The 141,921-nt window shown below is 48.3% G+C and overlaps 4 protein-coding genes across 6 annotated transcripts; 2 read left to right on the forward strand and 2 right to left on the reverse strand.

The window, feature by feature from the left end:
- The first annotated feature begins 300 nt into the window (after positions 1 to 300).
- Positions 301 to 12,802, forward strand: NPPC (natriuretic peptide C). The gene is made up of 3 exons (XM_053390835.1): positions 301 to 671; positions 2,225 to 2,618; positions 12,366 to 12,802. The coding sequence occupies exons 1-2, from the start codon at positions 579 to 581 to the stop codon at positions 2,579 to 2,581; spliced, it is 450 nt and encodes a 149-aa protein (XP_053246810.1). The 5' UTR covers positions 301 to 578; the 3' UTR covers positions 2,582 to 2,618; positions 12,366 to 12,802.
- A 6,302-nt stretch (positions 12,803 to 19,104) lies between these two features.
- Positions 19,105 to 31,047, reverse strand: COPS7B (COP9 signalosome subunit 7B). 2 transcript variants are annotated; one of them, XM_053390832.1, is made up of 7 exons: positions 30,940 to 31,047; positions 27,747 to 27,923; positions 26,808 to 26,883; positions 24,640 to 24,728; positions 22,721 to 22,923; positions 22,506 to 22,611; positions 19,105 to 19,367 (listed from the first exon to the last, which is right to left on the reverse strand). In XM_053390832.1, the coding sequence occupies exons 1-7, from the start codon at positions 30,991 to 30,993 to the stop codon at positions 19,209 to 19,211; spliced, it is 864 nt and encodes a 287-aa protein (XP_053246807.1). In that variant the 5' UTR covers positions 30,994 to 31,047; the 3' UTR covers positions 19,105 to 19,208. The 2 variants fall into 2 exon arrangements, with proteins under 2 accessions (XP_053246807.1, XP_053246808.1); XM_053390833.1 differs by lacking the exon at positions 30,940 to 31,047 and adding an exon at positions 29,668 to 29,811.
- A 4,462-nt stretch (positions 31,048 to 35,509) lies between these two features.
- On the forward strand, positions 35,510 to 63,474 carry PDE6D (phosphodiesterase 6D). The gene is made up of 5 exons (XM_053390836.1): positions 35,510 to 35,723; positions 56,604 to 56,692; positions 60,382 to 60,507; positions 60,732 to 60,837; positions 62,687 to 63,474. The coding sequence occupies exons 1-5, from the start codon at positions 35,671 to 35,673 to the stop codon at positions 62,766 to 62,768; spliced, it is 456 nt and encodes a 151-aa protein (XP_053246811.1). The 5' UTR covers positions 35,510 to 35,670; the 3' UTR covers positions 62,769 to 63,474.
- A 37,373-nt stretch (positions 63,475 to 100,847) lies between these two features.
- PTMA (prothymosin alpha) lies at positions 100,848 to 112,145 on the reverse strand. Of its 2 annotated transcripts, XR_008330755.1 has the most exons (6): positions 111,850 to 112,145; positions 106,820 to 106,891; positions 105,895 to 105,985; positions 105,201 to 105,362; positions 102,386 to 102,459; positions 101,800 to 101,830 (listed from the first exon to the last, which is right to left on the reverse strand). XR_008330755.1 is itself a non-coding variant. In XM_053390837.1 (5 exons), exons 1-5 carry the CDS (start codon positions 111,892 to 111,894, stop codon positions 101,783 to 101,785), a joined length of 330 nt encoding a protein of 109 aa, XP_053246812.1. In that variant the 5' UTR covers positions 111,895 to 112,144; the 3' UTR covers positions 100,848 to 101,782. The 2 variants fall into 2 exon arrangements, 1 of the variants encoding a protein (XP_053246812.1); XM_053390837.1 differs by lacking the exon at positions 105,201 to 105,362 and having other exon boundaries at positions 100,848 to 101,830; positions 111,850 to 112,144.
- Between the last annotated feature and the right edge of the window lie 29,776 nt (positions 112,146 to 141,921).

The raw sequence follows: 141,921 nt of genomic DNA on the forward strand, positions 1-141,921 counted from the left end.
GCCTACAGGTGCTGGGGGGGGGGCATCTCTGCAGAGCGCCCCACCACCACCACGCGCCTGTCTGCTCCCTAAAGTCCCCCCCGCGCGCGGCCGTTTCACCTCCACGACTCGTATTCCATGCACACAAACACCCGTCCATTCTATTCACGCGCTGGAGGTTAGTAACCCAAAGGCTCTCCGTCCAGCGAGAATCCCCGTGCGCCCCATCGAGTGAGAAGCGCGAAATCCACCTCCGGGATCGCGGCTTCTCTTTCACCTCCCCCCCCCCCCGCCCCGCGCGCGTGCGAGTGAGGCGGAGGATGACATCACCCCGCAGGTTGGTTATAAAGGGCCGAGGGCCATCCCGGCGCTACAATCGGTTCTGGCCGTCGAAGGAGAGCGAGAGGTTGGTCTGCAGACGCGCCGCCCTCGGACACAGACTGCAGCCTGCGCGCCTTGATCCTCCGCCGCCGATCCTCCGCCGCTGCGCTCGCCTTGCCGTCGAGGGGACTCCCGTCCCGCCGCCTCCCGAATCTCCTTCCCGCGCTCTTCTGCTCCTTCCCCTTCTTCCCTTCTCTTCTCCCGACACCTGGTCCAGGATGTACATCTCTCACGTCGTGGCTTGCGGACTCTTCCTCGCCCTGCTGGCCCTGGCACTGGAGGCGAAGCCGGCTCCCCAGAACCTGCAGAAGGTAAGGCGGCGCGGGGAGATTCGACGGGAAAGGTCCCGGGCTGCCTCTCCGTCGGGGGCGATCCCTGGAAGCTTCGGGACTGGGAGGGAAAGGATAGGTGGACGGGCAGGTTCGGGATGAGGTGAGGAGGGGTGGCTGGAGAGGAGCAGAAGCGAGGTCTGCCGGAGTCCTCACAGAAACGTTAATCCGGATTAAGTTGCCCCGCTTTCTAGGGTGGCTGGCTGAAAGAGTGGCTGTCGTCTCCTGGCTTAAAGCCGGTTGACGGGTAGGGCTGACGTCCGGATAACTTTCTGGAGCCGGCGGGCGCGATCTTGCCTGGGTCCCGGCTGTAGAAGCGGGATCCCTCTCGCCCGCGTACTCCTGCCTCATGCATCCCCGACGGGGCGGACGGTCCAGCCCGGGGTGGCTTCTGCTGGGAGTGGGGCAGGAAGGGCTGAATGAGAGGGACGCCCCTCACTCTCTCCGCCGTCCTCCTTTCAGGCCGGGTAGGTGGGTCGGCGACTCCAGCTGCCGCCGGCTGCTCTCCATCGCCCCGTGGTGCTGAGAGGGAGAGGGGAGGGCGTCCAGGCAAGCGGCGACGGGGCGGCTTCCGAGCTCCGTGCCCGCGGAGAGGAGCCTCTCCTTGGGGTGAGGCGCTAGGGAAATAGAGCGGAAGATTCGACCCTCCCCTAGAAGGAGAAGCAGACGGGGCGGGAAGCTGGGAGACCCACCGGGCGCCCGGGCGCGCCTTCGGAGGGGCAGCGCTGAAGGGGGACGAAAGGTGGGTGTTCTTGTGGAGATCTGAGGGCTGATAGTGGAAATGGTGAGGGGGTCCTTGCCCCTGGCGGAGGAGAGAGAAAAGGAAGCGGGGGAGCTTTCCTGGAGGAGACCCCCAGTTCTCTTCACCGGCCAAGCAGGCGCTGAGATTCCTGCATCGCTGGGGGTTGGACTGGATGACCCTCGGGGTCCCTTCCAACTCTGCGATTCCATGAACCATTCTCCCAAGTGAAACTCTAGGCTACTTTGTATCGGGTCGGGGAGGTCTGATCTGGGGAGATCTGATCCCAAAGAAAAACCTCTTCTTACCGGCATTTCCTCCTCGCCCCTCCAGCCCCCTCCCACTCCGCGTTGTCGTTTCTCTTTCTTCCCTCCGAATAAACTTGTGACCCGGACAGTCCTCTTGGCCTGAGGCTGAGGTGGCGAGGTGGGCTTGACAAATGGGCAGGACGGCCGGATGCCACCCGCCCAATTCGCCGCCCCCGCCAGTCCTCCCAGTCCCCAGGACGGGGGATATTCCTCGAGGGGACTCCCTGGGGTGGCAGGAATCTCCGCGTGTTGGGGTGCGCAAGTAGGTCCTGATGGGAGCCCCCACCCGGCCCTCCTCCTCCTGCCATCGCTCTCCCCGCAGCCCGGGGCAATCCGAGGTTCCTCGAGGGGGCGGCCAGGTTGAGTGGGGAAACCATCTGGACTGTTATTTCCTCCTGCTGCAGTGGGGCTGCCCTGCCCCTCCTTCCCTCCACTTGCGCCCCCATCCAGCACCCCTCTGACCCCTCTATCTCGCTTCCTCCGCGCAGGGTCCGTCGGGCAGCTTGGCGGCGCTGGGGCGCGAACTGGCGGAGCTGCTGGAGGCGTCGTCGGGGCCCGCGGCGGGCGGTGCGCGGAGCGGCGGAGGAAAGCAGGGCTCCTCGTCGCAGCAGAAGGGCAAAGGCTCGTCGTCGTCGAGGCTCATGCGGGACCTGCGCACCGACACCAAGCAGTCGCGGGCCACCTGGGCGCGGGGGGCGCACCCGGAGCACCACGCCGGCGGAGGAGGAGGCGGCGGCGGCGGAGGGTCGCGGCGCTTCAAAAACCCCTCCAAGAAGGGCTCCACCAAGAACTGCTTCGGCCTCAAGCTGGACCGCATCGGCACCATTAGCGGCCTGGGCTGCTGAGCCGTCGAGGGCGGCCTGCGGGCGACACCTAGCGGCGGTGAGTAGACAGCGCAAGCTGCCGTCCATCCCAAGCCGAGACGGCGCTGGTTTTAACGCTAGCGCAAAAGTGAGAGCGCTCTAACCTTCAGCGCCTCAAACCCCCTCCTTGTCTGTCTGTCTGTCTGTCTGTTTCTCTTGTACCCCACCTTTTCCTCCCAGTAGCTCGAGGGGGCGCACGTGGTTCTCCCCTTCCTTCTTCACGCAGCAGCCCGTAGTTAATCTACAGAACTCCTTCCCACAGGAGGCAGTGATATCAGAGGAGAATTTAGGGGAGCGCTCCTAGCTCTGCCGCACTGGGCACGGAGCCTGGGAGCCAACTCCCTGGTGACATGGGGGTCTTCGCCCCTCCCCTAAAATATTTGAGTGGGCCAGGCTGCCCCAAAGTTGAAGGGCATCGTCATTCAAATGGTGCGCACACACTGCGTCATGTGATCAGTTATGCGCAGCGGGGCTCACCTGCCCCTCCCCCCAATATTTTATTCAAGTTGGCACACCTGGCACGGAACCTCAGGTACGGCAATGCACAGAGCGCCGCTGAAATTTGAGAGGTCCGCCATTGACAATGGCCACCAACTGGGGCAGACTCTTTGGCCATCTTTCCTAAAATAGCGCCCTGTGCGAGGCCAACATTTGGCACCCCCAAACGGATCTTCTCAGCTAGGGATCTTCCCAATTGGTAGTCCCCTTCACTCTGTGCCCTGTGCAGCAGAACTGCCCACACAGCCCTCAATCTGGTGCTGGCACCAATCTAAATGTAAGAGAGGGCTGGACAATGTCATGGAGGAGAGGGTTATTGAGGGCTACTAGCCACAATGGCTATGTGCTGCCTCCAAGTTCAGAGGCAAAAATGCTTCTGAATACCAATTGCTAGAAACCACAGGAAGGGAGCGTTTCCCTTCTGCTTGAATGCAGACAAACTATTCTTTGAAAGCACTGCTGCCTGCAGCTGTGGAGGTAGAACCTAGTCACTCTGGCTAGTCCTCTAGTGAGGTAGGAGGGCTGGAAATAATGCCCATCTATTTCACATCTTGCCAACAAAGGTCCGTATAGTTCAAGCTATGGTTTTCCCAGTAGTGATGTATGGAAGTGAGAGCTGGACCATAAAGAAGGCTGATCGCCGAAGAATTGATGCTTTTGAATTCTGGTGCTGGAGGAGACTCTTGAGAGTCCCATGGACTGCAAGAAGATCAAACGCATCCATTCTTAAGGAAATCAGCCCTGAGTGCTCACTGGAAGGACAGATCGTGAAGCTGAGGCTCCAGTACTTTGGCCACCTGATGAGAAGAGAAGACTCCCTGGAAAAGACCCTGATGCTGGGAAAGATGGAGGGCACAAGGAGAAGGGGGCGACAGAGGACGAGATGGTTGGATAGTGTTTTCGAGGTTACCAGCATGAGTTTGACCAAACTGCGGGAGGTAGTGGAGGACAGAGGTGCCTGGCGTGCTCTGGTCCATGGGGTCACGAAGAGTCGGACACGACTAAATGACTAAACAACAACAACAAATTTCACATCTGGCAACCAATGTGCCGCTTTGGTTTCAGACAGCACATGGGTAGACAAGTCCAAAAAGCCCGGGACACAAATTTTCATGGCCATCTAGCAGCTATGGTGGTTCGTTGACCGGAAGTAATATATTGAAAGTTAATTCTGGAAAAAATTTCCTTCCAGTAGCATCTTAGAGACCAACTAAGTTTGTTATTTGTATGAGCTTTCATGTGCATGCACAGATACACAGAACTGTGCATGTACACGAAAGCTCATACCTTAAGAATATGTGTATCTGAAGAAGTGTGCATGCACATGAAAGCTCATACCAATAACAAACTTAGTTGGTCTCTAAGGTGCTACTGGAAGGAATTTTTGTTTCTTTGTTTTGACTACAGTGGACCAACATGGCTACCTACCTGTAACTAATTCTGGAAGTGTTTACTTGATTCTGACCAAACTAAGCCTCCTTGGTTGCCAGATGTGATCCCCACCCCACCCCCAGCTCTCGTACCCAACCCGTCTCTTGCATGAATTTGCCATAAATCTAACATTTATGTGGTGCTTTTGACTTCTCAAAGCGCTTTTCATGTCCGGATAATATTGAAAACCAGCCTTTAAGTTAGGCCAGGGTTCTTTTTCCCACTTTGGAGGCAGGAATGATGCCAAAATATAGAAGCTTAGCTAAGGCCACAGAGCGGGTACTTGGTAAATGTGAGATTTGAACGGCGGACTTTTTTTCTTTTTAAAAAGGCTTACACAATGTAGCCCCAACACTACTTCCACAAGACTGGTGCACTGTCCGCAAATCCACCCCTTTGACGTGAGTGTGTATAATAATTTTGGGGCATTGAAGGAGAACATCTGAGCAAATTATTCCATAAAGGCAAGTGCATAAATTATCTGCAGGGGTCCGAGAGGCAGACCACAAAATAACTAAATATTTTGCTCGGAGGCCAAAACAGTGAGGGTTTGGGGTGTGGAGCAGTGAGAAATGCCTCAGATCCAAAACTGGCCAGCCCAGAGCGCTGTTTTTCCTGAAGACAGCCCTCAGATTTGGCTCACACCTGCTTCCTCTCAAATTAGGCGCTGCAAATAATTATAGTTATTCCTATAGTTAGGCCTTCAAACAATCCAAAGGGTATTTTTTGGGGAGTGCTCCTTATGTATTTATACATCCCCCGTGCTGCCTTGCAGAGAGCCTCCTGCCTGCCAACGGCATAGCAAAGATGGCTAAGACACCTGCTGAGAGCCAAAAACTAAAATAGGAGGCTGGCGAGGCCCAGTTCCAGACAGCGTATGGGTCAGTGTCAAGGTTGTCATACACAGTGGTGGCTGGTGCCCATTGCGGCCGGTAGGGCAGAAGTCAGGGAGGCCACCAGTAGGTGGCGGCAGAGCCAACTCAGTCTGGTTGTAAGAAGGAAGAGGGGCAGGTAAGGGCTGTCTGAGGGCAGGGCCCCACTTTCCCCAATGTACCAGCCTCCCATGTCATACAGTCCCTTCCCCAGCTGGGCAGAGGTTTGGAAAGGTGTCTGATGTGTGCCCACAGCTTCCCTCTGATCCAGCTGCCCATTGAAATTAATCATAGAGTTAGAAGGAACCCCGGGGGTCATCTGGTCCAACCCTCTGAAAGGAATCTTTTGCCCAGCATGGGGCTCAAACCCACAACCCTGAGATTAAGCAACTCATGCCCAACCAACTGAGCTAAACTCCGTGTAGAAACTGCTTGCCCTCTCACCCTCTTTTAAAGCTACCTGGGTCGGTGGCTTCCAGTGGCAGGGAGTTTCATTGTTTAACTACACACTCAGAACATTTGTTTGCATCGAGGATGCTAGAATTCCCTCTGAACTTCCTGCACAGGCTATTTGTGTGGCCTTGGGAATGCTGTTCACGGGGCACAGGAAGCGAAGTTTTAGCAGAGCTGTTTTAAACTGGGGTGTTCACTGTTAGTGGACGGAGCTCTGAAGTCTTGAAGCCATGTGAGGTGGAGGTCTCTGAAGGGGGGGGACCAACTGTAGCGGAGGGGCCCACTACAATTCACTGCAAAGTTTAGTGCAGGCCCCCTTTGAAATGAGCTGGAGCTGATCTGCAGGAGAGACTAGCAGGTTTTGGGGGACATGTCCAAGTGTCTCTTGAGGTTGCCAGCTGGGCACAGGAACATGCCAGGTTTGGGCAGACGCTCTGCCCGAAACACTTGCAGCATCCAATCCCTGTGAATGGGAGGGTTGCAGAAGGCGAGGGCAGTAGCAGCAGTGGTATCTATGGTGCAGAAAATGAGGGGAATCCATGGCCACAGTCACCACGTCTGAGAGTGGGGCTGGCGAGGCCAGGGAGCTGGCTAGTGGGGAATCACAGAATTACAGCGTTGAAAGGGATGTAAGGGACGCGGGTGGCGCTGTGGGTTAAACCACTGAGCCTAGGACTTGCCCATCAGAAGGTCGGCGGTTCAAATCCCCACAACGGAGTGAGCTCCCGTTGCTCTGTCCCTGCTCCTGCCAACCTAGCAGTTCGAAAGCATGCCAAAGTGCAAGTAGATAAATAGGTACCACTCCTGCGGGAAGGTAAACGGCGTTTCCGTGCACTGCTCTGGTTCACCAGAGGCGGCTTAGTCATGCTGGCCACATGACCCGGAAGCTGTACGCCGGCTCCCTCGGCCAGTAAAGCGAGATGAGCGCCGCAACCCCAGAGTCGGCCACGACTGGACCTAATGGTCAGGGGTCCTTTTACCTTTGAGGGATGCAGAGGATCATCTATTCCAACAGGCAAGTGGCCCAGAGAGGCAGCCAAACAGTTTTATAAGATTTTTATTAAGATTTTTACATTACAAAAAATAAAACAAAAAGAGAAAAAATACAGAACAAAAATTGTTAAAAACAATCAATCTTTCCATCACATTATTTTTCATTTACTTGTTTCTCGGACCTCCTCATACCTCTCTTTTTTTGTATTCCAATTCAATTTATTTAGCTCAGCAATTTGTTTCCCTCTTTATTCTACCCAAATCTTTATTCTTAAATTGTTGTAATCTTGAAATTTTACTTTTATAAACCCATTTTTTCATATTCTTTTAACCCGTTACAGCTAGAAACCACTTAATTTCAATCCAACATTATTCTAAAGTTCATTAATTTTACAGTGTCTCTGTAAATAATCTTTAAATTTCTTCCAGTCTTCTTCCACTGACTCCTCCCCCTGGTCTCGGATCCTGCCGGTCATTTCCGCTAATTCCATGTAATCCATCACCTTCATCTGCCATTCTTCCAGAGTGGGTAGATCTTGTGTCTTCCAATATTTTGCGATAAGTATTCTTGCTGCTGTTGTGGCGTACATAAAGAAAGTTCTGTCCTTCTTTAACACCGATTGGTCAACTATGCCCAGAAGAAAGGCCTCTGGTTTCTTCAAGAAGGTATATTTAAATACCTTTTTCAATTCATTATATATCATCTCCCAGAAAGCCTTAATCCTTGGGCACGTCCACCAAAGGTGAAAGAATGTGCCTTCATTTTCTTTACATTTCCAACATTTATTATCGGGCAAATGATAAATTTTTGCAAGCTTGACTGGTGTCATGTACCACCTATAAATCATTTTCATAATATTCTCTCTTAAGGCATTACATGCCGTAAATTTCATACCGGTGTTCCACAACTGTTCCCAGTCAGCGAACATAATATTATGTCCAACATCTTGTGCCCATTTTATCATAGCAGATTTAACCGTTTCATCCTGAGTATTCCATTTCAACAGCAAGTTATACATCCTTGACAAATTCTTAATTTTGGGTTCTAGCAGTTCTGTTTCTAATTTTGATTTTTCCACCTGGAAGCCAATTTTCTTGTCCAGATTATATGCCTCCATTATCTGATAATAATGGAGCCAATCTCGCACTTTGTTCTTTAGTTTCTCAAAACTCTGCAATTTTAATCTATCTCCATCTTGTTCCAAAATTTCCCAAAATTTCGGCCATTTAGCCTCCATATTGAGCTTTTTCTGAGCTTTGGCTTCCATCGGTGACAGCCACCTTGGGGTTTTATTTTCCAATAGATCCTTGTACCTTATCCAAACATTAAACAATGCTTTCCTAACAATATGGTTTTTAAATGCTTTATGCGCTTTGACCTTATCATACCACAGATATGCATGCCATCCAAATACATTATTAAAACCTTCCAAATCCAAAATATCTGTATTTTCAAGAAGTAGCCATTCTTTCAACCAGCAGAAAGCTGCTGATTCATAATAAAGTTCAAAGTCTGGCAAAAAGGGACACGACAAGGTTGCCCAATTTCCCCATTGCTTTTTATATAGGTTCTGGAGGTTTTGCTGAACATGATCAGAAGGGACCAGTTGGTTAAAGGTATACAGGTCGGAGCTAGACAGTACAAAATGAGAGCATTTGCAGATGACCTAGTATTGACTTTACAGGAGCCAGAATCTAGTACTAAAAGGGTTTTAGAACTGATTCAAGAATTTGGTCAGGTCGCTGGGTTTAAACTGAATAAGTTAAAAACCAAGGTTTTAGAGAAAAACTTAACACAAACCGAGAGAGAGAGGTTTCAGAATATGACAGGTTTAACAGTGGTTAAGAAAGTTAAATACCTGGGGATCAATATGACAGCAAAAAAATGGGAACTTATTTAAAGATAACTATGAAAAATGCTGGGGTGAAGTGAAAAAAGATCTAGAAATATGGTCAAATTTGAAACTTTCTTTGCTGGGCCGTATCGCAGCTATAAAAATGAATGTATTGCCGAGAATGCTGTTTTTGTTTCAGGCATTGCAAATTGTGGACAAGACGGATTGTTTCAAGAAGTGGCAGAGAGATATTTTAAGATTTGTCTGGCAAATATTAAATTTTAAAATATTAACGGATGCAAAGGAAAGAGGCGGATTTGCCCTGCCAGAGAGGCAGCCAAACAGCCCCACTTGGCTGAAAGGGTGCCCCAGGCCTTGCTCTGGAGGAGCTGCTTGACCAGCCAGACCCGCTGCCTGGTCAAAGCTCCTCTAGTTGACAGCCTTGGTGGGGCAGTGGAGGGACAGTGTGAGGAAAGTAGTGCTCATCCTGCACAGATTCTGGTTTCAGCAGCCTGCTAGAATGCTTGGCAAGACCTCAGCAACTTCAACACAAGGGTTAAAGGCCACAGAGATGCCCACCACAAACAGGGGGTCATAGCCCAAGCCAGACGTTTCCTCTGGCACAGGGACTGCACAGCTGGGACTATGGGCACCCCAGACAGCTCCTGGAACAACTGGTTTGATAACTGGGTTATGTAGTAATGGACAGGAGGAACTCCCCTGCCCATCAGCGCTGCCTCCCAGCTCATTCAAAGGCCGGTGTCTTTTGCCACAGCCATTGACGCCTTTGGGATAACTGGTTTTCCAGCAGTGGGGTTTTCTCCTCTTGTTACCCCAGAGAGCCTGTGGACCCAACCATCAATTCCCAGTGCCAAAGGTGTCTCCTTGCAGCTTGGGGAAAGCCCAGGTTCCTGGGGGAACCCACCGGGGATGGGTCATGGGGAGTGCGTCCACCTCCTCTTCAGAGCTGCAGAGGATTCTGAGAATAAATGGCGAGGCATCCATGCAATGGGATCTGCCGTGTGCAGAGTTATCAAGCCACAACTGCTGTGCAGCCGAGAACCCCTCTGTCTGTGCTGCTGGTCCGGGAGAAGGGTGTGCAAGCAACAGGTTCCTTTCCAGCTAGGGCTGTTCGCACGACCCCTTTGAACCCAGGGCCGGGGGCAAATTCCCCTGCTCCTGCAGAGCACCAGCTGCAAACAACACCACATTGGTGGTTTCCCCAGAGCTGCCCCTCTCTCTGCCAGGAGCTCAGCCTCCCTCCTCCATCCCTCTTGCGCAGATATGCATTCCCAGGCGTTGGCAGCAGGTTTACTAGGAAACCGTGAAAAGCGCCCAGGCCAGGGGCTCATTATGAGGGTTCAGATGGATGGGCAAGTGGCTCTCACTTGCTCATTTCGAGAAGACAAGCGCAGCTGAGGTTGCAGATCGCCCCATGCTGTTTCGGCTGCTCCAAGTCAAAGCTCCCTTGCTGTGTTTTTCTTATGTAGAGACAGACACATTGAGGGGGGCGCCAGTGCATTGCCAGAGGACACAGAGCTTCGGGATGTGTGCCTATGCTGATTTATATGCTTAGAAACAGTTGGCACAGTTGCCGCAAGAGCCAGTGTCGTCTAGTGGTTAGAGCAGGGGTCAGCAAACTTACCGCACCTTGGGCCGGTGTCTCCAGCGCTGATCATGTGGCGGGCTGGAGGGTGGGGGAGTGTGTGCCCATACGTGCACACACACTATTTCTGGTGCACTTCTGGGTCAGAGGAGCACCGGAATTAGCTTATGCGCATGTGCATGGGCCTCCTCCGACCTGGATGTGCACCGGAAATAACGCTTGTGCATGTGCAAATAACGCTTGTGCATGCACAAATAACACTTGTGCATGCGCACAAGCTATTTCTGGTGTTCAGTGGGCAGTCGCGCAGCGCAGTGCTGGTAAGAGCGGGCGGCGGCAGCGGGCGGCGGGGGTCACTGCTGGCCGGATAAACGAGTCCCTTGGCCCTTATCTGGCCCGCAGGCCTTAGTTTGGGGACCCCTGGGTTAGAGCAAAAGAGGCAGTGCCACATAGTGGTTAGAATGTCGGGCCGAGACCTGGGAGAGACTGGGGTTCAAACCCCCACTTGGCCACAAAGCTCACCCGGTGACCTTGGGTGCCAGTCTCATTCTCTCAGCCTGTCCTATGCCACAGGGTTGTTGTGGGGAGAAAATATGGGAGAAGGTGGGGAGAACCATGCACACCACTTTGAGCACTTGGGCAAAAGGCTGTGATATACATGTACTTCTCAGCATACTTGGGAAGACTGAGCAGATCTTCCGGCTCACCCTGTAGCTTCTCCAGCTAGCGACTTGCCCCTGCTCTCCCTTCGCAGGCTTCTTTGAATTTAACCTGGGCTTGGACTGGCCAGCACTTCCCCAGAGAGGAAGCTTCCAAAAAGAGCAGCAAAGTAGCCGGGCTGCCTTCCTGTGGCTCCAAGGCAGATGATTAATCAACTTAAAGGAACATCTCTTGCGGGGCAATCCTATGGCAAGATCTGCCTGGTTAAGCAGTTTAAGATGCACTGCATATCTGACTGAGCCAAAGATAAACCAGCATAATTTGCTCATTCCTGCTCAGCAAGGGGCTCAGGCTGAGGCTGGTGTTAAGTCCCCCAAAAGTGGGATGGGACCAGTGAGGGGGGGAACTTAAACTGGATCCTAAACCTGCCCACTTAGCCCCACAACTTGGCAACCCAACAAAGAACCCTCCGTTTAGATGGTCAAACGTCTTTGCTATGTCTTTTCCTTGCTAATTGTCTCAACTACTGCGATAGATATGAGTTGGTGTAATTATTGCTAATTATTCTGCTTTTATATGCAGCTGTGGGCATGTGCATGCACAGGATCGTTTGTTCAATTTCTAGCCCCTAAGCATGTGAGACGCTGCCTTGGTAATGGCAGGTTTAAAATCTTTAGCTTGAGGGGACTTTCTTTCATTCTTATCCTCCTAATATTGTTATGTTGTGGTCTTGTACTGCTTTGATGAATGATCTATTGGGCTGGTTCCAATGTTCTCTGCCCGCTAGAATTATAATATTGTGCTTCAAAGGAGTCCCAACGCAACAGCTCCACTAGCGGAAACTCCTTGCACAACAGGTTAACACAATCTATTGTGCAGCAACGTCGGCAGCAGCCTGCTGAATGCACTCTCTTGCACTGCGATGTTCTGCTGGTGATAAAAATTTCCCCGGTAGAGCAAGCACACCGCTAGATAAGAGTTAACTTAGCGCTACCTTGGATACAAGCTCTTGTATTATCCTGCGACCTTTTCTTGATTAATACGCTGTGTCCCGTTTACAGTTACGGTACATACAGATACAAAACTAGATACCCTATCTTCCTGTATACAGAGAAATGTAAGGCTGTCGTCACGCAGCGCCCACTGGAAGATGTGTAGTGCTGCATCAGAAAAGCTGGATTTGCTTTCAGTCAGGGTGGGGGAAGGAAGCCAAAGAGGAGGCAGGTGGGTGCCATTCCCATTCTAAGAGAACAAGGTAGAAGTTCATGGTGAGCTCCAGAAGTTAACGGTGAACTCCAGCACCTCTTTTTCTAGGAAAATAGCATTGTCTATATATAGATGTACAACTTACTTCTTAACCTATCTACCTAGAGATGATCTGGGAAGTTCCTAATCCATCACCTCTTTTCTCATTCCAGGTCTTTGAACTGACGAGGGTTATTCTGCATTCCATCACCCCAACCCAAGGACATATCTTGGCCATCTCCTCACATTCATGCAGGGTCAATGTTGATGGCACCCGAAAAAGGCTTGGCTGGGCTTATCCTATTGGTACGAGGACTTGTAGCAGAACCAGCAATTTTTTTTGGGGGGGGGGTGTTAGTGGTGAGGGTGGGGTGTCCGGGGTGGGTTTGTTTTTGAAATCCAAAAGCTCTTTTCCTATCATACCCAATATATACACACACACATATATGTATCCTACACACCAACAACCCACCCACGACAAAGGACCGCTCCACGCCCAGAGACTGAGGAAGCTGTTTGTACATTCATGTCACGCATAAATGTATTTATGTTGTAAAGCTATTTATATATTGTTTATAAAGAGATATTTATAAAAATTTTATTTATGTAACTAAATGAAAAGGAGTCTAGCATTGTAACTTCTTTTCCCCGTCCTAAATAGTTGGAAAATGTTGAAGGAAAAAAAAAACACCCACCATTCCATGTACCATTTGTAACCTGTCTTTCTTTCTACTTCTCAAAGAGTTGTTGGTTTCGAAAAAGACCTCAGCTGCTGTAAATATATTAGAATTGGTAGCTGGTAACTAAGTAAGATCTCCAGTTTTCTCAGAAGTGGTGTTGATGGGAAGGGCTTTCGGTCATGGATGATTTGGGGCACTCATTTTGCTTTGGGTCTCGTCCCCGTCTACAATGCAGAACATAAATGGCCATCCAGATGTGGTTGTACTCCGGTTCCCATCATGCTGGCTGGGACTGACGTGAGTTGCAGTCCAACAGCAGTGAGAGAGCCGCACGTCCGAAATGCCAGCTGCAGTGGGAGATGCCAGGGGTACGATCTGGGACCTCCTGTGTCCATCAATCAACAATATTTGAGCTGAAAATTGCCCAAGGAGGTGCCGCTGCCCGTAATGCTATCTGCTAGGACAGGGGTAGTCAACCTTTTTATACCTACTGCCCACTAATGCATCTTTCTTGATGGTAACATTTCCTTACTGCCCACCAGATGCCGTAGAACCCCCTACCGCCTGCCCAGAATCCTGAAACATCCACTAGTGGGCAGTAGGAGCCAGGTTGACAACCCCTCTGCTAGGAGGTTATTGCAGCACTTCAAAATCCTGTGCTACATGTTTTGTGGTGGGACAAAAATAAAGGAGGTGGGCAGTTTTCAGGCTTGTCCAATCTGTTTTGGGTTTCTTTACCAGAACTCCTGGATCTCCTGACCAGGGTGCTAAGGACAGATGTCAGATAATTGGTTTTAATTGCACTCACAGTCCTGCCACGCACAAAAATTCCACCCTGCTTTGCTTTCCGCCCCGCCCCCCCATTTCACCAGTTGGGGGGAGAGCCAATTTGTGGGTTTTGATGTTGTTAATACAATTCAGTCCAAAACTCTCGCCAGTCTCCTGCAAGATCTCCTGGAGATCTCACGGGAGAATAACCTGTCCAAGTGAGCCGAGGGGTGGGAGAGCTGATAATTTGTCTTCTGGCCGTAAAACCCGCAGTAAGTCATGACTTGCCTTCTGCCTACCCCTAGCACATGGCAGAACTACAGTCTCCCATTGTCCAACTTCTTCCGTACAGCCCTGCCTGGGCAGATGAGGCTGTCAAGAGGAATTTTAATAGGGAGAAATGTAAAGTATTGCACTTGGGCAAAAAAAATGAGAGGCACAAATACAAGATGGGTGACACCTGGCTTGAGAGCAGTACATGTGAAAAGGATCTAGGAGTCTTGGTTGACCACAAACTTGACATGAGCCAACAGTGTGACGCGGCAGCTAAAAAAGCCAATGCAATTCTGGGCTGCATCAATAGGAGTATAGCATCTAGATCAAGGGAAGTAATAGTGCCACTGTATTCTGCTCTGGTCAGACCTCACCTGGAGTACTGTGTCCAGTTCTGGGCACCACAGTTCAAGAAGGACACTGACAAACTGGAACGTGTCCAGAGGAGGGCAACCAAAATGGTCAAAGGCCTGGAAACGATGCCTTATGAGGAACGGCTAAGGGAGCTGGGCATGTTTAGCCTAGAGAAGAGGAGGCTAAGGGGTGATATGATAGCCATGTTCAAATATATAAAAGGATGTCACATAGAGGAGGGAGAAAGGTTGTTTTCTGCTGCTCCAGAGAAGCGGACACGGAGCAATGGATCCAAACTACAAGAAAGAAGATTCCACCTAAACATTAGGAAGAACTTCCTGACAGTAAGAGCTGTTCGACAGTGGAATTTGCTGCCAAGGAGTGTGGTGGAGTCTCCTTCTTTGGAGGTCTTTAAGCAGAGGCTTGACAACCATATGTCAGGAGTGCTCTGATGGTGTTTCCTGCTTGGCAGGGGGTTGGACTCGATGGCCCTTGTGGTCTCTTCCAACTCTATGATTCTATGATTCTTCCTTCTCCTCTGTATGAGATCTGTAGTGTTGTGAAGACAGGAGAGGGCCTTTTTAGTGGTGGCTCCCTGTATGTGGAACTCCCTCCCTCCACTGAGGCGCTTCTGGCACTACCTCTTCATAACTTTAAGCGGCCGTTAAGACACATCTTTTTTTTCAGCAGGCATTGGGAGAGACCCGGTTGCTGCTGTTAGCAATTTGTTAAGTGTTTTCAATGGAGCCTTTAAAATCTTTTTGCCTGCTGCAAACTGCCCTGTGACTTGAGCAAAGGTGGCTATAAATTATCTAAATAAAACTTGGGCGGCTAGATGAACAGAGAGGACAAGGGCTCCTGCACCTTTAATAGTTGCATAGAAGAGGGAATTTCTGCAAGCCTTGCTTGCAGGAAAGTTAAAATAAGCTCTCTCTTGCTTTGCCTGACCTGCCAGACACTTTTCATCTGCTGGAAGAATCTCACCTGTTTCCAGCACTGGCCTCTGCAACAGGTGATCCATCTCTGCCCATGTGATCCGGCTGGGCTGGGGAGGAGGGCAGAAGACAAGCTGCGAGGCAGTGCTGGCATGTCCCTCTGTGAAAGCCGAGAAGGGGCAACCAGTGGACGCTTGGCTCCTTAGCACAGCTGGGCTCTGTCGCAAGGCACCAATGAGGCCACTGGCAGAAGTGTGGCAGAGCAGGCAGCCAGTTAACGGCAGCCGGCTGGCTGCAGCTCAGAGACCTTGATCCTGCCTTCACCAGGATTTCTGACGCTGTGCATAGCTGCCTGCACAGGATGATGCGCACCTGCCAGGGACCAATTTGCAGCCCGCTCGTCTCACACAGAGCCAGACACCCTGGTCTACACAGTGTGGCTTACAGAGATTGGGAGCCTGTGGCTCTTCAGATGATGTGGGACTCCAATTCCCATCAGCCCCAGCCAGCATGACCGGCTGCCAGGGATGATGGGAGCCGTAGTGCAGCCCACACTTGGAGGACCATAGCTTTCATGTCCCGGTTTTAAGGGGTGTGCAAAAGGCAGATGTTCAACAGGTATGGGTTTCCCTCTCGCGCGTCAAAAGGCTCAGTGGCAAGGAAGGCTCCACCTGTGGAACAACAAATGTCAACTTTGCCTTTGGACAGGAGGCTGGTTCCTCTGTGTCCTCCGTCTGGACAAGCAAGAGACATTGGCATGGCTCAAGGCACCTTCCAACCAGGCAAAAATACTGGGTGGGGTGACTACAGGTCAGGGAGAGGTGTGGCCTAGACAGCTCAGAGGACCAGGTGGAGATTTGGAGGGCCAGATTTGCTTCCTGGTGATGCAGCACAAGGATGGAGAACCCAACTCTAATTGGCTCCAGCATCTTCTGGGGGCCACAAGCTCCCCACCCACGCCATAGTATGGGTGGGATGGGATCAAAGCTGAACCAGGTATTTCATATTTAAAAAGGTAAAGGTAAACGACCCCTGACAGTTAAGTCCAGTCGTAAACGACTCTGGGGTTGCAGTGCTCATCTCGCTTTACTGGCCGAGGGAGCCGGCGTACAGCTTCCGGGTCATGTGGCCAGCATGACTAAGCCGCTTCTGGCGAAACCAGAGCAGTGCACGGAAATGCTGTTTACCTTCCCGCAGGAGTGGTACCTATTTATCTACTTGCACTTGGACGTACTTTAAAACTGCTAGGTTGACAGGAGCAGGGACCGAGCAGCGGGAGCTCACCCCGTAGCGGGGATTCGAACTGTCGACCTTCCGATTGGCAAGTCCTAGGCTCAGTGGTTTAGACCACAGCGCCACCCGCGTCCCACATTTCATATTTAGGAGGGAATATTTATTGGATTATTGCAGCATTGGATTCCTTAGTGGCTAAGGTAGGCAAGAAAGAAGATGATGATGATTTTGGATTTGATATCCCGTTTTATCACTACCCGAAGGAGTCTCTGAGCGGCTAACATTCTCCTTTCCCTTCCTCCCCCACAACAAACACTCTGTGAGGTGAGTGGGGCTGAGAGACTTCAGAGAAGTGTGACTAGCCCAAGGTCGCCCAGCAGCTGCTGTGGAGGAGCGGAGACACGGACCTTGTTCCCCGTAAGAGGCTACTGCTCTTAACCACTACATCACACTGGCTCTCTCACCACACTGGCTCTATACAGAAAGACTGTATAGAAGCAGAGAGCTGGAAGGGACCCCAGGGATCATCCAGTCCAACCCCCTGCAATGCAAGAATATGCAGCTGTCCCTTACGGGATCGAACCTGCAAGCTTGGGAGTTACCAGCACCACGCTCTAACCAACCGAGCTCTCGGGTTTTCTTTGCTGCCGATGGGCCTAGGTACTGAAACAAGGAGGCCACTTGCACATGCCTTTCAACGTCACGTGGAAAACGCGACCTCTCCTTTCCTACCCCGCTGGCAATTTAGCTAGCCAACTCCCCATGAGGCACTGGGATCAGGTGTTTCACAGCAGGGTATGCTGCTGGCATAGAGAGAAGCCAACACCACACGGAACGCGCCGGTGGTGGAGCTCATTATCGTCTGTGGAGCCCAGGTTTCTACCCAAGGCACTTAACGCATCATCCCTGCCGTCTCCACTGTCGAAATCCCCTGCTCCATCTCAGGAAGCCTGCGGCTCACAGATCTCAAAGCCTACCTGGACCCATTTCTCTGTATTGCCTTAGAGAGCTTGAAGGTGGTTCTTCCATGAGCACAGCCAGCCAGTGTTCTGCCTCCCCATAGGATGTGCAGCAGGTGGGATGTCATTTTTAGAAATAAATTAATTTTTGAAAACGTGCGATTGTATGCAAACTGCACCGCCGTGAACCCCGTGTGTTTCACGGGAGGTGCTCCCGCCCCCCTGCTTGCTGCTACTGCCCCCCCACGGGGCCCCAGCCTGCTCTGGCCCTAAATATACTGCAGCTGCAGTTTGACCTCTTTTGGATCCCAGAAGGATAGTGCGGCTGCCTCACACGAGCTTGGAGCTCTGTATCCGACTCTGCTCGTTGGGAATCTCAGAGTCGCTCCAACCCCCCTTGATCACTCGCTCTTTTCTGAACCTTTTCCAACTCTAAGATGTCCTTTTTTGAGGGGAGGCGACCAGAAGTATACACATGTGGTTGTGCCATAGATCTCTATCGTTTGCCGCCCCCTGAGTGCCTTGCTCTACCTGCCAGAGCTTTCTGAAGTCTAAAACCAACTTAATAAAAAAACACTGAGCCTCCAGCCAGGGTATGAATTTCAACGCTGACTTTTTTTTTTAATAGAAAAGAAAACAATCCTTCTGACAAAGTCACTTTCAATTAAGTTTGTAACAAATATCAAATAAAATACAAAAGGCTGTAAATTCTCAAGCCTCCCAACAAATGTACAAAAACGGGGGCGTGGGGAGGAGGTTGGGTCCACGGGGTTCAAATACAACCAGAAAGCAGTTCAAGTTCTGTTAAGTCTGGCAGAGGCCGGCAGAGGTGACCCCTCCTGCTTGCTGCTGCCTCCGCTAGAGTGTCCCCAGGGTTGGGAGACCAAGAGGGGAACCTCTTTTCCCAGCGCTCGCTTTCGCCCAGGGAGACTCTAACGCAACACACTTCAGAAGGCTTCGGGAGGAGGGGAACTATGACCGTGAAACACACACTGAGAGCGCACGACTTCAGCAACAACCCCGTCCCTTGTGAGGATGTTCAGGAAGGGGAGGAGGAGGCGGCAGCGGCAGCGGCAGCAGCCGGCAGCTGGAAAAAGCAGCTTTCCCCCCTTGGGCTCCACTCTTCCTGCCCCAACTTCCTCCCCTTCAGAGCTGAAGGACTTTAAAAAGCCGGCAGGAGAGGGAAGGGGCTTTTACCTGGGCTGAGGAGGTCAGCAGAGCAGGTGGCAAGTAAACACAGCCCGACCCCCCTGCAGCGTGAGGTAGAGAGTTGCACCCTAAGACAAAACGCCGTTGTAAAGGAGCAGGGGAAGTAAGAAGGTAGCAACGAGAACCAGTGCCTGGGCCGGGGGCACGGCGTCACCTTTGGTATGTGGCAGAGCTGGGGGTCAAGTGAAGAAATCCCTCCCTCCCTCCTGCCACCTCTCCCAGCCTGAAGGCGAATCTCACTGCCCGGGGACCTCTGCTGCCAAGGAATGTGGAGAAGGGCAACCTGGGGAGGAGGCCGCAGCTAACTGCAGGAGCCCCAGGGGAACTGTGCCCTGCTTCTGCCTCCTGTCCCCAAATCAGAGAGCAAATGGTGCCCTTGTGTTCCTCAAAAATAAAAAGGAGAAAAAGAAGCAGCTACGGTGCTGAAGGGCTGCCCTGAGTGATTGCGAGCTTGGCAGTGTCCCTTGCTGGTTCAAACATGGACCCACCTGGGCCGCCCGCCCCCGCAGCCTGAAAGAACCCAGATCGGCTCACAAGCTGCTGCTGGAAAGAGGAGCCAGAGTCGCTCAGGGGCCCTGGAACGCCCTGCTGCCGCCGTGCAGGCATCAGTGGCGGCTGGAGACCAGCCCTTTGACCTTGGACATCTTCTTGGTGGGCGGCCTCTGCTCCGTGTGCGGGGGGCACTCCCGTTCCGCCAGCTGCTGCTCCATCTCCTGGGCCGAGGAGGAGGCTGTGGCTTTCAGCGTCTTCTTTATGTTTGTGACCTGCAGGGGAGGAGAGAGGCAGAGAGGAGGTTTCTTTGCAAACATGAAACAGCGGGGCACCCCCATTCCTCTGAAGCGCTAGTGGAGGACAGAAGTATTCTGTCCCAAGACAAGGTGCAGGAGGGGGCACAGCAAGCCAGAGATCAATGGGAAGGAGCAGGGAGATCAAAGGAACATCGGAAGCAGCCTCAGACTGGGCTGAAGAAATCAGCCATCTACCCTGGTGTCAGGGATTGGCTGGACGAAGAGGAGTGGTGGGGGGCACCAGCTTGCGAACCCCAGAGCAGGAAGGCTCAGAGCCAGGGCATTGGCGGTGGGAGACTGAGCAGAGGTTAGAGGAAGAAGAAATGAAATTGTCAGCGATGCAATGGAGGAATTTGTCAGACTTTACACTCTTGGCAGAGTTTGAGTCCCAACAGATATCGGGGAAGTTGAAGTCCCCCATGATTACTATTTCTTTCCTTTTTGAATGTTTGGTAATCTGCTCTCGTAAGGCATCATCCAAGTCTTCAGTCTGGCTTGGCAGTCTATAGCAGACACCCACAGTAAGGTCACTGCTGTTTCTCTCTCCTACAATTTTTTACCCCTATACTCTCAATCTGCTTTTCATGCTCCTGGTCATGGATTTCTTCACAAGTGTACACATCCTTTATATACAATGCTGCTCCTTCTCCCTTCCTGTTTGGTCTGTTCCTTTTGAACAGGTTATACTCCTTAATTCCTACATTCCAGTCATGAGATTCATCCCACCAGGTTTCAGTAATGCCTCCCAGGTCGTATTTGCTGTCCTGTATTAAAAGCTCCGGTTCATCTTGCTTGTTTCCCATACTCTGTGCATTTGTGTAGACAACTGAAACCATGACTTGTTCCCTGCAGCTGCTTCCTTCCTGTAGTTTCTTGCCTTTTAGCAGGTTTCCAGAGCACCAGCTCAGTTTCAATGAAGCTATTACCCCCACTTCCAGGTGCTCTTTTGTTGTTCCTATTGTTTTCCCCTCCCCCTCAAGATCTAGTTTAAAGCTCTCCTGTTTAGATTCTCCAGACTCTTGGCGAACACATTCTTGCCAACTGCTGTGAGGTGCAGCCCATCTCTCACCAGAAGTCCGACCTCAAGGAAGCAGAGACCATGATCCAAGAAGCCAACTACCGTATTTTTCGCTCTATAACACGCACCCGACCATAACACGCACATAGTTTTTAGAGGAAAATCCGTAGGCATGCCACCCGTAGGCATTCCCTCCATAACACGCACAGACATTTCCCCTTACTTTTTAGGAGGAAAAAAGTGAGTGTTATGGTGCAAAAAATACGGTACTTCCTGACAACACCACCTGCGCAGCCTGTGGTTTACTCAAGTATTTTCCTCTCTCTTCTTGGGCCACAACCTTCAACAGGAAGGAGTGATGTCTCTTCAGCTCCCTGCCCAGTGTCTCATAGTCCCTTGCTGTGTGGGGCAGTATTATTTGCACCCACATGAATCAGAAAGAAGGGGTAGTAGTCAGTGGGCTTTATAAGACTTGGCAACTTCTCCGTCACATCGTGAATCTTTGCACCTGGAAGACAGCACGCCTCCTGGGACATCCCGTTTCCTCCACACACTACTGCCTCTGTTCCCCTCAGTAGCATCACCCTGACTTCTCCTCCTCCTCTGGGGAGTAGCAGGAATCCTTCCATGGGCTGTGCCTTCCAAAGGCTGCTTGGAGTGTTCTGAGGTCTGCTTCTGTTGTTCTCGAAGTCTTCCCCTCTTGTTTATTGGAGCTTATTTTGATATTGTTGGGACAAGTTACAAAGGCTGGAAACTTATGGTTTGAGTACTTCCTACTCCTTCCTCCCAGCTTGTCATCGCTGGGCTGCAATTCCCTTTCTCTGGTGTCGTCTCCACAGAAGGTAGCAAGTATGTATAAGCAGACTCATCCACAGTCAGTAGCCTTGGATCTGATGGGGTTAGATCAAGAATGGAAAAAGGCTCCTCCAAACCCATCTCCTCCTGTCTTTCTGCTCTGGGTGGGGAGGGGGGTTGGAAATAATCGTTCTGTGCACTGTACCTTTCACAGCCACCTTCTGAGTGTCTTCTGAGCTTGGCAACTGCTGTCCTAGCTCCTCTGGCCCAGAATCAGTGTCCACGGTGAGAGTACGGAAGCGATTTTGCAACTCTAATGACAAAGTGTGGTTTGTGACTGTCCTACTTCTGTGTGTCGCATTCCTCCAGGGGTTAGACCAGGAACCCCCAAACTTGGCCTTCCAGATGTTTTGGGACCACAATTCCTATCATCCCTGACCACTGGTCCTGTTAGCTAGAGATGGTGGGAGTTGTAGCCCCAAAACATCTGGAGAGCCAAGTTTGGGGGTGCCTGGGTTAGACTCTTGCAATGGGCAATCTTTCTCTTCCCTGGGGACACCCCATCTATCTTGATGCACAATCTCAGTCAACTCAGCTCTATCAAGCAACTCTGCATGTTGTCCCGTTGCTTAAGGTGTGGCTAGGCAGGCTTCAAGTTGCTACACCTTCTCTTCCAGCAAGATAACCAGCTTGCACTTGCTGCAAGTGTGCTGTTGCTTCTTCTCTGGCAGAATGACAAACATGGCACAGGTGTAACAGGTCACTGCAGCAGCTCCCTCACTCTCCAAGTCTCTGGTCCTATGCACACCAAGAGACAGAACTCTTGGCCTCCCCTTTAAACTCCCCCGCTAAACGCCCTGTTTGCGAACTCTGGTCGTGAGCTCCCAGGATCTGCACTGAGCTAAGTTTATCAGGCGACAGATGGACTGAATGACCAAATAATGTGAAAAATAAAGCGCTGAGAAAGGTTTGAGAGGAAGAACCTAATAGGAGTGATTAAGAATTGTTCCTTTTTAGACGGTAGCATGCTGCCCTCTAGAGGCCAGAAGACTCCCAGGAGCCATCCTGAGAAGAATGGATAAACTTCAGGATTGATTTTGAGCATTAGTTCCCACAAAGCTAAAGTACGGACATCCTCCAGGCAGGTTAGACCAACAGGAGACGATTCCAGAGGAATGAGTGAAGGTTGCAGAGGAAAAGTCTCAACATTCTTGAATTTATTCCATCCCGTTTGGAAACGAGGGCTGCTGCTTGCCGCTTGCCCTAGAGAATAAAGACATTAACGGGGGCCCATTACCTACCTCTGTCTCTACCTGCTGCTGGGTTCGGTTGTGGTTCTCTTTGTATTGGTTGGCTCTAAGCACCTGCTGCTCAATTCCTAACAGAACTGCTTCGCACCCATCACACCTGTAAACACAATACTTGCGCAGTCAATGTCAGAGAGATGGCAGGAGGTGGGGCTCTGCCTAAACCAAAGAGTGGGAAAGTTGGGAGACCCTGTTGGGGGGCAGCTTACCATTCGTGGAGTGTTTTGATGATGTTGCTGATGTCCTTCCTCTGGATGTCCCTGCCAATGCAGAAGTCCACTTCCAGCATCTGGTTGCGCTGGTCCAGCTTCCCCTGGATGATGTCGGTGTAAACGGCTTCGATGATCAGGTCTTCCAGCTCCCGCAGGTTCCGCATCTCCAGGTCATTCAGTAACACCGAGTAAGGAATACACTGGGGGAGAGAAGGGAGCCCAGGTGAGAAGCTGCCATTCGGGGGCAGAGACCAGCAGGAACACCCTGGAGCCTAGACTAAAACATGCTTTTGTTTCTAGGTGCAGTCTGGGGCGCTGCTCACCATTTTATAGGATATCTGCCAACTTCACACTTAGAATCATAGAAATGTAGAGTTGGAAGGGATGCTGGGGGTCATCTAGTTAAAGCCCCTGCAATTCAGGACTCTCAACTAAAGCATCCATGACAGATGGCCATCTAACTTCTAGCAGCTGAGATGATCAGAACTTAAGTTTCTCAAATACCTTTAGCATGTCAAGGAGCGGGATTCAACTAAGTTGTTGCTTGTGTAATGGGACTAGGTAAAGGTACCCCTGCCCGTACGGGCCAGTCGTGTCTGACTCTAGGGTTGTGCACCCATCTCACTTAAGAGGCCGGGGGCCAGCGCTGTCCGGAGACACTTCCGGGTCACGTGGCCAGCGTGACGAAGCTGCTCTGGCAAGCCGGCACCAGCGCAGCACACGGAAACGCCGTTTATATAAAGCGGTACCTATTTATCTACTTGCACTTAGGGGTGCTTTCGAACTGCTAGGTTGGCAGGAGCTGGGACCGAAAGACGGGAGCTCACCCCGCCACGGGGATTCGAACCGCCGACCATGTGATCGGCAAGCCCTAGGCGCTGAGGTTTTACCCACAGCGCCACCCGTGTCCCAGTAATGGGACTACACCCCCCCAAAAAAAAATCTGTTCTGGAGGGTTAGGGAAAACCCCAAAACAGGTTTAGGGGGTGAAGGGGAGAAATCTTGTTGCTTGTGCAGGCATCATTCTCCACGTACAAACCCCCATGCATAGGTATGTTGGATTCACCCAGAGTATCTGTAGGACAGGGACGAAGGTCAAAAATGTTGGGACTGAGCCATCAGTGACTAGCATGCAGTGAGGGTTCCCCAAAGGCAGAGGGCATTTAAGAGGAAGGCCTAAGTTGAAAAGGTTTGAGAGAAACGGAACTAAAAGAACATGGCAGGTGTTAGATATAACACAGCAAGGGCACATCATGCTTCACTGGGGAGCACCAGGGATTCAGAGGCAGTTTCCATTATTACTCATGCGCTGCCAACTGGAAGACAAAACGTTACCCAAGCCCCATCCATGAAATGCATGAAGGGGGTGCTGTAATAGCAGTACTTGTGGCACTACAGCCCGGCTTAACCTGTTATTACTTGTTGTAACCTAACTGCCGAAGTCAATGGAAAAACTGCTCCAGTTCTTGCTTTTTTCCAGAAATACCTAATGGGATACAGAGCTACTATTATTCCTATTTTTTAGGGAGAACTAAAGTTGACACAGATACCTAGCCCCTTCCTTGAGTTACGCCACGGAGTTACGATTTGGGCAAGATGGCAAAGGATAAACCATCAAGCCATCTGATAACTGATCAAAGGAAACCAAAGTGATTCAGGCATAAATGTTTCATTTCAGCAGCTGCTCTCTCTGCTTCCCCCATTGCTAAAAAGCTGCCTGAAAGCACCAGGGATTCATGTCCCATAAGTCTATTCTACACCCTTTGGCTCTCAAGATCAACAGGAGATGTCAAAAGTTCCCAAAAATTCATATATGCATGCATGTGTAGACACACATTTACACACTCTGTGTGTGCGCGGACACACATATATGGAGGTTTGCCTTTAAATTGGCTGGTCTTAGTGCCAAACTTTACCTTCATTCTGGAAGCTAAGCTGACAATAGTTAAGTGCTTTAACTTGTTCTTCTGGGCCCCTGTTAGCTCTGGCAGGTTAGTCTTGTTTGCTGTCCAAGAAATTGAATTAAAGAAAAACTTCAGGTTATGTGCTTCAATTGAATTACTCAACGCTGCTGACTTCATTCACACAACTTTGAGCCACATTCTCTGCCACACAGAAGAATGCTCCCACTTCCCTACAGGCACTGGCAAATGGAGAAGCATGGGGCGGTTTTCAGAATACGCACCTCTGAAAAGCAGAGTCTGCATTTCCCAACCTGATAACCTTCCTAAATGTTTTGAATTGTAACTCCCATCAACTCAAACCAGCATGGCCAATGGTCAATGGAGTCCAAAACACCTAAAGGGGACTAAGTTGAGAAAGGGTGACATGGACTGTCACTTCACTGAGTTCAAATATCTATAACCAAAAAGAGAAAACCAGAGCAATGTGGCTTTAACTTTCCTTAAGTTGCAAGCAAGTGAAAACCTGCACAAGGCAGAACTTTGTTTCCAGCATCCACACCTTTCTCTTCATTTTTTAAAAAAACAAAACAAAGGGGTGGAACAGGCAGTATGCCATTGGGTATGAATTGTTAGCCAGAATCCATGGATTTTGCACTGATATCACACACGGTTTCTGAACAGTTTCTATTCCCTCCATTGTGCCTCACCAATAAATCCATTTTGGATCACCATTCACAGAATCCCAGTGTTTTAATTACAAAATACCATGAGTAGGATACCCACCCTCACAGAACCAATTGCCATAAGCTGGTTTGAGCATGTGAGAACTACGCAAGTGTTGTGTGTTTTGCAAAGATTATCCCTTTAAAAGATTTGATGCAGAATGTATGAAGACTCAGGTGGTAAATTTTGGATGAGAATCAAGTTTAGGCACAACTTGTTGACAAGGCAGATTTGGTAACAGGAAAGTTTCAAATCTCATTATTCTTAGAATGCCCTTGAAATCTGCAAAATGGGGGAGCTGGAAAACTTTGGATAGAGAAGCAGCCTGGCACTGGGAACCAGTGCATGTAACAGCAAATCAGTTCAGATGAATGATAAAGTAACTTCCTATGAAACATTTGGAGCCACCCAAGTTCACATGCTCTGTTGGAGGAACTGGACACGAAGGAATGGGTTAATTTCTTTCAAGGGCAGAAATCACCCCAGGTATGAGATAAGTTAACAGGTACAAGGTCAACCAAGCCAGTTGTTATGGCAATGGCTCATTAGATAGTCAGTGAGCCTTGAGAAGTGAATCTGTGTTATGTCTTGAATTGCTGGAGCGACAGAAATACTTTGTATTTGTATGCATATATCTGCTGAAGTCAAAAGCCAACAACATCCAATTAGAAAGATCTCAGGAAACAAGGCTTAGAAAGACCTCTGAGGACTTGCTGAACCCATAGTATGATGCATTAATGCAGTTTCACATGTTGCTACGTCTTTAGAGCTGAGCAGAATAAATTAATACTATTTATAAAGTGCCTGAAATGTTACATGCTGTACAATGAAATACTTCAGAGTCAACAGTGAAACTGGAAGGAAGGGTAAAATTAGTAGGAAAGAAAAGTGCAGGGCTCAGAAGAGATCACAGGGGAAGAGCAGAAAGCAGATAGAAAGGGAAGCGGAAATGGACGTGAAGCAAGAGGAAGGAATTGTGATAGAAACTGAACAGGACAACCAGCTACCTGAAGCGCAGCTCCTGCTCTGCTCTTGGATAATTAAAAGATCTGCAGTGCAGAGTAAGGAGTGCAAAGCCGGGCAAATGATGATCTAATCACCAGCAGTCAGGGAAATGAGATGAGATGGGAGGCAATGGCAACAGAACTGGATGATAACAGGAGAAAAAATGGGGGAGAAATGGTATGTTAACCCATGCTATATTTCTACACTGCTTTTCATTCAAATGAATCCCAAAGCGGCTTACAAATAGGGATAGAAATAAAATCAATAAACAGTTTTAGAGATGAGCTCCATCTGAAAAGGACAGAAATTTTGTCTGAAGGAACCAAGGCAGGCAGATCTCGCAGATTTTGAGATCTTCCATGAACTTGGCCGAGGAAGAAACTGGAGATGCCAAAAGCCAATGAAGACACAGTAGTGTTAAAATGAGTTCTAGAATTGCAGCTGTCTCTTACCTACATAGTCCGGGTATGTTCCATAGGCAAAGAGATTCAGCAGCTGAAAATAAGCAGCATTGGGACCTTCGGCAAGCTGCATAGGAAGAAAAAATAAAGGAAGAGACCCATTAGAGTGCAAGTGAGCCCATGGCTAGTTAAGTATTAAGACTATTCCAAGGGTTATCAAATTACACTATTGCAAGCTTGCTTAAATCAAGGAGACAGCACTGGTCAAGGCCAGATGTTTCAGCAACGGAGCTTCCTGTTTTCCAGGTTCAACCTTGGAAAATGGCACTGCTAAAGCAGCGTTCACTAAAGTGGGTGCCCTCTAGAGATTTGGACCACAACTCTCATCATTTATGACCATTGGCCAGGCTGGCTGGAACTAATGAATGATGTAGTCCAAAGTGTCTGATGGGTACTGTGCTGCTGAAGTTTGCCCTAAGTAAAAGAGATTCCATATTCATTGTTTCACAGAATCTTCTAGCACACAGACTGTGTCGACTTTGCAGGCTGTTGCAGGATCAAGGTCTGTATAAGCCAATATATGAACAAAGTACTTTAGCCAGGCACCCACAGCACCTTCCTTGCCATTTTGTCAAGACCAAGAAACTATGGTTGATGGCTTCAGAACAAGTTAAGATGTTAAACCATGGTTTGAAGTTGGGTTAATGCCCTGGCTTGTTCTGAAGCCATAAACCATACGGCAGGCTTACATGTAATGCTCAACCATGATTTAAAACAATGAGCATGCGTTATAATGAGCGCAAGAGAAGACTTGAGCTCCCACACTCCACTCACCCACCTACCCAGTACAACCTGTAAAATTACCTGAGCAGTTTGCTTTCACTTTCCACAAAACATGAGATGGCAATTTAAAACAAATTAGTTAAGCAATCCAGCAGCATCATTTATGGTTTGACACTCACCAGTCTCCAGGAAATCGGTCACACTCACCTCTTGCACATTTGTTAATTCCAGCAGCTCACCAAAGACATAAACCCCAGGGGCCTCGAGCACTTGGCTGATGAGGGCAGTCAGAGCTGATCCACTGGTGCCTTTGGCTAATAAAATAAACTGCTCAAGGAGATTACAGGACGGTTTCTGTTCCCCTGCCATTCTAGACGCTTTTACCTTTCAAAGAGAAAAAGGGGATAAATCACTACTCAAGCACCGCTAAGAAAGAATATGAGTGTGGCCAAGGTGGCAAATGTGTCTCTGTGCTTCCTGCTTAAAAAAAGGTAATCCAACAGAAGTGAGAAGTTTACAAAGCAGCACCTCAACTCCAAACACAACTGCATAAAGGCTTGCAGAAGGTTGGGAAACAGTAGCTGAAGAGTATTGCTTATTGAAGGACACAGCCTACATTACTTCAGTAAGGGAGTGGGTGAACCCTTGGAAAATATATCTCTAAGTCCAGAGAGCCGTGGAAACAACGCCAGAATTGTAATCAACATAAATCATTTCAGAATTGCTTCCCAATCCTGTTCCTTCATTTCAGCTTTTAAAGTACAGCTGTGAACTTTCCCCTTGATTCTACTGTTCCATCTTTCTTTCATATGCTTTGTTTTTTTTTACAATCAAGAAGTGAATTAATTTCATTAATACAAACAAACAAATATCCACCTGCCCTCAGGGGAAGAGGTGAAAATTCCCTTTTCGGAGCACACAATGGTACTCTGTTTTCAAACATAATCCATTCCGGAAGTCTGTTCGAGTTCCGAAACGTTCGAAAACTGAAAGCGGAAACCTCAAAACGGAAGACTCGTTTCCTGCTTGACTTCCGAGGCATGTTCAAAAACCGAGGCATTTACTTCTGGGTTTTCGGCATTCGAGTTCCAAAGCTTTCGACTACAGAGGCGTTCGAAAACAGAGGTACCACTTTATGTATTATAAATACAGTGGTACCTCTGGTTACATACGCTTCAGGTTACAGACTCCACTAACCCAGAAATAGTACCTCAGGTTAAGAACTTTGCTTCAGGATGAGAACAGAAATCGTGCTCCAGCGGCACAGCAGCAGCAGGAGGCCCATTAGCTAAAGTGGTGCTTCAGGTTAAGAACAGTTTCAGGTTAAGAACGGACCTCCAGAACGAATTAAGTGCTTAACCCGAGGTACCACTGTATGTGTATGCATTACATATATGTAACACAAACACACATTGTTTTTATTATGTACTTTGTGGTTTTATTCTGTATTTTTATGCTGTGAACCACCCTGAGATCTTTGGATGAAAGGCGAAATACACTTCATAAACAACAACAACAACGCATACGCCTCCCCCCACTGCATATATATATTATGAAAGGCGGAATACACAATACAGTGGTACCTTGGGTTAAGTACTTAATTCTCTCCGGAGGTCTGTACTTAACCTGAAACTGTTCTTAACCTGAAGCACCACTAATGGGGCCTCCTGCTGCTGCCACGCCACCACCGCACGATTTCTGTTCTCATCCTGAAGCAAAGTTCTTAACCTGAGGTAATATTTCTGGGTTAGTGGAGTCTGTAACCCGAAGCGTATGTAACCTGAAGCGTATGTAACCCGAGGTACCACTGTAAATAACAATAACAATAATGCTGCACACGCCCCCTCCCCCTGCATATATATTATAGGTCACGCACACAGGAGGGAAAATGGGAGAAGGGCGTTATTGCGAGGCGCTTAACGGGACCGGGCGCTGCGGGGCGTTTTCCGGCAACGAATGACGGGCGGAGGGCCGGTGTGCTTGGGGGGCTCCCTCTTCCCACAGCCCCCCACCCGGTGAGGGAGGCCGCCATCACGAGGGGAAACTCGCCCCCCAAGGGCCCCCCTCCGCCCCACCAGCGCCGCCGCCGCCCTGGCCACCGGGCCGCCTCCCCTGCCGCAGCCCCTACCTGGCAGCCCGGCGCGCTCCCTTCCCTCCTCCTCGCTCGCTTCCTCCGCCCGTGCCGCACCTCAGGCCGCCATGACAGCGGCAGCGGCGGCGGAGTAGAAGGAGGCGGCGGAGAGGGACCGGCAAGAGCGTCGCGCGCGTGCGCCGCCGCCTCCGCTCCGGCGGGGAACTGCCTCCCCCGCGAACGAAGGTTCCGCCTGGGGAGACTCAGCGCCGCCTCACATCATATTATTATTATTATTATTATTATTATTATTATTATTATTATTATTATTATTATTATTATATTTTACAATCAAGAATGTATGAATTTTATTAAAACAAACAAACAAATATCCGTCCGCCCTCAGGGGAAGAGGAGAAAATTCCCTTTTTGGAGCATACAATAAATAATAATAATAATAATAATAATAATAATAATAATAATGATGATGATGATGATGATACAGAACCAAAAGATACAAAACAAGCGCACGAAACAATAAACCTCTTCCCCCCCCGCCCCCGCCACACCACTATACATAGATATAGATACTGTATAGTTATAGATATATTGTATTTTTGTGCTGTGAACCACGCTGGGATCAACAGGTGAAGGCATCCAAATAAGTATAATTATAATTATACCGAGCCCCTCTGGGCTGCTTCCAGAATATTCATTATGATTATACATATTGCTAGCACAGCCATCCCTGCCCGGTCCTCCTCCCTTAACACTCTGCCCGAGTTTGCACAACTGAAGGCTGTATTTCAATAAGTAATAATAATGTGGTAGTAATAATAATAATAATAATAATAATTGTTACATTTATCATGCCACCACTAACCCTCATAAAAAAACAGGCGCCAGAGCAGTTCACGGAAATCTGAAATGACATGCAACAATATAAATGTTTCCTTTTTTTTAAAGAACCCTCCCCATATTACTTTTAAAAGGCTTTTGTACACAATAAAAGCACCTGTAACATAGCACAGATAAACCCAGCGGAAGCAAAAATAAGTGCTGCTCTACATTCGGCGGGGCTTATTCACCAGGTAAATAGGTATAGGGTTGCGGCCTAGCAGCCCTACCCCTAACCATGAGTCCTGTTGAATTTCGTGGGGTTTATTTCCAAATTAAGTGGGGTAAGGCCCAGTCCTGTGGGAGGAGGGCACGTTGAAGCCAATAGTTAACTTCCAATGGGAGCCCCCTGAGGCCTAAGCCCATTCACGCCAGTGGATTTAGGAGCATGGTTTAGGGTATGGTTGTTGTTAGAAGAAAACCTTGAGTTACCAGGTTAACAGCAGCACCAAATTTCTTGACATTCAAAGACGGGCAGCATCCCATTCTCCCCCTAACCCCCGTGGCTCAAATCACGGTCTGGTGATGTCCACAATGTTGCCAGCCTTAAAAGGCGGAGGGCAGGGCACAGCTAGCAGTGGGAAGGTCCAGAAAGAAGCTAAAATGTTGGTTTCAATGTATGGGGGGGGAGGGGGGGAAGACCGCTTCCACTTGTTGCAATGGTTCCTTAGAAATTTGGATTATAGCAATGATGTGCAGGCGTTTCCCCCACTTTGACTCATGTACAACCATGTATATGTGAAGCACCAGGAAATAAGCTGCAAAACAGCCTCAAAAGGTAGGAGAACTGCAAAAATGGTGCAAAAAGAGCGGGAAAGTAGCTAGCAGTCTCTGGAGCCTTTGCACAGAACTTTCAGGCGTGTAGAGAGTGAGAAAGGAGGGTGGGAGGAAGCGATTGTGGAGGAATTTGGCTGATTTTTGTGGATATTTGGTGGTGACTGGGGGGGGGGCAATATAACACTGGTCCTGAAAGATCTATCTACGTTGATTCCCAGTATGTTTCCAAGCACAATTCCAAGTGTTGGTGCTGACCTTGAAAGCCCTAAACAGCCTTGGCCCAGTATACCTGAAGGAGCGTCTCCACCACCATCATTCAGCCCGGACACTGAGGTCCAGCTCCGAGAGCCTTCTGGCGGTTCCCTCACAGACCCTCCAAGTGTCCCTATTTTCCAGGGACAGTCCCAGATTTACAGAAGCCGTCCCAGTTTCTGATTTGATCCCAGAATGTCCTGATTTGCTTAGGACATCCCTATTTTCGTCAGAGAAATATTGCAGGGTATGGTAGGATGTCCCTATTTTCATCAGAGAAATGTTGGAGAATATGGAATTATCCGATCCCCGAGCCATCTGAAGGCAGCCCTGTATTTTTGTATTTTTAAATATATTTTTATATATGTTGGAAGCCATCCAGATTGGCTGGGGTAACCCAGTTAGATGGGTGGGGTATAAATAGTAAAATTATTTATTATGGAATAGGACATTCCTATTTTCATCAGAGAAATGTTGGAGCAAGAGGTGAGGTTACAGGGAACCAGGCAGAGGGCCTTCTTGGTAGTGGCACCTGCCCTGTGACACACCCTCTGAACAGATGTCAAGGAGATAAACAGCTGTGTGATTTTTTAAAGACATCTGAAGGCAGCCCCGTTTAGGGAAGTTTTTACTATTTTTTGTTGGGAGCCACCCAGAGTGGCTGGGGCAACCCAGTCAAATGTTGTTGTTGTTGTGCAGCAACGAAAAAGAGCAGTATCAAACTCTTAAGGGCAGTTCGTATCCTATGTTCAGGGAATATTGGTTGCAGAGGCAACAGGGGGTCTGGTGGTGCAGGACAGTATCCCAGCAGGAAGGAAGATTAAGCTGTCAGTTAGTTCATCCTGCACATGGGATTAGGCAGGAGAGAGGGGACCACCTTGTCCTTTTAACTCGGGCAGCAAAGTGGCTTGCCTGGGCCCTGCCCTGCCTTGATCCCTTTAATTTCAGAGAGCAGCTTCGGTCCTATCCTACAGCTAAGCGCCCTCTGAGGACTTCCGGGGCTCCTAAGGTAACCTCGCTCAGTAAAAAGATGGATGCTCATCGACCAGCAGTTGCAAGACAAAAACAAGCATTGATCGGTTTCCCAGAGATGAAATTGAAGTATCTCTGCTTTGCTACAGCCCCCTCAGCTCTTGAAGACTGTCTGCTTTTAATGACCTGCTAACAGGGTAAATGGGTAAAAACATCAGGGGGCCAACAAGCCTGTTTTCTATGTGAGAAGTGGAATTCTGGCTTGCTTGAAGGGCAAAAGCTCAATAACCTTCCATTTGAATTCTGCCATGACTTTTTTTGGTTAAAAAAGATGTATATTATCATAACTCTCAGTCCAAGTAAATGTGTGTGTGTGGGGGGGGAGTTGCTGCCATTTATCTGTATACATCTCAACAGCAAGAAAAAGCTTTTCCCTCTAGCAATAAAATGTGTGTGTTGGGGCTCACTTGTGCTCTAAGGTTTTATAATCTTGTGATGTTTTTATTATTTTATTGTACACCCTGCTGATATTCTTATCTTAAGCGGCAGTTTATAAATATTCCTACAAATAAAGATATACAGAAACACGCCCCCCCCATGTATATTATCGTTTTTTTAAAAAAATCAAGTACAAGCATTGAATGTACAATCCTTTAATTCTGTGAAAGACCAAATCAAATAGGGTGGGATGTATGGCTTGACAGTATAAAAATGCTGCATGCACCACACTCAAAAATAAAAAGGGATTTTTATTTTTTTTAAGATAGGAAAGATGACCAAACATCATAGAATTGAAGTCCACCATCCGGCCATGCAGGAGTCACAGCTAGCAAATCCATGAGAGGTGGCTACCCAACCTCTGAAAACCTCAAGTGAAGGCGAGTCCATCCGCTACCAAGGGAATCTGTTCCACTGTCAAACAGCTCTTACCATCAGAAAGTTATTCCTAATGTTTAACCGGAAAATGCTTTCCTGCAATTTGAATCCATTGGTTCTGGTCTTCCCCTCCGGAGAAGCAGAAAACAAGCTTGCTTCATCTTCCAGGTGACAACCCTTCAATATTTGAAGGCGGGTGGCGCTGTGGGTAAAAGCCTCAGCGCCTAGGGCTTGCCGATTGAAAGGTCGGCGGTTCAAATCCCCGCGGCGGGGTGCGCTCCCGTTGCTCGGTCCCAGCGCCTGCCAACCTAGCAGTTCGAAAGCACCCCCAGGTGCAAGTAGATAAATAGGGACCGCTTACTGGCGGGAAGGTAAACGGCGTTTCCGTGTGCTGCGCTGGCTCGCCAGATGCCGCTTTGTCACGCTGGCCACGTGACCCGGAAGTGTCTCCGGACAGCGCTGGCCCCTGGCCTCTTAAGTGAGATGGGCGCACAACCCCAGAGTCTGTCAAGACTGGCCCGTACGGGCAGGGGTACCTTTACCTTTACCTTTTTTATGGTATCACCTCTCACCTCCTTCCTGGAGGTTTTTAAGTAGAAGTCAGATGGTCATCTTTAATGGATGCATTAGCTGAGATTCCTGCATTGCAAGGAGTTGGACTAGATGAACCATGGGGTCCCTTGCAACTCTACATTTCTTTGATTCCATGTATATTAGGAGAAATTCACCAATGAATTTTCAGAGAATCATAGAATCGTAGAAATGGAAGGCTTCTAGTCCAACTTCCTGCAATGCAGGGGAAAAATAAAAGATTGGTTGTGTTGTGGAAATGTGAAGAGCTGAAACTTAAGATGAGAAAATGAGATGAAAAGATGAAAAATGAGCAACTGAGAGAAACCCAAGTGGATGGATTCTCTCATTCCTAAATTGGGTGTAGAGGAGAAAACTGTAAGATTAGACCTGAACGCTTATAAGAAGCAAAAAGCACAGCCTGTGATGGTTTCATCGGAACCTGGCTGCATGGCAACAATTTGTGATGATCATTTCACTCAGGGTTACTAAGACGGCTTGTATTAACACAAATAAGGTAAGAAAGCACTTCTCCATTCTGCCCCAACGGAATCTTATTGAACTTCTCAATTTGTGGGTTGACATTCAGCTGCTTTGTCCGAGAGTCTCACTCTGAACTCAACTTCTAAGGAAGGGAGCTTTAGTCCACTGAAGCCTCTGCTATATATAAAACATAAATTTCCTACCCTGTTCCACAGGACTCTGCTCTTTTTGCTGTCATTGGCCAGTATAGCTGACCCCGCAACCCACAAAAAGGTTTTAAAAACATTTAAGAGTAGTATAGTCAAATGAAATGTTTTTTATTTGCAAAATATGTGTATATTTTTTCAAAATGAGAGCCAGAGAGCATGAAGCCATGATATTGAAGACAATCCTAGTTGTGACCCAGATTAGCCATTCGAGCAAAGTGCTGGAGAAAACTTCATCATAATTATATTTTGGTAATGATTCATGTTATTATGTAGCTGCATTGTTTTGTACTTTCTGTATTTCCCACGATCGTATTATAAAACAGTTGTGTTCTGTGTTATAAATCCAGCACAGCTGGGAGCTGTTCCTTTTTGTTTTCCAATCTATTGCTTATAAAAAATAAATATATATTGTGGCAGGAGTAAATATATATTGTGGCAGGAGTAAATGTATTCTGAAAAGTGTGGGCCCTGGTTTGAAAGAAAAGAGACCCTCACAGGACTGGATCCACAATCTCTCACAACTACCGTAAAGCCACACACGTGTGAAGGATGCCCGCGCGTCTAGCGCGACCCGCAGGTCCGGCCGCCAGGGGGCCCTCTTCACCAGAGGCGGCCGCTTTCCCCGCGGGAGGGACGGCGCGCCCGCCTTCCGCCTAAGATTGTCCTGCGGCGACACCCGTCTTCCCCCGCCGCCAGGGGGGCAGTCAGTCAGTCAGGCGTCCCTGCCTTAGCGACCAGCGGCGAGGGAGGCGGGGGCACCACCGCCGCGAAGCCCGCGGATTGGTCACCGGCGTTGCCAGTCGCGCGCGCGGGGGGGCGATTGGCTGGCTGGGCGGGGCCAGCCGGGACCAAAGCGTGTTGGTTGGTTGGTGGGTCTGTCTGGGCTCAGCGGCGGGCGCAGCGGGGTCCGGGCCGGCGCGCTCTCGCCTCCTTCCGACGCCCCCGCCCAGGTCCGTGAGGGAGCGAGAGCGGGAGCTCAAGGCCGGGCCGGGGGGCGCCCAGCCCAGCCGCGAGGAGCGGGACCATGTCGGGCCAGGAGGAGGAGCGCGCCAAGGAAATCCTGAGGGGCTTCAAGCTGTATCCGGCCTGGCTTGTGGGGGGGGGGCGGGGAAGGGGGGTAATTACGGTAGAGAGATTGCGGGGGGCGCGCCAGACGGGGAAATACGGTAATGGCTAAATATTATATTATAGGTGGTTTTAGCGCGGGGAGGGGGAAAGCAATGGATGCATGGGGGCGTGATATTCGGAGGGAGCGTCAAGAGTTGTAACTACGGGGTGTGCAGATTCCTGCATTGGAGGGGGTTGGACTAGATGACCGCCGGGGTCCCAGCCAATTCTGCAGCCCTGTGTCTGGTACGCCTAGCTGGTGGAGAAGAATACCCATAGATGTGCTTGCAGGGATATGCGCTTGCAGGATTTATTTGGCCGGGGCGTGGGGAACTGGGTGTGTAAATGTTCCCTTGTAGGTGTGTGCAAGTATTGGGATGAATGGGGCATGCCTGTTGGGGGTGTTCAGCGAGTCAGTAGAATATACTTGGGTGTGATTTAAGGTGTTCCTGGCATGGGGAGAGCGCCAGTAGCCGGTTTTGTGTCTTCGGGGGTGTTTGGGAATGGTCTTCTGTCTGCAGCAAGCCTTCCTCCTTATGCACTCTCCATGGGAGATGGGGACTTTCCCTCTGTTTCAGATGCTCCTCAGTTTCAGTCTGCTGGAAAGGGGTCTGCGGTAAGCTTCAGAAGCACATTGACGTGTCTGTTTGTGGCTTGGCGCCAGCGGGCCCTGAAGCTTGGCAAGTTTGCAAGGCTTCCATATAGGAGAAGAACTGGAGAGCTGGAAAGAGCCAGAAGCTGCGGCTCCGGCCCTATCTCCCTCCATTGCAAGATTCTATAGATGGGAGCCTCTGCGGGATTAACCCACATAATCCAGATCATAGTGTGCCAAGAGCAGGAATGGGTGCATTGCAGGAAAGGGCTTCCAGAGCACTTGAGCAAATGGGCCCAACTCGGCCTGATCTGAGAGGTGGTAATTCGTTTACCCAGCAATTTGTACTTTCAAATGACAGCTGTCTTGGGCTACGGTTCTAGGTATGATTACTTAGGAGTAAGCCCCATCAAATTCACAGGAATGGACTTCTGAGTAAGTGTGCCTAGGCTTGACCTATTAGTAGCTATGGCCACTTCTCTCTCTGCCCCCTGTTTCTTTACCATCATATACCTACGAGAGAGAGAAATGCAGAAAGCATGCCTACAACATCCTGCACGACAGTCAGCTGACTGCCAGTGTTTGCAAAGTGCTATGCACTTTGTCGCAGGCACATCTTTATCTGCCTCCCATCTAGCACCATATAGATATATGATATGTTTTTAATTAAAAGATTTTTCTTGGGCAACAATAGACCACACACAGTCTCTCTTTTCAAGTCAGAGAATCATTCAAGCAGATCAGTCATTTTCAGAGTGAGATGCTAATGCTACAGGCAGCATGGGTCTGAGGGGAAGAAAGAGGCAAAATTCATTCTTTTACATGGTATATGAACAAAGCTTTTGTGTCAGCATCACGTAAACAGATACTTTATTTTTGCTGGCGTTGCGAAAATCCGGAGGGCCCAGGAGGTTACACCCAGTCCTTTTTTGCTGGCAGCACTCAAGGGTATGCAGTACCAGCACCTTTCCCCCCAAATGTTAAAAGTGTGGCACTTACTGTAACACCTTCATGATAAGAGCCAGCACCTTTTTTCCGAAAAACAGGAGCACTGGTTACGCCTAGCGCCAAGTGTGACATTAGGTATCAAGTAGGCGGGTTCAGCTGAAAGGAGACAACTGGTGGGCCTGATTAGGCCTGCAGGCAAAAGCTTCTCCCTCCCTGCTGTCTTTGGTGCCACATGTTTTGAATGGTGGTGGTATAAAGCAATCAAACTTCCAGCTCCGGGAGGTGCCATGCATTAGAACTGAGTGTCTGTAGTTTGTAGAAGGAGGCATTTGTGGGGATCAGTACTTTGTCTCCAATGGAAACTCTGGCCAGCAGGTGGACGGCATGCCTATCTGGTTTGCTTTTGATTATGAGCTCTGCACGTTTGGGCAGCCTGGGGACTGTTATCACACGCAAAGTGGGCTCAAATGAGCTTACTAAACTGCAGGAAGTTTCAAACACAGGCTTCCTGGCTGAAGCAGAGCCTCACCTGAGGACCCCTGTGCTTGATTGGTATGCTTTGCACAACCTGTGTTCTAGCCCAGTTGTGTTTGTGGCGGTCCGTTTTTGTTTGGTGTTCACAACTGGAAAAAGGACAGTTGGATGAGTGGAATGGTTCTTCTCTAGAGCAGAGGTCAGTATCCATAGGGAGTGGCTCAGTAACGCTGGGTAAATAACTTTCCTGAGAAACTCTTGCAGCCGTTCTGTAATGTCTCTAAGAGTTTTTATGCACTCCCAGCTGGCAGAGGCACATTTCATTGCAACTGCTCTTGAAATTACCCTGACTTTTCACTAGTTATTTCACTTTGCAGTATATATGGGGTTATTAGTTTTTTTCTTTTTTAGGAACTTGGTTGGATGCATGGTCAGCTAGGCTTCTAAATAGCTGCCTACCTGGTCACCTGTGATGAGTTAGAATTTCTTCCAGGTGACCAAGAAGTAAAACTTTGCAAAATATCTTCAGTTGATGGACCAGTATACTGGTCAGTTGATGGACTAGTATAATGTTAAGGCAATCTAGTAACTCTGTGAAATTTACCTGCAAGGCCAGACCTCAGTTTTTAGCAGAAGTGGCTCATTATTTTTCTTCTGATTATGAGAACTAAGAACTAGCTTGTAGAGGAAAAAGCTGTAACTTGCCATGTAGGCCCCAGGATACTACATGAGAGTCTGCATCATGGTTACCAATTTCTTGAGCCCTTGTTTATGAGCCCTTGTTTCCTGATGTTTTTCAGAGCTAGGGAGGTGTGGACAAGATAGATTGAGAAGATTCATAGTCAACAAAAACGGAAGGCTTGATGAAAGTTTAAAGACCACATTTTGAGTTCCTTGACAGCAAGGTGTCCATTGAAAATAGCGACAGGGAACCTTCTTTATCTGGGCCCTGAGAGAAGTTTCTCACATCCATCACCCCCCCCCCAACAGTGAGAGCTTGCTAACGCCAAAGCCTTACTTTGTAAGTTTCCTGATGTGATTCCTCCTCTGTGATTTTTGTATTTGTGCTGTGGCTTTTCCATGTCAGGATTGGTGTCCTTGCAGTGTGCTCACCTTGGTCCTTTTGGCTTCGGTGGAGCTGTCCAACAAAGCTGTTTCTGATAGGAAGCCTCTTGAGTCTGACGCTGTACTCTTGGAAAGCAAGCCATGCCCTGAAAGAAGAGATAAAGCCACCAGTATATTCTCTGCAGTTCAGCTGTGCTGAAGCATGGGCTGTTCACCAAGCTTTCACATTCTCCCTTGCCTTAGATCAGGGGTGGGCACTTGTGTCCCCACTGCAGTTGCTGGACATCAACTCCCATCCTCCTTCACCTTTGGCCATGCTAGCTGGGGCAGGAGTTGGTGCCCGGCAACTTTTGGAAGGTCGCGAGTTGCTCACTTCTACCTTAAAACTTTGTGCTTGTCCATCCGTCCTTTTCCATCCTTTCCCCTTTTTGGTGCCAGAGCTCATTGCTCTGAAATGTGAAATTGCAAGCAGGCAGAGTACTGTACCACTAAACAGCAGCATACCACACATCTGACATAAGAGCTTCCAGGTCACATGAGGCAAGTTCCAAGCAGCTATGAGCCTTGACAGTTTTCTCTCCCTCTAGAAATTAAGTGGTGTCAGCCACCCTTGGTTTTTTTCCTCTCTCACCCAATTTCTTTGGAAGCAAGTGACATTAGCGAGGATTGGATAAGCTTGATTCTTCTCTTTTCCCTCTGCCCCCAGTGGAGGCTTTTTCAAAGCAGGAGGTTTCGGTAATATTGGGTGGGAAACTCCAGAGAGAGCCTATTATTGTACTACCCTCCCAGCTCCGGGATTTCCAGAACTCTTCTTTGTGTAGTTGATGCCACAGTCCTCTAAACTTTCTCACAGTTGCTTCTATTTACTTCTGTGTCGCTCAGGAAGTTTTCTTTCAAGACATGATGAATATAGACATAGCTGAGGGAATCCACCCTCTGACTCAGTCATGTTGGACAGTGATTTCCTTCCTGTAACAGTAGTAATGCAGTGATTATTCTGTGGGAATAAACCTTGGGCCTGAATAGTTTGGTCCAGACTCCATGGATTTAAATATTTAATTAATGGGATTTGTGTATGTGGTGTTTTTGGGTCCTCCTGGTTGGGCTTTGCTCTAAGAGAGAAGATGTGGGTTCAGAAGAGTTGAGGACAGTTTGGTCGTGTGCTTTTGTTCAGTATTCTGAGCCTGAGTATGGGATCCTTTCAGTGGGGTAGGAGATGGGGGCTAAAGGGTGGAGATAAAAATTATGTAAAATAATATAGTTGTGTGGTCATTTGCTTGTTCACCAGCCTGTGGACAACCACTCATGTCCCACTGCCACATGCACAATTTAACCCACAAAAGTGTGCCTCCTGAGAGCAGATCCGTGCATGAGATGATGCCCTGGTGTGTGTTAGGTCTGAATAAACAGCTGTGTGTGAATCAGAATTTGCTCCTTTTTATAAAAAGGAAGCAGATTGTAGGTTGGTAGCTGTTGAAGTGAGGGTTCCTACAGCCAGCTCATACTTGATTGCTATCTTACTTAGGGTTGCCATATTTCAAAAAGTGAAAAGAATCTCAAAAAAGAAAGAAAAGAAAAGCAAAATGTAGACTTCCAACATGGGTTGCCATACGTCTGGATTTCCCCAGACATTTCAGTGATTTCAGCCTGGATGTTGTTTCCGACTGCCGTCTTCCGGCTATGTCTGTGCAAGCTAGGTGAGCAGGCTGCCCTGGGTTGAGTTCTCTCACCTTGTGGAAACTCCGTTCTCCGTATGGTCCTGCCAAGTGACCTGAAGAATCTGATTGTGCACCTGGTTGAGATTTCTGGTAAAATGACTCTGTAGCCATCTTAAATTTCTTCCTGCTGACCAATCTTCCCTGCAAAATGTGGGTCAAGTTGTCACTCCTACATACAGCTGGTGTTCTGTGGCTGGTGGTGCTTGGGATGCCTTCTGTAAGATACACAGGTTGTACCTATAGCCACCTGGCCAATGCGTGATCCCCATACTTCTGTTTTCTGCTGTGTGTAAATCCTGAATTATTTTTGAAGTATAGCCGTGAGCTCTGTGTGCTACAGATGTTAAACAAGACTGACAACTGAATCGGTTCCTAAAAATGAAATTCCTTAGCCAACAGCCTCAGGCAGGCAACCACTTATGTATGTGTTTATCAGTCTGTATAACTGTGTGTTTAACTTCTGGCTTGCATGGGGAAATGGTTGGGCATCCTCCAATATAAATACATCTACTACTACTGCTGCTACTACTATTAATATTTAGCTTTAATATAGTGCTACTTAGCGTTTCAGGTGCTTCATGCAGATTATTGTATATTATGGTGAGCTTTACAACAGGCCTATAAGGTAGGCTGATATCATCCCCTTATTGCAATTAGATGGTGAGCCTGACCAAATGTGACTTCCTGATTTGTTCATGGCGTAGTCAAGATTCAAAGTACAGTTTCTGGATCCACAGGTCAGCCTCTGAAGGCCAAAATGGGAAGTGTTGGCAACAAACTCATATAGCAGAATTTGGTTGCTGCTGAGAATCCCTACAAAGGTGGGTATGAAAATACAGTGTGAGAAGCTGGGAAGAGGAGTTCTGTGCCTTCCCCTGAAACTGCCTCTCCCCAGCCTCTTTCTCCCAACACTGGAAGTAGCCCCCGCTGGAAGAAAACCAAAGTGGAAGAAGTCGTGCTGGGAGGGAAATAGCATGATTGTGTTTTTAAGTTCCTCAAACACAGTAGAAGGGAGACGGAGGCACCATTGGGTATGATCCCAATGCTGTCTGGGTGTGAGGGCAAGGGAGAGACATTTATCAAAGGACTGACATATGTGCTTCTTAGACTGCCAATGAGCTGCAAGAAAAGGCGCCTCAATCCAAACAGTCTTCCAAGGATTCCTTGATGAAGAGACCGAGATTCTCAGAATGCATTTGGGAACATAACCACTCGTACAGCTGTCATCTTTTTAACATTTGGCTCTTTTCCACAGCTGTTTTTGATCCGCTTTTATCTCCTTTAACTCCCCCACCACGGATGTTTGTGCACGCACACCTGGAATTTTGGCACAATCTAATTTGGATCATATGCTCACCAGCTCACATTGAATTCTGTGATAACCCAAAAATAGATATATATTTCAGGCATGTGTTAGTGAGCGCTGATTTTCATGCTTAGCTTGTCTGTCAACTTTCAGCAGTCTAGATCTTGAATTTTCAGACACAAAATTTGGGATTCAGTATTCACCAAGACTATAACACCCTTATGGATGTAAGGAGCTGCCTGATATGATTCTTGGTCTGGTTCTGGATCCAAGGTTCTGGGCAGAGGTCTTTCAGACTAGTACTGAGACCGGGGGATTGAACCTTGAATCATCTGCCTTTGAAGCGTGCACCCTTTACTGAGCTATGGTGCTTCCTTCTTCATCTTCTGTGTCTGTACACTGAACAAAAAGCTTCAGTCTTATACAGTCATACCTTGGTTCTCAAATTTAATCTGTTCCGGGAGTCTGTTTGACTCCTGAAACCGTTCACAAACCAAGGCGCGGCTTCAGATTGGCTGCAGGAGCTTCCATTCAGCTCATGCCATTTGAGCTGTTTCTGAATATATGGGTTGTGTGGTAAGTGACTGTTTGTTTGAATAGGGCGCTGTGGCCTGTGACTGCTGTATGCAACATGCCTGTGAGACGGCAAAAACTATTTGAAATTTTGGGAAGCTTTTAGGTAGAGCAGGCAGAACCTTGGCACGTCCATCTGGGGAGTGCAGTGGAAAAGAATGGGAGTTGCATGGTTCACCACCACCCCTATCAGGATTGGACAAGATTGAATCTGTGCAGGATTGGACTTTTTAAGTGAAGAATGCCCCCTCCTTTGAAAAGCAGAGGATTCGGCTATGGTTGAATTTCAAGGCAAGCCCCTGCCAAAGAGCAGCTCATAGGAAAGCTGAGCTTTTAATCTGACATAAGTCTTCCACTAAAGTGCCCGACGGAAATGCTTCTGATGATTGCTGTGCGCATATGCCTGGTAAATAAAGCAGATAATGCCCTTTCCCAAAATATTAGCAAAAACTGGATTAAGCAGATTCTGCCGACTCCTCGCTCCCAAGGACACAGAGTTGCTCACTTGAGTTGCCCGAGGAGGTTTAAGGCCATGCAGGGAATGCGGAAGGCAGGCAAAGAAATGGCTGGATGACCAGGAGTTGCCAGCTTGGACCAGGGAGCTTTGCACTTCGTACTTCGGCAGCCAGGGTTGGATATTTGAATGGCATTCCATTTCTACATGTGGCCCATGCCGTGTGGTTCTGTGGCCACCGAGACAGAGGGTGTCTCTTAGCCCTTTCATGCTTCTCACCTGGCCACAGGAGAAATCCCCTTCCTAATGTTTCCAGGATCTTCTGCCCTGCCTCTTCTACCCCACATACTGTTGCATTGGATCCTACAATCACTTCTTTTGCCCCACCCCTCCATTCCTGAAAATTAAGCTGCGCCCACAGTGGTTGGGAAATGAGACTCGTTTCCTGCTGTGGCTGGTGTGCTGCTGGGAGAGTGGACAACCCTCTTGCACAAACTCTTTGCAAGGCTGCATTTGCTGCTTGATGTAGAGCAAAAACTCCGGTGCCCTGAGCAGACAGGCTGCTTCATCCTAAAGCCATCCCTGTGTCTGCTTGGGTGCGGGAGAGACATATGCAGGCTAATAGCTTCAAGGTGCTGCAAACTGCTTCAGACATGTGCACCATAATGTGTTGATATTGATCGCAGTTGTACTAGAAGGTGTAAATAATATTTTCCAAAGTGCACTTCAAAATGAGCATGTTTGCTGTTTGAATGACTACTAAATAGAATCTGTGTTGTGAGGGGAAAGGGGACATGAATAACTCTGAAGGTAAAGCTGAATAGCATTTGCTCGGTTGGAGTACTTTGCAATTCTCTGTGGAATGACGGTGGACAGATGGCTTGTGTGAGAAGCGTAAGTGAGCTCTCCAATTAACTCCCACCTGCAATTTTCAAACTCTTTAAATTGATCTTCCGGGGGTGGGTGAGGGTAGAGTGACAGAGTGCTCGGGTGGGGGGCTAGAATGTAATACAGGGATAGAGCACCTGTGGTCCAGCAACATCTACCAAACCTGACCATTCACCATGATGGCTGGGGCTTATGTGAGTTGTAATCCAACAATATCTGGAGGGCCACAGGGCCCCCACCCTCATATTTCGATTTGTGGCTAGCATTTGCACACGGCAAGCCTTTTCCCTCTGTGGATGAGACTTGGAGCAAGCCAGCGAGAGCTGGGGCGTGAGATCCTGCCAGCGTCTTAGTCACTCCCCTCTGTGCTGCTTCTCCTGCAGAATGAGGCTTTTCTTTCTCTAGCTCCTGGCTTCTCAAGGGGGCTGTTGGCAGAGGGGGACTCTCCGCGCTCTTGTTTCCTTCACAACTCTCAGTCTGTAGTACGTGGAACAAACGGCCACGCTGTTCAGGAATGTGTAAGGCAGCAGGGTTGGCATGGCACCAGAAACATCTGATATGGACTGGTTCATAAATAAGTACTACAGTGCGCAGTCGCTTTCTTGGGAGCAGTCTCGCTCTTGACGTATTGTTTTGCCTCTCGCAGAAATGCTTAACACCTGCAGCATTAACCTTGCAAGGACTAAATGTCTCTGTGTGTGTCATTCGTTCCAAGGACAGGATGAGCCTGCCTTGATTGTGAATGGCTTACTACAGCAATGCCTGGGAGAAGCCCCATTCCCCCTGGACGTTGTAGAAACAGTGTGAGCTTAGCTAAGGCTGACTACAGCGCAAGTGCCATGTGCTGGTTTGAAGGCAGAGCGGAGAAGTGTCAGTTCAAACTTCTGAATGGCTTGTCCCACAAACAAAGGTTCGAGGAACACACCTTGCTTTTGAGCCTTCGGTGACCAAAAGCATTCTGGCACCGGTTAGTTCCCAGCACATCTTTCTCCCATTTGCTCTGTGCCTACTCTGCTCAGGGACCATTCTCTCAGTCTCTGACTTCCTCTGTCTTCCTCACTTGCAGATGGCTGTTATTGCTCTGTGAGTAGGGCAGCAGCAGAAACGATCAGCTTCTTAACTTTCAGAAGCCCCTTTCCAGTGTGTTGCCTATGGGTTCAGGCTTAGAACTCAAGGTGTCATTCTAATCCATGGAATTTATTATTCCATCTAACAGAATATTGACACCTGAGTCTCCTAGGGCTGCTGCTTTGGCCAATAACCAGGTGCAGCGTTAAAGAAAAAGGAAGTCCGCTTAAATGTTTCACTAGAGCACAGCTGCTAACAGCCGAGGAAAGGATTGGTTAGGCCTTGCTTAACAAAGACTGAGGTGGCTGTGTTGATGAAAAGTCTTCTAGTTTTCAGGTGGAAATGAAGCACGTAGATTCAGCTCCTCCTCCACATGCATACCTCCAGTAGCTGCAAGCAAGACTCTAGTCCAGTGGGAGAGAAGGTGCCATAGTTTTGGTGGGAAAGATGGTGCCATATGGTGATGTCTGGCAGTGGAAGTTTAAACTGGGGGGAAAACACTGTCAAGGCTTCAGAAAATGACTGATGCAGACAGCTGTTTAGTGTGAGCATAAGGTTCTTTTTCTCTGGCACCCACAGTCCAGCTAGTCAGTTCTGGGTTTCTTCTGCCCACTGGAACAGGGCAGCTTGTGCAGGTCTCTTCTGGGCAAAGGTACCGTATTTTTCGTTCTATAGGGCGCACCGGCCCATAGGACGCACCTCGGGTTTTTTTTGGGGGGGGGAATGAATAAAAAAAAAATTATTCCCCCCCCCCAGCCGCGGCTGCCGCCCCAAGCCTTGCGCACACCTGCCCGAAGCACGGGGCACCCTCCGGAGGGCTCCCCGTGCTTCGGGCTGCAGGCTGCCGCCCCAAGCCTCACGCGCTCGGCGGGACCTCCCGCCGGGCGCGCAAGGCTTGCAGACACTCGCCCGAAGCACGGGGAGCCCTCCGGAGGGCTCCCCGTGCTTCGGGCGACAGGTTGCCGCGCCAAGCCTCGCGCGCTCCCGCCGGGCACGCGAGGCTTGCGGACACTCGCCGGGGCTGCAGGCTGCTGCCCGCAAGCCTTGTGAGCCCGCGGGAACTCCTGCCGGGCTTGCAAGGCTTGCGGATAGCTTCCTGAAGCCTGGAGAGCGAGAGGGGTCGGTGCGCACCGATGCCTCTCGCTCTCCAGGCTTCAGCGAAAGCCTGCATTCGCACCATAGGACGCACACACATTTCCCCTTCATTTTTGGAGGGGAAAAAGTGCGTCCTATGGTGCGAAAAATACGGTACTTTCCTCTCCCTGGACTGCTGCTTATGATTCCCTGTTTCTGAAGTTTGATTCACATACTGCTATGCTGGGTGTTGTGCTGGCCACCATTTGGACTTCCTGTTTGCTAGCAGTGTACTTTAGCATGAACAAATCTGGACTCCTAATCACTCCTAACTCATACCTAGGTATCTATAAACACAGAGTATTGATGAGTTAAACCGAAATAGCCTAGGTCAACAAGGCCTGAGACAGGGAAGGGGTTTTTTTGGTGCAGTTCTGGGGGGCTATGCAGGTTTCCTTTAGTGCCACAAGTATGCTTTTGAAGTATGTAAAATTAAGAGTAGTATGCTGTAAGACAAGCATAAAGGTAAAGGGACCCCTGACCATTAGGTCCAGTCGCAGACGACTCTGGGGTTGCGGTGCTCATCTCGCTTTATTGGCCAAGGGAGCCGGCATACAGCTTCCGGGTCATGTGGCCAGCATGACTAAGCCGCTTCTGGCGAAACAGAGCAGCGCACGGAAACGCCGTTTACCTTCCTGCCAGAGTGGTACCTATTTATCTACTTGCACTTTGACATGCTTTCGAACTGCTAGGTTGGCAGGAGCAACCTAGACAAGCACAGAGCATCCCTAATAGTGTGCCTTCATCCACTATATATCCTGCCTTGCAGGAAGAATTTTCTGTTCCTTTCTCACAAAAGACTCAGATACCACTCAGATGATCTGTGCTTACAAAGACCAGGAGTTTCAGCCTAAGGGAGTGAGGGGTTAAATTTCACATAGAATTCACTTTCTAGTCCCCCTCCCTAAGTCCTCAGGACTGACTACAAGAAAGAAGATTCCACCTAAACATTAGGAAGAACTTCCTGACAGTAAGAGCTGTTTGACAGTGGAATTTGCTGCCAAGGAGTGTGGTGGAGTCTCCTTCTTTGGAGGTCTTTAAGCAGAGGCTTGACAACCATATGTCAGGAGTGCTCTGATGCTGTTTCCTGCTTGGCAGGGGGTTGGACTCGATGGCCCTTGTGGTCTCTTCCAACTCTATGATTCTATGATTCTATGATTCTATGACTAGACCTGGGGGCCGGATGCGGCCCAATCGCCTTCTCAATCCGGCCCGCAGACGGTCCGGGAATCAGCATGTTTTTACATGAGTAGAATGTGTTCTTTTATTTAAAATGCACCTCTGGGTTATTTGTGGGGCATAGGGATTCTTTTTTTCTTTTTTTGTTTGTTTGTTTCAAAATATAGTCCGGCCCGTCACATGGTCTGAGGGATGGTGGACCGGCCCACGGCTGAAAAAGGTTGCTGACCCCTGGACTAGACCCTCTGATACCAGAGCAGTTGAGTCAGTGGCAGCAGGTGGGCCTGCAACATCAGATGTAGAGCCCAGGAGTTGATGCCCGAGCGAGAACTCGTGCTCACTGTAACACCACAACAGATCAGGCATTGGGGCTTACAGAATGCATCTGCCACTGAACTACAGCCCATTAAAAATAAAGTAACTTGGTTACTTTCCCATAGTATTTTAATACTTTTAAGTGCAAAGCACGCACAGCCGCGCTGTATGGTCCAGGTTGATGTTTTTCCTTGGGAATGTTGGGCAGGCAGCTTGTCGTGCCTCGGTGCTTCGTCAGCAAATAGAAGCCTGTTGCAGCATTGGCATAGGTTTCCCAGGGAGTGCTTGCCTCAGTCCTGACCAGAATTTTAATTTTGCTCATTAGATGCTGCAGCAGCCCAGGGCTCAGTGTGAGTCTGCTGTGAAATTTCAATAAGTTTAAATCTGTAAGGACAGGAGGCCCATCTGCATTCTCTGGGCTTGCCTGGAATCCAGATTTATGGTGGGTAATTGATCGAAGGTGCGTGTTAAGTGTGTGTACATTTCATCCTCTTGGAACTATCCTTTTAAGACACGGCTTTAGCAGGATAAAGTGTCGAACTTCAACCACTCTGCATTGCTAAATGTGTTCATGTAAATGGCTAGTCTGCTTCTGGGAATGGGGTGTGAGGAGAGAGAGAGAGAGGAAACATCAAAGCTGGGCGAAGGAAGTGTGCAACAGTTTGGATTCTGCTCAGTGTGCAAATGCCGACCCTCACAGGCTTATTAGCATCCCTGCCGCAGTATCACCACTCCTTTTGACATGTTCCCAGAAAGGTATCCCTGCTTTTGTGGAGGGGAAAAGCAATTCCAGCTGTCAGGAGCTTACATTTGAAACTGCTTGCTTCAGCATCTGGCTGTGTAAGATAACGCCCATTTCTGCCTGCTGATGCGGTGGCTCTCTGGCTCATGTTTACCCATATTATTTTTTATGATGCAGATCCTCCCTCCTCTGGCACCTATCGCCATGGCAGCAGTGTGCCACTTGGCAAGTGACACAAGCAGCTCTCCCTGGTGAGACTGGCATTCTGCCATGCTTTCTCTCCCAGGTGCGCTGAGGATGCCTGGCAGGGAGGGGGCCAATATCCTTTCTTTGCTGTTCAGGAGCAGGGGAGTCGCTGCTTCTGGAGATGAAGATCCTGCTGAGTGTTTGCCAGCAGATCCAAAGTTGTTCATGTGTGCCGTGCGATAAGAACAAAAGGATGAGGAATGGCACGTCATGGTCTGCCTCTTCTGGGGAAGCTTGTCTTTAAAAAAAATATATTAGTTTTTTAGCATATCATTTTCAACAATTATTAAACATACTTTTATATCATATACAATTTTTTTGACTTCCATCAATCACATTTTTCCAATCTTTTTCCTTTAATTTACATTTCTAACTTTCATTATATTTAAATATCATAACTAATATCTCTCTTCTTTGCAATATTTCATATATTCCTCCTTACAAAACTCCTACTAGCATAGATTACAGTTGCTCTTCAAATAGTTCGTACATTTCTTCCAATCTTCTGTAAATCTTTGGTCCCGCAGGTTTCGAATCCTTCCTGTCATTTTATCCAATTCTGCGTAGTCCATTAATTTCGTCTGCCATTCTTCTTTCGTCGGGATTTCTTCTTGCTTCCATTTCTGGGCCAACAATCCTCTTGCGCGGAAGAGTGTCTTTTGATCCTGGATGTGGAACCTAGGAAGCTTCCTCGGGTTGAGTCAGACCATTGGCCCATACAGCTCTGTTCTGTCCACACTGGCTGGCAGCAGCTCATCTGGGGTTGGGCAGGACGTCTCCCAGCCCTTCCTGCAAATGCCGGGGATTGAACTGCGATCCTTTTATATCCAAAGCATGGGCTGCACTATTGAGTCACAACACTTCCTCAAAGGGCCCAGGACCAGCTTGTACTTTCCCCAAGTTGACATAGGACCCAGTCCAGATAAGCGCTGCTACCAAACGGAAATCTCTTGGTGTTTTCTAAAAACAGCAAAGGGTCTTGTGGTGCTTCACGGACTGACAGGTTTATTGTGGACTGGAGTCCACTTCATCAGGTGCATGAAGCATTCTCCGCAGTTGGCTGGCTAATACATCAAGTGTAGAAAGAGAAAAGAACCGGCAGCAGTGGCCTCCCTTTCAATGGCTTTTCCGGGAAAGATCGGAAGCTGCAGTCACAGAGTGAACAAGATCAGAATACTGACCTCTTCACAACAGCAGTAATTGGTGATAATGCTATCTTTCTTATCATGCTTTTGATAATTTAAAAGCTGCAACGTGAAGGAAATGCCTCCTTCAAGAAAGCCTGAACTGAATAAATCTGATTTGCCAATAATCATTAGTGCGGAGTAACAGGAAAGAGAATATTATTGTCAATTGCTGCTGTTGTGAAAGAGTCACTCTCTTCTTATCTTGCATACATTTGGGTTCTGCATAGACCTACAGCAGCTATTAATAAGCCATGGCCTTTGGCCTCTCAGCTTGTCACACACACACACTTTTAAGTGTGTGTGAGAGTGTGCACGCACCAGCTGAGGACACCGTTTCATGCATCTGGTGAAATTTCTAGCCCACAGAAGCTTATGCGACACCAAATCTGTTAATATTGAAAAGTGCCACAACTCTGTTGCAGCAAGATCAACACAGAGTGCTGCACAGTTGTCTTTCTGGAATCGGCCTCGTGTTTTCTAGCATCTTCTGGGCTAGGATCAGCCACAACCTGGCAGGTCATATAAGCTGCATTTACCTTTAATAATGGTGCTGATTTTATTAGTTATACCCTGCCCATCTGGCTGGGTTTCCCCAACCACTCTGGGAGGCTTTGTGGTAAAAAAAGACTTTGTCCACAGATCCCCTTGCTAGGAAAGGAAGGGAAATGCTCTTGAATGGGAAGCAGTAAAGATTTCCTCATTTGAAATTGTTCCTTCCCGTCCCCGCGTGGATTTGATATACAGTGGTGCCTCGCAAGACGAAATTAATTCGTTCCGCGAGTCTTTTCGTCTTGCGATGTTTTTCGTCTTGCGAAGCACGGTCCGTCGCAACTGCGCCTCTTCAAGCGGCTTTAAGAAAAAAGGGAACAAACTCGCAAGACGTTTTCGTCTTGCGAAGCAAGCCCATAGGGAAAATTGTCTTGCAAAGCAACGCAAAAAACGAAAAACCCTTTCGTCTTGCGCGTTTTTCGTCTTGCGAGGCATTCGTCTTGCGGGGCACCACTGTACCTTGGTTTAGGAACAGTCCTGTTTACGAATGATTCGGTTTACAAACTCCGCTAAACCGGATGTAGTGTCCCGGTTTGCAAACTTTACCTCGGTCTAAGAACAGAATCTGAACGGTGGAAGGGCACAGGCGGCTGGAGGCCTCAATAGGGAAAGCACGCCTCGGTTTAAGAACGCACTTCTGGAACGGATTAAGTTCGTAAACTGAGGTACCCCTGTATAACCATACCCAAGAACACATGTACCTTGAGGCTAGAAGGTGCCAGCTTCACTATATAGTCTGCTATCTGAAAAGTGGTTGTATTGAGTGGGAAAATCTATGCTACACCTGACTGGAGAATAGAGTTGAGAAGTTGCCTATGTTTCTTCAAGGCTTAGCTAGATACTTGTTGTTCTGGTACAGTATTTCTGTCTGCGTCAAACTGCACAACACCATGTGTTTGATTGCATTATAAAATGTTCCTGCATGAACACATACATATCACTGCTATCACTTTCTAATAGTTCCCTTGGAGCATAATGTCTAAACATCCCACCCCTCTTTCTGGTCAGGCTGTAGCCTTTGAACCCCTCTGGAGGGAAGCGGGCAAATGAGCCAGCTAGGATAGCTGCATCTTTCTGGAGTAGCTTTCTTGTCTTCAGCTGGCTTCCTGGAGAAACTCCTCAGTGTCCTTGTTCTGCCAGAGTCTCTGATTTTGTTCTCTGATGCCAGGAATGTCGAAGTTTTGAAACGGATTGGAAGCAGCCTTGGAAAATCTCTGTGGCAATGCAGGGAGGAAACGCTGAGAAGCCCAAGCGGCTCAGGGTTGGGCTGCCTGCTTTTGCCTTAAGAAGAGGACCAGGGTGAGGGTACAAAGCTGGGCATGCTGTTGAGTGCATGATGCAAGAAATGAGCAGGGGGTGTTCCTGGAAACTGCAAGGAAGAGAGTAATGGTGGATTGAATGCATAGCTGAGGTTGGAAACCAGGCTCCTTGACGCTGGAGACTGCCACTAAGGAAATGGACTATATTACGCTCAAAATTCTGAGGCTGGTGTCTTAAGGCTTTGAAACAACTTTTCCCTACTCTTACGTCATCTTTCCACTTCACATATGCAAGGCTGGAAAAATCCCAGTCATCTAGGCTTCTTGCAAACGTCTTTGATTCTCTCCCTCCCTCCCAGCTCTGCTACTTTGCATGTTGTGTTTTCCCGATATTCATCTAAGATGGGTTGTGCCAGGATTAACAGGAGCTGGCTGGGAAACTGTGGCTTCTATTTTGGCTGAGCGTTAAGGGTATGCAACTTGGCCAGAATACAGAGAACTGTGAATCTCCTTCTCTGAACCCTTTGAGAGGGTTTTAAGCCGCCTTCCTTTCTGACATGGAAGTCCTTTCAACGTGGGACTTGGACCCCGGAGGGCATGAAATTTGGCCAGTGGCTTTGGACCAGTCACTGAGCGCGGAGCGCTCTCTTGAGCTACTAGGAAGGAGGGCAGGTGTTGGTGAAGAAGTGCAATGGGGAATTGCTTTAAAAGACGGGCGATGATGAATCTAAAATCCCTTGACTCAATTGGCTGCACATTGCTTGTGTTGTGAGTTCTCTGCTGAAATGAAATCATGGCGTTCAATAAAGAGCATGAACACCAACAGCTATTTTGTGCTTAGCATCCCTTTCCTCCCGCAATCATGATCATGACCAAGTCCAAAGAGTAGCAGTGAGAGAGTGCTTTATGTCTCCCTGTTTGTTACACTGTGGGGTCCTACAAGAAACCACTCTATCCACAATGCTATTTAATATCTACAGGAAGCTGCTGGGAGTGGTCATTAGGAATTTTGGGACATGCTGCCATCAGTATGCTGGTGACACACAGCTCTTCTTCTCTATAACATCTGCATCAGGAGATGCCTTGCCATGCAGAATGAGGGAAAGTAAACTGAGCTTGAATCCTGGCAAGACGGAGGCCCTGTGTGTGAGTTATTACCAGATCTGAGAAATCGGGTCAGTTATCTGCCATGAACAGGGTTGCACTATCCCTGAAGGAGCAGGAATACAGTTGGGGGGGGGGGCAATTCTGGATCCATTCTGCAGCTCCTTCCCTTTAAATGAGCTTCAGCAACAGCACCTTGATGGAACCTTTTTGGGACTCTTGGGCTTCCATAGACTCTGGAGACATCCTAAGTGCTGAGGTCTCATTCTGCCTGGGCATGTTTCCCCTTTGGTTTTGTCAATAATACGTTCCTTTTCTTGGGTTTATCACTCCAGCTCTAGGGGTGTCTTTATGCAGAATTGGTGATGGGCAGATATCTCAGGCTGAAGTGTCTGATGGGAGCTGCAGTCTTAGCTGAGCCCTCATTTCGCCCTGGAGTGGGAAATGGAAGAAAATAAGCAATTAAAGGACAATGGATGCGTCTGGAGCAGTTCCAATTCCCTCCTGAAATCCATCTGTTGCAGCATTCGCTCTTGCTCTCTGCTTGGCCTCCCGTTACAGTCTAATAATGTTAGTGGTTTAATAGTGATGGCTGCAGAAATTGCTGTGCAGGGTAGGGGACTTGGTACAAATGTATTGCAGGCGGGAGCACATATTTTCCCTCTTCTTCCATCCAACTCCCTGGGCTGTCTGGGGGGAAAATATGTGGCACTTCAGGCTTAAATGCAAAAAGGGAGTGGCTGTTAATCTTTTCAGGACTCGGTGATCTCTGCTTTTTCCAGCTAGTCTGTTCATCTGCCAGCACATTGGAGATGCAGTTGTGCTCTCTAGAGCCTGAGTAGACCAGTGTTTCCCAAACTTGGGACTCCAGCTGTTTTTGTACTACAACTCCCATCATCCCTAGCTGGCAGAACCAGTGGTCAGGGATGATGGGAATTGTAGTCTGAAAACAGCTGAAGCCCCAAGTTTGGTAAACGCTGAAGTAGACAAATGGATGATCCCATTGTTAAATGTTTGGGGGCCATGCCTCCTGAAATCTTGATCTTAAATTAACAGATTATGTAGGATTCTGCAATTCTCTCCTCTGCATTTTTTTATACCCAAAGCATCCTAAGTAAGCTATGTCCAAATAGCAGAAGGCTGGTTGGTTGGTTTTCCATCTCAATGCCTCCTCCCTGACCTGTGTTTTTACTTCCCAGGCAGGGAGGAGAGATGGAGGGCCCTTGATCTGAAAAAGCACCTCGGGGAGGACAGTTTCGAGCTGGGAAAGGGTTAAGCAGTCTATCCCCACTTTCCATACTTGTGGTCAGACAAGGCCTGTCCATGCTGCTTCCAGGCGTAAATTAACACGGTGGAAAGAATTGCAGAGTGCTGCAGAATGTGAGTTTGAGTCTTAGAAGAGCAGGAAAAGTTTCAAGTTGTTGGGGGTGGGCTTTGAGTGATTGGCTTAGCTCCTTGTTCCTAACCATCGGGGGTAGGGGGAGTCAGAATACGTTATGCAAAGCAGTGCCCAATTGCAGTAAATAAATAAGCAAACCTGCTCAGTTTGGATTGCAGAATTAAGCCCTTCTTACCCCAGAATTTGGCCTGTCTGGATGCAGAGCTGAATGTGGGTTGCAACAAAACCTCAGCTGTCCTGCATTAAATGGAGACGTGGGAACGGAGGCTTCGTATCCCAGAGGAAAAAAGGTTCTTTACAGAAATGCAAACTGAGTGTGTCACAAAGCAAGAGAAAGTTTGTACTTCTGAATCGGTTTACTACATGTACAGAATAAAACACCTGAACATTTGAAAGGTACCTTACCCTGGCCTCCCTGCCGCCTGCTTCTGGTTAGCAGCATCTTCCCAGCTACTCAGGCAGGGATGTTTCCTGCTGCTTGCTCCAGGGATCTCTAGAGATTCCTGGGATCAAATGTGGGACCTCCTGCAGGGACCATGTCACATGCTGTGTCCCTGAGCTGTGTCCCCCTTGGCAAGTTTTCTGGTGTAGCTTCCATATCCCCTTCGGCCAGAGAGAACATGGGCTTTGAACCCATGGCTGCAAACATCGCCAGCTGGGTAAGTCGCATCCACTGCGCCACTGTTCCTTGGGCATTTTCTTTTCTTTTTGACGGTGAGGATGTTGCCAAAATGTAGGCCATCAATGATCTTGTGTGGTGGCTGCGTTGGTGTTCTCTGCTTGCCGTTCGCTTTCATTGCATTTCACAGGCCCAGTTCTGTGTTTCAGCTGGTCAGGTCACCTATTAATACATTCAGCATCTTGGTCAGAGTTCTTCCATCCTCTGAAGCACAGTGAGTATCCTCGAGGGGTGAGACTTACGTTGGTCTTGGCACCTGACCTCTCCCACGACCAGTTCACTGGGTCCCCTGCCTGATGACTTTTAGGAAACAATCAAAGAATCTGTTTATTTCTTTAGCTTTCAATGGGAATCCAGTGCTGCTGCCGAACGGTTTTGGCTGCTTTCTTTGTTTAAACTTAGCTGTGTTTCGTATTGATTTTATGCCTTTCTGCTGTTGGCTACCTTGGGAGTCCCTGTGATTGAAAGGTGGGGGGAGATTTTACAATAATAAGTGTGTGCACAAACCAAGTTAAATGTCAGCCCTGGAAGGGCACTGCAGTGAGACATGGCTGATTTGGGAGGCCGGAGAATTCCCCTGCCTTATGCTGCTCATCGCAGTCTGTGCTTGAGGAATTGGAGGTTACTTGACCTTTGTCTGTAGCCAGACACCTTTTCTGGGTTGAATTTTGCATTTGCTTTGTGGTTTCTTCCTCCACTTCCCAGGTTTTCTTTCTCCACTCCCAGGTACAAATGTTCTCCTCCTCCAAACTCCTCTGACAGTCTTCTTTCAAATATCCATACTAACGTGGCCTCAGTGACTTAATGATACTTAATGCTCTCTGGATTCTGCCTACAAGTCCCGGCTGCTCTTCTTGAGATAAGAATCTATTTTTAAAGACAGCCTTTCTCTCGATCAGGGAGAAGACTGGCTAAACCAATTAAACACATTAGGAGATAACCGTACATGTGGCTCTGGTTCAAGATGTCTGATTTCTGCACCGCAGGACATGTTTCAGTTGCCAACCTTCTCCCTTGTTACTTAGGCAGCTAACCAGATCTGCTAGGCGTCACCTGCTCTGCTTGTCATTTCTCCTCACCTGCTTCTGAATGATTTCCCCCTCTGCGTATTGTTCCTGGTCAGCTGTATGTACACAAGGCCCATTTTGCTCATGCTCTTCTCGACTGCTGTTTTGTTTTCTTCCTTTTTCTAAAAAAGAATTGCAGCTATTGAAAGATGTTTCTGCTGCCAAAGAGAGAGCAGCCTGTATCACAAGCTCTGTGGTGTAAATCCTCTTCACCAAACACTGGTGCTTCCCTAAACAGCAGCCTTCTGCTGAACCTTTGGGAGTAGGAACTGGGAGGTTGCAAACTCAGTGATGGAGCCCCTGCCTCGTACGCGGAAGATGCCGCTCTCCTGACATCTCCAGCTAAAAAGATTGCAGGTTTCGGAGAGTGGCTGCAGTCAGAGTTGAATTGTTTTGGTCCAGATGAATTAATAGTTGAACTTCGTATAAGGCGGCTTCATAGAAATACTTTAAAAATAACAATTCAAATAGCAGCTTGTAATTGGAGCAACAAGAATGCGGCTCGGTTTCCTTCAGCTGCTGTGGGAGAGCACTCTCCAAAAGTCAAAGCACCCATGATTTTTTGTGTGGAGAAGGACTGTTCTCAGAGTTAGAGCACATGGTTTGCATGCAGAAGGTCCCATGTTCACTTCTGGCATCCCCAGTTTGAAAATAAGGACCAGGCAGCCAGCGTGGGGCCGTTTTCTTCCCTGAACCCCATGCCAAAAAAGAAAATACTGGATTAGATGGATATGGGAGCCTGACATAAAGAAGTTTCCTTTGTTCATGGGAGCTGAATGTTGCTGTTCATTTTCAGTTTTGGTCCATTTGATTCTTGGTGCCACAGGAGGCCTTTGTCCCTGGAATAAGGCCGTGCTCAGTATCGTTCCTCTGCTGCTTTTTTCCTTAATTACCTTCCAAACAGAAATTGGATGAATCTCCGTGATGCAGAAACAGGGAAAATTCTCTGGCAAGGAACAGAAGACCTCTCCGTCCCTGGAGTAGAGCACGAAGGTACTGTTGAGCCTTGGTGTGTGACTGGACTTCTTGGTGGTTTGTGCGTGAAGGATCCTGAAATACTGAGCAGGTTCAGCACTGTTTGATGGGGTGCTGTCTTATGCTGAGCGATATCTGGTTTTCAATATAACGATATATCACCAGCTAAATATCACAATATCTCAATATATCATGATACATATATGCGGCGGAGGGCCTTAAAATGTAAGGAAGTAGTAGATGTAATAAAAATATTAAATAAACTTCCATATATCATACTTTTTTGTGTATAAGGCTAGGGTTTTTTATTAAAAAATTATGTTCAAAATTGTGGGTCGTCTTATACATGGATACAATTTAGATTGGCTTGCCACCTAAATTTTCGACTCCCAAAAAGTGAGGTACGCTGTCATTCAGTAAGATATTTCCAGGATGACGCAGTTCTTGAGCAAGGGTGTATATCCAGGAACACACACCAACCTTGGCTTTAAGTGAGAAGCAGTCCTAAGTGTTCACTCCTGCTTTGTGAGCTTAGCCAGTGTTGGCGGACTCAGGAAATTCTAGCCGGTTATAAAAAGGGAGGAAAAGGGTAGACCCTCCACTGCTTGAGAAAGCCCACCACTACTTCGAAAGGGGGGGAATTTGGCTTCTTCTGTTCTCCGGGGCCTTTTTGTCCCTTCCTACTGCACTAGCATTTTGTGCTTTGCTAAGGATATTTGTGGACATGTCTAGAAATGTGAGGCCAGATGGGGGCTAGTGCACTGGCAAGCCATTAATCTGGCTTTTTGCTCTCCCCCCCCCCAAGATCCACTTTAGCAGATCCCTTGGCCTTTTTATGCAGTGCTTTTTGCAGGAAATCACTGTTCCTAACCTTAATAACTTAAAAGCGGATCTGATACCTCCTGAATCATGCCTCAGTTGAAAGGCTAAAAGAAGTCATTAACGACTCCCCGCCTCCCCCCCCCGCCCCGCCCCAGGGAATGGATTCGGCCACAAAGATAACTCAGTAATACCTTTTTCCCATGCTGGCTTCTCATCTTTGGAATCAGGGGACTGCTCTCCCTTTTGGAACTTGGTAGTCACATTCCTCTCCCTCTTTACATTGTCAAAATCCCAGTTTATGCAGCGCTTATCAAGAACACATCATTGAAACCCTCCTGACCTTCAATGGCCTGAGTCTGATTGGTGGCGTCTCAGGGATCTCTGAGTCACGAAGCTTTAAGCACTTCGTGTGCTGGTTCGCAAGGCTTGGGCCTGTTCTTTCAGCATGTGCTGAGTATGGAAAGCCTGGTTTGGGGGCCCAGACCCCTGTACCCTGAAAAAGATGCAGGTTCAGTGGTTAGACACAGAGACCTATAAGCAGCTTACCGTATTTTTCGCACCATAGGGCGCACCGGACCATAGGGCGCACCCAGTTTTTTGGGGGGGAAATAAAGGGGGGGAAATATTTCCCCCCCAGGCACGGGGCTGGGGCGAGGGAAGCTCGAGCTTCCCCCGACCCCAGCCCCCAAACAGGCAGCTCTCTGCAAGCCGTGGGAGCGCTCCCACTGATTGCTGAGAGGTCCGCGAAGCCTGGACGCGCTGATCTCAGCGCGCGCAGGCTTCGGCATGCTGGCAACTCTCCGCAAGCAGCGGGAGCGCTCCCGCTGCTTGCGGAGAGGTCCGCGAAGCCTGGACGCGCTGAACTCAGCGCGCGCAGGCTTCAGCATGCAGGCAAGTTTCCGCAAGCAGCGGGAGCCCAGCGCTGGGCTCCCGCTGCTTGCAGAGAGGTGTGCGAAGCCTGGAGAGCGTGAGGGGTCGGTGCGCACCGACCCCTCTCACTCTCCAGGCTTTAGCGAAAGCCTGCATTCGCACCATAGGACGCACGCACATTTCCCCTTCATTTTTGGAGGGGAAAAAGTGCGTCCTATGGTGCGAAAAATACGGTACTTCATGGAAGCGCTTTTTGTGGAGGGAAGCCCTCGTGCCCCGAAGTGACCCTTGGAACAGTGGTTCCAATCATCTCTGTCCTCAGGGAACGCCTTCTGCATCCATTTCTCTGACATGATGCTGCCGCCTTTGCAGATCATTCGCAAGAGGGGTCTAGAGAGTGTGCAGTTTCGAGAGGGTCACAGAGCTGACCTTTGGGAGCTCCTGTTTCCCCACATGAAGCAAGAAAGGGCCCCTGGAACAGGCATGAGCAGCCTTCAGGCTTGCAGGGTCCAATTTGGGTTTTACTAGACACGGGTGGTGCTGTGGGTTAAACCACAGAGCCTAGGGCGAAGGTTGGCGGTTCGAATCCCCACAACGGGGAGAGCTCCCGTTGCTCTGTCCTTGCAACCTAGCAATTCGAAAGCACATCAAAGTGCAAGTAGATAAATAGGTACCGCTCTGGCGGGAAGGTAAACGGCGTTTCCGTGCGCTGCTCTGGTTCGCCAGAAGCGGCTTAGTCACGCTGGCCACGTGACCTGGAAGCTGTACGCCGGCTCCCTCGGCCAGTAAAGCGAGATGAGCTCCGCAACCCCAGAGTCGGCCACGACTGGACCTAATGGTCAGGGGTCCCTTTACCCTTTAGACCCCTGAAGTCCACTGACTGGAGCCCATGTGCAAATCAGCCGTGGAGAAAGGAAAAGGACCAGATGGAGACAAGACTGGAACTATGGTACCCCTTAAGCAACTAGAAGTCAGAAATGAACAGCACCTATTTCAGAAGTCCGATTTGCCTCCTGCCCTCTCCCTTTCCTGGAACACGCTCAGTATCTCCCCTGTGGCCGCGTGCTTCGGGAGAGCCATGACAGGTCAGCTGCCGGTCAGAGAAGTCTGTCAAATGTGGCTGATCTCATTCATAAGTTTCCAAGGGGCCTTGAGGTTGCTGCAAACACCCTTTGAAAACCATGGTCTTAGGAGGAAATTATGCGATGCAGCTGGGCCAAAAAATGTCTAGTAGCGCCTGCCCTGCTTAGAGCTGTATATATGGCGTTCAGATCGCAATACCAGTATCAGACATTTTGAGCTGGCAATACATCATGGTGGCTGGGGACCTTCCTGCCCCCCCAGCTGAGCAGTTTAAGGAAGCCTCGTGTAAGCCAGAGAGGTATTGGGGCTTGCTCAGTAGGGCTGGGGGATATATCTCGGCTGTTTCTTCCCCCCCTAAGCACCCAAGGTACATTCTGGACATTGTAACATATCAGCATATTGTAGTATTTAGCTGCTGATCTATCACAGTTTTGAAAACCAGATAACCCCCAGCCCTAGCCCTGATTGTCTCGTGTGTGTAGTGTAAGCCCAGCCTGCTTGACCAACATACTGCATTTAGTCATTTATGACACGTCAGTCATTTATGGCATTTAGTCATTTATGGTTCCTTTCTTGGTCACTTTCCTGATGCAGGAGATCAGATGAGTGGTCTGTCTGAAAGTGCTTGAGGTTACAGCTGGGGTGGGTAGGTGCGAAAGAGGCCCAGGGCTCCTGTACCTTTAATTGCTTTTAAAAAAAACACCAAAAAACACACACCCAAAACTCTCCTTTCCTACACAACTATTAAAGGTGTAAGAGCCCAGGCCTTTTTTGCATCAGATTGCCCTAGTTACAACCTGTTGCACGTGTTTGCTTCACAAAAGTCGGACGTGTATTTTTCTCCTCTTTTTGGACCTCAGTGTCTTTGGCAACAGCAGGGTTTGTCCTACTACTTGGAATGATAATCTAATTTCCCCCTTTCTCTCTGCTAGCTCGAGTTCCTAAGAAAATTCTGAAATGCAAGGCTGTATCTCGGGAGCTAAACTTTTCCTCGACTGAGCAGATGGAGAAATTCCGACTGGAACAGAAAGTGTATTTCAAAGGACAGTGTCTAGAAGGTAATGTTCTGTTCTGTGAGTAGCTGTAGGTGATGTCTAACAATATGGAAGGAAAAGCAGATCTTAGATTGGGAGAAATGGTTCTCTGCAACAGATAAAGCTTATGACCTGAAGGGCTTCCCAGTCTGTTGCTTAGGTGGGTGATATCGGGGGTGAGGGGAGTGGAGAGAGAGAGAGATGGAATTAGAGCATTTGCAATAACTGTCCCCTTCTTCCCTCTACAGAATGGTTCTTTGAGTTTGGCTTTGTGATTCCCAACTCAACAAACACTTGGCAGTCCTTGATAGAGGCCGCTCCTGAGTCACAGATGATGACCGCTAATGTTCTAACGTGAGTTGTCACATATATCCTGTGCCATTTTTCTTGAAAAAGAGGTGCCGGAACTCACCGTGAACACCTCCCTCCCTTAGAATGGCAGTGGCGCTCACCTGAGAGGTGCTGACTTGAGTTCCGGCTGGAAAAACTCCCTGCATATAACACACACTGCAGAAAGATAGATCCAAGGGCTGCCTGGAGTGTGGAGCGGACTGGACTGACAAAGCATGTCAAATTCAGTGGTGCCAGTGTAAAGCTATTCTGCGGCCGAAGGGGTCAGAATTATGCTCCAGACCATTGAGCTCAGTGCCCTGTGCAGCAGACGAATTGGCTTCTGCAGAGCCTAGGGAGGGATCTGTGCACCCTGAACCACCCACTAGAAATTGAAATTGAATTGAAATACTTCATTGTCCCTTGTACAACTTGTATACAGTGAGATTACACGAGCACCTGCCACTCAGCTCTCTTAGTCTTAATTCCCCTCATTTACTGCCGCACACCCACCAAACCCAAAAGTCAGTTGCCCTGTTGTTATCTTTTCATTCAGCAGCCTAACAGCCCACAGATAGAAGCTGTTCTTTACCCTGTTGGTGCGACTAATCGTGCTTCTATATCTTCTGCCTGAGGGCAGGAGATCAAGAAAGTGCCGGCCAGGGTGTGAACCATCCCTGAGAATTTTCCTCACTCTCCTGAGGCAACGTTCTTCCACTATTTCATCCAGCGGATTCACGGGACAGCCCATAATATCTTGTGCTGTATTCACCACCCTCTGTAGGCACTTCCTATCAGATGATGTCAAACCAGCGTACCACACATAGAAATCTCGCTCACGCGGTGTCTGAGAGTTCAGGCGTTGCTCTCACACTTCCAGTCATAGAGTTTCCCCCAGCCTTGAGGCCTGCAAACTTGCTTCTTACCCAGTGAGCCTGGCCTGGTCTAAGATTTCTTTGACACTTCCTATGTTCTGCAGTGGGATGTGTCCTCCTGGGAGCTCCCTCGCCTGAAGGCACCTCAGAAGTAGGTGCTGCTTAGCCCCGGTGCATCTCTGCCTCCCATCATGTAGTTTTCTTTTACACCAAGTCTCCAAAAATATTTCAAAGCCTTTATCATCACGTACCATTTTTTTCTTTTCAACATACAAAATCTCTTCTTGACTTCCTACCCCTCCTTTCCTGATGTTTATTTTCTGCTCCTAGCTGTTTTATAGCACATAGATGGGATGCGGGTGGCGCTGTGGTCTAAGCCACTGAGCCTCTTGGGCTTGCTGATCAGAAGTTTGGCGGTTCGAATCCCCGCAGTGGGGTGAGCTCCTGTGGCTCTAGCCCAGCTTCTGCCAACCTAGCAGTTTGAAAGCACGCTAGTGAAAGTAGATAAATAGGTACCGCTGCAATGGGAAGGTAAACGGCGTTTCTGTGCGCTCTGGCTTCCATCACAGTGTCAGAAGCGGTTTAGTCCTGTTGGCCACGTGACCCGGAAAGCCGGAAAAGTGAGATGAGCGCCACAACCCAATGTCGCCTTTGACTGGACTTAACCATCCAGGGGTCCTTTACCTTTACCTATAGCACATATATTTTTATTGTCTAAACCCCGCCACCGTTAGATCTTTCAATAATCCACTGCTTATATTTCAAATCCTGCCTGCGACTTCATATAGGGGTGACAATTTGATAGATAATCCATCAGTGGTCTCCATTCTTCCTTAAACACTTTGTCCTTATGTCCTCTTAATTTGGCAGTTCATTTCACCATTTCAGCATAGTCCATCAGTTTCATAAGCCATTCCTCTAGCTTGCAGTTTTAAGAGCGGCCCTTTAATTCTATGCATCTTGTTCTCCACTGATCCCCCCCCCTTCTCTCTCTGCAGTGGGAACGTTATCATAGAAACCAAGTTTTACGACGACGACCTCCTCGTCAGCACGTCAAGAGTAAGACTGTTCTACGTTTGAAAGAAGGCCCCGGCAGGGCGGGGCACGGGCCTGGTTTAGTTCTCCCCCCTCTCACCTGGTTCCTGGTGCCGAATCCCCAGCCCACATCCAAAAAAGTGTCCCGTGGAAGAATCTCTCTCTCTCTGTCTCTCTCTTCCCGTAGGCGCTGAGCCCGGGGACCAGCTCGGCGCAAGTTGCGGCCTTGGCCCATTCTCTCTGCTCTTCTAGCTGGATGAGGCCGAGCCGCAACACGGCGTGTCACCATCTGCTCAGAATGCGGTGGGGGGTAGAAGAGGGATTGAGGACTCTGTTTTATTAGAGACCCAAATGGGCATGAAGGATCAAGACTGTAAATTATGTTCAGGTTTTTTAAAAATCCTTTGTATGTCTCTGTATCTTAGTACCCAAACTTCCCCTCCATGGCAGGCTGGAAAAACCCTTCAGTTCTCCATTGTTCTGTTTGTCAGTTCAGTTTTAAGTTAACTCTCTCACTCCTTCTCCCTTCCTATCTCTCTCTCTCTCTCTCTCTCTCTCTCTCTCTCTCTCTCTCTCTGTCTTTTGCTCTCTCTCAATTCATTCCATCTCTTTATTTCTACATAGGGGGCCCAAACATCATCACGTCCCTCCCGCACCCCTTCGCTCCTTCAACTTGTAAAATAGACTGATATTATTACATAATGTAATTAAAATAAAACATTTCTGAATTAAAAAGCAAACATTCCTACCACTCAGAGGTCCAGGCGAGATTTTAATCCTCCCCTCCTTGACCAGCTGAGTCCAAACACAAGGACATAAAAAACTATTTGCAGGCTGGAGACTGGCATGGTGCAGGGTGTGAATGGAGGGAGGGTTTTCTCTGCTTAGACGAGCGGGGAGGCTTGCGAAGGAAGGATAACTGCTGCTTCATATACCAGAGAGGTTGAAGATGGGTGCAGAGCACATGGCTTGCATCCAGAAGCCCCCAGATTCAATCCCAGCCTGCATCTCCAAGGAAGGATGGGAAAAGACTCCCTGGGTTGCTGTTCCTAGTCAGTGCAGAGGATATAGAACTAGTACGATACGATAATCTTTATTATCATTGTCCCATAGAGAACAACGAAATTGAAAAAAATCTACATCAGACTTTCAAAAACCAACAAGCCTGCTATCTCAGCTATCCCAGCCTGGTTAGCCCCCTAAAAACTCTGATCCCCCATAATTGAATACAATATACTCCCAGAGAGACTTCCTTACGCTGGATTTAAAACCAGAATCGCATTTGGATAGAAACTCTTTCTCTGGTCCTGGTCTTTATAACCCTGTACCTTCTTCCAGAAGGCAGAAGCTGAAAGAGATCATTTCCAGGGTGCGCACTATCCTGCGCTATCTCTGCAGCTTTCTTATGGCACCTGGAAGCCTAGATTTGATCCAAGGTGGGAAGAGGGCACCCAATTATTCTCTCCGCAGTCTTTACAAGCCTGGGCAGCATTGTTTTTCCCCAGATAGACCAGGGTAGCTTCCTGTGTCCGTGGAAGGCTGAACGTCGCTTGACCTCAGTGCCTTGGAGAACTTTCCACCTGTGAAGGTGGCTGCATATTGGGACACGTCGCCAAGAGCATAGAAAGAAACAGGGCAGGTAGAGCAAACATATTAAGTCTGTCTTGGGCAGCCTGGGCCTTCCAGAGACTTATGGGCCACAACTCCCAGCAAAGTTGAGGCCTGCCGAGTACTGTGGAGCGACAATCTGGCCCAGCCCTAGAACTCAGGCTTCTCAGCTTGAAGTTACCTGCTTTTGCTTTTCTACCCTAGCAGGAAGGCATCCAGGTAAGATGTAAGGTGGACCATTGTTCCTTTCTGAAGGACAAGCCATGCTCAGGGCAGGAAGTCGGGAGCCCTTATGGCCACAGCTTGTTCTTCCTTTTCCTTTGGGAAATGCCACTGCCTTGCCCACAGACTTCACCTCCATTCGTGTTCTGTAGGCGCCAGACAGCTTTCTAAGAAGGGTGAGAAGGGCAGTACTCTGGTATCAGTTGCGCTGGTAACTAAGCACAAGCACATTTCTTTATCTGAAAACTTTCAACGACCCATTGGTAGAGCCGTTTGTCTCTTGCATCTCTCTACGTAAACTTGGCACATTGCCTCGTGCGGATATCCGACTGACCTCCTGTGAGGGCAAGCGGTCCTCTTTCTCTGAATCTGAACAAGCTGGTCTCACCTGCTGCAGGGAGAATGTAGAATTCTTCAGCGCTGGGGAAGGCTGGCTAGAAAGGGGGCGGATCAGAGCTTTGCCTCTTGCAGACACACTTGGACAGGCTGTGGAATGAGGGGCTGGTTGTGTGTGTGTGAACTCCCCTGGGCCATTAATTAATATTTTTGTGGCACCCCAGCAGTTCAGCTACTGGCACACGCTTTAACCAGTTGTTACCCTGCTTTTTTCTCCCCCCCTTTAGCATTAGACACTTTTAAAAAAAACCCCAGCTGAAACAATAATATTGAAGTAGTAAGACAAACATAGCTCCTCATAGCTCCTCCAGCCTTTTTTCTCTCCCCCCACATCTCAGGTGGTGGAACAAAAAACGGGCTCAGCTGTGCTGTGCTGGGGAAAGGCGTCCTACTCTAGAGGTGCTCCAAATAGCGTAAGCGCTCCAGTGGGTGGAGAGGGGGCAGGCGCAGCTGCGGTCAGAGCGCCTAGGGGGAAACATGCAGGAAAAGGTTATTCTTTTGAGACCTGCAAGAAAGACAGCCTCCGGTCACAGTGGCCGAGAGGGGTACCCCAATGGGAAACCCCAAAAGTGCAACAGCCCTGTCCCCAGATAGCATCGAGCCACTTGGGGCAGAGCACTGAGACCATAACCCCCCCCCCATTGCACAGAGCGTATCTCCAAGGGCCCCCGTTGCAGAAATGAAGGCAGGGGGTCTTGCATAGCAGCGGTTGTGTCTCTGTGGTGCATTGTGCGCCCTCAGCCTTCTGAAGCCTGATTATCCCGTCACAGCGAGGCGGGCTACAGGCTCCTCTGTGGCTTTCTAGAAGTGGCTACGTAACTCTCCCCTGCTCTCGTCGGTTCCTATAGAAACTGCTTCCCTGGGCGACTTGCCTCCTTAGAGGGCTGCCTTAGTTCCACGCTGTTGCCATGGCGCTGCCTTTGCAACAGTCCCGTCGGAGATTCAGGCGAGAGCAGCTGTTTGTGGGCCTGGGTCACTGGGTGAGTTCCAGAAATAACATCCGTGTGCATGTACAGAGGGGGCAGATAGGGCAGTTGCCTCCATTAAGCCCTCTGAGTGACCTTCCCTGGGGCATCTAAGTGGCCACCATTGGAAAGGCAGAGCTGGACCACGTGGTCTGATCCAGCAAAAGCAAGGAAGATGGACAGAAAAGTGATTGGGACATCTGCAACCGACTTTACCTTCTTCCATCGAGAAATGGAATTTGGACCCCACCAGCTTGCCACACCAAGCCCCACATGGTCTATGCTCCAAACTTCAGAATTTTAGAGCAATCTTAGTTAATCTGGAATGACTTCTGCCCATTCACACATGCATCCTGACTTGCTAGGAGCAGAGCCCACAAGAGTCATGAAGGCTGTTAAACCGCCTCTGGCTGTCCGGCACTCGCCTTCCTGAACATCCTTGCCTCTCGCTGCCCCCTCGGCTCAAGCCACTGCCGGCAGAATTCTCCCAACCCCGCTGGCTCCCATTGGCTTAGCTGCTGTGATGTCACAGAAATGCTGTTCTGCCTTGGGTCAGGCAGTTTAGGAGGACTTGAGACAGAATTCCAAGTTGCCTCAACAAGTTGCATCATATGTTTTGGGTCAGATCAATCAAGTGGCGGGGAGGGGGGCATGTTGGAGCCGTAGTGGGTATCTTCAATAACCACACTATTGTGATGTTTAAGGCAACTTGGTTATAGCAGTGGGGAAACTCACAAAAGTGGGGTTTCCGGGACTAGAAATGGCACAGGCTGATAATAGAGGCAGTCTTTCACCTTACCTTTTACACCTGCATTGAAATTGTCATGTTCTCATAGGAAAAGCATGCCTGCATTATCTGAGCCAGACGCCTGATTTGCAGAGAAGAATAGGGTCCCTCCTTTATTTCTGGCTAGCCTAAGGCTGAGTTTTACCTGCACAAGCATTATTGACTCAGCCTGCGTGAGCAGATTCTCCTACTAATATCCTTTCACACTCCTTTTACAGTTTTTACATCTCTCCCCACGCAGGCTATCCATCAATGCACACACTACAATTTCCGCTACAGGCCCTTTTGAATAAAACAGGATGCTTGCCGTTGATGGGTCAGAGGGTGAACGCGGCCTCGAATGTGGTGGCACCTGCTGAACTCCAAAGGCGAAAGAAAAGCCTCCGGAACTGTTGTCGCTGCCTCCGAAATCATTTGCGAGAGGGAGGCACACAAGCCTCTCCAGGGCCGCAGAAAGTTTTTGCCCGCTAACATCCTGGAGGAGAAGCGCAACTGTGGCAGGAACTCACAAAACCATTGTGAGAAATCCGCTCCCGTACAAACCATACAAACATGCCATATAGGATGCGTAGGGGACTGGATTACAAGGGGCTAGAGAACCAGCACTCAGCTTTTCTTTTATATAACTGGAAGCCTAATGATACAGTTCTCTCTGGGTGAGGTGAAAAGCCCAGGCAGGTAATGAGCTGGTGGAGCATTAATGGCTTGGTTTGCAGGGAAACTCATCTGGTGCTTAGCTTGTTTCCTAATTAGCTGCAGGGTGGGGGCGATTTGGCAGCATGGCAGGGTGCAGGAGTTAACCCTATCCGCACTGTAGCCCCAATCCTGCTCAGCGCACATCCAGAACTGCCCCAGAAGGAAAACTTCCTTTCCATGCTAATATAATAATAATAAATTTTATTTATACCCTGCCCTCCCTGGCCAGAGCTGGGCTCAGGGTGGCTAACACCAATAAAATCACAGTAAAAAACATAATTGGGGGGGCAATTTAAAATACAGGTTAAAATGCAATTTAAAATGCAGTCTCATTTTAAAAGTAGCCGATAAATCAAGACCGTAAGGGGAGGGCAACATAAGGGTCAGACTGAGTCCAAACCAAAGGCCAGGCGGAACAGCTGTCTTGTAGGCCCTGCGGAAAGATGTCAAGTCCTACAGGGCCCTAGTCTCTTGTGACAGAGCGTTCCACCAAGTCGGGGCCAGTACTGAAAAGGCCCTGGTCCTAGTTGAGACCAATCTAACCACCTTGCGACCTGGGACCTCCAAAATGTTGTCATTTGTGGACCTTAAGGTCCTCTGCGGGGCATACCAGGAGAGGCGGTCCAGTAGGTAGGGGGGTCCTAGGCCCTAATCTTGCATCTCCCACCAATGGTACTTTTTCCCGGTCTCTGTCTGAGTGCTATTTATATTTTATCCCACTGCTATCCCCCACAAAAACCCATTTTTTGCCGCTGAATCGGAGAAAACAGCACTTTGGGTTTCCTGCAGATTGCTTTTAGCTCCAGTGGCAAAGAGCAGGTTTTCCTGGGGAAAGATGGGCAAAAAGATTTTTTAAAGTGCTTGGATGGAGACCTGGAAGCCTCAGACCTGTGCCTAGAAATGCAGAACAAATATAAGTATGCACAAGTCCCAACTCAGTACTGACCTTGGTCTCAGCACCGTATTTGCATTGAATATTAAGAAGGTGGGGGTAGTATCTCTGGTAGGGGGACACTGTGCTCCTGGGGCAATTTGTCTGCCTTTGGTCCTCACCCTGCACTCTGCTCTCACCTGTGGCTCCTAGAGGCTGTCCGCATGTGACAGCAGCCACATCCCAGGAAATGGCTTCGACTGGCTGGTTAAACCAGGTGAGAGGAGCTGAAGGGTCTCAAATCCTTGGGGAGTTAGGGGCTTCTCCTGCATGAGAAGAAAGGCTCTGACGGATGAGACTAAGAGTGGACCCAACGGTCAAGAAGGTGATTTCTGCGCATGCTGAAGTGAGGGGCAGATAGGGCTTGTCAACCTGGGAAGGTGGCCCCATATAGGAGAAGTAAAGCTCTGGTCCTAAATCTCCGCTGCCTTGCAGGATATCTTTGGGAGAAGAAAAGGCTAAACAGTAAACCCTACACTTAAACCACAGAGCCTAGGGCTTGCCGATCAGAAGGTCGGTGGTTTGAATCCCCGCGACGGGGTGAGCTCCCGTTGCTCAGTCCCAGCTCCTGCCAACCTAGCAGTTCGAAAGCACGTCAAAATGCAAGTACATTGGTGCCTCGCAAGACGAAATTAATTCGTTCCGCGAGGCTCTTCGTATAGCGGTTTTTTCGTCTTGCGAAGCAAGCCCATTGACAGCTTAGCGGATTAGCGCTATTAGCGGTTTAGCGGCTTTTAGCAATCAGCTGTTAAGCGGCTTATCAGTGGATCAGCTGATAAGCGGCTTAGCGGCTTAGGAAAAGGGGGGGGGAGGGGAAAAACCCCGAAGGAACTCGCAAGACTTTTTCGTCTTGCGAAGCAAGCCCATAGGGAAATTCGTTTTGCGAAGCGCCTCCAAAACGGAAAATCCTTTCGTCTAGCGGGTTTTCCGTCTTGCGAGGCGTTCGTCTTGCGGGGCACCACTGTAGATAAATAGGTACTGCTCCGGTGGGAAGGTAAACGGTGTTTCCGTGCGCTGCTCTGGTTCGCCAGAAGCGGCTTAGTCATGCTGGCCACATGACTTGGAAGCTGTACGCTGGCTCCCTCGGCCAATAAAGCGAGATGAGCGCCGCAACCCCAGAGTCGGCCACGACTGGACCTAACAGTCAGGGGTCCCTTTACCTTTACCTTTAAACCCAACACAAATCTGGAGTGGAGACCCTGGGCGCCTGGTACGCCTCCTTCCGGCAACTCCTGCAGACAAGCTAGTGCAGGGGTCAGCAAACTTTTTCAGCAGGGGGATGGTTCACTGTCCCTCAGACCTTGTGGGGGGCCAGACTATACTTTGAAAAAAAAATATGAACAAATTTCTCTGGCCCACAAATAACCCAGAGATGCATTTTAAATCAAAGGGCACATTCTACTCATGTAAAAACACGCTGATTCCCAGACCATTCACAGGCCAGATTTAGAAGGTGATTGGGCTGGATCCGTCTCCTGGGCCTTAGTTTGCCTACCCCTGAGCTAGTACCAAACATATTTCTCCGCTTTCCTTTGGGCCCCATCAGCGAGGCTGAGAGCAGGGTCTTGTTGCTGGCCAGCCCAGGACTTCTAGACACCCTGCCCAGGCTTGTGGCCCAGAGAAATCACTTTGGTGCTGTTAATAACAGCAGTTTGGCTTCACCCGCAGATGCACACTCCATTGTCTAACTCCACACTCCACAACAATTGCCTGAGAAAAGCCTTGTTGCATTATGTAACAGGGTCTGCCTAGGCCACTCTCCTGGCTCCTCCCTTTAGATGATTCTGCAAAGCCCAGGCAGGGTATGCAATGAATCCCTCGCTGGCAGCTCAGTTGCACAGCATCTTCCTTGCAGAAGGTCCCTCTGACATTTCCAGGTTGGGCTGGGAGAAAACTGCTGCCTGGGATTCCAAAGAGCCGCTGGCTGTTGATCCTCCCTGTGCCGTTTCCTCTCCCAACGACTGGAAAAGAGGCGTCTGTCTCTGAATACAGAGAGTCCATTTAGCTATCCTGGCCATTAGCTCCCAATAGTCTGTTCTTCTTACATATGTTTGTCTAATAAAAACCATCAGCCGCTGCCACCTTTTGGACTCAGAGTAACTTTTAAAACCTAAAGCCACTAAATGTGACTTTAGGAGAAAAGACGCGCAGCAAATCCGCTACAGCCTTTCTTGAAGTCGAATAAGCCCACAACTATGAACTTTTGCGCAAGGCAGCAAAGCTTTTACTAGGACATAAAAAGGAGTGAAAAGGCAGCCCAAAAGGTAATTGTCACCCAGGTTGATAATATCGATCTGCTTTGCAGCTTGGTTGCTAGAGATGACTAACCTGCCTTGAACCTCTTTATTATAAATGAATGCCAGGCAGGGTCTGGGGGGAGCAGGGCAGCCCTGCAGGCTCAACCTCAGCCCCTGTCCCCGCCTCACCTCCTTTTTTCATCTCTCTGTTTCTCCGCTCTGTGTGTACCTGCAACCCCTGAGAAGCATCTCACTTCTCAGCCAAGCCAATGAAATTATTGCAATTGGGGCAAAATGGGTGGCCTTTTCCTCCTTGAAACTCCTTTGCAGTGTGTGTGCCGGGGCTGAGCATGCATACCTGCCCCTTGTTCATTTCATTTTTTAAACTTACACCCTGCCCTTCTTCCCAAGAAAGGCTAGGACGACAGCAGCACAAAAGTGGAAAAAACCCATATTGTAAGATAGAGATAGATAGATAGATAGATAGATAGATAGATAGATAGATAGATAGTGAAATATACTTGAGAGTGGATTTCATGCTCTTTATTCAGCTCATAGTGGTGAGGAGGAATGGAAGTTCCCCCAGAATGTCTGCTTTGTATACATTATTTACACAATGGGCCCCACGTGATTGGCTAATTCCGGGATTCTCCTGTAGGCCAATCAGGTTGCGGATTCACTTCCACCTGAAGCTGGATTGGGTGGCTCCGGTAGACCAATCAGACTGCTGTATTCTGAATCCTACTGTTCTAGGACCAATCAGACTGCTGCCTTTTGGATCCTATTCAACTCAGTACATAACAGATAGGTGATAGATAGATGGTATAAATATAGATACTGTGTGTTTTTGTAATTTCAGCAAGAAATTTCAAGGCTGTTAGGAACAGTATCTTTCCTAACAGTATCTTTCAGCCATCGAACGCCTGATTGAACAGGACTTTTTTATTTTAAAAAAATCAGATGACCCAAGGGGTCATCTAGTCCAATCCCCCTGCAGTGCAAGGATCAATTCCTCTGGGAGGCTTATAATGAAGGAGGCAGATGCATCGCAGCAAGGAAGGCAGGCCTCCAATAGGGAGCCACCACTGAGAAGGCCTTGCAGTGAGCCCATCAAGTTGTCTTAAGTTTTCGCAGCGTGATTTGCAAAGAGCGGCAAGGCAGGTTGGGGGTAAGGCTGCTGCCCCCCTGTTCTGCCTCCCCTGTGCTAAGGCAGGGAAGTGGGGCTCTCCTTTGACTCTGCCAGCCACTCGCCCTCACCCCCTGGCTGCTCCTCCTTGCTGCGTGATGTAACGGCAATGGACTCTGTCCCTTGGATACGTCATCTCCATGTGTTTCTGCTGCCCTCTAGTGGCATCTGGGGAAATAGCTTGTGCCCAAAGAATCTTAGAATTGTAGAGTTGGAAGGGATCCCCAGGGTCATCTAGTCCAACCCCCCTGCTAGGCAGGAATCTCAGACCTTTGATCATCTTGGTCACCCTCCTCTGCACACCTTCCAGCTTGTCAACAGTCTGTGAGCACCTAGAAAGGAATGCTGTGATCACCAATAGTCAGCATGGATTTCTGAAAAATAAGTCATGTCAGACTAACCTGATCCCATTTTGACAAGGTGCCCCATGATATTCTTGTAAAGAAGCTGGTAAAATGCGGTCTTGACTATGCTACCACTCAGTGGATTTGTAACTGGCTGACTGACCGAACCCAAAGGGTGCTCATCAATGGTTCCTCTTCATCCTGGAGAAGAGTGACTAGTGGGGTGCCACAGGGTTCTGTCTTGGGCCCGCTCTTATTCAACATCTTTATCAACGACTTGGATGATGGACTCAAGGGCATCCTGATCAAATTTGCAGATGACACCAAACTGGGAGGGGTGGCTAACACCCCAGAGGACAGGATCACACTTCAAAACGACCTTGACAGATTGGAGAACTGGGCCAAAACAAACAAGATGAATTTTAACAGGGAGAAATGTAAAGTATTGCACTTGGGCAAAAAAAATGAGAGGCACAAATACAAGATGGGTGACACCTGGCTTGAGAGCAGTACATGTGAAAAGGATCTAGGAGTCTTGGTTGACCACAAACTTGACATGAGCCAACAGTGTGACACGGCAGCTAAAAAAGCCAATGCAATTCTGGGCTGCATCAATAGGAGTATAGCATCTAGATCAAGGGAAGTAATAGTGCCACTGTATTCTGCTCTGGTCAGACCTCACCTGGAGTACTGTGTCCAGTTCTGGGCACCACAGTTCAAGAAGGACCCTGACAAACTGGAACGTGTCCAGAGGAGGGCAACCAAAATGGTCAAAGGCCTGGAAACGATGCCTTATGAGGAACGGTTAAGGGAGCTGGGCCTGTTTAGCCTGGAGAAGAGGAGGTTAAGGGGTGATATGATAGCCATGTTCAAATATATAAAAGGATGTCACATAGAGGAGGGAGAAAGGTTGTTTTCTGCTGCTCCAGAGAAGCGGACACGGAGCAATGGATCCAAACTGCAGGAAAGAAGATTCCACCTAAACATTAGGAAGAACTTCCTGACAGTAAGAGCTGTTTGACAGTGGAATTTGCTGCCAAGGAGTGTGGTGGAGTCTCCTTCTTTGGAGGTCTTTAAGCAGAGGCTTGACAACCATATGTCAGGAGTGCTCTGATGGTGTTTCCTGCTTGGCAGGGGGTTGGACTCGATGGCCCTTGTGGTCTCTTCCAACTCTATGATTCTATGAACATCCTCCTTAAATGGAGGTGCCCAGAACTGGACACAGGATTCCACGTGGGGTCTAACCAAGGCAGAATAGAGTGGTTTGCTGGCATTTGGTTGCATAATGGTGGCAACCATCTGCAACAAACAACAACAGCAACAACAACAATTTATTATTTATACCCCACCCATCTGGCTGGGTTTCCCCAGCCACTCTGGGCGGCTTCCAACTGAATATTAAAAACAACACAGCATCAGACATTAAAAACTTCCCTAAACAGGGCCGCCTTCAGTTGTCTTTTAAGAGTAAAATAGTTATTTATTGCCTTTGAAGGCAGGATTGCTGCTGCCATGTGGGAAGAGTCCTCGTGAGCAACTACAGCATGGGCCAGTCCAGCCCATAGCTGTCAACTTGCAGATTTGAAAATAAGGGACCAGCAGCCTCGAAAAGAAGGGATCAGCAGCAAAATAAGGGATTTTGGCTTAGCTTATAAAGAAACCCGGCACTCATGGAGCCATGCTGCTTTGGCTGCCACTGACTGTGTTTTGCAGGGGGTTGGGCTACATGATCCTAAGGGTCTACAACTCCCACCAAAGAAGAGGGGCAGACAAAACTGATGAATGACGTGGAGATGGCAAAGCTTACAGGCAGAATTAGAAACCAGGAAGAGGACCTCTTTAATAAAGAATGGGGAATTTTTATAATTTAGTTGAAAAGCTATTGTAAAGAGTTACATACATTGGTAGGATTGACAGAAAACTTGTAGTAAAAATTTGAACAATGGATGGACAAATGATTTATAAAAATAGAGTTAGGAAAGGGATGCAGAGGGGGAAATCACTACATTAAGATGCTGCACTGGTTGGAGGGGATGCTAAGCAGCACGTCGGGGCTGCCATTGTCCTGGCGCAAGGAGTTCCATCGGCCCTTCCCCACCCAAGAGAGAGGGAGGGAGGGAAGGAGACTCTCGCCCATGCCGCCCGCGAGCCTGGCATGGTGGCCGCTGAAGCACTGCCCTTCTGCGTCCCTCCCCATCCCCTCCTCTTCCTCCTCCCTCAGGCCGCCTCCTCAGCCGCCGCCGCCTCCGGCTTCCCCTGGCAGCGCGGCAGAAGTCTCGCAAGAGGGGGGCTGCCTGCCCGCCCGCCACCACCCGTATCCTCACAACGTGCCCCTGAGGGGGAAAAGGGAGAGACGGAGACGCGGCAGCTCGTGCGCACGCTCTCTCTCGAGGCGAAGGACCCCCAGCCGCTGCTTCCCTCCCGAGCCGGGCGAGCATGAAACCCAGGAAATTTAAGGGACATCATCAATAAGGGACAGCAGTGGGACATGGCGCTGGGATAAGGGAGTTTCCCGCCAAATAACGGACGGTTGACAGCTATGGTCCAGCCTTCCCCAAGCTGGTGCCCTCCAGGTGAGTCCAAAACACCTGGAGACTGCCAGCTTGGGAAAGTCTTCTCTAGAGCCATTAGGAACCATCGCTCTTGCCTTCTCCTCACGCTGCTCTTTCAGACAGCTGGCAGCAAACAGCACGCATCAGCGCCCAGAGAAACTTCGCCCCAAGCCACAAGGATTTGCCGGCTGGCAGCCTGCCCTCCCTGGGCCTGTCTTACCAGATCAATCTCAAGTTGGTTAAATTGTGCCTCCTAATAAACTTAATGATCCATAACTGCGAGGATCTACGCTGAACAAAAGGTGCCAGCCTTTCCTACAGGGCACATTACTTCTGCAGCCGTTGTCGCTACGGTTGCCAGTTGGCCAACTGCAACGCAGAGAGCGCTGGCAAGGAGAGGCGCCCAAGGGAAAAGTCTGCACCTGTGGGGCATCGGCCTGACAGGCTCAGCCGAGGCATGCTAAGGCTTAGTCCCAGAGCCTGTTGTCAGTCTTAGGACTCACCTGTGGAACAGACCATAATAGAATTGTAGAGTTGGAAGTGACCCTGTGGGCCAAGGGAGACCATAGCTATCAACTTACAGATTTGAAAATAAGGGACCAGCAGCCTCGAAAATAAGGGATCAGCAGCCAAAATAAGGGATTTTCCAAGCACAGGTATGTTCAACTTCTGAGCACCTCCGAGCCAAAGGCAGAAAGCCCAGCCAGCAGCCAAACGAAGCCTCAAGCGGTGGTTCCCACAGCGCAGCAACCCGGCAAAGGGGATGCAGCAAGGAAAACCACCGTCACCTCTCCGCTGGGAAGCGCTGAGCAAAGGCGAGTCCCCAGGCAACGCGGCCGATTTGATCAGCACAGGGCATGCAAGCTCCACCCCCCCAGTCGTTCTTAGACTCCTTATTGGGTGAGCAACGCAGCCAAGCAACACAGTTGGAGCCTCCCTCCTCCCTGGCCGGCAGGGAGGGAGGGAGAGGAGCTGCTTCCTTTGAAACCCGGGAAATTTAAGGGACATCATCAATAAGGGACAGCAGCGGGACACCGCGCTGGGATAAGGGAGTTTCCCGCCAAATAAGGGATGGTTGCCAGTTATGAGGGAGACATCTGTTCCACTGCTGAACAGCTCTTAATGTCAGGAAATTTCTCCTGATGTCAAGTCGGAATCTCCTTTCTTTGTCACTGCCATGGGTTCGAGTCCCACCCACCAGAGCAGGAGGAAACAAGCTCGTTCCCTCTTCCATGTGACAGCCCTTGAGATATTTGGAGCATCTGCTTTGCATTCAGAAGATCTCAGGTTCAGTCCCAGGTGGCATTTCCACATAGGACTGGGCGAGTTACCCTGCCTGAAACCCTAGGGAGCTGCTGCCAGTCAGTGTAGACAATACTGAAGTAGATGGATCAATGGCCTGACTTAGGATGCATATAAACTTAAAACACACCGACACCCCCTGCTAATAATCCTTTGGGGGTTGGATGCATGGCACTTGCCCTGCTTTAGCAGAAGGCAGCTTCCGATGTCCCTAACTGGTTCTCCCACTTCCTGCTTTTATCAGATTAATTATAAAGGTAAAGGTAAAGGGACCCCTGACCATTAGGTCCAGTCATGACCGACTCTGGGGTTGTGGCGCTCATCTCGCTTTACTGGCCGAGGGAGCCGGCGTACAGCTTCCGGGTCATGTGGCCAGCATGACTAAGCCGCTTCTGGCGAACCAGAGCAGCGCACGGAAACGCCGTTTACCTTCCCGCCGGAGCGGTACCTATTTATCTACTTGCACTTTGACATGCTTTCGAACTGCTAGGTTGGCAGGAGCTGGGACCGAGCAACAGGAGCTCACCCCGTTGCAGGGATTCGAACCGCCAACCTTCTGATCAGCAAGTCCTAGGCTCTGTGGTTGAACCCACAGCACCACCCGCGTCCCTTCAGATTAATGATATTTACTTGCAATTCCTGTATTGTAATGGGGTGGACCACATGAGCCTTTGGGTCCCTTTAAACTCTCCATTTTTATGATTCTGTGATCTCATTCTCTCCCACACGTGGCCAAACATAGATGGTGCTGTGACACAAGCATTTCTGTCTCCAGTTCCCAGGGGACTCTGAGCAGGAGGAAATTCCTGGAAACAAAACGATGGGCCTTTTAGATCTAAAGGGGAAGAGACAAGCTCTCCAGTGGCTAACTGGTGAGCTCAACCCATTCATCTTCCACTGGCTATTATAACTGTCAGGAGCTCAGCCTACACTCGAGTGTAGGTGCCACAGGGTTCTGTCTTGGGCCCGGCCCGGGGTGCCACAGGGTTCTGTCTTGGGCCCGGTCTTATTCAACATCTTTATCAACGACTTGGATGATGGACTCAAGGGCATCCTGATCAAATTTGCAGATGACACCAAACTGGGAGGGGTGGCTAACACCCCAGAGGACAGGAACACACTTCAAAACGACCTTGACAGATTAGAGAACTGGGCCAAAACAAACAAGATGAATTTTAACAGGGAGAAATGTAAAGTATTGCACTTGGGCAAAAAAAATGAGAGGCACAAATACAAGATGGGTGACACCTGGCTTGAGAGCACTACATGTGAAAAGGATCTAGGAGTCTTGGTTGACCACAAACTTGACATGAGCCAACAGTGTGACGCGGCAGCTAAAAAAGCCAATGCAATTCTGGGCTGCATCAATAGGAGTATCGCATCTAGATCAAGGGAAGTAATAGTGCCACTGTATTCTGCTCTGGTCAGACCTCACCTGGAGTACTGTGTCCAGTTCTGGGCACCACAGTTCAAGAAGGACATTGACAAACTGGAACGTGTCCAGAGGAGGGCAACCAAAATGGTCAAAGGCCTGGAAACGATGCCTTATGAGGAACGGCTAAGGGAGCTGGGCATGTTTAGCCTGGAGAAGAGGAGGTTAAGGGGTGATATGATAGCCATGTTCAAATATATAAAAGGATGTCACATAGAGGAGGGAGAAAGGTTGTTTTCTGCTGCTCCAGAGAAGCGGACACGGAGCAATGGATCCAAACTACAAGAAAGAAGATTCCACCTAAACATTAGGAAGAACTTCCTGACAGTAAGAGCTGTTTGACAGTGGAATTTGCTGCCAAGGAGTGTGGTGGAGTCTCCTTCTTTGGAGGTCTTTAAGCAGAGGCTTGACAACCATATGTCAGGAGTGCTCTGATGGTGTTTCCTGCTTGGCAGGGGGTTGGACTCGATGGCCCTTGTGGTCTCTTCCAACTCTATGATTCTATGATTCTATGATTCTATGAGTAGGACCCTCTCAGAGACACATGCCCGACTGGCATGTTCCCTCCCTCCTGGTTGATCGTTCGGGAGCTTCAAAAGCTTTCTTCTGCCCGAACATTACAGCTACCGATGCCAACCGACACCGGCACACTTCGGGATCCGCAGAGTTTGTGCAACTTGCGTCACAGACCTCAGCATATTGGCTAATCTGCTTTATTTACATATAAACACACACGGAGCACTGCAACGTGGCTCCCTCTCTCTCTAGTATCAGACAGCAAAGAGAAAAAGAACAAAGGACAACACTTCATGGAACACAGCAACACAAACATCCTGTCTTTGTCACTTCCCACTCTGTAGAATGAAAACAAACACCATCGTGTGATAGACAACAATCCCATGACTGCAACCACGGAGCAGGAATTCTAACAGCTTGCACCATCTAAAACTGATCTCCTCTCTGCTCATATAACGGACTATGACATTTGTTCACCTATTTATTAGTGTGTACAAGGGGATAGGGCCCTTCCCTGAGGAGCTTGCAATCTGCAGCTGAACAGAGGCAGATGGAGGAAGCCCTTCTCCACCTTTCCAGGGGACCTGGAAGTTCTCATTCTGACCGGAGGTTCTCTCTTCACCCCGCAAGAGGAGAGCCGCCATTGCTTCTTTGTCCCAGCATGGCTTGCTGCAAGCACACACACACACACACACACACACACACACACACACCAAAAGCAAATTCTAACCTAACCTAATTAGCTCTACAGAAAGAAAGAAAAAAGCCTTCCCCTATACTTGCATCTTCAGGCAGCTCTAAATTGCAGACTTCAGCTTTTCATCCAGTGCAGAAGCAGGGGAATCTTTTAGCATATCCGCCCCCCCCCCAAGTCTGACAAGCCGCCGTTGTGAATGACAAGCGCAACGCGTCTTTGGTAAAAGAGCGCACAAAGTCAAAAGTCCTTTCACTAACAGTAGGTATACATTTCGGTAATACCTACTTGTAGGTATATATGTATTTTGTTTTTCTAGCGTGATCAAAATTATTATTTCATAACAGGTAAATAGATAAGCGTTTAGGCGGCTTCAGCGGCGGGTGCCTGGCATCCCCTAGAATTTGACGCCCGGGTGTTCTGCACCCCTTGCACCCCCGGGCAAAGATGGCCCTGCCCATTGGTTTGGGGTGATGGGCATCGTAGCCAGCAACAATTTCTCTAGCTGAGAATCTAGGAGAGTAGAATTTCACTTCTCTTGGCGCATGTGAGATCTCCCCACCTTTAAGCACACATGATTAGCAGATAATAAGGTAAAAGGTAAAGGGACCCCTGACCGTTAGGTCCAGTTGTGGCCGACTGGGGTTGCGGCGCTCATCTCGCTTTACTGGCCGAGGGAGCCGGCGTACAGCTTCTGGGTCATGTGGCCAGCATGACGAAGCTGCTTCTGGCGAACCAGAGCAGCGCACGGAAACACTGTTTACCTTCCCACCTATTTATCTACTTGCACTTTGACGTGCTTTCGAACTGCTAGGTTGGCAGAAGCAGGGATCGAGCAACAGGAGCTCACCCCGTCACGGGGATTCGAACCGCCGACCTTCTGATCAGCAAGTCCTAAGCTCTGTGGTTTAATCCACAGCGCCACCCGTGTCCCTTAGCAGATAATATGCAGCCTTAAAAAAATGTCAAGATAGTCCCAGTCATCTATCATTTTTCACCATCCTTCCCCTCCAACTGGTCCCAACCCACCCAATTGTACTGATCACGGCAGCCTCCTCTGGAGCTTTTAAGGTCGGATCCAATGGACAGAATGAATCTGGAGAAAGCAAGAGGTCACTGAGGGCACAACTTGAGATGGTGGTGACAGGGCCCAACGAAAGCTAGGCGGGTTCCCTATGGGCGGGCAGCAATAGGGAAAATCACCAGTAGCCAACAACTGGAACAAACAAAGCCAAACCATCAGTGGTCAGCTGTCTTATACCCGGTCAAGCATCTTATCCATCTAGCCCCAAACTTCCTTCTCTGGCTGGCAGCCACTCTGCAAAGGTCACCAGGCAGCCATTCCCAGCCTTGTTACGTGACAAAAGAGTGACATTTCGCTGTCACTCTTTTGAGGTGGGATTCAGTCACATGCCGGCCAATTCAGATGGTGCAATTATAGTTGATTGGGAGGTAAATTGTGCAGCAAAGCAAAATATCCGACTTGATTTGCGGCAAGGAAAGGGATGGGGAAACCGCACTGGGAAATGTGAGATAACGCTTGCTGGATGCAACGTCATCTGACCTCCCAGCAAATCAGTCGGAATGAGTGCTCGTTTAGGTTGCAAACTTTGTCTAATCTCCCTGCAAGCAATCAAGATGAACGCTCGGTAAACAGGTCAGCTGGAAGCATCGTACAGAGAAATGCAATGGATAGAAACTGGTGTTGGAAAAGTAGGTGCCAAACCAATAGGACATTTGTAATAATAATAATAATAATAATAATAATAATAATAATAATAATAATAATAATTTATTTATTTATTATTTATACCCCGCCCATCTGGTGGTCTTCTGAAAGTTTGGTAGTTATTTTTCTCTTTGACATCTGCTGGGAGGGCGTTCCACAGGGCGGGCGCCACTACCGAGAAGGCCCTCTGCCTGGTTCCCTGTAACCTCACTTCTCGCAGCGAGGGAACCGCCAGAAGGCCCTCGGCGCTGGATCTCAGTGTCCGGGCAGAATGAGGGGGGTGGAGACGCTCCTTCAGGTATACTGGACTGAGGGCGTTTAGGGCTTTCAAGGTCAACACCAACACTTTGAATTGTGCTCGGAAATTTTTTTCGGGGAATGGCAGGGAGGGGAGACAAGATGATTTCAGCAGCTTGGGAGAAACATCAGATGGATCTGCGGGGGGGGGGGAGGGATAGGAAAGGTCTTGATCCTAGAGGGGAACAGGTAGGTCGTTGCCTGCAGACTGCCAGTATGTTACACCAGGGATTCAAGGGCATACCAGAACTTTCGTAAACGCACAAAACGTAACCGGCTGTACTTTTGAAGAAATAAAGTATGTAATATTACAGGATAGTGGATCTTATAGCATAGTAGTGCTTATGAGCCTGTTCTACTGATGAAGCCTAGGGTGGCAAAACAAGGCTAATATTCCGGAAATCCTTGTCTGAGACTCTGTGAAAGGATTCTGTGGAACTGTAACAACCCTGCATGTGGATTATTGGACTCTATGAACAGACAGGTGGAATAGACACTTATACATGTGTGGACCTTATGCATGAACTGATTAGAGGATGAACTGAGCCACTGGGTCTTCTGCTTTTTTTGTTGAACCTTATGAGACTTCTGTTGAAATCTACAAATTGATACAATGAATAGTATACTATATTTATTCAAAAGTGCAGCCGGTTACGTTTTGTGTGTTTATTGAGTATGTTCCACGTAACCACAGGTTTGTTGTTGTTGTTGTTTTACCAGAACTTTAGAGCAGAGTCCCCCAAACTTGGGGCTCCAGCTGTTTTTGGACTACAACTCCCATCATCTCTTGCTAGCAGGGATGATGGGAGTTGTAGTCCAATAACAGCTGGAGTCCCAAGTTTGGGGGACTCTGCTCCAAAGTGACAGGTCTACTTTTTAAAGGACCCTTTTGTGACTAGGAAAGTGACAGGACCAGGTGCGCAGCCTGGGAGTCATTTTGGACTCACAGCTGTCCATGGAGGCGCAGGTCAATTCTGTGTCCAGGGCAGCTGTTTACCAGCTCCATCTGGTACGCAGGCTGAGACCCTATCTGCCTGCGGACTGTCTTGCCAGAGTGGTGCATGCTCTGGTTATCTCCCGCTTGGACTACTGCAATGCGCTCTACGTGGGGCTACCTTTGAAGGTGACTCGGAAACTACAACTAATCCAGAATGCGGCAGCTAGACTGGTGACTGGGGGCGGCCGCCAAGACCATATAACACCAGTCCTGAAAGACCTACAATGGCTCCCAATCTGTTTCCGAGCACAACTCAAAGTGTTGGTGCTGACCTTTAAAGCCCTAAACAGCCTTGGTCCAGTATACCTGAAGGAGCGTCTCCACCCCCATCGTTCTGCCCAGACACTGAGGTCCAGCGCAGAGGGCCTTCTGGCGGTTCCCTCGCTGTGAGAAGCCAAGTTACAGGGAACCAGGCAGAGGGCCTTCTCGGTGGTGGCACCTGCCCTGTGGAACTCCCTCCCACCAGATGTCAAAGAGAACAACAACTACAAGACTTTTAGAAGACATCTGAAGGCAGCCCTGTTCAGGGAAGCTTTTAATGTTTGATGTATTACAGTATTTTAAATTTTTTTTGGAAGCCGCCCAGAGTGGCTGGGGAAGCCCAGCCAGATGGGTGGGGTATAAATAATAAATTATTATTATTATTACTATTATTATTATTACAGGAAAATGCACTGAAAATCTTGGAATGGACGAATGGTCAACCGGAAGATATGTAAACATCTCCAGAAGCAAAAAGGATGAATTCGGCACGGATCACAGTGTCCTGGGGCCGTCCAGGACACAAATCAGAACAAATGCTCAGAAAGGACTGGGTGCAGTCGAACCGCCATGTAAGCAGGAACCGAAAGTGCAAAAGCAGCGCCCTGGTTTATAGTCGGAGGTTGTCCTCCTGCAGGTCTCATTTCAGACACCAGAGGGCGCCCTCTATTCATAAATCCAGCAGGCGGCGATTTCAGTGTTCTCATTTAAATCGGGGATTCCCAAACTTTTCCGGGCAGCGGCTACCCTATAAAAAGCATTATTCGGAATAGAAGTTTGCACAACCCAAGATACATATATTTAGGCGCCTTGCAAAAATGTTTCTCTATTACCAGGCCTTTGGTTGATTCTTTGGACTTTCAAATGTGTTTGTGGGAATGTGAAGGGGTGCCAGTTTATTTTTGTTTTATTAAGCATGTTATGTTCTCACTTGTATTTTTATGCCGTGAATCTTTTGTTGGGCTCTTCGGATGAAGGGCAGTATAATAATAATAATAATAATAATAATAATAATAATAATAATAATAATAATAGTCAAACTGGCATCCAAGCGGATTCCCCCCCAAAAGCTCAACAACTAACCCCCCCAAGTCAATAACTTTGTCCAGATTTTCACTTTTATTAATTATTATTATTATTTCATAAAACAATAACATTCAAAACAGTAGCAATCAATTGCACATTTATTCAAAATCTATTGAAAACTCATTTAATGAATTCAACAAAACTGATGGACTTGCTCCAGTGATAGCAGCTTTTCAAAGTTTCTCTGCAAAAGAATAAACAAGCACAAATCTGACATCAGAAAGGGCAATCAACGTGTGGGATAATATTTTGGCTGCTGGACTTAAACGTGGCTGTTCTTGAGCAACAGGGGGAAGACCCCCACCGTGAAACAACTTAATTAAATTTGATTCTATCATCTGTGGCACAAATAGAGATAAGGGGTGTATTTTTTTTAAATATAAACTCCACTGTAGGTGTGAATCAGCAAACCAATGCCAGGATGTCAGAGTTTCTGCTGCTGGAAATCTTGCTGGTCTGAGCATTCTCCCCATGCCTGCAGACGGTCCCAATCCCTGAATCATAGCTGTCAACATTTTTTTAAAGGGAAATTCCCTTATTCCGAATAGGATTCCTCGCAAGAAAAGGGAAAAGTTGACAGCTATGCCCTGGATAGGGCTGAGAATGTCCAGTGCTTGAAGCCCTGGAGAGCCTCTGCCAGCCAGTGAGGGCAATATTGGGTTTTAGATAAACCCAGTCTCTGACATTTTCCTTTGCTCTTTCCCGGAATTCTTCTTCTTTGACGATCCCTCGTAGCAGAGTAAGATTGTCTTCCATAAACACAGTTTTAACAATGAGTCCGTAAGTGACTGTGGAGGCCAATTCTGGATCCACACGTCCTTCCACAGTGGGGACAGAGGTTTCTGGGCGGGAGTTGATCATGGTGAGGGTTTGCCAAGCGTGTCTTCCTCCTAGCACGTTTCTCCCTTGCGTCCTGAGTTTGAGCATCTTCAAAGCCCATGACACCTTCGGTAAAGGCTGTTCTCCTTTTTTTTTAATATACATTTTTTATTAATTTTTTAACATATCAGTTCCAACAGTCATACAACATAACTTCTCATCTTATACAAAATTTTTAGACTTCCATCAACACCTCTGATGATTTTCCGTTCTCTATCGCTTATTGTGCATTTCTTAATTTCTATATTACATTTAATTATCCTTAACTAATAATTCTCCTCATTATCTTTCTTGCAATATTTCAAATAATTCACCTTACAAAACTTCTTGCAGTCCTACTAGCGTAATCTGTTCATCACAATTGCTTTTCAAATAGTTTGTAAATTTACTCCAGTCTTCTGAGAATCTCTGATCCGGCATGTTTCAAATCCTTTCTGTTAATTTATCTAACTCTACATAGTCCATCAATTTCATCCTCCATTCTTCTTTTGTCGGTAATTCTTCTTGCTTCCATTTTTGTGCCAATAATATTCTTGCCGTCGTCACTGCATGTAGAAACAACCTACAATCCTTTCTATTTTTATCATCTCCTACAATGCCAAGTAAAAATGCTTCTGGTTTATTAATAAATGTATATTTCAACAACTTGATGTTGAAAAAGATGATAAAGGTTGTTCTCCAACGGGAGCGCTCGCTGGCAGGTGTTTCCCCAATGTTGGTGTTTATACTACGTTTTTAAAAATTGGAATATTGTAGCTCAGTGTGGTGATGTATGGAAGTGAGAGCTGGACCATCAAGAAGGCTGATCGCCAAAGAATTGATGCTTTTGAATTCTGGTGCTGGAGGAGACTCTTGAGAGTCCCATGGACTGCAAGAAGATCAAACCTCTCCATTCTTAAGGAAATCAGCCCTGAGTGCTCACAGGAAGGACAGATCCTGAAGCTGAGGCTCCAAGACTTTGGCCACCTCATGAGAAGAGAAGACTCCCTGGAAAAGACCCTGGTGTTGGGAAAGATGGAGGGCACAAGGAGAAGGGGACGACAGAGGACGAGATGGTGGGACAGTGTTCTCGAAGCTACCAGCATGAGTTTGACGAAACTGCGGGAGGCAGCGGAAGACAGGAGTGCCTGGCATGCTCTGGTCCAGGGGGTCACGAAGAGGCGGACACGACTAAACGATTAAACAACAACAACAAAGCTCAGTGCACAAGCTGGGCTCCGTCTCTTCTCTGTGCAGCCAAACGCACCCTGTCTGTGTTTTCTGCAGGTCTCTCACGTCAGATCTGGGCCACCAACGCTGCAGGAGAAGAAGAAACTGGCCTGATGTGCTCCAGCTGAAGGAGAAGGCCCAGCCCTTTTCTGCCATAATTGGGAGCGTTTGTCTCCAGCTGTGCAGATGTGTGGTCTTCCTCTTCCTCTTTGTTCTCTCCGCCATCTGCAGGGGGAATTCCCCCCTAACCTGGCAGGCCTCCGTTGCTCTCATCCAAGAGGCTCCGAAGGTGGAACGACTTGGCAGGCTCCCCCCGCCCGCCCGACCTGGTGCCCTCCAGGTGAGTCGGACTACAAATCCAATCAGCTCCCCAGACAGCTGTTGGAGAAAGGCTGAGCTCTCCCTGATTGACCCAGCAGGGCTGCATACACACCGCCCGTGTGACAAGCACATTTATAGCAAAGCCTTCCCCTTTAAATCAAGGAATGGAAACTGTAGTTTGTTAAGGGTGCTGGGAACTGTAGCGCCAGGAGGGGCAAACTATATTATTGCTATTTATTGCTGAATGTGTTGCCCGCCCTTAATCAGAAGGTCCCGGGGCACGTTGCAAGCATTTAAAATTCAGAATTAAAAACAGTTAAAGCATGTTAGGCTACATGAACCATTTCCATCCCAGCTGCTTCTAATAAGATCTGTGACTTGTAAGAACTGGTGCCTAAGCTTGCATTCCCCCCTCCCTCTCCTTATTCCTTTTTCCTTATGTGTTGTGTCTTCAGGGGACCGGCTGTTTACTGACGATAGCATACTTTGAAGAGAGGGATTGTGCTTTGAATGGATGCTGTTGGCCACTGCAGGAGAGTTTTTCCTTGAAGCTGCAGAGACATCATAGCTCAGTTGGGAGAGCATGAGACTCTTAATCTCAGGGCTGTGGGTTCAAGTCTCACCTTGGGCAAAATATTCCTGTGTTTAAGGGGTTGGACTAGATGCCCTCAAGCAGTGTTCAACATGCGCCAGGTACCAGTCGCATTGTATGGCGAGTGACTGGTCAGACCCTCCAAGCATCCCTGTTTTCCAGGGACGTCCCTGATTTGGAGAAGCTGTCCTGGTTTCTGATTTCATCCCAGAAGTTCCCACTTTCCCTTAGGACAGGCATCCCCAACCTGCAGCCCTCCAGATGTTTTGGCCTACAGTTCCCATGATCCCTAGCCAACAGGACCAGTGCTCAGGGATGATGGGAATTGTAGTCCAAAACATCTGGAGGGCCAAAGGTTGGGGATGCCTGCCTTCGGATGTCCCTATTTTCATTGGAGAAAAGTTGGAGGGTTTGGAGTTATCCGACCCCCGAGCCGTCTGAAGGCAATCCTATATAGGGAAGTTTTTAAAAAAAGGTTTAACGTTTTGTTATGTTTTTATATATGTTGGAAGCTGCCCTGAGTAGCTGGGGCAACCCAGTCAGATGTGTGGGGTATAAATAGTAAAATTATCCTTATGGAATGGGATATTTTCCTCGGAGATATGTCGGAGGGTCTGAGACATGTTTCTTCAAACTCTACAATTCATATTCACAATATATATATATATATATATATATATATATATATATGCATGCTTTTTGACATATCATTTCCAACATTCACATAACATAGTTTCTTAGCTTATACAATATTAACTCATCCGATGATTTTTCATTTTTATCACTTATTCTGCATTTCTTAATTTCTCTATTACTCCTAATTATCATTAACTAATAATTCTCCTCATCGTCTTTCTTGCAATATTTCAAATAATCCTCCTTACAAAACTTCTTGCAATCCTACTAGCGTAATCTGTTCATTACAATTACTTTTCACACAATTTGTATATTTACTCCAGCCTTCTAAGAATCTCTGGTCCCGCAGGTCTCAAATCCTTCCTGTTAATTTATCTACCTCTGCATAGTCCATCAGTTTCATCCTCCGTTCTTCTTTCGTCGGTAGTTCTTCTGGTTTCCATTTTTGTGCCAATAATATTCCAAACTCTACAATTCTATGGCTCTATGATTTCTGAAAACTGTGATGCCCTACAGTGCAGAGGTTGCCGCAGGAGCAGATGTGAATCAGTCAGACCCCAAAGGTAACTGCAATAAGAAATATGGTATTTACAAATCACGGCTTTACAGGGTCCAAACAGCTTTATGGTCATTAGTTCGGTAAGGAATACAACAGCCCCAAAAGGAAGACCGGCACTATTATGCCCCTGTTACAGACAGAAGACTGAGGTCGAGATACAGTGAGTAGTCTAAGACCCCTCACCCCAGGCACTAGGTGTTTGGAGGAAGTGAATTGTTTGTGATGACATTTTAAAGGCATTTGGATTTTCTGCCTCCGGCACAAAAACGTCCTGGGCTGCTTCTACCAGGGGAGGGCAGTTTGTGGCTGAGGCAAGATTTGAACTTGGGTCTCCACTCCTCGTGCGTCTGACCGCTATGCCAAAGCCACAGAAGCTGCATTCCCTGCAAATGGAAGCGGTGTAAAATGCAGAACCAGCAACACATCTTGGCAGCGCTCTTAATTTCTGCTGCCGTGGCTCCTTCCCTCCTCCTCCTCCTCTGCAATCCAGTCTTCTTCAACAACTCCTGCTGCTACGTGCCCTATATATTCACCTAGCAGGCCTCAGCTGGGGATCTGCCCCATTTTCAGGCTCCCAGGCAGCTCAGGAAAACTCTGCCTTCTTCCCACCCCTCTGTTCTCTGGTTCCCAGCAGCAAGGATGAGCAGAGCCCAGCAGGCATGAAGGCATTCAAAACCAGGGAGATGTCATGGGCTTGAGAGCAGAAAAGATGCCCTGTGATGGGAGCAGGAGCAATTTTCCGGTATCAGAGGAGGAAGGAACTTCAGCTGGTATCCCCAAAGGTCGAGGTGCATGGGCAGAGGGCAAAGATTCAGGACAGGAAAAAAAGAAAGCAATTCTCCAGCACATAGTTAAACTATGGAACTCCTTGCCACAGGATGATGGCCACCCTCTTGTTGTTGTTTAGTCATTTAGTTGTTTCCGCCTCTTCGTGACCCCATGGAGCAGAGCACGCCAGGCACTCCTGTCTCCCACTGCCACCCACAGTTTGGTCAAATTCATGCTGGTAGCTCAGATCCTGCTTGTGGGTTTCTTACAGGCATTTGGCCTGATCCTGCATGGCTGTTCTTATGTTCTGATACCTCCCAAGAAGTCCACAAGCAGCACACGAGGTCAACAGCACTCTTTCCACTTGAACTGGTTTTCGGAGGTAGACTGCCTCTGATGCTGGAGGCAATCTAATAGCCGTAGGACTAGTTGTCGGCGAAAATCTCACCCTCTATGACACACATGAGATGGTGCTAGCTGCTCGGCTCTTTACTTCTGAGATGGCTCAGTTGGCAGAGCAAGAGCCTCTTGACCTCAGGCTCGAGGGTTTGAGCCCCAAAGGATTCTTGTACTGCAGGGGGCTGGACAAATGATCATCAGGATAGCTTTCCGAGCACGATTCAAAGTGTTGGTGTTGACCTTTAAAGCCCTAAACGGCCTCGGTCCTGTATACCTGAAGGAGCGTCTCCACCCCCATCGTTCAGCCCGGACACTGAGATCCAGCGCCGAGGGCCTTCTGGCGGTTCCCTCACTGCGAGAAGTGAGGCTACAGGGAACCAGACAGAGGGCCTTCTTGGTAGTGGCGCCCGTCCTGTGGAACGCCCTCCCATCAGATGTCAAAGAGATAAATTATTACCTGACATTCAGAAGACATCTTAAGGCAGCCCTGTTCAGGGAAGTTTTTAATATGTAACGCTGTACTGTTTTTAACACTGATTGGGAGCCGCCCAGAGTGGCTGGGGAAACTCAGCCAGATGGGCGGGTATAAATAATAAATTATTATTATTATTATTATTATTATTATTATTATTATTATTATAGCTTCCAACTCTACAATTACATGTATTTTGACGAAGAAAAATCAATCTTAACATAATCAATCCAAATTTCCTTCGACTTCCCTCCCCTCCTTTCTGTGGTCACTTATTTCATATCTTTTTGTTACTGCATCTGCAATTTATATCTAGTTGTTAGCTTCCCATTGAAATAAAAAAATTAAGGTCATATATACATATACATATACATATACATATACATATACATATACATATACATATACATATACATATACATATACAATGTTCATATATATAATATATATATATATATAATTTATCTAATTTATCTAATTTATATATAATTTATATAATAGATAATATAATTTATCTAATAAAAAAAATATATGTTTATATATATATATAAAATGCACCAATCAAGCATATACATTGATATATAAACCACATGTCTGAAATCCCACAGAAAGTCCTGAAACCATTTTGTCCCTCCCAAATTGACCTCAAACATTTCTCTGCAAGGTCAAAGAAAAATGGAAAGGCCTCCCCATTGTCTTTTTGTTCACAAATCCTGTCTTAAGGGTATGTCTGTGTCATTACAAAAGACTGGCCAGGCTCCCCAGGGTATCCAATCAAGTGACCATTAACAGGTAACCTGCCAGACACGAGATAAACAATGCACTCAAATTTATGTTGTAGACCGCCCTTTCTGCGATGTAGGCATGATGTATCTGGGGGGTGGTCTTGAGCTACACCCCTTCTGTGATGTATGTATGATGTTTCTGGGGATGGTCTTGGACTCCAGGGCAGGCAATTTAAAATGTCTATATAAGGGTGGGCACACCTTTGTTCGGGGTCCTCCTCTGTCCTCCTGCGGGTGAGGGGAACACCCTGTTGCAACAGATCAATAAAGATCAGGCTTACAAGCTGCTTTGCTTCTCAATATTCTCTGGTTGGCCTCTGTTCTTTTCTCCGACCGATGGAGAACCTACAAAGGACTCTATAAGGGCTCTTGTGTCCCCCATAAGGGAATAAGGGCAGATTTTTGTTTATTACACCATCATACTCCCTTTTAATTCTTACTACACCATTTTGTGTCATCCCTGCTAAGGTTTTAAGCTGTTTACAGTGCATCTTCAAATAGCCAACAAATTTTCCAACTCCACGATTCTAAGATTCTTCCTGGAGGTACCTTTGGGAAAGTGGGGTGTGAGCAATAACTAACAACCACCAGCCATCATTGCTCATTTAATGCAGGCTCGTTCCAGGTGTCAGCATCCATTAGAGCAGGGGTCAGCAAACTTTTTCAGCAGGGGGCCAGTCCACAGTCCCTCAGACCTTGTGGGGGGCCGGACTATATTTTGGAGGGGGAAAATGAACAAATTCCTATGCCCCACAAATAACCCAGAGATGCATTATAAATAAAAGGGCACATTCTACTCATGTAAAAACACGCTGATTCCCAGACCGTCCGCAGGCTGATTTAGAAGGCAATTGGGCCAGATCCAGCCCCAGGCCTTAGGTTGCCTACTCATCCATTAGAGGATCATCTTGAGCCATTAGTGGTTCCGAAAGCCTCCTCTCCTCTTCTCCTGACGGCCCACAACACTGGGAATAAGTGGAGCTGCTTCAAAGTTTGGCAGAGCAGGATCCCAGAAAGATCCCATTCTGCCGTGGCTGAGGGCTCCCGGGGGCCATTTCCAACAGGTGGTAATGGGTTGTGTCTTCCACTTTTCGCGAGCACACACCACGCAAGAGCAGCGTTTGCATCAACCACAAATTAAGCTCACCCTGCCTGGCTTTCCCAGGATAGAACAGAAGCTCCATGAATTATGCAAAGATCGGGGTGTGTTTGTGACATAGCTGCCAATTGCAAGAGCTCAAATGCAGTTTTCGTTTCTGTTTTAGGGAGGAAATCAGCTTTAAGAGGGAAAAGCAGGAAGAAGGGGAGGTGGAGCATTTGTTAAAGTTCCCCACCTGCATCACTGACCACTCCCCTCCTCTCTGATCATCCCTATGTGCATTGCTGAAATGTTTCGGGTGTGTTTCCCAACCTGGTGCCCTCCAGATGTTTCAGACTACAACTTCCATTAGTCATGCTGGGGAGGGGTTGATGGGGGTTGATGTGCTGGGGGGCACCAGGTTGGCAAAGCCTGCTTTATTTAGAATGATCTTACTAAAGTTGCAATAATATTGCCTCCACCTTTTGCTGTCTAACCCACTTGCTCTTAAAAATAAAATAAAAATCACATACCCTTGCTGATTTATTGAATCATATTTTACCCTTATTATTTCTCTTCATATGGTGCACACATGATAAGAAAGCAAGGGAATTAAGATTAACATTTATGTTTGATCCAGTTCAACATATTGCTAATTACAGCGGCATTTTCTTTTTCAAATGTTTGTTAAACCTGAACAATATGTCGCTGTACTTATGTTTCATGTTTGCATTGATGCTGCACTGTTCTTTCTTTTTCTTTTTAAAAAATTTGTGTTTTATTGCTTTTCAGTTGCAAATGAACTAGATATAAAAGAGAGAAATAATAATATCAACAAAGAATCATATCAACTTGTTCTTCTCAAGAGAACTTCCTTTTGACCCAGACCGGCAAAGATTTTGAGACTAACCAGAGCAACCACATATTGGACGTGTTGAGAAGTCTCTCTCCTTCCAGCCTGGGGGTTGGTTTCCATCTTTATTCCCAACTAATATATTAAACTCATTAGTTACACCATTGACACTGATAGCCAAAGCGCTGCATTTTCTGCATCGAAAGGAAAGCATCTAAAATTATCCGTTTGGAGGAAACAAAGCAAATTGGAAATGTATCATGTGTTTACCTAATTTGTATGCATAATTATATGCTTTTTCAGAATGGCATTTGTTCGAGTCTTGTTTCGTTTCAGTTAAAAAAAAAAAAAGTTTGCAGCATTTAGGAGGATATTTGCTGTGGGTCCTCATGTTGCACAAGATGCTCTGTGGAAGAATCTTTTTTTTAAAAAAAAATAAATTTTATTAGTTTTTTTTAACATATCATTTTCAACAGTAATTAAACATACTTTTACATCTTATTCAAATTTTTGACTTCCATCAATCCTGTCTGAAAATTTTCCAATCTAATCTCTCAGTATGCATTTCGTATCTTCCCTATTACATTTCAAACTAATAACCGATATCTCTATCTTTTTCTGCTTTGTAACACTTCGTATATTTCTCCTTACAAAACTTATTGTAATCCTACTAAAGTAATTTGTTGATTACAGCTGCTCTTCAAATAATTCATATACTTCTTCCAATCTTCTGTAATTCTCTGGTCTGTGGAAGAATCTTTATTCTGTGCTCCACTGCAGCCGGAGTTCTAGACTCCTGTTCACTAGCCGTCTCAAAAACGTGACCTGTGGCAGCTGCTTTTCTAGAGCGCCACATCTGCTCCAGAAGAAACTGGGAACTCCTGAAGGCAAAGCATTTGCCACTGAGCAAACACCACTTCCCTCTCTCTGTTTCCTGCTCGCTCACCCAGCAATACACCAGCCTTCTATATTTGCCTATTTTGGGGAGCGGGGAGGGAAGAAGCTGGTAGAATCCCTATGACTTTTAGCCACTTCCTCCAGCAGGAAACGCTGCACCCGTCTAAACCCTGCTCATAGCTGCGCAACTGCTAACGGTGCAGGAGCCCACGCCAGAAATAAAGTTGGCAGTCTTCACCTAACTCTGAAGATACACAGAATGAAAGGGCTTAAGGTCAGTGAGAAAGAGGAGGATTGGTTTGAGAAGATACTGAATTATTTGGGTAGGTTTGAACAATTTGGGGCAATTAAAATAAACCAAGTTAAATAAACCTTGTGGAGGGGGGAGTGTTAAGGTTATATAGAAGTGTACATATGGTTGATTTGAACATGTTATTATTGAATATGTATATTACTGAATATTGTATAGCCAATGTATCAGCCGCCTGCGGGGTTTCACTGTTTGTGTTTTGGTGGCTGGTAAAAAATAAAATATATTTTTTAAAAATAAAATAAAATAAAGTTGGCAGCCCACCAGCTGCAAGGGAGGAAGGGGGGGGGGAGGCAGCCTGGGGTGTGTTGCACAGGAGCAAATTAACACTTCAAATGCCCCTTGTGGCCGTATCCTGGCTCTATGTGTGGCACGTCCTGACACAGAGGCATCTGCATGTACATCATCTTCCCAGCCGGCCTTTGACAGTCTTGAATTGCAGGGGGTTGGGCTAGATGGCCTTTGGGGATCCCGTCTAGCTCTAGGATTCTATCAAGTGAGGGCTCATCTACTTAAAAAACAAGCAAACACACCCATGGGCAAGAAGGAGAGCCATTCCCTGCATCTCGCCCACCCCGAAATAACACGAGCATCCTTTGGCAAGGAGCGCATGCCGTGGCTCAGAAGGGCGTGGGAGGCAAAGCTGGGACCCCATGTCAGGTGTGCGTGCAGGAGCCAGGCCCTGTGACCAGTAGGACTTTGCAGGACTGGGGCCTTCCTAAGTTTGTTCTCAAGAGGCAAGGCGTGGCTGCACAGGTGAGGCCGATTGGTAACTCACAGCACCTGGTGGCAAGAGCCGGGAAGGGATATAAGGTCAGCATTTTCCCTTCGGCTCTTTGCCACAGAAACACGTTCCCTGCCTTGCTGCGTTTGGCTTCTGAGGTCCAGTGCCGAGGGCCTCGCTGCAAGAAACCAAGTTACAGGGAACCAGGCAGAGGGCCTTCTCGGTGGTGGCACCCACCCTGTGGAACCCCCTCCCACCAGATGTCAAAGAGAAAAACAACTACCAAACTTTTAGAAGACATCTGAAGGCAGCCCTGTTTAGGGAAGCTTTTAATGTTTAATAGTAAAGGTAAAGGGACCCCTGACCATTAGGTCCAGTCGTGGACGACTCTGGGGTTGCTGCACTCATCTCGCTTTATTGGCCGAGGGAGACGGCGTATAGCTTCTGGGTCATGTGGCCAGCATGACTAAGCCGCTTCTGGCGAACCAGAGCAGTGCACGGAAATGCCATTTACGTTCCCGCTAGAGTGGTACCTATTTATCTACTTGCATTTTGACGTGCTTTTGAACTGCTAGGTTGGCAGGAGCAGGGACCGAACAATGGGAGCTCACCCTGTCATGGGGATTCGAACCGCCAACCTTCTGATCAGCAAGTCCTAGGCTCTGTGGTTTAACCCACAGCGCCACCCGCATCCCACAATGTTTAATAGGTTATTGTATTTTAGTGTTCTGCTGGAAGCCGCCCAGAGTGGCTGGGGAAACCAAGCCAGATGGGCGGGGTATAAATAATAAATTATTATTATTATTATTATTATTATTATTGCTTCCTGAGCCTTGAACATCTGCTTCTTAACTCCTTGCTTCTTGATCCTCGATCCTCGGACCCTTGACTTCGTAACTCCTTCCTTCCTGACCCTTGGACTCTTGGCTTCCTGACTCCTGGCTTCTGGACCCCCCTGTTCCTGCATCCACCCCACCATCTTGCCCCCGTTCCTGACGTCCCCAACCGGGACTTCGATCGCCCATGAACCAGACCGTGACACCCCAGCCCCAAGCCCGGCTTTAGCCAGCATACCTGGCATGGGGCTCACAGGCCCAGCTGGAATTACTGACGGCGCATGACACCCATTTGAAGAAGCTTTGCACATGGCCATTTGTAAGCAGAGGCACAAGCTGAGGCCACCTTTCAGAGGGCAGGAGAGCGCATAGACCTTGGAGTTTCATTTGCCCATTGCAAATGAAGGTCGCAAGTCCCTCGGCCTAGGTGGAACAGGTACTTACCTGCCCTCCAAGAAAAGCAAAACAAACTAAGTTAGTTTTTTTAAAAAAGAAGTGGGCAGAAGATATGGGATCCGGGGTCATACCTCTCCCCCAAATAAAACCCCTAGCCCAGGACTTAAGATTTATTTTTTCATTTACTGTATTTTTCGCTCTATGGAACGCACTTTTTCTCCTTCAAAAATGAAGGGGAAATGTGTGTGCGTCCTATGGAGTGAAGAAGCCATAGCCCCGCGACCCTCTGGAGAGGTGACGCGCGCCTATGGCAGCAGCCTCTCCGCTGCGCCTTTCCGCTGCTCCCTGACCTGCTCTTTGGGGCTGGTGGTGGGCTTCCCCCTGCCAGCCCCAAAGACCAGGTCGAAAGGAACCTGAAGCCTGGAGAGCGAGAGGGGTCGGTGCGCACTGACCCCTTGTGCTCTCCAGGCTTCCAAGGTAGCCACCTGAAGGCGACTGAACGGCACCTTGTTTTAGAGGGGGAAAACAAGAGGGGGAAAATTCTCTGAAGGGGCGCTGGGCAGAGAGGGGGAGATTTTTTTTTTCTTGTTCTCCCCCCTCTAAAACAAGGTGCGTCCTATTGTCCGGTGCGTCCTATAGAGCAAAAAATACGGTAATTTATTATTATTATTATTTTAAATCACTCCAAAACATTTTTTCTTTGTTTTTTTCGATTTTCCCTCCTGTTTCCCATTTTTAATTTCTCCGCCTCGCTGCACCCTTTCTTCTCTCTCTTATATCATAACCACCCTACAATAAACTGCAATTCCTTCTGTCGCTCATAGTTCAATTCCTGCGCATGGATTTATCACGCTTAATTATTTCTTTAAACGTGAAGGAAAAGGTTTCCGTTCCCCCACAAAAGAGTCCTCGTTAGGTTCTTGTGTAGCTGCGGTTGTTGCATACATCCATAGCTTAATCGTCTTTTTTTGCGAGGGGCGGGGCTTACAATCCCTAAACCTCGGCTTAAGATCTCAACCAGAGGAGACCCAGGGACAGGACGCTGCATGTGGCTGCAAAGGAAGGTTTCATGGCTGGAGGCAGAATGTCTCTAAATGCCGTTTGCTGGCAACAGCAGGAAGCGAGAGGCTCTGGTCCAGCTTATAGGATCTGCATTGTGGGATCTCTGGCTGGATCTCTGTGAACAGGATCCCAGCCTAGATGAGCCTTTGGTCTGACCCAGCCGCAGAGCTCCATTAATGCTCCCATGTTTAAACCGATCTGGGCCAAGAGGGGTGGGCAAATCTTGCACGGCACTCACCCTGCCTGGCTCCGCAGATCGCCTGCGGCTGCTTCTATTCTTAGGTGCCAACCCCGCTGGAGGGGGAAAGTGAGAAGAAGAGAAATTAGCGCAGGTTTTGCATCAGGTTAGAGAGATCCAGTCCCCTCCCCTCGCCCCGGGAGAGAGACATTCATATGCTACACCAGTTCTGTTCCAGGCAGACCTCAGAGAAGTGTGATTTGGGGACAGAGCAAGGCAGGTGTTTGGCCTCTTTATTCAAGCATATGGGGCAGGGGACGCTTTGAAACTCAAGCCCTGTGTGGACCGAGGTTTGAAAAGAGGATTCATGTGCCTCCAATTATAAATTGAGCATCGTGTTGCGTCACATGCATGGCAGGACAAAGATGCGCGATGCCGTCCAGATTCGAAGCATGCTTGCATTCGTGTCTCGACGACGTCTACGCTGGCTTGGTCGCGGTCGCAGAATGGAAGAGGGCAGGATCCCCAGGGACGTGTTCTGCGGAAGAGCCAGTGTGGTGTAGTAGTTAAGAGCGGTGGTCTCGTAATCTGGGGAACCGGGTTCGCGTCTCCGCTCCTCCACATGCAGCTGCTGGATGACCTTGGGCTAGTCACACTTCTCTGAAGTCTCTCAGCCTCACTCACCTCACAGAGTGTTTGTTGAGGGGGAGGAAGGGAAAAGAGATTGTTAGCCACTTTGAGACTCCTTAGGGTAGTGATAAAGTGGGATATCAAATCCAAACTCTTCAGGCACCAGTCCCCAACTCTGTGTTACAAATATGTCTGCAAATGTGACACAAAGGCTGGGATCATCAACCTTGCTGTATGGGAATCACTTGCAAACTACCGTAGTGCCTGGAGACAAACAGGTCATGTATCCACGGCAGTGAACAGAGGAGGAAAGACCTTTGGGAGAAGCACAGAGAGAAGAAACATCACGGTGCATCTGCCGCAGTGCAACCGGATGTCTTCATTTGCTCCAGCTGCAACAAAACATGTCTCTCCCCTATTGCTGCAACCTTTCAACAGTTTAACTTCACAAACACCCCAGGCGCATTCCTCCGTTGTCTCTTAAGACAGACGGATGCCAACAATCTCAGAGAGAACCTTGGCTTTGATTTGATGCTGCATAGAAGGGCAAGCCAATGTGATTCCTTCTAGATGTTGCCGGACTACAACTCCCATAATCCCCAAACAGGGACAGGCGCTGATGGGAGTTGTAGTCCAATGACATCTGGCAGTCACCATGTTTGCTACCTGTTATGTACTGAAGTTCTCACCCTGGGCCAGCAGGGGGATACTGTAGATAGTTTTCACTCAGGTCCGCATATGCAAATAAGGGATTGAAAGTGACGTTCAGTGATTGGATAGTTACAGAAAATGGTTACTGTTGCATTGTAGTGGAGCTCTATATAAGCAGGCTGGCTGAACCCTTCAGTTCAGTTCTGTTCTGGCCTGTGAATAAACAAGAGCTGTTGGAAGAATTGCTGTGTCGTCTGATATGTTCACCCACAACTTAACACTAGCCTTGCCAGATGAGGTTAAAGCTAACCTAAGGTTCTAGCCCCTCAGAAAAAGAAAGCACCACTGGCAAAACCATTTCTCTAGAAGCAGGCCTTTGGCTGATTAACATTCTACAACTTTTTAAATGTGTTCGTGTGAGGGGTGTGTTACAGGTTTGTTTTATTATGTATTTTGTGCTCCCATTTTGCATTCCTGTGTTGTGCACCGCCCTGTGACTTTCTGATGAATGGCGGCATACAGATTTAATAATTAATAATAATATCTGATGGCAGCTGCCAAACCTAGACAAACGGATTTGATGGTGCGTTGGGTTTCTATAAGAAGTTGCTAGCACTTATTTCAGCCATGAAAACAACGCAGGAAACGGGTCAGGATGCTTCAACTTTGACATCGCAGATATCTCTGCAGCTGCTGCAGAACTTGGGATTCTGAGCTAGAAATTCAATTTCACCCTCTGACCACATTTCCATGTTTTGTAAAACTATAAAGTCACCAGGGAGAAAATTTCCGCAGCAATCCCCCTTCCCTGGAGGAAAAACCGCAGGCTACTGCCTCATCTGCCCCCCCCCAAAAGTGCTTTTGCGCCAAACAGACCTCTGAATTTCTTCTCACATCCAACACATAGAAATATAGTGGCCAATTTGCTCCAAAATCAGACCATACGATTCGTTTGGACTGCTTTTTAAAAGTGCACATGAAAATCTATAGAGTTTTGGCACCAATCTAAGCATTTTTTGTAAGCCATGTTGTCTGCAGAGACATGCAGAACTGCCCCTTAAAGAGTCCATCCAGGTCAGGATTACCAGCACTGACAGGCAGCATCTCTCTCCAGTGGCAGACCAGAAGGCTATACAACTCTTCCTGAACCCGGAACACTCTGCACGCAAAGGAACTGCTCTCCTACTGAACTGCGGCCTCCATCAATTTCTCTTCTGCCCTACCGGCGGCAATGTAGAGCTGTCAGAAGTGGAGCAACATTATGTTCTCTGGAGAGAAATTAGCCGCATCTGTTGACAGCAGGAAAAACAGCCCTGCTCTGCACAACGGAGGCTGGAGGAGGGAAGAGAGCAGGTTTCCAAGGCAGTCTTTGCAGCTGCTCTGCTCTTCCAGAGGCCTGCCGGTTCCCCTAAGCTCACCCCCTGCTCCAGTAACCTTCTTCTGCCCATGAAAGATGCACGAGGCAGCAGCGAGGGAGGCCGCCGAAAGGTCAGTGCGCTCAGGAGAGCGTGGAAGCGCTTCCAAAAGCCGCCGTTGCTTGATGGATTCCTCGAAAGGCAGGGTTTCCTTTGCGCTTGCTATCTCGCCAGCTGCTCAGGCAGAATTTGCTCTGGTCCCCTATTGCAGGGCACCTGCCCAGCAGGTGGGCATGCCAGCGAGCTGGGTGCCATCCATCGCTCACCTCCTAGGCTTGGAACATTCGCTGCATGCTCACAAAATGGCTGTCGATAGTTGAAAAGGCTCCGGGATCCAGGTTTGCTTTCCCATCCAGGTGCCAGGGCATGTTGTCAAGTTTTGGCAATTCTTTCTGGAGGCTCCCCAAACTGTGCAGTCTCTCTGAGCTTGACTACTGCAATGCGTAGCACTCGGGGCTGACCTTGAAGGTTTGGAAATTTCAGCAGGCACTGCGGGCTGAAAAGGTGCATTCTGCTTTTGATTCGCATTGGCCACCTCCTTACTAAGCTAAAGGCGGAAGATGTTGGGACTTCCTAAGCCATGGGCAGGCAACCTAAGGCCCATGGGCTGGATCCGGCCCAATCGCCTTCTAAATCCGGCCCGCGGACGGTCTGGGAATCAGCGTGTTTTTGCATGAGTAGAATGCACCTGTTTATTTAAAATGCATCTCCGGGTTATTTGTGGGGCCTGCCTGGTGTTTTTTGCAGGAGCAGAATGTGTGCTTTTATTTAAAAGGCATCTCTGGGTTATTTCTGTGGCACAGGCATTCATGTTTTTTTTCAAAACAGTGGTACCTCAGGTTACAAACACTTCAAGTTACAGACTCGGCTAACCCGGAAGTAGTAAAATTGTGTGGCAGCGGCGCAGCAGGAGGCCCCTTTAGCTAAAGTGGTACCTCAGGTTAAGAACGGACCTCTGGAACGAATTAAGTCCTTAACCCAAGGTACCACTGTATAGTCCGGCCCCCCGCAAGGTCTGAGGGACAGTGGACCGGCCCCCTGCTGAAAAAGCTTGCTGACCCCTGTCCTAAGCCTTTAGGAACCTGGCGTTGGATGCAGGGCTTTCTCTCATGTGAAGAAACCCGACTGCAAAGCAAGCTGAGGCAGTGTGGTGAAGCAGTTAAAGGTGTTCTGACTACTTCCTGGCCAGGGTTCAAATCCCCACCGTCATGAAACTCAGCAGGCGACCTTTGGCTAGTCAAGTCTCTCAGGCTAACCTACCTCACAGGGCTGTTGGGGGTAAAACTAGGAGGGCGAGAAAAACTCCCATTGTCCCACCTTTAACCAGTAACCCCCTGGTTACAACAGCTCTGCCGACTACCGGTCTGTTTCCAGGCACAATTTGAAGTGCTGGTTATGACCTCTCAAGCCCTGGGTGGCTTAGGCCCAGGCTTTCAAAGACTATTTCCTGATATGAACCTGCCTGGATTTAAGAGTTCTCTTGCAGGAGGCCTTTTGGGGATTCAGGAGAGGGCCTTCTCAGTGGTGGCTCCTCCCAAGCTCCAAATCTCCTTCCTTGTTGTCTTTCCCCAGCAGGCAAAGAACTTCTGACAAACGTTCGGGAACTGACTGCTTTTAATCAAAGGATTAGTGCCATGCTGTTTGTATTGTAATTATCTATGGTTTTAATTTGTCTCTCTGAATTCCTGGCTCTCAGCCTTACCTCCCAGATAATGTGGGACTTTTCAGCGACCATCAAAATCATGCCAATGTATTCACAGCGCAAAGGAGATTCTTCCCTACTATATATTCTCCCATCAATTTTTGCTTAATTATTTCCTCCCAGTTCTGTTTTTAACAGTTATTATCTGTAACTGCCTTGAGTCCATCAGAAAAAGGAAGGTGTATACAATAATAATGATTATGTAATAAATGGAAATCAATCAGGCAACATAATCGCTTTTTAAGGGTGGTTCCTCTTGGGATGGAGCAAGCCATGCCCTGGAGGGCACCAGGTTGCCAAAGGCTGTGCCCAGGCTGCAAATGCTTCCAGGTGTTTGTTTCAGACTACAGCTGTGCATTGCAAGGGGTTGGTCTGGATGACCCTTGGGACCCCATTCAACCCCATAGTTCTACGATTCCAACAGGCCTCTTTGCCAGGAGGGGGAAAACCCCATCGCCCTTTCAATTCCAACCACCAGCACCCCCCCCCAAAAAAAACAGAATAAAAGGGGAAAGAACGAAAGCTACACAGCAATTGTACAACCAGCTTCGTTAGAACAACTCAGCAAAATAAAATTCCGGTTTATTGTTGGACAACATTGTTTTCACACATACATCAAACAGGCCAAAAAAAAAATAAAAATTAACAGCAACTTTGTAGACAAAACAAAAGAACAAAAAATAAAAAGAAGAAAAAGGAAAGAAAAAACCCTTTTATCTTTGGCCTTGCCATCTCATACAAACCAACTAGTTATGGTACATCTAAAGTACATACACAGAAGAAAAGAGAAAGTTACTGGAATGCTCAGAATAAAGATTGTGGACTTTTTTTGCATTTTTTTTTACAAGGTCGTGTTTTGTTTCCCCCCCTTCTCCTTTCGAGATAAATGTTTTGGACATGGTCACACCACAAGTAAAGTCAAGAAATATTTCAATTTTTTTTCCTTTTCGGTTGTTTTTGAGGAACAGAGGGAGAGAGAGAATTAAAAAAATTAAAACACCACACTTCAAAGCCCCGCCCCCCCTTTTGGTCAATCGGAGATCGCGTTAAAAATGGCTGACCTCGTCACAATATGTACAAAAATATAAAATGTAAATAAAAAATACAAACAAATTCTCCTTTAAAGTTACTTTTAAGAAAGCAAGCTGGGCCTTGAAGTTTTCCATTGGGGAGAAGAGGCGCGGGGGGGGGGGAATCAGGACCTTAATTTCTCCGCTCCCCCCAACCCGGTCTCCCCCCACAAAAGTGGCTTAACTTTCATTCCACTCAGAGTTGGGAGAAGGGCTGCCCCCCCTACTTGATGACAAGCGACCACAGCAAAAAGGGGGTCGGGGGGAGGGGGGGAAGAGGAGGAGGGGGACATTTTGCAACAGGAGCTTCAAAGGTGAGTAGGTCACGCTGGCCTTTAAAAAAAATTTCCTCTTTTAAGTTTTTTAAAAAATGTGTGTTTTTAAAAGTAGCTCTGCCTCCTAATCGTCTTCGTCGGTTTTCTGCTTCTTGGGATCGACGTCGTCATCCTGTGAGGGAAATGGTATATTACGTGTAAGAACACGGCTCTTTCTGTGTTGCAGCACCTACAACCTCGGAACTCCCTGCCTATTGATTATCGGCTGCACCCTTCGCAGCACCGGGTGGAAACTATTTTGGTTTAGAGAAGCCTGCCCAGATGTTTAGGATGCTGGTGCGAGTTGGAACCAGTCTTCCAGTCCATTGTTGACGGAGACTTTTTAGAAAGTCTTAAAAATTGTTATTCAATCTTACTCATATCTACATACGAGATTTCTTGCCCCGATCGGGTGGTGTATAAGTTCTATGAAACAGATCAGAAATAAATCTCCCTTTGCCCAATTTTGGAAAACTTGAGAAAGGGCAAAGGTACAGGTAGCCAGGCTCCCTTGGCCTGCAGATGTTTTGCTCCACAAAAGCAATCTGCTTCTCACTTATCTCCCCATCAACAGATGCCAGAAGGTTTCTTCCGCGACTTATGGGAAGAACCACAAGGGCCCCCGGCTCTCCAATTCTCTTAGGGGACTCTCTAAATCTTGCACAGCCGCGGACCTCAAGCCACTCACCTCATCGTCCTCAGCTGCCCGCTTCCCTGGGGGCCCTTCAGCCTCATCGTCCTCATCGCCATCTTCTTCTTCACCTGGGGGGGAAGAGGACGACGGGCGTGAAAGAGGGAAAGCAAGAGCAGGAAGCAGCAAGACCCACACCCTCCCACTACGCCTGGTCCAAGCCTCCAGGAGCCCTTAGAAGAACAGATTCTCAACGTTCTGACTTTTAAAAGCTCTGTTCTTTTAGTGTTTGCAGAATGCAAGGTTAAAATGCACAGGTGCCACTTTCGTTCTCCTTTTTGTGCAAGAAACTACACTTCTGGGTTTTACTTCCTCCTTCCATTTCCCCGGGAGCCCGTTCGAGGAGGGTGCTTGCCTGTCTGCCGCGAACAGGGAGAAGGAGCTGCAGGTATTCTGCAGGAAGGCTTACTTATTCAATCTCCCTTCTGCCTTTTATTTTTTGCTTGTTAGGATTTGGGCTTTTTAGCAGGGGCTACAAATGGCGCCAGGGCAACACTCCCAGTAAGCAGCTGCCCCTTCTCTCCACAAAACGCTGGAATCTTTTACTGGTTTGAAGAGTTTCGTTTGCAGATGACAAGACGCCGTGCATTTTTGTGCGGTGGGACAGGGCACAAGAGGGGGACATTCCATCGCCATTCACACCCAGTTATCCGTTCAATTCCCCCTGCTTTGGGACGGGGTGGAGAGAGGAAAGATAGGGGGCCAAAAGGCTAGTGAAACTTTGGGGAGACGAGCCGTGTGCCCTGTTACACCCAAGAACTATGTGCAGAGGAACAGATGCAGAAAACTCTGCACGCAAGCCAGGGTTGCAAGGTGCAAGGCAACATTGGAACAAGCACCTTTTGTGAGAGCAAAACCCACACCGCACAGAAACTGGGAAAAGAGGGGAGTCCTCTGTTGTAGCAGCCGCCGAGCTCAGTTTGTTTCTGCGTCCCCATCCCAACGACAAGCCCGCCTTTAATGAAGTGGGACGGAGAGAGCCAAAATTCATTAGTTCTGACTCAGGACGTTTTGCTAATTGTCAGGGGCAGGGAACCTGCCAAGGACCACATCCTTCAGAACTGAGAGAAAGAAAAGAGCACTGGATTGACCCAGAAAAGGTCTGAAATAGGCCAGTGGATTGGGGACGGCTTGGAGAGATACTCCAGCACTGGAGAGATCTGTGTGTGTCCCCCCCCCCCCCAGTTTAAGCTCTTCTGGATAAATGGCAGGCCTGTTTGAACCTTCCACATTTAGGCCAGTAATCTGGCTTAATTGTCACTGCAAGCCACTAGCAGAGAGCGGAGTGGAAGGAGGCATCGGGGCGAGAGGAGGGGAGAGATTAGGGTCACCTGGGCAGAAAAGCTGCCCCAGTTCCTCCGGGATGGGGGCGGCTCAGGAAGGCGGGATTAGCTCACGCAGAGTTTTAAAGTCCTGGGGATGGAAGGAATCTCTGCTGGGCTGAGAGGGAAACGGACAGAGGGGAGAGAAATGGCCGCCTTTTGTGCCAACGGAACAGGACATTCTTGGCTCCTGGAGCTGAAGTAACGGGATCCGAGGAGCAACCAGATACTAGTGTTTTCGAAAGGGGAGAAAAAACACCAAACACACCCTCCAGGCCACTTTGGAGAGTAGGGGCCCAATCTGCTGCCCCGCCACAAAAAAAAAAGAAAAAAAGAGAGCCTTTGTTCCTTCTGGTGTTTGGGAAAAGAAACTGTAATAGTGTTAATGTTGATGTTCTAAATGTTATTTTATAGGAACGTTTACTTGCCTCTCTGAACTTTTGTGCAGGATAGCTCTCAAAAAGCGGATCCTGCAAGCCCTTGATGGTTGCAAAAAGGGTTATACTCTAAGGTTGGAAAGTTAAATATCCATCCCTGAAGAGCTTATAATTGCCAGCCTTGTTTGGTTTTCCTTAGTGGCCATATGGACAATGTATATTAATATATGCTTAAAATCGGATCTATGATGATTGTTAAGGTGAGCTGACGTTCTTTGTTAGATTTGCAATTATTATTTTTCAAAAATGCAAATCATGATGATTAATGCCACCACCCTATATGAAATGGTATGAAAGGCATCTGTCTGTCTCCCCACCTCCTTTCCCCGCAGGCAACCCAGAACGCTTCTGCCACATCCTAGCTTGGTGTTGACATCACCGCTCCATCGCCATGGTTTCCGAGCCCTGCCTCCCCACCCCTTTTCCCTCCTCCTCAATCACCCCGGGTCGCCAGGCAACGCTCCCCCACCCAGCAACAGATACCCAATTATGCAAAACGGCCCAGGAGACTCAAGGATAAGAGGCAGTAGCCAAGTGTGATTCAGAGCGTTCTCCAGAAAGGGGCAATGCTTCTTGCACCCAGGGGTGTGTGTTTGTGTGTGTGTGTGTGTTGCACGTTGTCTTGTTTTTCACGAGAGATGAGATGCTTTCGCCAGCGGTTCAGAGCCACAATTTAAGAGGCTCTCGGAGGACGCCATTAACGGCAAAGAAACTGGGTAAAGGGAACAAGGAGCAAGGTCGTTAATATTTTTTTATTTATTGGGGGAAAGAGGGGAATCAAAGTGCCTAATGCTAAGCCACGACAGCTCCCCTCGCAGAGATCTCCTCCAGGAAGCAGCCTCCAGTTCTTGCAATTGTGCAAGAGACCATTGCAATTTATCCACAGGGCGAAAGGGAAGGAAGATTTGCCCATCGCAAACGGTTCTTTTCTCCCACCCAAACCCCAGGGCTTTTGGGTTTCCTAGCCCATCACGGAAATAATATAGTGCACAGTGGATAGCCCACTCGCTGTAAACAATTAAAAGTGGTTTAAAACGCCACAAGGAAATATACCTGGTTGTCACCTATACACTCACACACCCGGGGGCATCCGACACATTAGGCCCCCCTTTGGGGAGTGTGTGAATGAGGCTCGAGAAGTTTACCCCCGACTCCTCAGCAACAGAAGGGGGAAATGTTTGGGAAGCCAGCTGCAAAATTGCAAAGGTGCCAGGCCTGCAAAGGAATGGCAGGAATCAAACCCTGAACGGATCCCCCCTCCCCCCGCATCTGAACAGACGCCAAATATTCCAGCTTCGCCGGGGAGGTTGAGGCTGGGCGGAACGGGAGTTGGGGCCCAAAACACCTGCAGGTTAAAGGTGTGGGGCCAGGACAGGTTTCTCAAATCATCACGCAGCCGTCGCTGGGAGATCGCAGGCTAGTCGCACAGAATCTGACCTGCCTCACAGGGTTGTTGTTGCGGCAGTGGTGGGAGGGGTGGGGGAAGCCTGTGTCCTCCTTGTGGGAAAGGCAGGACACAATAAACATACATTGCTCCCCGCTGATTTTGTCGCCGGTTGGCTCTCCTTATGGGAGTTGGCGAAATGCCTTGCCTGTCGTGCTCAACCCAGAAAGGCCATTAGGGGGAGCCACTGCCCTCTGCAACTGGACACAGCTGGGGCAAGGGGGAGCAGCTGGCCTTCTGCAAGCAGAAGGGGGGGCCCTTGTGGCGCGTGGGGGGAGGTCAGAAAGGGAAACGGAAGGTCACCTTCTTCCTCGTCCTCCTCGTCCTCGCCAACTTCTTCTTCTTCTTCATCTACCTCGTTGTCTGCTTCCTGCTCCCCATTTTCCTCGTTTTCCTTGTGGAAACAAAACACACTTAGGAAAAGGCAAAACTCGCCCCTCAAAGGGGGCAGCCAAAATGCCACTCGCACAGGAAACTGCCCCCAAAAGCACAGCATTTAAAAGAGCTGTCGTCTTGTCTCTTGAAACAGCTGCTAGGATGCACCAGAGCTCATCCTATCAGGATTCCCTAGGTTTGGGTCGGCACCTGCCCCCTTCTCCTCCCTCCCTCCCCACATGTGCGCAACACACACACACAGAGCGGTCAGGGTTGTTGGCCACTTGCCAATCCCCTGCTATGGCAGGGATGCAGAATCTGTGGGTTGCCGGTTGCAATCCTAACAACATTCCTGTGTTGCAGCAATCAAACACAGGTGTTGCAAAAGGGGGACGGGGTCAAAACTAAGAGCCAACACCCCACTGACCCGATGCAACAACTTGCAAGCCCACGATAATTTACTGTTTCAATCATTACCATACGGTATTGGTTGGATGAGCTTACATTTGCATTCTCTTAATTTACCAACAAGACTTTCAAGCTCAGGGAAGAGAAACCAACGACGTTGCAGCAGTGACAGAGCAGCATGCGCAAGGCCCTGGGTTCGAGTTCTACCACCTCCCAGATTTCTCTGGGGAAGGGAAACAGGAGACACCTCACACGGGGAGAAGCCCAGCCTTCTGCAAGCTGGTGCCCTCCGGAAGTTTTTGATAACCACTCCCATCAGTACACTGTGATAGGAGCTGTGGTTCAACACATCGGGGGGGGGGGGCAACAGCTTGCAAAAGACTGGGCCCCACAGCTTGACCCAGCAGAAGGTAACTTCCTATGCCTCCTGGCAGAAAATACTTACGGCGTTTCCATTAGCTGGGGCATCTCTGCCATTTTCTGTCTCTTCCACGACTTCCTTCTTCTCTTTCAAGTCCTTAAAAGGGACAGAAATAAACCAGAGTGAGTCACCAGGATTCCAGCCTCCAATATGGTTGACACTCTTTTTGGGAATCTGTGGAGCTCTTTCACCTCCTCCTCCTCCTCCTCTCCAATGAGCTTGGTTTGTTTTTTTGGAAGGATGGGAGAACGAAGGAAGGAAAACAAGAACATCACAGCGGCCGGGGGAAAGTATAGGAAATGAACTTGCTGCTCCCCAACTGCATGTGGAACAGCTTGAATGCAGAAGCCGGGACTGGGCACAGTAAAACCTTGCCCCCCCCCCACCAAACCAAACAGACAGGCTCTGCTCAGTGTTTGACAAGCATGCACAAACCTCAGGAACAGAAAAGCCCGGCTTTTCATGTTGTTCCAGCAGGGTTCCACCTCCCCATAGCAGACCAGGCTTGGACCAGGTTAGGTTATGGGAGTCCAGAGCACAGAAACTTTCCCCCACTGGCCTGATATTACAGCACGTTCCCTTCCCCCTTATGAAAGGGGGGTGAGTCAGTGGCTCATCAACAAACCGCCAACCTAACACTGAAAACCACAGACACGAAGGGGGAAAGCGGAGTCCAGAAACCCCATTTTGAGCCGCGGGATGTGTCTACCTGCTGCCGGCCGACTGCCGGAATCTGGTGGAAAAAGGCACCAGCCACGGCAGGAGCCCCCTTGCCCATGCAAACACAGATAAGCCTGTCACCAGGATCCTGCCCTCTCCTTCTCTGACTGACAGCCTCAGCCTGCCAGCTTTTTAAAAGGCCGCGAGGGATCCAGGAACATCTTAGCGGATAAACCGTGGCCTGGTCTGTTTGGTGGTTCTGCCACCCGAATGGCTGCATGCTATGCTCCGCACAGAGTCCGGCATGAATAATCTGGAAGGCGGTTATATGCACAAACCAACATAAAGGATTGCCTCCCTGCTCCCCCCGCCCCGGTTTATTCATTTGGATTAGACTAGCCTCCAAATTATTTGCAGGCCCAGTGCAGCCATGCAGCGCTTAAGCCTCTCAAGACAAGCAGGGCTCCTGGGTAAATCGGGAACAGATTAGCAAACTCTGCCTGCACTGAGAAACACCCGGGAATCCTCCTCTTGTGTTGCCTCACTTTAGTACCACTAGGCTCACACCTGTTGCTGAGCATTTAAATCTGGGCAAAAATCAAGCAAGCCTGTTGGGTGTTTTCCACTTTTGGATCTGGTTACCTTCACCCAGCAAGGCTTGCAAACAGATCCATCGTATTCACATCGACCAGATTGGAGCAGTATTCCCTCACGCGCAGAAACAGATATGAACACAAAACCTCTCTGAGCAACACCCCCTAAAGAGCAAATCAAAACAGGCTCAGTAATGAAGCAGTAGCAGCAGCAGTGCCAAGTGTTAACCTCGTAACTAAAACCTAGTGCTAGATCATTACAGGCCGGTAGAACTACAAGACATGGTTGGTTTTGATTTTATCGTTTGCATGGAGTAGAGGCACCTCAAAGCAGAAAGCACCAGATTTTTCCACACTCCAAGGCAAATTGACAATACCAACAAGCTTTAACTTGATCCTGAAACCTTTGAGGCAGGAGTCTATAATTACAGGCCCAGCAGAGCTGTTTGCCACTTCAGGACCAGCCACAACAACACTAGCTAGGAGGGGCAATCCATAACTGCTGGATATTTTTTTTTAAAAAAAGAGAACAACAATTATCTGGAACTGTACTCTGCTAACTGAGGAACTCCAATAAAACGGTTCACATAAAGCAAAACTGACAAAAATACTTATTTCAACCCTCTCCAAAACACATTTGCAGCCTGGTGCCAAGGGTAACCCAATTCTCAAATGCATTTATGGGATCATTCTTTTCCTCCCCCCCCCCCCGCCCCTCCTAATTGCAAGCTTTGCAAAGTGCAACCGCTGCTGGCTGCAGCCACCTGTAACAGATACGCCTATTAACAACCCTGGCAAACATTTGTTTTTATTTATTTAATTTATAAAAAAGCCTCCCACCTACAGGGGGCGCCCGCGCCGCGAGCGCTCGACGCTTCGCCTACGGCGCGCCACGCGCCCGGGCCCATTTCAAAACAGCGCGCCACGGACGGCGCCCGCTCCGATTGGCCAGCCGCGGCAGAACTCCCGACGCATGCCGGGACGTGTAGTTCCCCCTTTGAAAGGAGCAGGGAGGGCTGCGGCAGGGCGCGGGGAAGGCAGCGGACTACGATTCCCAAGAGGCCCCGCGCGGGCGGGGGCCAGAGGGAAGGGAAGGAGGGGGAAAGGCAAGAGGGAGAAGAGGAGGCGGCACGTGGTGGGGCCGCTTTGGGCTGCTGTTTGCCGCGGCCGCAGCAGCCGGGGGCGGCGCTGGAGAGGAGGAGCCGCCGCCCGGCTGGGAAATAAACCGAGCTGGCTGCCCCCGGGGCATTTGGGGGTGCAAAAAAGAGAAATAAATTCACGGGGGCGGGAGAAAAGAGTTTGCAGCCGAAAATAGGTTGGGGGGCTCACTCCCCGCCCCAGCACCTTGCCCCCTATTTTATTATAAAAAGATAGCTCTGTATTTGAACTCGTCTAAAGAGAGTTACACTTGGGCAAGTGGAGTGCGCTGGCCATCTGGAAAAAGAAGTTTTTTTGGGGGGGGTGAATCCCCGTCAAAAGTTCCCTTTCTAAACGATGCTCGAACTTCCACCCCCCATGGTGGCCCGCCCATGACCCCACCACCACTCACTGGGGGCGCCCGCCCGCTTCGACGTGGGTCTGAGGTGCATCGAAGGGGTCCCCCCAAAAACCTCGCCGCCAAAGCCAGCGACACGCGGGACGTTAAACGTCCCTTCGCTTCTCACAGCCCCACCAGCACCACGAAGCGGAATTGCCCACCCGCAGCTGCAAAGCTTTCGGGTTAAACACCCCCCTCCCCAAACCGCAGCTCCTGCCGGCACCTGTAAAAAGGCCGTCCGCGGAGCGGCAAAGCTCGACGGGGCGAGAGGAAAGAAACCAGGCTGGCAGGGGGGCTTAATGGAAGCTGGAGCACCGGGGAGATAGAAAGTAGAGGGACGGTGCCAGCCGCGGAATGACCTTGCTGGGTTCGCTTCTGTGGCCTCGAAGACCCTTCGGGATGCGGGCTGTGAAAACGGGGGTTGTTTGGGGAGGGGGGACGTCGACAGGAGCCCCGTCGGTGGTCTTTGCGCGGGGACGCTCCCCCTGCCTAGAAAAGTGAAGGGTGCCCTTAAAAGCGGGAGAGAAATGGCCACGCGAAGGCAGCAAGCTATTAAAACCGCCGGCTCTCCCCCTCCCCGAATCTGCGGGTGGCCAGGAGGCCGAAGGAGCCGCGCGCCGTCTGCTTGGCACAATGTATCCGGCGGCTGCTCCATTGTATCCGCCGCCCGTCCAAGGCCCGGGGGGGGCAGAGAAGGACGAACCTGTCCCGCCGCCGCCGTCCTTCCCAACGGCAACCGCGATGCTGGCGGCGGGGAAAGGAAAACACCGAGCCCGCCCCCGTCTTCCCATTCATCCCCGCCCATCCATCTACCCACTCGGACGCGTGGGTTCCCTCCGGCGAGCCCCGTTACGCCCCCGCGCCATCCGCACGGACCCCCCTTTTAAAACCGCGAGGAGAGCTTCCGGAACTTTTGCTTGGGGCGGCGAGGTGAGACGGAGGGAAAAGGGTCATTCTAGTTCCAAAAAAAGGGGGTGGCATTTGAACTTCAGATGTCACCCCAGATGTTAGCAAGACCCCCTTTTCGTACCGTGTTAAACCGCGCGTTGGTAACAGTCCAGCCCGTTTGCTAGACGGGAGATCTCGGTCTCTCCCCCCAAAAAACCCCGAGGGGACACCCTTTCCCTGTGAAAGTCGGGCGGGTGGGGCTCTGGGGGGTGTTGATAAAGCAGGTAGGAAATCTAAAGAGACCCCCGGGAGGCTCGGGCGCTAAGCGAGGGGCCGCCGCGACGTGCTGGCTCTCTCCGCACCGCGAAACAAAGAGCCCGCGCCGGCTGGCCACCAACATTTGCTCTCCGCTTCCCCATCAAAGCGAAGCCTCTTTACAGCCTCGACCCCCCAACCCGACACTCAAGTCAACCCCAACCCCCTTCTTCCCGCCCCCGCCTCCTCCTCCCTCCCCCCCCCAACAAACCGCTTCCGATTTTATCGCAGCCACCGGGGGTCGTAAAGTTATTTCCGTGCAATTAGCAAAAGCAAATTAAAAAATATGGGGGGGGGAGAGAGCAGCAGACACACGCAAACTCAACTTGCATTCAAGTACGTCGGAACGTTCACAAAGGATACCCAAGAGAGGAACATCCCTCCCGACGCCCCTCGCTTGTTTTTGTAATTTCAGGTGGAAATGGACCGGGGAAGAGGAGCACGAAAAGGCTGCCTTCAACCGTTGGGCACGGCGGGTCTTTCCCGCCGGGTGGCTTTTTAGTTCCCCGTCCCCCCGACTCGCACTTTTAAAAAAAAAAGTCACCGGGAAAGTAGGGGGATCGGAGGGACCCTCTGAAGTTTTCCACGTCTGTCAAACCCGCGAGGCTCCTTTGAATGGAGAGCTCTTTCCAGACGGCCGCTTTGCAACAGGGACCATTGCGAGCGCCAAGGAGAGCCCGCAGCTCGGGCACTTTAAAGAGATTTTCTCAAAAGAAGCCTCCCGCTTTCTCCCTCTTTGATATACAAGCTGTCCTGTCCGCCCCCTCGGGGGGGTGGAAAACCATTTTCCTTTCCGCAAAAACCACCTCCAAGGAACAAAAAAACAAGCCGGGGATCTTGCGGGAGCGAGGTCGCTGTCGCAAACAAAGAAACGAGGGAAGCCGAGAGAGCGCACGCCGCTCGTCGAGAGACACACACGGACAAAATGGGACTTTCGAGGGGGGGGGCGGACGACGGGAGGCTCCGTCGAGGCAGATCCAGAAATAAGTAGCCGCGGCCGAGGAGGAGGACGGCGTGGCGAGGAGAGGACGCCTGGCACGCGTGGGGTCGCAGCCGCTTACCTTGGTGGAGATCTCGGAGCTGGTATCGACGGCGGCGTCTGACATGGCTGGGCTTGGGAGTTGCGCGGGGATAAATCTCTCTCTAATCTATAGAAAATAGAGCTAAAATACAAAAATAAAGCCCCCGGCGACTTACAGGTCCACCGGCGCGCGCCTGGGGAGCAAGAGGGGGGAAGAAGCGAAGAGACAAGGGGGTGGGTGGGAAGAGGAAAAAAACAAAAACCCCCGGGAGCCGGAGCGAGCAAGGCAGAACAATGCAAAGATGGCTTTGGACGGAGCCAGTGGGAAGCTCACGCGGCGCCACTACCTTTAATATAGATTAGTGGGCGGCACGCTCACTCCCCTGCGCGGCGCGGATTGGGCGGCCGCGGGGAAGAGGGGCCCGCCGATTGGTCGGGGGGCGAACAATGGGCAAGGCTGCTTAAAGCTGTACGAGGCGCGCTCGCCCCCCCCCGCCCTCCCCTCCCGTCTGGGCAGCGCGGCGAGGAGTTGGTGCCGGGCCTGAGCCGTCCATGCAAAGCGAGCAGGACGGAGGGAGGGAGGGAGGGGAAGGAGGCGCTGCAAAGCGCGCGCGCGGGAAAAGGGGGGGGCATGCAGGCCACCCCCCCCCGAGCCGTCTCCTGCCCCTCCTCCGCGCGCGCGGGGAGGTTTTGCGCCGTGCAAAAAGCGCAGAAGCGGAGCGGGGGAGGCATTGCAAAAGGCGAAAGGCTCGGAGCGCGCCCGGAGGGAGGAGCAGAAGGGGATCCAGCCACCCCTTTTTTTTCCTCCGGCGCGCGCGCGCGCACTGCTCCCCTTTCACTCCGAAGTTGCAAAGCCGCTTTCTAAAAAAAAACAAAAAACGCCCTTTTTGCGCCCCCGCCGAAGCAAAGTCGCTTGCATACGCGCGCGCGCGCAGGGAACTTCTGTCGGTTCCACCATTTTGCGCAAAAAGCAACGCGCAAACCTTGGGGGTGCGACGTCCGCGAGTCTTGCGCTCGTGCGCAATCTGCTGCAGGGGGAGGGTTGCAGGAACCTGGGTGGGGTAAAGGCTTTTGCGGGTCGGGGATCGCGGGGGGGGGGGAGGGAGAACAACAGGGGGTGGGTTTTTTTAAAGGTCATGCGCGCCTTTCCGCGCTCTTTAACGCGCCAGCAGGTTCAAGCGAAAACCAGCGAGGGTCGCTTGGGCAGCTGGCGAAGGCGCTTAAAATTGCGCGGCGGCGCCCAAAGTTCGTGGGAGTTGCGCACAGCCCGACCCGAACCCTGCGCAAAAAAACCACACACATAAAAAAAACCTCAACACGCGTCTTTGGCTCCACTTGCTGCAGAGCAAACATGAGAGGACGGAAAGGCTGCGCTATTGGCCGGAGAACCCGCGTGCACGTGGGAACGCCTCTCTCCGTGTTCAGCACTTGGAGATCACGGGGGAGGGGAGAGAGACGACTTTCGAAACCTGCTGATCTCTGTTCAATTCAATCTCCGCTCCAAATCCCATCTTCCCGGTCTAAAATTTTTGGCCGAAATTTCATATTTTTAAAAGCCAGCAGCTCACGCCAAGCAGGGGATGAGTTTCGCGTTTCCTCTCCGCGCACTTCTTCCCGCTCTCTCTTATTTACAGAAGCGGGGGGGAAAGGAAGATGCGGGAGACAGACGATTTCTCGCTCTGATTTGAGAGGGCCAACCGGGAAATTCGACTTGAGCAGCAACTGCTCGTCCGTCCCTTCCGACTTTTTGCTGCCATGCTCGTTTCACAAAGCGCAACGCACCCCGGAGGGGATCCGGCCAAACTTAAAATGCGGGTGGCCGATTCCCGCCCCCACCTTTCTTTACAATCGCCCGCCCCCCGGCTCGGTGCCCACCACTTCAATAAATATTTTTAATTTTTTAAAAAAATGGCAAGGGATTTGGGTGCAAGGTGCCCTGAAAAAATATCTGCGGGGGGGGGGGGATGAAAATCTTGCAATTGCAATTATTAAAAGGTGCAAATCTCCCCACCGTACAAAAAAACTGGATTTGCTAAAATTGCTTTCATTTTAAGCTCTTTGATTTTGCGGTTATCACATGCTGCTTGTTTGTTTTGCAAATAATAATTAAAAACCCCAAAAGTTTGCATTTGCAGGGGGTGGCTGGGAGATTTTAGGGGGGTCCCCTCCGTCCGTGCACCGAATGCCCAATGGAGTCTGCAAGGCAAGGGGAGGCAAGCGCCATGTGCCACACTCAAGATGGCGACTGGCTCCCTTGGCGGAGACACCACTCGGTTCCCCCACGCAGCCAAGGCCGCTAACCGACCGGACCCGATCCAACCGGTTCCCCCGTGCTCTAAGAAAGCCTTCCCCGGTGTCCAGTGCCGTCAGCGACGCCTCAAAGTAGTCGAAGTACGCAGTCGGTGACCGAACAGCCCTGGCGCCGCACTCAACATGGCCGCCAGGCCGGTGCACATCTGCTCCACGGAAGGCGGGATATTGGGCTCCGGCGGCGCTCATTGGCCGGCGGCGTCGGGCGAACACAATGTTGACGCTTTGCGGCGTTTTACTGGACGAGGCCAGTGCCACTTGTGATTAAGGGTGTTTAGGAAAACCGGGAGGCAGGGATCAGCCTGGCTCGATGGAATGGACTTCAGCTCTCTCTCGCGCCGCCTCGTATTGCAAAGGAAAGGGAAATTCTCATCTGCAATCGCTGGTCTGGGCGGCTGGTTGCAAAGGAAAATGCTAGGTTTTGCCTTGTTCTCCCGTGATTTCAACGAAAAGCGGTGCTGTAGGGAAAGAAGAAGCAATTCATTTATCCTGGACGCCGCGTGGACTTTGGTTTTTCCGCTGCTTCTGTTTTGCGAACTTTGGAACAGTTTCTATCGACTTTTGCGCGGGGTTGACTTTTGCAAAAACAGCTGCAGGTTTTGGCACGCGTTGTTCGTGCCTCCGAGCTGCTTTGAAGCCCCGCTTCTCCGCCTCCCCTATCTGGTTCCAGTCCTTCATTCCTGACGTCTAACTTTTTTCTTATACTTAGGGTACAAGGTGCACTTAAAATATCTGCACCTCGGACTTCTCCGAGTCGCCCTCTGGACGCTCTGCTGAGCCCCAAACAGAAAGCAGGCACAGTGAGACGCTGTGATTTTCCTCTAGACTTTGGAAATTTGAGACCCGAGTTCAAGTCCTGCTCAGCCAGGCCCTGGGAATGTGACTTTGTTTTTTTTTTTAAGAATATTTATTAAAGTTTTCACAAACAGAACAAAAAACAATCGTAACAGAAAAGAATACATACAAAAACAAAAAACTACAAAAAATACACCAAAAAAAGAAAAAATTAAAAAACCAACTCAATTTTCTCATTTTTCCAAAATTCTCCTTAGCTTGTTTCTTTGACCTCCTCACGCCTCCCTTTTTTGTATTCCCAGTCATAACATTAGTTCAGCATATCCTTACCCCTTTTTCATTATCACATTTAAGTTAATTTCCATCAAATTTACAAGTTTATACCTTAGCCAATTGTCCTACCATTTTTACATACTCTTACTGATCTTATTACTAAGTCCACTTAAGTCCATTCCAACATCGTTTTAACATTCATTAATTTTACAATGTTTCTGTAAATAGTCTTTAATTTTCTTCCAATCTTCTTCCACCGACTCTTCTCCCTGGTCTCGGATTCTGCCAGTCATTTCCGCCAACTTCATACAGTCCATCACTTTCATCTGCCATTCTTCCAGAGTGGGTAAATCTTGTGTCTTCCAGTACCTTGCGATGAGTATTCTTGCTGCTGTTGTAGCACACATAAAGAAAGTTCTGTCCTTCTTTGGCACCTGTTGGCCGACTATGCCCAGAAGAAAGGCCTCTGGTTTCTTCAAGAAGGTATATTTAAATACCTTTTTCATTTCATTGTATATCATTTCCCAGAAGACCTTTATCCTTGGGCATGTCCACCAAAGGTGAAAGAATGTACCTTCATTTTCTTTGCATTTCCACCATTTGTTATCGGGCAAATGGTAGATTTTTGCTAGTTTGACTGGTGTCATGTACCACCTATATATCATTTTCATAATATTCTCTCTTAAGGCATTACATGCTGTAAATTTCATACCGGTGGTCCACAACTGTTCCCAGTCAGCGAACATAATATTATGTCCAAGATCCTGTGCCCATTTAATCATAGCAGATTTAACCGTTTCATCTTGGGTGTTCCATTTCAACAGCAAGTTATACATTCTCGAAAGTATCTTTGTTTTTGGTTCTAACAGTTCTGTTTCCAATTTTGATTTCTCCACCTAGAAGCCTGTTTTTTTGTCCAAATTATAAGCTTCCCTTATTTGATAATAATGAAGCCAATCTCGCACTTTATCTTTTAATTTGTCAAAACTCTGCAATTTCAGTTTATCTCCATCTTGTTCCAAAATTTCCCAATATTTTGGCCATTTGGCCTCCATATTGATCTTTTTCTGAGCCTTTGCTTCCATTGGTGACAACCACCTTGGGGTTTTATTCTCCAATAAGTCTTTGTATCTTATCCAGACATTAAACAATGCTTTTCTGACAATATGATTCTTAAATGCTTTATGAGCTTTAACCTTGTCATACCACAAATATGCATGCCACCCAAAAACATTATTAAAACCTTCCAAATGCAAAATGTCAGTGTTCTCAAGAAGCAGCCATTCTTTCAGCCAGCAAAATGCTGCCGATTCATAATAAAGTTTCAAGTCTGGCAGGGCAAATCCACCTCTTAATCAACAAATTACACTAGTAGGGCTACAAGAAGTTTTGTAAGGAGAAATATAGGAAATATTGCAAGGATGAGAAAGAAGAGAGATATTAGTTATGATATTTAAATGTAATAGTGAAAGTAAGAAATGTAAATTAAAAGATTGGAAAATTTTCAGATGCGATTGATGGAAGTAAAAAAAAATTGTATAAGATATAAAAGTATGTTTAATAATTGTTGAAAATGTTACGTTAAAAAACTAATTATATATATGTATAGAGAGATTGAGAGTCTCATTTCCCTGGGAAGAAGTCAGGGGGCCAAGCAGAGAAGCTTAGAGGGCCACATTCCAGCTCTTTCCTAAGCGAGAGAACAGCAGCAGCAGCAGACGGTGGAGGCTGGAAAGTGGGGCGCTGCCCTCCAAGTGCCCTCCCTCTTGCCCTCTTGAGGCCCTGCCTGGCAGCCTCCCCCTCCTGTTGCCCTCGTGGAACCGGCCACGGAAGAGGAGGATGGGATGGAAGTAGTCAGAGCTGACTCTGCCTGTTGTTGGCTCTGAGCCTCTAGCGCCCCCTGCTGCCAACCTCCCTGCCTCCCACCCTATCAGTTCCAACAGGCAACAGCCTATTGGAAGCACGCATACTCAAAAGCAAAGCATGAATGTTCGCCCTGAGCAGGGGGCGGCAAGGTTTACCTTGCCTGGGCCGGTTCACTCCAGCGGATCCCCTCCGGATCGCGCGCCCGCCCGCAATTTCCAGCGTCTGCGCAGACATGATTTTCGGGGCTGCGGAAGTGAGTCCCCGCGCTGCGTCGGTTTAGTGGGGACTCGCCGAGTGGCCGGCTCGGTTTGGGGGTGGCTTGTGGGCTGGTTAAACGACCCCATGGGCCGTTTGTGGCCCATGGGCCTTAGGTTGCCGACCCCTGGCCCTGAGCATCAATTTGCACTTTTCACAGAGGCAAACCTTGGCTTGCCACCTGCTATTACACACTTGACACAGAGCTTTACCTACAATTCTTGTTATTTTAGCTGCTGGCTTCTATTTGTTAGTGAACCAAAACTTGTATTTCTTCTTGCAGTGACAAGTGGTGTGTAATTTAAAAAGTAATAATTATTAACTGTTACTCTTTTTCTTCTTTTTTTGAAAGCGTGCACAGAATAGCAGTCATCTTGCTGTTCATCATTTCACCTCAGCTCTGCCTCTCTCAGGACACTGATATCCCTTTTCAGTTCTTTCTCTTGGAATGAGATGATTCCCTGTCCCAGAATTGTGGCCCTGAAAGATAAAGTCATTGTGGTTTTCATGCAATTAAATGCATGTAGGGTTTCCAACTTTTCAGATGGCTACTATTGCCGTTTGGGATCCGCAGCAATTATCATCATCATCATCATCATCATTATTTATTAAATAATAACAAATATAAACACGCAAAGCTACATACCATAATAACGAAGAAAAACAATAGCCCCCCCTCTGCACACACAGTTTAAAAGGCCATAGATAGTTTAATTAGCCAAAGGCCTGGCGAAAAGGAATGTTTTTACTCGGTGCATAGCGCATATGAGGTTAGTTTATTTCCATGCTGCAAGAAGCTTCACCTGCTAATATCTGCAGAACAAGGGGCTGTTAAAAGGCACAGCTATCGAAAAGTTGGCAGTCCTGCACACACCCTAAGGGCCCACACACTCCAATAAATCTGTTGCAGTGGGAGTTGGAGTGCAGCAGGATGGAGCCTCAAAATCTGATTGTAAAATATCCAGTATGAAATAGCACGGTTTTGCTTTCAATAAAGAGTAAATAAATGCATCTGGCGAACAGGTTAAACAGTGAAAACAAATTTCTTAAAAGAGGGGATAAAAGGAGGGGAAGGAGAGGATTCCAAGAAACACTCCACGACTCCTTCCTCTTGCCCAGTTGTGCAGAAGGGGGGATTTTGGCAGGTGCATCTTCTCCCAAATGTTGGTGGGGGAAAAGCTGCGTAGACTCAGATTTTCTCTCTTGCACACATATGGAGAGGCACAAAGGAGTCCTGTTCAGCTTGGCATCCTGTCACCTCCTCAAAAGTCCTGTTCGTGCAGGAAGGTAGTTACCCCTTTCATTAGGTTTCATAGACTTTCCCATGAGAAAACCTGGGTCTGAGCACTAAGAAGCAACGGGTCACAGAGCATGGTGCAGACTTGGCCACCTTTTTTGCACCGTTTTCTGTAGCAGATTGCAGGGAAACGTCCAGTCTGGATGTCGAGTTAATCCTTAACTTCCCATTTGCGTTCGCCTAAACTCTTGTGGTTTCGGCCGTGATGAATCCCTTCCCTTGCATGCTTCCGAAGCAGAGTTATTGGTCTTCCTCGTGGTCCAGCTTTGCTTTTTCACTCTTGATTCACGAACCCGATGTGTTCCCAGAAACTGCTAAAATGCGCAAGGAACCGCTTTCCTTTTAAACCCATTTGTAAGTGTGGAAGGAGCCCTCGCTCTCTCAATCAACCTCATTGTGAAGCATTAAGGAGGGTTCAGGAGTGCATTAAGATGCATTTAGGCTGCGTGGGAGAAACAAATAAATTCTCCTTTCCTCTGAAATGCAGGTGTTCCTGGTCCTTATGGTGTGCATAAGGATTCCTCAATCTAATTCGCACCCTAATGTTCGAGTGAAAACGTACAAAGTTCTGTTTGTGTAACAGGCGCTTTTGCAACAGCGCACAAACCTCTCCAGGTTCTTTTATAACTTTCTTCATTGTAGATATTTGCTTATATATATATATATATATATATATATATATATATATATATGAATGAGAGAGCAATCATCATAAGAAGGTTTCTGATTGTTCAAGTAATTGCCATCCTTCCCAGCGCCACAAAGATGCGATGTGTGGACCTGTGGTTCTAAAATTGCCTTTTTTCATAGGAAGTCCCTGTGGAGAAGAGAGCATGCTTTTCATTGGGTTCATTATTTGGTGCGTTGTGGGTTCATGTGGGGTGACACGTAGGCCCAACATCCATGGAGAACGTATTTAAGACCATATCCTAGGATACTCTTCAGCAGGGGAGGAGAATCTGTGCCCCCGCCCCCTCCGGGTGTGCCGGCTGACAACTCTGAGGCTAAGGAGCAAACCCTACACAAATCAGGAGCGCAGTCCCTAAGGCAGTTGGATGGCGCTGTGTACGCCTCCTTCTGGCAACTCCTGCAGCCTAGTGGATGTAAAACGTCTTGCCCTGCTTTCCTTTAGACCCCATCAGGGAGGCCCAGGACCTTCAGACACACGGCCCAGGCTTGTGCCCCAGGGAGCTCACTTCAGTGCCACTAATGCAGCGGTTTGACCTCACCTTCGGAGGCACACTCCATTGTCTCTCGAGACAGATGCGAACAACAACTTCCATTATGCGGGAAATGAATGATGCTGGCAGGGTGTGGATAAAAGGTAAAGGGACCCCTGACCATTAGGTCCAGTCGCGGACGACTCTGGGATTGCGGTGCTCATCTCGCTTTATTGGCCAGGTCATGTGGCCAGCATGACAAAGCCGCTTCTGGTGAACCAGAGAAGCGCACGGAAACGCTGTTTACCTTCCCGCCGGAGCAGTACCTATTTATCTACTTGCACTTTGACATGCTTTCGAACTGCTAGGTTGGCAGGAGCAGGGACCGAGCAACGGGAGCTCACCCCGTCGAACCACCAACCTTCCGATCTGCAAGCCCTAAGCTCTGTGGTTTAACCCACAGCGCCACCCGGGTCCCAAGGATATGGATAAGGTCAAGGTATAGGGACCCCTGACAGTTAAGTCCAGTCGCAGGCGACTCTGGGGTTGCAGCGCTCATCTCGCTTTATTGGCCGAGGGAGCCGGCGTTTGTCCGCAGACAGCTTCCGGGTCATGTGGCCAGCATGACTAAGCCGCTTCTGGCGAACCAGAGCAGCGCACGGAAACGCCATTTACCTTCCCGCCAGAGTGGTACCTATTTATCTACTTGCGCTGGTGTGCTTTCAAACTGCTAGGTGGGCAGGAGCAGGGACCGAGCAACGGGAGCTCACCTCATTGCGGGGATTTGAACCGCCGACCTTCTGATCTACAAGCTCTAGGCTCAGTGGTTTAACCCACAGCGCCACCTGCGTCCCAAGGGTATGGATAGAGTTCAACAACTTAGGACCAGGTCATCCGCTTAGGAGCGCTTTATCCTATATAGACCAGTCTGTATGCTGATATCTTAGGGCGAGACTCTCCCAGTTGTGCTGCAGCCTGCTGAGATTAATGTTGTGGCAACCTAGGAAATGGCCTGTTGGATTGCGGTGGAATCACCTCCCTGCTGAAGTGAGGCAAGTGCCAACTTTGATGTGTTTTTAAATGCTTATTTTAAGACTCATCCGTTTACTCAGTCTTTTGTAGGCTGCTAATACCACAGGGTTTTGTTTTGTTTGTTTTGGTAACAACCCGTCTTAAGTATCCTACTGTATTGCATTTTAATTTATGGTTTCTACTGGGAATCTGCTTGTGGACCTTCCTGGTATCTTGGATGAGTGGTTAGGGTACAGAAGTGGTTTAAATATTTGAAAAACAAGGGGTCTGGAGTGCCTCACCTCTTCTGCAGGGATCTTTTGTCAGTTGTTTGCGTGTTTTTACATATCGCACGGTAATATTTTTTTGAATGAAATTTGTATACCGCCCTTCATCTCAGGGAGGCTCACGACATAAAAATACAGGATAGAAACCCAAAATGCATCATAAAAACAAGGACAGGTGCTCATCGCCCCAGAGCGATGCTGCGTGGATTTATTTATCATCTGTTTCACTTTTTCTCTAGGGAGCTTCGTGGGTTTTTATCCCATTTTGTTCCCACAATAACCCTAGTGAGGTGGCTTGGGCCGGGTGATGGTGCTTTGCTCAATGGGTTTTATGGTGTTTGGGTTCAAAGTGAAGCCCGATTCTCTCCCTGTTACGCTCTCATTATCTTCAGATTGCATCCGGTTATTTCACAGGAGTGCCGACATGCCTTGTTAATCCACTCTCAGGCCCATCACACGATCTCTCCCTTTTATTTATACTCCAATCTTCCTTTGGGATGCTGGCCTTTAGCTTCTACCTAGACAAGGTGTGTCCTCCCCTGGAGGCCAGGAAGAGGTATATGAATGGGACAGGCAATATGCCCTCTTCATTGCATTCGCTTCTCGCTATAAGCCCTGCAGGCTTCGGCTATACCCATTTTACAGATGAGTAGCTGAGGCCGGGAAAAAGCAACTTGCCCAAGGTCAGACAAGAGGTCCGTGGAAGAGTTGGGATTTGAATTCATGCTTTTTTCAGGCCCCAAGTCGATTTCTCTGTACGCAAGGCCACACAGTAAGCGATGACACAGAGGAAGGCATCTGTTAGTGTTTCCCAATCAGAGAACAATATGTTTTGCTGAAATGCAGATGGATTTGATCCAGACCTCTACCTGCAAAGTAAATTAGCAGTGACAGAGGCCTTGACTCCTTGGAGAGGTTGCCGGAATAATAAAACAAATTTCAGCAGCCACTTTGCGGGATTGACAGCTCTCCTACGGGTGACTTCACTTGACGATGCCCCTAAGGGCAGAGACTATTTCATCACAGAGGCCTGAACAGTTGTTGGGAGAGATAGCCAACACCAGCTTCCCCCAACCAGGTGCCCTCCAGGTTTTTGGGACTACGACTCCCATGAGCGCCAGCTAGCATGGCTGATGGGAGTTGTGATCCAAAACTTTCTGGATAGCTCAGTTGTCTAGAGGGTGGTGCCGATAATGCCAAGTTTTCAGCTTTGATCCCTGTATGGGACAGCTGCATTGCGGGGGTGGGGAGGTTGGACTAGATGATCCTCAGGGGTCCCTTCCAACTCTGAAATTCTGTTATTCTAGAGGGCACCAGGTTGGGGAAGTCTGAGCTAGACTAACCTAAGGCAGAGGAGCTTGGATGAGGCCTAGAACCCAATTACCTACAGGACTGCCTCTCTCCTGGTATGCCCTGCGGAGGACCTTAAGGTCCACAAATAACATTTTGGAGGTCCCAAGTCGCAAGGTGGTTAGATTGGTCTCAGCTAGGGCCAGGGCTTTTTCAGTACTGGCCCCCATCTGGTGGAACGCTCTGTCACGAGACTAGGGTCCTGCGAGACTTGACATCTTTCCACAGGGCCTGCAAGACAGAGCTGTTCCACCTGGCCTTTGCTTTGGACTCAGTCTGACCCTTATGTTTCACTCCCCTTGATTTATTGGCTACTTTTAAAATGAGGCTGCATTTTAAATTGCATTTTAACCTGTATTTTAAATCGGTTCCCCCCCCCCCGGGAGGGCGGGGTATAAATTATTATTATTATTATTATTATTATTATTATTATTGCCTCTCTAGGTAAGGCTGGGAGATATGCTGCTATAAAATTGATGGCAACCCTAAGGGAAGTTTATGGCTTCCACCTGTTGCTCCTATACCAGAAAGGGGGCACAGGGAAAGCTCCTTTCCCCTGACCATTGGGCCTGCTGAAATACCCTCCTTTCCACCATTATAACATTGCAAGGCTTCCTTTATTAAAGAAACAGGGATCTTATTAATTCTTTTAAATAATGTGAGCAAGACAGGAGGTAAAGGTAAAGGTAAAGGGACCCTGACCATTAGGTCCAGTTGTGACCGGCTCTGGGGTTGCAGCGCTCATCTTGCTTTACTGGCCGAGGGAGCCAGCGTACAGCTTCTGGGTCATGTGGCCAGCATGACTAAGCCGCTTCTGGCGAACCAGAGCAGCGCACAGAAACGCCGTTTACCTTCCCGCCAGAGTGGTACCTATTTATCTACTTGCACTTTGACATGCTTTTGAACTGCTAGGTTGGCAGGAGCAGGGACCGAGCAACGGGAGCTCACCCCGTCGCGGGGATTCGAACCGCCGACCTTCTGATAGGCAAGTCCTAGGCTCTGTGGTTTAACCCACAGTGCTACGTGTGTCCCTAAGACAGGATGTTCTCCCTTCTGAATAACTTCCCGCCTTACATAAAGAGGGGGTCCCCTCATGTTTGTGTAATCCCCACTGTTGCCCCAGCTGCCAGATACCTGCATTTTCACCCCATGTTATAACATTTCTCAGAATTTGGTAATCTGATGGTGTATGTGAAAGGACTTGGAAGGGCCATTTCCCAAGGACAACAGACAGCCTGAGGGCAGTCCAAATAGGTACAGACAGAAAACCAAACCACAAGAATTGGAAACAAATCCTGTAAAGCCCAGCAAACCTTGAAAATGGAATGAGAAAACAACTACCGTATTTTTCGCTCTATAGGACGCACTTTTCCCCCTCCAAAAATGAAGGGGAAATATGTGTTCATCCTATGGAGCGAATGGAGAGCGAGAGGGGTCGATGAGCACCAACCCCTCTCGCTCTCCACGCTTCAGGTATAGCTGCCTGAAGCCTTTGGAGCGCAGCGGGAACTCGCGCTGTGCTCCGAAGGCTTCGGGTTTGTTTTGCTGAAGCTGGGAGAGCAAGAGTCTCCTGGCTTTAGCGAAAGGAACCCGAAGCCTTTGGAGCACAGCGCGAGTTCCCGCTGCACTCCAAAGGCTTCAGGTGGCTATCCCTGAAGCCTTTGGAGCGCAGCAGGAACTCGCAATGCGCTTCAAAGGCTTCGCAACCTTGCCCCCGCTCCCGGACCCATTCTGGGGGCTGGGGTCGGGGGGGGGAAGCTCAGGCTTCCCCCACCCCAGCCCCGCGGCTAAAAACGAAGCCAAGACAGCGTGCGGGATCCATCCTGCTCGCTGTCTTGGCTTATGCCAAAGCCGCGCGCTGCCTCTCCTGGCTGGAGAGGTTGCGCGCGGCTAAAGAGGAAGCCAAGACAGCCAGCGGGATGGATCCTGCTCGCTGTCTTGGCTTCTTTGCTCTTTGGGGCTGGGGGGGGGGAATAAATTATTTCCTTTATTTCCCCCCCTAAAAACTAGGTGTGCCCTATGGTCCGATGCGCCCTATAGAGCGAAAAATATGGTACTTTAAAAAATACTGTTCAACAGCATGACAAAGCAGGTTGAGTACACACCATACATTTAAGGCACCCACCCCCCCAAAAAAAAACATCCTGGGAACTGTAGTTTGTTAAGAGAGCCAAAACGTACAAGTAGCAAGGTACGATTGTATATTCTTTTCACTAATGGGTGATGTTATGTACTGAAGTTCTCACCCTGGGCCAGCAGGGGGATACTGTAGGTAGTTTTCACTCAGGTCCGCATATGCAAATAAGGAATTGAAAGTGACGTTCAGTGATTGGATAGTTACAGAAAGCTGTTACTGTTGCTTTGTAGTTGAGCTCTATATAAGCAGGTTGGCTGAACCCTTCAGTTCAGTTCTGTTCTGGCCTGTGAATAAACAAGAGCTGTTTGAAGAATCGCTGTGCCGTCTGATATGTTCACCCACATCTTAACAGGTGAATTGTGTGTGTGTGTGTGTGTGTGTTTGTGTATATATGCACAATTTACCCTTTTTGTATATATTAGTCAGCTGGAGTACTGCAAAAAAATCAGAGACGTGTGGATTTCGAAGAACAGCTGTGGTTCGGTTTGCAGATTCAGAAAATGCAGATGAGGTAAGTTCGCCTTTAAATGTGAATTGAATTCAACCTGCCCCGCTCCACCCAAACCCTTGCTGAGAAAGACCTCTGTTGAACTCCAAAGCTTTCTTCAAGCCAAACGAAAGAGAAGTCAGTCACCGTTCCACTTGCTCTATTTTGTATGTATTCTTAAGTTCGATTCACTCAGTGCAGCAATCGGAGTCGGACTGGAAAAATGAGAGGAACCAAAAACGACAGATTAGTTCATCCCTAACTGCATTCGACACAAGGAAAACTTTCCAGGCCGAACTGTGGGAAACAGGAAAAGCAATGCCTCCGATGGTCCTGCAAAATTGAAGGAAAGCCAAGCTATGCATAGTGCTGATTGGGTAGCCCATAAAACACCCAAAGCAATTTTGCACTGTAAAAATACTCCCCAGAGTGGCTGGGGAAACTCAGCCAGATGGGCGGGGTATAAATAATAAATTATTATTAATTATTATATTTTTTTTAAAAAAAAATTTAAGGAGTAAGACAACAGACATACCTATGAACTTAGCACTATTATTTTTTAATTCGAAAATGTCGAGAGCCTTTACTGGCCAAGGGAGCCGGCATACATCTTCCAGGTCTTGTGGCCAGCATGACTAAGCCGCTTCTGGAGAACCAGAGCAGCGCACGGAAACACCATTTACCTTCCCACTGGAGTGGTACCTATTTGTCTACTTGCACTGACGTGCTTTCGAAATGCTAGGTTGGCAGGAGCAGGGACCGAACAACGGGAGCTCACCCTGTTGTGGGGATTCGAACCGCCAACCTTCTGATCAGCAAGTCCTAGGCTCTGTGGTTTAACCCACAGCGCCACCCGCGTCCCTTTGGCTAAGGAGCCCTTATCTTTGCTTCCTGCAAAGTTCTGAAAGTGAAGGCTGTTTGCACTGAGCGTGCCAGGTGGGGGGGTGGCGGTACTGTCAGGCACAAGAAGAATATAATAATTTCCTATACAAAGCAGGCAGTTGTTGCCCCTGCGGCTGCCTCACCGTTAAACAACACAGTCACAGGGAGGCAGCGGCAAGTGGCGGGTCTGTGGTTTGCCACTTTGACACACACACACGCACACACACACACACACATCCACAGACATGGGGGTGTTTGTTCTATCAGTTTCTCATGCCTTACACATGTCAGCTCTAGCCCAGGAGAGAAAACTTTTAATTTTCATTAGGTATAAATTTTAGGAACACAGGAAGCTGCTGTATTATACCTGGCCAGACAATTGCCCACTACTGCCAGGGTATCACCTGATGCTACCTGATATATATATATATATATATATATATATATATATATATTACAATACAAACTTATAAAACACATCACACAATTTATCACAAATACATTCTTATTGGACTTCCCTCAGCTCCTCTGATAATCTGTCTTATTCACTTCTTACGCATTTCCTAATTTAATATTGCCTTATATTAATAACATACCCTATCTCCATTTTCATTTTTTACAATATTTCTACTATTAATTCTTCACAGAGCTTCTTGCAAACCTACAAACGTTGTCTGATCATCGCAAATACTTTTCTGTAAATTTACTCCAGTCCTCAGTGAACTTCTGGTCCCGACGGTTTCGGATCCTTCCTGTTAATTTGTCAAGTTCTGCATTGTCCATTAATTTCATTCTCCATTCTTCCATCGTTGGTAGTTCTTCTTGTTTCCATTTTTGGGCCAATAATATTCTGCTACCTGATATTTTTTTAAATAGGAATGCCAGATGTCAAATTTGGGGCATTCAGCATAAACAGCATGTGTTCCAGCACCAAGGTATCCCTTCTACCCCTTTTTTGTTTTTTTTACAGGGGTGAGTAGACTTTCCATGATCTCTCGGCAACAAAATTCTAGCCAGGACCGGGAATTTTCTCACCCCTTCCCTGGCCTTCTGACCGAGTGGCATTGCAAAGAATCCTGTGTAACTGAAACACCGGCATTTGCGCCGGCATGCGACCAAGAATTCTGTGCAGCTCTGAAAGTTTGCATGCTCTTAACAACAGCAGGTTGTGGCCTGCTCAAAATAAAGCGACAAATCACCTTACCCATCTTGTGCACTGGGTCTGTGGGCAGGCAGGGATTCCTTAATTCCGCTGGGCTTCTCTTAATTCCAAGTGCTTTGGCCCAGAACTATAAAAGAATAACCAGAAAGAAGGCTGTCAGTGCAAACCACACCACAGGAGAAGGGGAGAATGCAAGACATCTGAGCTGCTAGCCGCTGTTGCCTTTTGTCCTAGTGAGTGCAGCCGCCGCTCAGCCTTTGAAAGCAATCCTTGTGAGTCACTGAAAACGCTTCAATAAATCCAGCTTGTGGGAATTAAAATGATCAGTTACGTCAGGGCGGGAGTCGCCAGGACGCTGCCTTTTCCCCGAAGGAGCACAGACATGCCTTTTTCGCGCTTTGCAAAACTCCTGGAATCAGCACAGGGCTTTGGCGCCACGGCCCTTTCCCGACTCCCTGCTGCTGCTGCTAAAGTGGCAAAACTGGAATGCAAGTTAAGGAGGCGCAGGGTTGCCAACTCCTCAGCCCTTGGCTGCGCTCCTGCGTGCGCTTAGCAGAACACACAGAAATGAGGCAGGTGGCACTTCTAGCGTGGCACGATGCCATCCAACAATTCTCCAATGAAAATAGGGACATCCTATTTAATAAAAGGGATGCGGGTGGCGCTGTGGTCTAAACCACAGAGCCTTTTGGGCTTGCTGATCAGAAGGTCGGCAGTTCGAATCCCCGTGACTGGGTGAGCCCCCGTTGCTCGGTCCCTGCTCCTGCCAACCTAGCAGTTCGAAAGCACGTCAAAGTGCAAGTAGATAAATAGGTACCGTTCCGGCGGGAAGGTAAACGGCGTCTCTGTGCGCTGCTCTGGTTTGCCAGAAGTGGCTTAGTCATGCTGGTTACATGACCTGGAAAAACTGTCTGTGGACAAATGTCGGCTCCCTCGGCCAGTAAAGCAAGATGAGCGCCGCAACCCCAGAGTCATTCGTGACTGGACTTAACCATCAGAGGTCCTTTACCTTTACCTTTTTATTCAATAATAATAATAATAATAATAATAATAATAATAATAATAATAATATTTATTCCCCATCCATCTGACTGGGTTGCCCCAGCCACTCTGGGAGGCTTCCAACATATATAAAAACATAATAAAACATTAAACATTTTTTAAAAAACCTTCTCTATACAGGGCTGCCTTCAGGTGTCTTCTAAAGGTTGTGTAGTCACTTATCTCATTGGCTTGGGGGTTGCATAACTCCATACCCTCCAACATTTCTCCAATTAAAATAGTGACATCTTAAGGAAAAGTGGGACATTCCAGGACCAAATCAGAAACTGGGATGGCTTCTGGAAAATAGCTGGGACTGTCCCTGGAAAATAGGGGCACTTGGAGGGTTTGGAACTGCTGCCTCCCGCAATGTTTTGGCTGTGTTTGCAACCCTGAAGTGACCTCCCTGGGGTGCAAGCCTGGGCAGTGTGTCTGGAGGTCCTGGACTGCCCAGAGGACAGGACCCCCATCTTGGCCTCGCAGATGGGGTCCAAAGCAAAGTGAAGCAAGGTGTTTGGCACTAGCTGGGCTGCAGGAATTGCCAGAAGGAGGCGAACAAGGCGCCATCCAACCGCCTTATTCCGGATTTATGAAGGCTTGGACAAATCTTTTTTTTTAAAAAAAAAAATATTCATTTTTCTTTTTCATTCATTACACACATCTCATATTCATAACATTTGCTTTACATTCCTCCCTCCCCCCCTCCTTGGCTTCCCCCAACTTCCGCTTCCGGTTTGTTTCTCCTTTCACCCATTTTGCTGCCTTCTAAAAGAAAAAGTTACTAATAACATATTTATACAATAACATCAAACCTAAAAACATAAAAATAACAGTGAATACACTATATTATTTCTCTACCTTCTACACATTTTCTAATACTAACAATGTGAATGTTTATTTAAATCCTGCCATCAAGTCTATAGACTTTCTTTGTTTCTGCAAATAAAATATAAATGGTTCCCAATCTTTTTCAAAGTCTCTGTTTTCTTTTCTTTTTCTCTTAATCTGTCATTTTTGCCAGTTCTGCATAGTTCATCAACTTCTCTTGCCATTGTTCTTTAGTTGGTATTTCTCCAGTCTTCCAATTTTGTGCAATCAACATTCTCGCTGCTGTAGTGGCATACATGAAAACAGTCCTCTTTTCTTTTGGTATATCTTGGCTTAAAATACCTAATAAAAAGGCTTCTGTTTTTTGTTTTTTTTACAAAAGTTATTTTCAACATTTTCTTCAGTTCATTATATATCATTTCCCAATAAGCTCTTACCTTTTCACAGCTTGGACAAATCTTTAATCACTGACACATGCACAATACTTTAAGCACTATAATTCCACAGTGGAGCAACTGGGTTCGACCAGGCAAGACTTCTGTTTGAAGCTCTAGAGAGGTGACGCCCCTGAGTTTATGGCCAATACTAAACTGGGTTGACTTGGTATAAGATAGGTTCTTCCCGTGATCATAGAAATCATAGAATTCCAGTGCAGGAATATGCAGTGGTGCCATACAGGTATCGAACCTGCGACCTTGGCGTTATCAGCACCACGCTCTAACCAACTGAGCCGGAGAAGACACACAATCTATGTTATTAAGCAACACACATCAGGATTTATTTATTTTTTAAATAACCCCAAACCCAATCAGTCCTGTACTGTCCTCACTGACTCAAGGTGAAGAAAGAACAGGACTACAGGCTACAATTACAGAAGGATGGGAAACTTTTTAATTCTGGCAGTATCAGGCCTGTATAAATTACGAAGGTGCGTTTTTTGTTTTTTTCTCTTTCTGGCAGACGCATGTAATTATGCAGAAAGCCTCGCTCACTGGATTCCTGCCAGCCATGCGGCTGTTAAAATCACAGGAGCCCTGCCAGTAAAATTTTTTGGCAACCATGGCTTCCCAGGGTGGCTGATATGTTGCCAACTGATGGGGTGGGGACCTGCTCTTGTGCCTTTTGCAGCAATATGATGTTCATATGAAGCTTTTAATGGCTAGGGATGGGCGAGGAATTTGAATCAGGTCACTTTTAAAGGCAAATCTACCTTTCCCCAGATATACAATTTTTGTTTCTTCATTTTATCACTCAGAAACTGCTCCTGATTTCCGCATACACCTTTTCAGATAGTTTAAATGTTTCATCCTAGCATTTCTGATACTTGGCATTTTATTTTATTTAGAAAATTTGAAAATAAATAATTAGGATTCTGAATTTTAAAAATCAATATTATGACTACTAATGAAGAAAAAAGAATTATATTCAAGGGAATGAACTGTATGGTGAAATGTTACTAAAATTAATACAAAGTACCCATTTTACTCTCTTGTTGGCTTATCAATGGTTCCTCTTCATCCTGGAGAAGAGTGACTAGTGGGGTGCCACAGGGTTCTGTCTTGGGCCCGGTCTTATTCAACATCTTTATCAACGACTTGGATGATGGACTCAAGGGCATCCTGATCAAATTTGCAGATGACACCAAACTGGGAGGGGTGGCTAACACCCCAGAGGACAGGATCACACTTCAAAACGACCTTGACAGATTGGAGAACTGGGCCAAAACAAACAAGATGAATTTTAACAGGGAGAAATGTAAAGTATTGCACTTGGGCAAAAAAAAGGAGAGGCACAAATACAAGATGGGTGACACCTGGCTTGAGAGCAGTACATGTGAAAAGGATCTAGGAGTCTTGGTTGACCACAAACTTGACATGAGCCAACAGTGTGACGCGGCAGCTAAAAAAGCCAATGCAATTCTGGGCTGCATCAATAGGAGTATAGCATCTAGATCAAGGGAAGTAATAGTGCCACTGTATTCTGCTCTGGTCAGACCTCACCTGGAGTACTGTGTCCAGTTCTGGGCGCCACAGTTCAAGAAGGACACTGACAAACTGGAATTTGTCCAGAGGAGGGCAACCAAAATGGTCAAAGGCCTGGAAACGATGCTTTATGAGGAATGGCTAAGGGAGCTGGGCATGTTTAGCCTGGAGAAGAGGAGGTTAAGGGGTGATATGATAGCCATGTTCAAATATATAAAAGGATGTCACATAGAGGAAGGAGAAAGGTTGTTTTCTGCTGCTCCAGAGAAGCGGATACGGAGCAATGGATCCAAACTACAAGAAAGAAGATTCCACCTAAACATTAGGAAGAACTTCCTGACAGTAAGAGCTGTTCGACAGTGGAATTTGCTGCCAAGGAGTGTGGTGGAGTCTCCTTCTTTGGAGGTCTTTAAGCAGAGGCTTGACAACCATATGTCAGGAGTGCTCTGATGGTGTTTCCTGCTTGGCAGGGGGTTGGACTCGATGGCCCTTGTGGTCTCTTCCAACTCTATGATTCTATGATTCATTGTTGACTTTCTTTGATAGGCTAATTTAGTTTAGTTAGCAAAGCGGTTTCCCAGATCTTCTGTACCCTTTCTTTCAACCGGAGAGGACTTTTTATTTTCCATAATTGTGCAATACTCTTGCTAATAAAGTAATCACAAGTTTCTGTTTCTCTCACTTTTGTTTTTAATAGGCAATGGAGTATAGTTAGGATTTCCTAGTATGTCATATCCTAGATATCCTACACTATTTTAAAAGTCTCTCTCCGTTTTATTTTATTTCTAATTTCACACATTTCCAGAAACTGTGAATATAATCTGCTTTCGATTTCCTGCATCTCCAACAAAATAAATTCAAATTCTTAATTCATGAGGTGTAAAGGACCATTGATTTGGGGGGGGGCAGAATTCTTTCAAATTTATAAGTACTCCTAGAAATGAATTAAATAGGCAAGACTCTTCTACCTGTGAAATTGTAAGGTTGCAGTTTGCCATGTCTTTCTCTGTGCTTGGTTTTATTTTATTCTCTGTATTTTAAAATGACTACAGGCGACTCCCTGCTTATGCTGGAGTTACATTCAGGTCCCCTGGTGCAGAAGTGAAATGATTATGAGTGGGGAGCCCACACCCCATTGCTCCTTCAGCTCACGAGGAGACCTTCCCCAGATCCTGAAGTGTCCTCTTCGGGCTCTGGGAAAGGTCTCTTTGCGAGTAGGAGGTGCAGCAGAGCTTTGCTGAGGGTCTTCAGGTCTCTCCCCCCATTTCCGGGTTTCTGTGCCGCACGTATGTGCAGTCTCACATGACTTGAACGTGCATAAATGGTGTGTGTGGGGGTGCCTGCATATGCAATATGCAATATCAGAAAGAAATAGACAGCGCTAACTCAAAAAACCTAATTGGCAAAAGCGAAGTAAAAGATGCATCCAAAATGCGTCCATTGACCTAACGGTCTATTACCTGTTTTTATCATTTGTTCCACTATGTTTGTAAGTTGAAAAAAGGGGAGCATTTGGTTTAAAACCGCTACGGCTTGATCATATGGAATTACATGCCCATCTTTGCCCCAGTTACCAAGATATAACGTGTTATGTACTGAAGTTCTCACCCTGGGCCACCAGGGGGATACTGTAGATAGTTTTCACTCAGGTCCACATATGCAAATAAGGAATGGAAAGTGACGTTCAGTGATTGGATAGTTACAGAAAGTTGTTACTGTTGCGTTGTAGTTGAGCTCTATATAAGCAGGTTGGCTGAACCCTTCAGCTCAGTTCTGTTCTGGCCTGTGAATAAACAAGAGCTGTCTGAAGAATTGCTGTATCGTCTGATATGTTCACCCACAACTTAACATAACGTGGTTTTTTTTGTCAAGCCCAGACTGATACGTTTATGGCAGTGTGTTAAATTCATTTACCAATATAAAGGTCAGCGGTGATACAGCTGGTGCTATTTTTTGACGATTCCAACGCTTTCAGAACATCTGCTGGAAAACATTTAGGATTCAGAATCTTCCTGATTTGCGCTTTCTGAAACAAGGCACAAACGGGAAGTCAGTTATCAATGTAATGAAATTAGGGTGTGGAAGTAAAAATTCTATTTTATGTGTTTTTGTTTTTGTGTATTGTAATGTTTTTCTTTTTTCTTGTTTCTTTTTTATGTGATAAATGTGAAAACCAATAATTTTTTTTGGAAAAAACAAACAAAAACAAACAAAGAAAAACAAGGAACAAACTGAAGCACAGCCATCGCCTGAAATTTGTGCCTCTCCGAATTTTGCAACTCAGTTCCCTGGCCGATTAATGTGCACAAAAACACACACCCTAGCCTAACCGTCTGCTTAGAAATGCACACAATAGTGGAAAGAATATACAAGGATGCACCACACTAGGGAAAAACTGCTTTGCAAAAATGTGTATGATCGCAATAAAACACCGATGAATTTTCATGAGGATTAAAGAAATAAATAAATGAATCTGCAAACTGATGTGGAAATTTGAAGAACTAAGTTTAAGATTGCAAGAACGAGCATTGCTGCCAGCCAGCATGGCCTATGTGGACCAATACTGTTTACTTTGACTGGCAGCCACACGACAAGGTGTGAGGGAAGGGCTCTTTCCCTGTCCTGCTACCAATTGCATATACAGTCATACCTCGGGTTACAGACACTTCAGGTTGTGTGTTTTCGGGTTACAGATATGCCAAAACCCAGAAGTACAGTGGTACCTCTGGATACGAACGGGATCCGTTCCGGAGCCCCATTCGCATCCTGAAGTAAACGTAACGCGCGTGCGCGGGTTGCGTTTCGCCATTTCCGCTCATGTGCGTGACATGTCTATGCATGCGTGAGCGGCGAAACCCGGAAGAAACACGCTCTGTTACTTCCGGGTCGCCGCGGAGTGCAACCCGAAAATATTTATCCCGAAGCTACTTCAACCTGAGGTATGACTGTACCGGAATGGGTTACATCCGGGTTTCGTCACTTGCACATGCGCAGAAGCGCTAAATTGCGCTTTGGGCATGTGCAGAAGCGCTGAATCGCAAGCCACGCATGTGCAGAAGCGGCGCTGTGGGTTGCGGATGCTGCAGGTTGCGAACGTGCCTCCCGCATGGATCACGTTCGCAACCCAAGCATCCACTGTACTCATTCAGGCAACATGGATCAAGATGGGGCAAATTCTGACTCGGTATAATACATTCTTAAGGAAATCAGCCCTGAATGCTCACTGGAAGGACGGATCCTGAAGCTGAGGCTCGAATACTTTGGCCACCTCATGAGAAGACTCCCTGGAAAAGACCCTGATGCTGGGAAAGATGGAGGGCACAAGGAGAAGGGGACGACAGAGGACGAGATGGTGGGACAGTGTTCTCGAAGCTACGAATATGAGTTTGACCAAGCTGTGGGAGGCAGTGGAAGACAGGAGTGCCTGGTGTGCTCTGGTCCAGGGGGTCACGAAAAGTCGGACATGACTAAACAACTAAACAACAACAACATAATACAGCTCCCCTTGTTCCTTCCTAGGTTCTTATTTTTTTGCTTGGGATCTCTGGCAGTTGGAAATCAGAGCCTTAACTGCCTTGGACCCTGGAGCCAGTACGCAGCCGCCATGACTGGAAGCAACTGATAGCCTTATCTTCCACAAACACATCTAATCTCCCTTTAAAGCTGTCCTAAGTGAGCTGCTACTGGCATCCATCTGTCTCAGGAGACAATGGAAGACTGTGCCTGCAGCAGAGGACCTTGAGGTCTCAGATTTCAGCCGCCTCCTGTGCAATGCCTTAAATTCAGCGTCCCCACCTCTCGCCTTTCATTCTCCATCACAGTTGCAGCACCCCTGAGGCTCTGTGCCCAGTGTAACCAAACCTTAAATTCGCCTCTGGTACCTTTGGGTGCGAAGTCAAACTTGGAGGGCCTATGTGGCTGCAGAGACCGATAGAGGAGAGACATGTTTTGTTGCAGCCGGGGCAGACTAAGGCGTTTGGTTGTGCTGCACCAGGGCGCTTCTTCTCCTTGTGCTTCCTCCCAGCGGTCATTTCTCCTCTGGTCACAGCTATGGCTGCACGACCTGTTTGTCTCCAGATCATAGAAACATAGAATCATAGAGTTGGAAGAGACCACAAGGGCCATCGAGTCCAACCCCCTGCCAAGCAGGAAACACCATCAGAGCACTTCTGACATATGGTTGTCAAGCCTCTGCTTAAAGACCTCCAAAGAAGGAGACTCCACCACACTCCTTGGCAGCAAATTCCACTGTCGAACAGCTCTTACTGTCAGGAAGTTCTTCCTAATGTTTAGGTGGAATCTTCTTTCTTGTAGTTTGGAACCATTGCTCCGTGTCCGCTCTTCTCTGGAGCAGCAGAAAACAACCTTTCTCCTTCCTCTATGTGACATCCTTTTATATATTTGAACACGGCTATCATATCACCCCTTAACCTCCTCTTCTCCAGGCTAACATGCTCAGCTCCCTTAGCCGTTCCTCATAAGGCATTGTTTCCAGGCCTTTGACCATTTTGGTTGCCCTCCTCTGGACACGTTCCAGTTTGTCAGTGTCCTTCTTGAACTGTGGTGCCCAGAACTGGACACAGTACTCCAGGTGAGGTCTGACCAGAGCAGAATACAGTGGCACTATTACTTCCCTTGATTTAGATGCTATACTCCTATTGATGCAGCCCAGAATTGCATTGGCTTGTTTAGCTGCCGCGTCACACTGTTGGCTCATGTCAAGTTTGTGGTCAACCAAGACTCCTAGATCCTTTTCACATGTAGTGCTCTCAAGCCAGGTGTCACCCATCTTGTATTTGTGCCTCTCATTTTTTTTGCCCAAGTGCAATACTTTACTGCAGTCATCTGCAAGGGATTCCCACATGGCAGGGCTGATGTTGCAAAATATTCATGCCATGTTTGCAGACATCTTTGCAACACAGAGTTGGTCTGCCAGTGGCCCTTGTGCCTGAAGCCAGTTCTCCCCAGAGTACATCCTTGGGGATCCTGCCATCTTCCATTCTGTGGTCATGACCAAGCCAGCCTAGGCATCGCTGAGATAGGATTGTGAACATGTTGGGAATGTGGGTTTGGGAGAGTGCATCTTTGTTTGAAACTGTCCTGCACATGTACAGCACATCCGGAAGACATTAAGGTGTTGCTCTTGAAGAACAGGCACCCTCCAGATGTTCTGGATGAAATAATAATAATAATAATAATAATAATAATAATAATAATAATAATTTATTATTTGTACCCCGTCCATCTGGCTGGGTTTCAACAAAGATTAAAAATAATGTCACACATTAAAAGCTTCTCTAAACAGGGCTGCCTTCAGATGTCTTCTAAATGTCAGGTAGTTGTTTATCTCTTTGACATCGGATGGGAGGGCGTTCCACAGGGCGGGCGCCACCACCAAGAAGGCCCTCTGCCTGGTTCCCTGTAGCTTTGCTTCTCGCAGTGAGGGAACCGCCAGAAGGCCCTCGGCGCTGGACCTCAGTGTCCGGGCTGAATGATGGGGGTGGAGACGCTCCTTCAAGTCTACTGGGCCGAGGCCGTTTAATAATAATAATAATAATAATAATAATAATAATTCCATTAATTCCCACCAGTCTTATGTCATTTGCCCTCCAAACCATCCAACTGGAGGGCACTAGGTTGGAGAATGCTGCTCTCTCAAGTCACGCCAAACCTCTCACCAAGGCATCCCTGAAGGCGACAAGACCTAGGTGACGTCCCAAGGAGAATGGCCTGGAAATGAGCTCAGCCACCTGAGCCTACCTGTTCTCCACAGCTGCTTTTACAACCCCTCCTTCCCCTTTCCTATCAACCCACCCAGGAGAGGCAGAAACCTCCTTTGAAGAGCTTACCTAACATTCAATTATTTTTAATGAATATTCACGCCTTGATGTCCTTGCGGGAACTGGAAGCCCCAGGGCTGCCACTCCAAGAAAAACAGTCAGAGATACATCTCGCCACATCCCTTGCCCTGAAATGTTTTCCACCGCCAGGGGGATTTCCACCCTTCCCCCCAGACCCAGATAGATCTTATTCTCGTGACAAAGGCCCGCTTTGTCTCATTACAACAGGATGCCGAAGGGTTTGGGTGGCTTTAAAGCGCGACACGCCCTGCCACCTTCGGATCTGGCCTTCCTAACCCGTCTCGACATGTTCGTATGACTCAAAGCCACATGCCCTGTCTTGCCTTGGCAGGAGCAGAGGGAAGAGCGGCAAAAGCTCATATGGCAAAGTTTTCCTTTCTTTCCCAAAGCCTACAGCCAGCTCTCAGCAGAAGAAGTGCTTTGTTATGTACTGAGTTGAATAGGATCCAAAAGCCAGCAGTCTGATTGGTCCTAGAACAATAGGATTCAGAATGCAGCAGTCTGATTGGTCCTAGAACAATAGGATTCAGAATGCAGCAGTCTGATTGGTCCTAGAACAACAGGATTCAGAATGCAGCAGTCTGATTGGTTCTAGAACAATAGGATCCAGAATGGAGCCACCCAATCCAGCTCCAGGTGGAAGTGAATCCGCAACCTGATTGGCCTACAGGAGAATCCCAGAATTAGCCAATCCCAGAATTAGCCAATCATTGTGTAAATAATGTATATAAAGCAGACATTCTGGGGGAACTTCCATTCCTCCTCACAAACGTTATTTTAAACATTCTTTTCATTTCATTGTATATCATTTCCCAGTTTTAATTCATCTATAGCTCTAGGTTTCTGCAAGTAAAGCTTTTGAATGTCAAAGTCTGGACAATGGTTTCATTTCCCAAGAAGGGTGTCAGTCACATATATGATTTGAGCTTCTTAGCTGCGATTTTACGACTCTTACTGCGACACCAGGACACTTTCCCTGTTCCCCTGTTCGTTAGCTATCAGATGAATGAATCTTTGATGGACGTTCTTGAACAGCCAGGTGCACTTCCAGCATTCCAAAGCTCTGCGTCGCTTCCAGGGAGCTGTCATTTAAATGCAAAACACGCTAGCAACTTTTCTAGACAAAGGGCTCCAGCTAAGATGTCTCAAAGGGAAATCCTAGGCTCCTGCAAAGAGGAAATAGGACAGCCATATTCCAATATCTCAAGGGCCATCACATGGAAGAGGGAACAAGTTGGTTTTCCCCAGCTCTGGAGGGTGGGGCTTGAACCCGTGGCTTCAAGTCACAAGAAAGGAGATTCCGACTAAACATCGGGGAAAACTTTCTGACAGTAGGAGAACGGTCTCTCCCAGGAGGTGGCGGACTCTCCTTCCCTGGAGGTTTTTAAGCAGAGGTTCGATGACCATCTGCCATGGATGCTTTAGCTGAGATTCCTGCATTACAGGGGGTTGGACTAGATGACCCCTAGGGTCCCTTGCCACTCTTCGTTGTTTAGTTGTTTAGTCGTGTCCGACTCTGTGTCACCCCCTGGACCAGAGCACGCCAGACACTCCTGTCTTCCACTGCCTCCCGCAGTTTGGTCAAACTCATGCTGGTAGCTTCGGCAACACTGTCCAACCATCTCATCCTCTGTCATCCCCTTCTCCTTGTGCCCTCAATCTTTCCCATCATCAGGGTCTTTTCCAGGGAGTCTTCTCTTCTCCTGAGGTGGCCAAAGTACTGGAGCCTCAGCTTCAGGATCTGTCCTTCCTGTGAGCACTCAGGGCTGATTTCCTTAAGAATGGATAGGTTTGATCTTCCTGCAGTCCATGGGACTCTCAAGAGTCTCCTCCAGCACCATAATTCAAAATCATCAATTCTTTGGCGATCAGCCTTCTTTATGGTCCAGCTCTCACTTCCATACGTCTCTACAATTCTATGGTTTTACGAAATGTCCTTTGTCTTGTGCGTTTGTGATTATTTGCACTCCCTTGGCACCAGGGCGGTTATACGTGATCCCCGTTTTCAAAACGGATTGTGCTTGCAAACCTTTGGAGGCGGCAAACTGTGTCAAGGATCCCGAGAGAACGCTTCTGTTTAAGTGCATAAGATGGATGTGTCTTGCAGTGCCAAGCCAAGATCCAAAACACAAAGCAGTTGGAAGGAACGTCCAAAGTTATTGCACAATTTGCAAGGAGGCCAGCAGCAGGCAGTCCAGGAAGAGAGCCATGCATTCATTTATATCTTCCTGCCTTTTTTCCGTGGGGAAACTTGAGGAGCATGCAGAGGACTCCCTGGTGGGGCAACTGTGCCCCTGAAGGACCAGGTGCGCAGCCTGGGAGTCATTTTGGACTCACAGCTGTCCATGGAGGCGCAGGTCAATTCTGGGTCCAGGGCAGCTGTCTACCAGCTCCATCTGGTATGCAGGATGAGACCCTACCTGCCTGCAGACTGTCTCGCCAGAGTGGTGCATGCTCTAGTTATCTCCCGCTTGGACTACTGCAATGCGCTCTACGTGGGGCTGCCTTTGAAGGTAACTCAGAAACTGCAATTAATCCAGAATGCAGCAACTAGACTGGTGACTAGGGGCAGCCGCCGAGACCACATAACACCGCTCCTGAAAGACCTGCATTGGCTCCCAGTACATTTCCGAGCACAATTCAAAGTGTTGGTGCTGACCTTTAAAGCCTTAACGGCCTCAGTCCTGTTTACCTGAAGGAGCGTCTCCACTCCCATCGTCCAGCCCGGACACTGAGGTCCAGCTCCGAGGGCCTTCTGGCGATTCCTTCACTGCAAGAAGTGAGGTTACAAGGAACCAGGCAGAGGGCCTTCTGGGTAGTGGCACCCACCCTGTGGAACACCCTCCTATTATATGTCAAGGAAATAAACAACTGTCCAACTTTTAGAAGACATCTGAAGGCAGCCCTGTTTAGGGAAGTTTTTGATGTTTGATGTTTTATTCTGTTTTTAATGTTCTGTTGAAAGCCACCCAGAGTGGCTGGGGAAACCCAGCCAGATGGGCGGGGTAGAAATATGTTGTTGTTACTTCCGGGTTAGCGCCAACGGCTAATGGCGGATTCCCTCCGAGCTCCGGAGGGAATCGGCTCCACAGGATCAGGGTCGTACCGCTGCGGCGACGCGGAGACCCTTAAAAATCACAGGCTGAGAAGCCTGTGAACCTGGTGACTCGGCGGGCACCATTTGCGCCCCCCCGACCTGTGAAGGAGCCTTTTTAAAGGCTTCGGAACAGGGGACGGGGTGAGCGGCGCGGTGCTGTGAGTCGTCTGCTTCTCCTGTGGAGTGAAGCCGCACTGCCATGGCCGGAGAGCGCTGACTTCTTCTTGTGATTTGGACTTCAAAATAACAACCCGTGAGTAGTACGGAAATTGGATTTTTAAAGAATTTTTTTCGGTGAATTAGGTACGATCGGGGGAGGTGTAAACAGGAAGTCAGCCTCCTCCTCCTGTAAATAATCTAAAGCAAGGACCTGCTAACTAAGGTCGAGAGAATTTTTTCTTTTATCATTTGGCAAAAGACATTAATTTCACGATTTGGCACTAGAAGAAATCTTACTGGAGGATAAGAGCTAATTTTGGGAGCTGAAGTGCCACCCCCCCCGGACCCGGGAGTGATCCGCGAGAAAGCCTGTTGAAGGTATTGGAAGAGTTTGACAGCAGTCAAATTAGCTGTCAGACGGAAAAAGAGAACTTTGTTTCTGTTGCTTCTGCTGGCTATACTTGTTACAATTTGACTATATTTTGTTGAAAACAAGGAAGAACTGATACAAACTAATTTGATATTTGGATTTGAACGGGAAAGAACACTAAGTAACCAAAAGCCCTCTAGAGGGGGTTTTGGGACATTACAAGAATGGCTGAAGGAGGGGAAATTCAAGCTAAACTGGACAGAGTCTTTGTTCTCTTGGGAAAGTTACAAGGCCAAATTGATGTTTTGGCTACAAATGTTACAACTCTGGACTTAACAGTAAACAAATTCATTGAATCTGACAAGGAACTGACTCAGGAAGCTCATGCAGCTGAACAAGAAGAGAAACTTGAGAGCTTTGAGAGTGTGAAGAAAGAGATATATGTTGTTCCTGAGAAAAAGGGAGGAGGAGCTGTAATTTTACAGATGGTAAAGGAGAGCCAGAGGCCTGGCATGATGGCTGCAAAGGAAAATAAGAACTCGATGGTGAAAATTTGGTTTGAATTGGAGACTGAAGAATGGAGAGATCTTCTTGTGTGGAGATCTGAAGACCTAAGGATTACAAATCTGATTAAGGTGGAAGTTGGACCTTTCGGGACATTTGGACTTAAAAAGAGTAAGAAACAAGACTTAGGCTCCACTTTTAAGTATGGAGGTCTGGTTGGAAGAAATATGGACTTTATTGGACCAGAGCTTCTCCGAGATGTGGTGTTTAATACTAAGGACTATCCAAAAAGCCGGCAGAGAGGAATTGAGAGAGAATTAAGAGCCTCGGACGTGAGATCCCCAGGCTGAGAGTAGATTGACTGATGGACGATTATTGGGGATTGGAACCGGGAAAGGGGGGGGTGGAGTTTGGGAATCCAAAGGGTGCATAATTATAATTTGTTTTGCTTTTATTTTGTTTTGTTATTTGTATGAGAATTGAGGAAATCGTGGAAGGGAATTTAGAAAAAGGCTTTAAGAATAAGCATAGGTGTATAATTATTGATGTTCATAAGTTAAAATTGGTTTTTCTAAAATGAATGAAATATAAAAAAGTTAAAAATTGGGGACAAGAACTTGTTGAACCAACAATTTGAACTGGAATACAAGAGGGGGAGGTGTGGGGAAGTCAGGGAAATATGTCATTGAAAATAAGGACTTTGAATTTTATGTGTTTTTTTAAAAAATTTGTTTCGTTTTCCTTTTTGTGTTTTTTTTATTTTTTGATGTATTATAATGGAAAAATCTTAATAAATATCATTTAAAAAAAAGAAAAAAAGTAATATGTTGTTGTTGTTGTTATTTGGCCACAGGACTGAAAGAGACCAACTGATCTTCAGAAAGGTTGCTCTACCTATCATGTGCCTTCAGATCATGCCCTGAGTTGCTGTCTGCCTTCTGAAAGTGCCAGTTGGCCAGTAAAACACCAAATCCCACCCTGATCCTATGACTTTGTAC

The sequence above is a fragment of the Podarcis raffonei genome, chromosome 5, assembly GCF_027172205.1.
Source record: "Podarcis raffonei isolate rPodRaf1 chromosome 5, rPodRaf1.pri, whole genome shotgun sequence".
In the NCBI taxonomy this organism is placed as follows: domain Eukaryota; kingdom Metazoa; phylum Chordata; class Lepidosauria; order Squamata; family Lacertidae; genus Podarcis; species Podarcis raffonei.

Coding starts and splice junctions, on each gene's coding strand:
- PTMA (XM_053390837.1), bottom strand. CDS start 111,894: ATGTCAGACGCCGCCGTCGATACCAGCTCCGAGATCTCCACCAAG. Junction 106,892..111,849: donor GCTCCGAGATCTCCACCAAG/GTAAGCGGCTGC, acceptor GTCCCTTTTAAG/GACTTGAAAGAGAAGAAGGA. Junction 105,986..106,819: donor CCCCAGCTAATGGAAACGCC/GTAAGTATTTTC, acceptor TGTTTCCACAAG/GAAAACGAGGAAAATGGGGA.
- COPS7B (XM_053390832.1), bottom strand. CDS start 30,993: ATGGGATGCTGCCCGTCTTTGAATGTCAAGAAATTTGGTGCTGCTGTT. Junction 26,884..27,746: donor AATTAACAAATGTGCAAGAG/GTGAGTGTGACC, acceptor CTTCCTATGCAG/CTTGCCGAAGGTCCCAATGC. Junction 19,368..22,505: donor AGCAGCAGGTAGAGACAGAG/GTAGGTAATGGG, acceptor CCTCCCCTGCAG/GTCACAAACATAAAGAAGAC.
- PDE6D (XM_053390836.1), top strand. CDS start 35,671: ATGTCGGGCCAGGAGGAGGAGCGCGCCAAGGAAATCCTGAGGGGCTTC. Junction 35,724..56,603: donor ATCCTGAGGGGCTTCAAGCT/GTATCCGGCCTG, acceptor CCTTCCAAACAG/AAATTGGATGAATCTCCGTG. Junction 60,508..60,731: donor CAAAGGACAGTGTCTAGAAG/GTAATGTTCTGT, acceptor TTCCCTCTACAG/AATGGTTCTTTGAGTTTGGC.
- NPPC (XM_053390835.1), top strand. CDS start 579: ATGTACATCTCTCACGTCGTGGCTTGCGGACTCTTCCTCGCCCTGCTG. Junction 672..2,224: donor CTCCCCAGAACCTGCAGAAG/GTAAGGCGGCGC, acceptor TCCTCCGCGCAG/GGTCCGTCGGGCAGCTTGGC.